Source organism: Ictalurus furcatus, chromosome 12 (assembly GCF_023375685.1).
Source record: "Ictalurus furcatus strain D&B chromosome 12, Billie_1.0, whole genome shotgun sequence".
Lineage (NCBI taxonomy): Eukaryota > Metazoa > Chordata > Actinopteri > Siluriformes > Ictaluridae > Ictalurus > Ictalurus furcatus.
The window spans coordinates 23,457,500-23,579,529 of record NC_071266.1 but is presented as its reverse complement, the minus strand read 5'-3'; the positions used below and the strand labels follow the sequence as shown (position 1 = coordinate 23,579,529).

Below are 122,030 nucleotides of genomic sequence, written 5' to 3'. Positions count from 1 at the left end.
CCTTAAAACATGCCAGAATGTGGATTGGGTAAGCTAAATTGGCCCTAGGTGTGAACGTGTTTGTGAACGGTGCCCTGCCATGGACTGGCATCCCATCCAGGGTGTATTCGCACCTCATACCCAGTGTTCCGGGGACAGGCTACAGATCCACTGAGACCCTGACCGATGTTTCGATTTATTTATGTTCATAATGTTCGTAAAGCCTATTGGATGCTTTAGGTAATGATATACACGGTACATACATTCTGTATTGAAGTCCATACTTACAGGGAAATGAAAGCTGCATGATATGACAAGCGCATTTTAAGAAAATTGTTTGTAAAATTGACCGCCTGGTCGATAGAGTTATTCTACGTTTTGTGTAGTTTATCTCTGGCTTGGTTTGTTCTTAATGCTTTAGCCAAACTTTGAAGAAAAAAAAACAAAACAAAAAAAACAAAACATAATAAGACAAAACTTGTTGAACTTTAAAGTGATGTACTACCAATTGTATGATGTAGTACAAATTGTTTTCCTGGTAGATGACCTCAAGGATTGTGGTGCTGAGGTGACACCAGTATGGGTACCCATATCTGGAGGATGATCTTAGCACATGTGGAAAGATAGCTAAAGGTACCGTACTAAACTTACTAAAGTTTCAATGGTAAATACAGTGTCGTGGTTCGTGTTTTTTTTTCCGTATGACTTCATCCATATCAAATCAAATCAAATCAAATTAGTCTTGTTTGTTAGACTGTTGGGAATTTTGCATGAGATCGAGTTGTAACATGGCCTCATGCCATGTTTTCTCCCAATTTGGTCATTTGCAGTTCCCACCCTCAAGCTAGCTCTCCCTTATCACACAACAGCTATCAACCAGAGAGGGTAAAACCACATCTTTTCAAACTGCTGCTCATGCTGAGCCACCGAGCAGCAAAAAAAGAGGCAAGCACTATCTGCCCTCTTATGCATACATGAGCTCAGAGATACCCACGATTTGCTAGTTTCACTCTGATTGACAGAGAATAGTATTTGCCATAACTAACACCCAGAGAACAAGGACAGTTTTGTTCTCTTGGACGTCTTGCCATGGACAGCTGTGGTTTCAGACTTTCCCGACAACAGGGGAGAAGTATTTGTTTGTGCCACTGAGGAACCCTCATGATTGCAATTTTATATATATATATATATTTCATAAAAACTTCTAAGCAGTTAAGATGAGGTTGAGAGGTCAGGCTATTGCTTGTAGCTTTAAATCCAACTTTATTTTTTTTTTTTTTAGTTTTTGCTATAATTCCTGTGAATTTAGCGTGAGAAATATGAAGGCCAAGTTGGAGAAGCTACTTACTTTGTTTCCCAAACTCTAGTCTTTTACAGAAGAGTTCTTACTAGAATTTACTGTAGCAAGAAACGCTACAGTTACCTAGAAAACATAAAAGATGTTCGATAGGTCTTTAGTGACATGGAATGGCCTGACGTTGATGTATTGTAGACTATTTAGTAGCTACTGTAATTGGTTAATTAGTGGCATGGATGTCATTGTGTACTACGTAAACCCATTCAGTCAGCTAAAACCTGACAAGCTAAAGAAATATGGCCTCTAGGTATATGTTACAGATACGCTGTATTTCATTACACACTGTTGCTTGCAGTGCAGTGTGGGTAATACACATAGTTCCATGACCACCAAGATTAGCGCACTCAAAAGTACCAACAAAAAAAAAAAAACCCAACAAAAAAACAAGTCTTTGTTCTAGCATTTAGGACTATTCTTAAAATACCTGATGTTCTAGTAAGTTCTTGGATCGTGAACTTCTGAGACTCGGTGTGAGGAGTGCGATTGGGATTGGTAGTGATGAAACGCTTTCTGTGTCTTTGTGAGGTTTCCCTCGCTAGCATGTTTTAAACCTGTTACATTTTCACATATTCCAAAATGAACCCTATATGGTGTGTCTTTCTTTTCACTTTATTGACCGTCTGATCGCTGGATCCTGATGATTTATGCAGCTTACAGTAAGTGCTCAGAATTTGGATCAGATGAGAGGTTTACACCAAATGGCAGGCCTTTCTAATTGTTGGTCACTTTAAAAAAAAAAAAAAAAAAAAAAAAACGAACGTGCGTCGAGCTTTCGAGAGATGTTGTTTTATTTTTTTAAACAGAGAGTTTTTTAGAGAGCGTTTCAATGGAGGCTGGGACAATTTCTTGTCGAAATTCTGCCTTTGAAATGTTTCCACGAGGGCTAAGATCGTTTACTTTATTGATGAGGTGTTATTGGTGTGTTGGAATCCTGTTTGATCGGTTTAAAGGCTTGAATATTTTCCTGTGATGTGCGTATGTAAGTCTTATTTGCTTGAAAAAAAGTGTCAGTGCAAGTTTTTTTTGTTGTTGTTGTTTGTTTTTGGGGGTTTTTTTCCAGCTATGTAGATGCTGAGGAACCATTTAATTTTATTTTTGGGCTGTTTTTAAAAACCCTTTTAACCGCAGATCCAAAATGAATCTGTTTCTGTCTGTAATCTATAACTGAGGGTCGAGTAGCACATCTTTGTGCTTTCTGTAGGTAGCAATCGAACATGTCCGTTTCCACTTATGACAGATTATAACATGTCATATTTGTGTACTGAGAGGAAACAACAACAAAATAATATGAACTTTACTATTTTGTAGCATGAGCTTGCCTTTCGTTCAGTTTGCAATAACCACTTCAACCTGGTCAGAAGAAAAAGGCAGGGTTTTACCTCATTCCTTTCAGTTTTGTTTATAAACAGGTTATAAACCCAACTCACAATAATCTTTTGTATTAATTTAATTTGCACTACAACTAGGGTTTTTAATCATTTTAGGTGACAGGCCACAATGTAAGTGCACTCGTATGGTACGAAACGATGGCTTCTACACTTGGTGTAGTGCGCTAATGTCTTACTCCTTATGTAGGCAACCTACATAGGATATAAAATAACGGTTTCTACATCTACAATGTCTGCAGTGGAATGTAGTGCACTACATACAGTGTAGCAAACGTATTATTGTATTATTTGAATTGACTGTTGGTTGAGGTTATTTAACAGCGAAGGTATTTTTTACAGTAGCAACAGTGACAAAGTCTTCGCGTGTGCGTGTCAACACTGTCTTAAGTCTTAATCCATCAGTCATCACTAGACTCCTTCAGTGTTGTTACAAAGAGCACAAGGACATAGAGGTGTTTTTTCACCATGTTTTGCTTGTGGAAGGATTTTAAAAGTACAAATTGTGAGACAGACCATTGTTAGGAATGTAGCTCCCCTTAAACGCAACACCCGATGACGTTCTGTATTAAAGCGTTAACTGATGTACCGAAGGAAGTAAAAGTGATCAGTCTTTAACTGGAGCTCAGACAGGGATGGTGTGTGTAGAAATGAAACACTCGGCGGCGGTTAAAGTGCACACACTCACCAGTAATCTGTCTTTGTGCGTTGTAAATGGAGTGACAGACTGAAATGGGAAATGGTACAGGAAACAGGAGCTGTAATTTTCTACTTGTGCTTTGTAAACGTTTTCTATGTGCAGTATTTGATAATGTAAAACTGGTATTTTTGTGGTTTGTACGCTGAGGAAACAATTATTTAAGGTGCACGTAGTTTTTTAAGAAAATGAGAAAGGATTAAAAAAAAAAGTTTTAAAAATGAAGCCTGTATCTGCATGCCCATTGAGTGCTGGAGGATGGAAGTCAATAAAGTTTTATTGGAATCATTGTTTTGTCTTTGCATTTTTATTTGTATTTTTTTCTGTTTGATAAAAACGTTCATGGATCTTGTCGTTGGGAGTACTGACAGAGCTGCTGCTAGAGAAGCTGAATCAAGACTTTCAGAATTCAGCAGTGAGCAGAATCAGGATTCAGTAGTGCTGTGTTGTAATAAATTTTGTATAGTATAGTAAACAGGGTGTTCCAAAAGTCTCCATACATAGGGGACTATGTTTGCCAGCACCACGTCGGCTATGCCTTCGTCAGTGGATGTTCTGGATGGTCTGCAACCCTTCCAGTCTTTTTGAATTTGTCATTAAGTTTAGCAACAATGTCGTGTGTGATGTGCTTGCCATGTTTCCTGTTAAAGTCCATCGCAACCTTGCGACAGCTATCCAATCCAGCCATGAGAACGATTTCAATACATTCTTCTTTTGACAAAGGTGTTCTTAAAGGCTATCTGAAAAATATATATATATATATATATATATATATATATATATATATATATATATATATATATAATGTAAACTAAGTCTGAAAGACATTAGTTTTGGAAGACATTTTGCTAAAAACAAAAAGTTCATTTCCCTTATGTATGGAGAATTTTGGGACACCATGTAATCTAGTCTAGTATGGTATAGTATAGTATAATGTAGTGTAGTATAATATAATATAGTGTATAGTATTGTATAATATAATGTTATATAGTGTATAGTATAGTATATTATAATATAGTGTATCGTATAGTTAAATATACAGTAATATAATATAGTGTATAGTATAGTGTATCGTATAGTATAGATAGTATAATGTAATATTATATAGTGTAAAGTGTAGCATAGATAGTATAGTGTAATATAATATAGTGTATAGTATAGTAAAATATACAGTAATATAATATAGTGTATAGTATAGTACAGTATAGTGTAATATTATATAGTGTATAGTATAGTATAGATTGTATAGTGTAATATAATATAGTGCATATTATATAATGTAATATTATATAGTGTATAGTACAGTATGGTATAGTGTAATATAATATAGTGTATAGTGTAGTATAGATAGTATAGTGTAATATGATATAGTGTATAGTATAGTATTGATAGTATAGTGTAATATAATATAGTGTATAGTATAGTATAGATAGTATAGTTTAATATTATATAGTGTATAGTATAGTATAGATAGTATAGTTTAATATTATATAGTGTATAATATAGTGTATAGTATAGTACAGTATAGTGTAATATAATATAGTGCATAGTGTAGTATAGATAGTATAGTTTAATATTATATAGTGTATAGTGTACTATAGATAGTATAGTTTAATATTATTTAGTGAATAGTATAGTATAGATAGTATAGTTTAATATTATATAGTGTATAGTAGAGTATAGATAGTTTAGTGTAATATAATGTAGTGTATAGTATAGTACAGTATAGTGTAATATAATATAGTGCATAGTGTAATATAGATAGTATAGTTTAATATTATATAGTGTATAGTGTAGTATAGATAGTATAGTTTAATATTATTTAGTGAATAGTATAGTATAGATAGTATAGTTTAATATTATATAGTGTATAGTAGAGTATAGATAGTATAGTGTAATATAATTTAGTGTATAGTATAGTATAGATAGTATAGTTTAATATTATATAGTGTATAATATAGTGTATAGTATAGTACAGTATAGTGTAATATAATATAGTGCATAGTGTAGTATAGATAGTATAGTGTAATATTATGTAGTGTATAGTATAGTATAGATAGTATAGTGTAATATTATGTAGTGTATAGTATAGTATAGATAGTATAGTTTAATATTATGTAGTGTATAGTATAGTATAGATAGTATAGTGTAATATTATGTAGTGTATAGTATAGTATAGATAGTATAGTTTAATATTATGTAGTGTATAGTATAGTATAGATAGTATAGTGTAATATTATGTAGTGTATAGTATAGTATAGATAGTATAGTTTAATATTATGTAGTGTATAGTATAGTATAGATAGTATAGTGTAATATTATGTAGTGTATAGTATAGTATAGATAGTATAGTTTAATATTATGTAGTGTATAGGATAGTATAGTATCGTGTTGGTGGTGGTAGACCACTAGATGGCTCTATGTACTGGGGGATGTATGCACACACACGCACACACACACACACACACACGCACACACACACACACACACGATGTGTGATAGAGTATAGTTTGCACCAATCCACGCGCTCAGGCGGCGCCGGTGACGCGCTCTCTCTGACGTCACGAGACAACCAGAAGGGTCGTGAGTAAAATGAATGTGTGAGTTATCTCACATGGACGCAGAGAGGTTTCTGCTCGCGGTCTGCACAAAACGACGGAATAACGTGTGTTGGGGGACACCTCCGGGTAAGTGACCTTCATCTAATCCGCGTTTTACTTCCGTTTAAGAACCCGGTGTGTGTTTTGCGCCGTTTTAACGCGGTGTGAGCGGGTTTTTCGGTGGTTGATGTGTGTCCATACCGGCTTTACTCTCCATCCCATACATCACAAAGACTGAGCCCGCCATGTGGAATAACAATCTTCACACCTTATCTAGAGGGAAATAGAATAACAATAATAATAATAAACATTCTTCTTCTTCTTGTTATTATTATTATTATTATTATTATTATTATTATTATTATTTAGATTCCTTCCAAAATCTCAAGGAGCATTACACAACCTGAACTGGCAATAACATTTATTATGAATATATAATAACAGCTCCAGGGTCGCAGGTTCGATCCTGAGCTCGGGTTGTTGTCTGTTTCAGATGTTCTCCCCGTGTCTGCACGGGTTTCCTCCGGGTTCTCCGGTTTCCTCCCCAAAACATGCCAGTAGGTGGATTAGTTACACTAAATTTCCCCTAATAAATATGTGAATGTGTCTTCCATCCAAAGGGGTATTCCCGCCTTGAATTGTGTTCCCGGGAGAGGCTCCGGATCCCACTCGCCTACTGAAGAGGAATAAATTAATTTAGCGTACTTATACAAGTATTTTGTAGCTGAATCCCTGCATGTCCACTCACTGCGCTCAGCTGTGCACTACAACCTTTAAGTGTGCTTTGGTTTGGCCCTTTGATTCGCTGCAAACTCTTCCACAGCGTGTTTAGGTACTTATTAGAGATTGTTCCAAACAGAAGCTCTTCAGGAAGCTAAGAACTTTTCATAGAACCTTTTGAGAAGCCCGTTGTTTACGGTGTAGATATCATTTTAGTCCCTACAAATCTAGTGCACTTATATAGGAAGTGAGCCAGTATTTGGGATTTGGCCAGAGAGGGGGAAAATGAGTTGAGTGGCAACATCTGTCAGTTTTAATTGTCTTTAATCCTTTAGGGCTGAATCATCGACTGGCTACTAATTAGCCACCCTATGTAGTGCACTACATAGAGTGCAGAGTACTCATTTCTTTCATGTAGTGCATGTACCAGTCTGTACAGGATTTCGTTGTGTTTTTTTTGTCATTGTTTGGCTGAATGTGCGTTGTGATGACGTTACATGGCGCGTTGTGGTGATGTCAAATGACGTGCCTTGGCGCAAATCTGCGGTAATTTTGAAAAATTGTAATATTGCGGCGTTTTACTTGCGCTGAGTATAGTGCAAGACATAATGTTATGTTGTATCCTTGATGTTTATTGTGGACAGGGGGTAAATAAGACTGCATCTCTCTTTCATACCCTATCTATCCATCCATCCATTCCAACCATTTTCTGTACCACTTAACCTAGCGCAGTATAGTGCAGCAGTAATTAAACCCATTTCATAACCAGTATAGTGCAAATACAGTGGGGGGAGTAAGTATTGAACGCGCCAACACTTTTCCCAATAAATATATTTCCAATGAGGCTATTCAAATGAAATTTTCACCAGACTTTGGTATTAACTCAAGAAATCCGCAAATATAAAGACGTCACAACATTAAAGTCCATAAATAAAGTTATGGACTTTATACTGTATAAAGGGTTTATGGAGCCATTATGGATTCAGCTACAGCTTGTGCCATTGTGACCAGCGATGCTTCAAGTTTCAAGTTTATTTCTCGTGTGCACAAAATGTCAGGGACAGTTGTACATTGAGATGCTTGTTGTGAGGATCAGGTGCTCTACAGCTGTGTAATAGAAGAAAAAAAAATACACACATAAGAAGATAAGGGGGGAAGGAGAAGAAGAAAGAGGGTGAAAGAGATTTAACATTTACATTTGACATTTTATGTCATTGGGCAGACGCCTTTATCCAGAGCGACTTATAATTATCTCTCTTTGTTATATATACAACTGAGCAGTTGAGGGTTAAATGTTAAGCATTGGCATTGCTGGGATTTGAACTCATGACTTTTCAATGAGAAATCCAATGTCCTAACCGCTGATGTACCACTTCCAGATTAATTGCAATTGCAATATATATATACACACACAATATGCAGAATATATTAGAGGATGGACGGGGGGGGTCTTAGCGTGTCTTAGTGTGTCTTAGTCTTAGTGTGTGTGGTCTTAGCATGTTCTCCCTGTGCTTCGGGGGTTTCCTGCGGGTACTCTGGTTTCCTCCTCCAGTCCAAAGACATGCATTGTAGGCTGATTGGCATGTCCAAAAGTGTCTGTAGTGTATGAATGTGTGTGATTGTGCCCTGCGATAGATTGGCACCCCGTCCATGGTGTCCCCCGCCTTGTGCCCCATGCCCCCTGTGCTAGGCTCCAGGCTCCCCGTGGCCCAGTAAGGATAAGCTGTACAGAAAATGGATGGGATGGATGGATATTAGGGGACTGGTATGTATGTAAAGTGCAGATCCTAACTGTAAACACTGGACGTGTGCAGTCACAGTATGTTCACAAGAGTGCAAAAGGTAGTAAAATAAATAGTAGCTGTGTCCAGTTGTAGTATACTTGGATTAGAAGGCATATTTAAGGTTTGTTTGGTGAAATCTTTCCCTAAATTAAGATGCAGTGATGCAGGGAGGAGTGTATGTTACACCAAGCACAACACTAAAGTGGTATATGTGGACTAAGCATTTGGATCATGACATACTTAGCATCCACATACCAAATGCTTTGGGATGGCAATCATGTGAGTGGTTTTGTTCGGTTTAGCAAAGGATTTGCTCTCACTAAGAGCTCGTGGCCCGGCATCATTTAAAGGTCTCAGTGCAGTGATCCCATGTGTGGTAAGAGAACAGAACAGCAGATTCTCAGGGCTGAGGAATCAGCAGAACTGTCCCCAAGAGGCTCCTGAAGCCTCAAATAAATACTTGCACATGACCCCGTGTCCCCATGCCACAAGGAGCCATTTGTGCTTTCCCAGTGACGTCCAGCAAGTCTTACGATGTCAATCGGCGGTCCTGATTGCGGTCAGCGCTGGGCCATGGGGCTCCCTCCAAAAAAAAAAAAAAAAAAGATTCCTTGGATCCTTCTTGTAATCATGTTGTACCAGGGACAGGGATATGCTCTGCTCTCATTGCATTCTTTGTGATGTATTTAATGAGAACTAAAGGTTTAAAAACTCAAACCTCACAGATTATAGCAGGTCTGCTGCTTAATCCACCAATCCATCCATTTTCCATGCAGGCTTATCCTACACAGGGTCGCGGGGAGCCTGGAGTCTATACCGGGGGATTCTGGGCACAAGGCAGGGGACACCCTGGACGGGGTGCTAACCCATCACAATCACACACACATTCACACACTATGGACAATTTGGAAATGCCAGACAGCCTACAACGATGTCTTTGGACTGGGGGAGGAAACCGGAGTACCCGTAGGAAACCTCCTGAGGACTGGGAGAACATGCAAACTCCATGCACACAGGGCACAGGCAGGATTCGAACCCCCAAGTGGCTTAGTGGGCTTAACCACTAAGCCATGGACCCCCCAAGCAGCTTAATATGATATATATTTACCAGTTTATGCGCAAGGGTGTCATTGATAATAAAAGGTAGAGTAAAAAAAAATTAACCATGTGGTTTGTGCAACTCTACAAAGTAACGGAGCAGAGTTAGTGCAGTGGTTCTATGCTAACGGCAGCAGAAAACAGAAGGGTTTAAAACAAGAATGAATAAGAACCACGTAGCTAGGAACTATAAAACCGTACACAAAGAGATATACTGATGCGCACACAGAGGGTTGCATACATGAGCCACTCATGTAAACAAGTGACAGGTGCACACAATCAGGGAAATGGTTCAATTATGACCCAAAACAGGAAGTGAAACAAAATAAAAAGCATTATGTGACTCTGGGTGGAGGTCGTGACACATATCCAAATATATTTAACAAGGAAGCATCATACCCTGGATGTGTGCAATAATTCTGAAATAAAAGTAATACTAGAAATGGGTAAAAATTGTGAAAAAAAAAAAAAAATTCCCCAAAGCACCACAATTATACCAATCAGGCTCATCTCTCTTGCGTCTTGAGTACTGGGAGGGAGTACTGTCTACTGACCAAGTTTCATGTCTGTAGGTCCTATGGTTTGGTCTGCACGATCAGTTTTACTGAAGAAGAAGAAGAAGTATAAGAAGAGGAAAAATTAAGAAGAAGAAGGAAAAAAAAACAACTACGTGCTTGGCCCCCTGAGGTTCTATAATAATATATCAATCACCTAGGAAAACAATATGTTTAAATATTGTATATATTACAGAGTATAATATAAAGTATATATTACGTAACAATAACATAACATTGCTGTCATGCCCTTTCTAATTAGGTAGAAAATTGGTTTTTACTCTCCTCTCAGGCAAGCAAGAGTTCGCTCTTTTGAGGAGGAAAGTATCCTCGTAACACTTACTCAGCACAGTTCGCTGTCTAGCTTGTTGCTAACAACAAAACGAACATGGAACGATCCGTTTGCTTTGCAGCTGGAATGCACGGAGATCAAAAATGATGGCTTTGTCATTTCTCTGTAGCGCAACAAGCTGCATTTTTCTTTGTCGTATGAACTGTAAGGAGGAGAAAAAGAGATGCTGGTGAGGGAATGACTGTTTAACCTGCTATAACGTAAGTGATAACAGGAGCTAGCTTGTAAGTATAAATGGATAAGAAGCATGACGTCATTATTTGATGATGTAATGAGCTCACATTTGTAAGAATTTGAGTTAGCTCATTGGTATTGTGATTGGTTAGAGAGTATTAGAGTGAGGGGCGGGGTTAGCTCTTGTAGCTTTTTATTTTATTTATACCGGGATCAATCTTTAGCTTTCTTCGTATAAAATCCAGTATTTTCCACTCTCTTTATAGCACTTGCCCGTGAAAAGTTTCATCTTCAGCTGTTTAGTTGTAGCCAGACTGTAATGATGCAAAGCTGCTGTAGCCTGAAGAAAGGATTTGGGCTTTCCATCCTCTTCTCTCGTGCGTGATGCTTATCGTCCTTTGCTAAATGAGTGTAAATAAACAGCGAGTCGTTGGCAGCTTTGAAGCCCGTGCCAAGATCGATGGCCATCACACAGTGCCTGACCCTGAGCAGTCACGAACTCAGCCGCAGATAAACAGCCATTAGCCACACATTTTCTGGAAGGCTGCGGGTTTTGTAGCGGTTTACTGTAGAATATGATTCACTATTCGGGAAAACGTCCCGAGCAGTCGGTTTTATTCAGGCATCAGTCCATAGATGCTCCCATAACTCATAAATATTATCCAACAGTGGATGGATACATACCGTGTATATCAGTAACTACAGTAGTTCATATTCTTGCAATATCTTATGACTCTGTAATATATATAAATATATATATATATATATATATATAAAAAAACCAAATCCATTACTAATTGAGTCTCTTGGATGAGTCATAGCTTTTAAAGATTCAGTCAGGGCTTGAATCTTTAACCATGACATTTAAGTTTAGCCTGCATGGCTTTAACAGGCAGGAAAATACAGTTTTCTTCAAGGACACGTTTCAGCGTGTTCATCCAAAACACGTACTATTACTGTGTGATTTGGTTGGGGGGGAAATGTAACACCTGTGGAGTCGTTTTTTAACACCGAGAAGCCAGTTAAACCACATCACTAAGTAGTTTAATCATCATAGCGATAAAGAAAGACCCACACCTCTGATGTCACATTTAGACTGATGCCAAGTAATGATACCTAACAGCCTTCCAGAAGATCAGGAATCTAAGACAAAAAGTGCACTATAGTTTCCTGAACTATTTATATGAACATATATGTATATTTATTTGCAATTTGGGCAGCGACTGTAGCTTAAGGTTAAAAAAGTTTGTTAGATTTGTCTAACAGTACATTTGGCAGCCCGTGAAAGCTGTGGTGCTTACCGATTAAGCAGAGCTAACGAAGTGTCGCTAACTGCGCGATCTATGCTAACAAAAAATACAATGCCAGTGACTGAGCACACACGTCGACAGTGCTGAGTGAGCAAGCTGAGGTGATGGATCTTATGGCACCGAGCCATGAATCTATGAATTGAGCTATAAATATGATAATATGATGATCTGTATATGAGAACACTGAGGCTATGGCGTTAACTGAGTGAAGGACTTGTTTATGATGCTAATCAAGTAGCTTGAGCTAATGAAGGTTATGCTACTACTGTAACTGTGCGAAACAAAATCAGCGAACGATACAAAATGAAGTTATGCTGTAAAATGACTTTATTTGTGATTTGGTTGTTGGTGTGTTTGTGTTTGTCATGTTAATCGTGTTACATTATTTCCAGAGGTTTGAGGTAAAAACCACTGCGAAAGAAACGCCTGTATATAGCTGCTGTAGTGTAAGTGATAACCGAGACTAACTCGTTTCGCGGACATTTCGCAACAAATGTAATTAAATATGTATAAAAAAGTACATTGTGTTCTTTGACAGATGTAAAATTATAACAGGTGGCAAATTGCTGTGTTATAAGAGGATTAAAATACTTCAGGGCATGCTGTTAGAGGAAAATAATCAACTGCAGGGTGGTTACAGTAACGGTTTCACCCCAGGCCGCATCACACCGCCCTGCCTTTATTCCTTACTGACTGACACAGTAATAACTACGAGTTTAAGCGTCAGGTCTGGAACTGAAGTGAAAGAGAACAGTCTTCGAGACGTCTCATGAAGGAAAGACAATTTATGCGAGGTTCATACTTCAGACAGCTGTCTGACCTTTTCAGGCTTTTTTTGAGGCAAGACCTTTCTGCCCGTTGCCTTAGAGAAGTAGCTGAAGGAGATGGAGGGAGGGGAAAGAAAAGCCTGTCTGTTTGCATTTCCACACTGTGGGAGGTTAAAAGGGAAATCCTGAATCACAGGGGGATTTTCGCATGGTGCATGCAAGCATTTCCCTGCAGTGAGAGTTTTGAGATTTGCGGTGCTCTGGTCAATTAAAAAGGACTCCGTTTGACCTCCATCTGTGGTCCCGAGGAGGCGAACAAGGAATGTTTCCGTCGCATTGTAGATCGCAAATTGATTATGGACTAGGTCGAGAGAGAAAACTGATTGAATGAAGAGACAAGAATTTTCAGGTGAGACCTCATTTTAGGCAGAGCTGTAAAAGGGTAAAATGTGTGTGTGTGTGTGTGTGTGTGTGTGTGTCACAAAACTGTTGTCTTTCCTCTTAGGTTTTTTTTTCACAAGCCCAAAGGTCCAGCTGTGAGTCTCAGACAGGAAACCCTCTGACATCAGAATAACATCAGCTTGTCTTTTGAGAACTTCCAGCTGTAGATTTGGGGAATGTACCACTAGACAAAAAAAAACAGAAAGAAAAAAGAATGCAGTGTGTTTATTGACTCTTAGAAGCAGAACACTTTTAAATTCTTGAACCTGATTGGTCAGATCTCGTGGATTAAGTTTCTATAACACCAGCTCTGACAGTAGTTCCGGCTGTAATTCTAATCATTCAGTGTTTGTTAATGTGCTCGTTTTAGGGCTGGAACTAACGATTATTTTCATAATCAATTATTCCCCCTTTCAGACAGATGGCCTCACATTATCTTCAGAATTCATAGTTGTATCAGTGAATGCAAGCTGTCCAGTTCCTCAGGCAGCGAAGCAACCCCAAACCATAACATTTCCACCGCCGTGCTTCACAGTTGGTATGAGGTGCTTCTCTTGAAAAGCTGTCTTTGGTCAGTGCCAAACATGTCTGCTGTTACTGTTGCCAAACAACTCTATCTTTGATTCGTCTATCCAGAGCATATTATTCCAAAAGGCCTGGTCTTTGCCTATATACTCCTTGGCAAACTCTAGTCTTGCACGAATGTTCATTTTAGACAGCAAAAGGCTTTTTCCTGGTACAGCTCCCATGCAGGTCAAATTTGTGCAATCTCTTTCTGATTGTAGAAGCATGCACTTTGACACCAACAGCTGCAAGACTTACTAGCAGATCCTGTGATGAAATGATGAGGTTCTTGGAGACTTCTTTTTGCATCAGACGGTCTGCTCTTGGGCTGAATTTGCGGGGACGGCCGGTCCTGGACATCACCTTTCACATCAGCTTTATTAATAGGCACTGTTTCAAAGAGGATCAAATGTTTGCATGTCCAAATATGTCAAAAAGTCAACAATTTCCATGGGGTGTACTTATTTTTTGATTAAGCATCAGTCACTCCAAGGTGAAAGTGTGATGTAGCGGAGTTGCATATTCTATCACTGTAAGCCTCCATACATATAAATAGCGTTAATCCTTTGGTCTGATGTATTAATACCGTTTTCTGGAGTTTGGTGAAAGTGTGTGTGTGTGTGTGTGTGTGTGTGTGTGTGTGTGTGTGTGTGTGTGTAAATGCTTGCAAGACAGGATAAAGGATTTCCTGTGTTGTGTTCCCCATCATTGCTCTGCCTGATTTGGACATTCCTGAACTTTCTGAAATCTGCTAGCGTTCTTGCTTGCAGTCTGATTCCACTCTCCAGGTTCATAGAAAGGACAAATTATTCAGCCGTTGTTATTTTTGTTTTTTTTTCATGAGCAGAGTATAATAATATGTTGTGGACGTTCTGATCATCTGTGAGTGTTTGTCAGATAAAGGCACCTGTTCCACTGACATCCGGTGTTGCGTTTTTACAGCTGAGCGATCTTGCAGTGAAAAAAAAAAAAACACAACAGCAACATAAAAACCAGCAAGTCAAGTCAAGCCATCTAACCAGTCTCAGTGCTGCGTCGTGTCCAAAGGCGTCAATCAGGGTAGGAAAGGTAGGCGTCTGGCACTTAATGACAGCTTGTAAATTGTCCATAAAGCTCATAATGACTTGTTTGGGGATTGGTATAATTTTTACTTGGACATCTGTGGTTTTTAAGGAGGCTGTATTCTGCCTGAAGTTTTTTTTTTTTTTTTTTTTGCTTTCTATCTCAAAGCTACTGAATGTTTGTTGGTACCGACATAGTTGTAACGTTTTACGACTTTTGATCCTGTGCTACAGCGATACTACGCTTTTCTGCTGTTTCAGCTAAAGTAGAGGTCAAACCCAATGCAAATCACATTTGCATGATGGAAAAGGCAGTGCACGCCCTCCGTTCCGTGCTATGAAGCATTTCCATTTTGGAATTGCGCAGCACTTTGTTTACATTCGTCTGTACACTGAGACGACAACGTGTCCTTCAGGTATCTCCAACGACGATACAGTACCTACAGTATACTTACAAGGCATTTGTATGAGTCACGTACATATAAGACATTAGAAAATATGTATTTTCTTACTCCGGTACTTAAAATCTTTATTCAGCTTGCTAGAAGGTACTTGGCAAGTATTCTTACAAATCCGGTGAACGTCGTTGGCGTTCACCTTTTGAAGCCCTTGCACATACCGACTTGTGAAAGACCCAGAAAGCAGGAGCAATTCTGTGAAGAATGCAGAAGTGCAATTCACGCAGGATGTAAAAGGCTCGTTTGTATCCGATAGTGGTTATTTTCACATTGGGACAACTTTATGCATTCATGAGCCTGTCTTGTGAACCATTAGAAACCAAGAACGTGTGACTGTGGTCTCATTGGTCGTTAAAAAGGACTTGTTGTTTTCATACTGTTGCTGCATATCTGGGGGAAAATATTAGGCATCTTGTCGACCGACATATACTAGCGATTTTGTAGCAGATTTCCACATTGTTAGCAATGTTGCCACCTCTATATATACACCAGAGACTTAAAATGCCGCTGGTAAAGCCATACTATTTAGTAGAGCTCTACTATGTATGTTTTAGATCACTGTTCATTTCACTTGGAGGACAATTCCGTTCAAATCGATCCATTCGGTAAATATTTTACTCCAAAGCAATTTACAAGTGAAGCAAAAAATCCGAACCAGTCACAGGGCGATGTATTTAAGAGGTTAAGCCCTTTCGCAGCCTTACAGTCGCAAACACACTGCGAGCACCGCTCTACAGAAATATCAGCATACAGTCACCTTGAGTAGAGAATCTGAAAACCTCCCAAAACCAGGACTAGAGCTACAGAGTGTCCCATCCGTAGGTGTGTCGATTTCCCTTACTGTATGTACGGAGACTTTTGGGACACCCTGTACGTTACAGTACCAAATCCCTACCTCAAAAGTACCGTTCATGAAAAAATCTTAAAGGTTATAAAGGTGCCTTTTATAAGGATGTAGTGCAAAGAAATTGTTGAGGGGGAAAAAGCAAACGAAAAATGTAAACATCCCAATTTTGGTTTTAAAATGTCGTTTTGCACTGGAGCTCGCGACGATAACGTAGCTACCAAGTGACGTCCCCGAACCCAGGGGTTTATAAAAATGCGTTCATTCGAATACGTCGTGGTTTATAATATAGAAACGACTTACGCAAGCGCTTGTATGGTGGATTTGCGAAATCTAAGCCTAAAACTGAATCGAATTGTTTAAAAGGTGTTGCTTAAAGGAGATGTATATTCGTTTACAGTTTATAGAGAGGATTATAGAGAGTCCCCAGTGTCAGCACTTTCTAACACTTTGTAACACTTTATAACAGTCTGGGCGTTTTTCTGTCTTCGGGATGGAGGAGTTTACACTTCAGGTTTGTTTTTCGTTTTTTTTTTTTTTGTAACGTCGAATTAACTTGTCTCGTAGATGTTTCACACCATTACATGCAACTGTAAATGGTTAAAAGTACAACACGTCGTATCACGTTTTTAATAAGTGAACAACTAGGACAACACACCCTGAAGTGATTTATTCCTTAAATGTATGGTTGTTAACTTGGAGCTGATTGACTGTATTTAAAGTGAATAAATTATTTGAGTCAGTTAGATTTCCTTTCCCGAGCAATTTCTTTTAAGACCAGTTTCGTCACTAGTGTCTTACCGAAACTGGTTGGTGTTGCACTCTTCTCGGAGATGCGTGTGTGTGTGTGTGTGTGTGTGTGTGTTTCTGACCTCTTCCTGTTTTGCTGATGGAGTTTCTCCTCAGCTGTGAGTCTGTGATACTGACGGCTCGTGATCACTGAGGAATATCTCTGCAGGAACCACGGCCATGTGAGAGATACTTTCACACTTCATGTGGCCTTTTCCTTCAGCTGCTGCCTCGCACTAATGCGTTTTTACACCCCTGTGTGTTATGTTTTTTTTTTTTTTTTTTTTACATCAGCATTTCAGCCTTCTATTAATAAGTTGCGTGTTTACTTTCTCATCCTGATTATTTTTCTTTCTCATTTGGGTCATGAAGGCTTGGATATCTGACAGTGTATGGTTAGTGTTGTAACCATAGGGCAATATATTCTCTTCGTTTCAGTGTAATTTATTTTTATGGATATGTTTTGTATTGTTTCACTTTTTTTTTTTTTAAATTGTTTTTCACAGTATTTCTTTATATACAGTGTTTTACAGGCAGTTTCATTTTAAGTAAAATGATAGACCCCTTTGGTGTGTGTAAACAGAAATACATGAGCTGATGCTAGTTGGTTATAATCTGGCTGAAGAATCTGTCAAGAGATTTATTTAGGAATTGGATGAACATTAAAAGATATGTAGCGCTATTTGGCTAAACGAACACTTTCAGACGGTGTAACTCTGGAAGATCCGAATGGCTTGGCTCAGTTGTTCTTAGCGATGGCTGGACATGTCGATAACAGCATCGATGATGCTGAAAGCATGCCCAAACAAATGCCATAAGCTCATCTTTAAGCCGAACAAAGTTAGCATGCTAAACGTGTCCATTATAATCAACTCCTCAGTAAGTTTCTTCCGATTTTTGGTTTACTTTTGATATTATTATTATTATTATTATTATATATTTTAATAGTATGCCATTAAAAAAAAGCACATAACCTTTTAAGGGCAGTTTTACAATGCTTTTCAAGTGAAATTCTACTTTATTCCCACACATGCACTTTACATTGACTCCCTTGTGACAGACTTTTGTCCCGCCCAGGCTGTTATATTTTATATATTATATATTGTAACACAGATTACAACTTGGTTTGCTTGTATTTTCTCATTTCTAAGTCGCTTCGAATAAAAGCGTCTGCTCAACGAATAAATGTAAATGTCTTGTTGATTTATTGGTATCATGTGTCCGGTTTGAGATGAAAGCTGAAGAATAAAGAAAAGCAGATGGCGCTTCTTCTTTAGAGTTTAGACGTTTAGAGTCGTGTTCAAAAGTTTGTACTCTCACGGTTTCTGGGTTAAAAAGAAACTCGTAACTTCCATTTTACAATTTCTCTTTAAAAAAATTTTTTAAAAAAAGTGAAAATGAAATGCGGATCTTGCAACAATTCGAAAAGTAAAGCAGAACCGGAGAAAAATACATTACTAGGGGTTATTTATGTCACACTCAGAAAGGGAGATGGAAAATTTTGATATGCTTTTTTTTCCACTCTTATCTTACATATACTACGTGGCCATTTTCCGGGCTTGCGCTAATGAGTGAACATTTGCATATCCAAGCAGTCATAAATGTTTTGTTTCTACGGTATCAACTAAAACCTTGCATGTTCTCCCCGTGCTGTGGGGGTTTCCTCCGGGTACTCCGGTTTCCTCCTCCAGTCTAAAGACATGCATGGTAGGCTGATTGGCATGTCCAAAGTGTCCGTAGTGTATGAATGGGTGTGTGAATGTGAGTGTGATTGTGCCCTGCGATGGACTGGCACCCTGTCCAGGATGTACTCCGCATTGTGCCCCACGCTCCCTGGGATAGGCTCCAGGTTCCCCGTGACCCTGAAGGAAGGATAAGCGGTATCGAAGATGGATGGATGGATGGTATCAACTAAATCTCTTGGTCTTGCCCAATTTGGCCTAAGGGTGTGCAAACCTTTTGCACTCAATTGCATTAAAAAAATTTAAATATTATGTATGTATTCGGTTTTTAGGGCCGTTTACACAGCTAAAAACGGAACACTTTTCATGCGGTCTGGGTGTTCGACGACGGCGTTTCGGGGCCTGAAAACGCAAACGTTTGAAAACCGGTTTCAAAGTGCAAGGTTTTGAAAACGATGCCGTTATCGTCTCCGTGTAAACGTACAAAAAAAAACCCCGAGGGTCTGTGAAAACGATGACTTCACACGCACGCGTGTTCCGTGTTCGGTTTATAGACGTGCGCGCGAGTACTTCATAACAACGCGCGAGACATTTAAAACTACAGGACTGTGTTTGTGCTGCTCAGGATTTTGATTAGATTTACTGCATCACTGCTACGACCAGCGGAGACGCATTTGTTAAGTACGCCGAATTATTAACCCACGTCTACGCCGACGAAGGATATTCAGAATCTTATAATTATCTTTGGAATTGTCTGTTTTGGAGAATATCTGTATCCTTTTATTGCTTATAAAATATAGAAAGCAGACGGACTGCCAGCGTCTCACTATTTCATTTGTATTTGCCGATTTTGATCCATTTTGGTACAACGACGGTCAGCTATTAGTACTTAAAGATGCACTATTTAGATTTTGTTCGGTATTTAAAACTGAATTAGCTTTGTTAACAATTCTGAATTCTGATCTGGCGCACAATAAAAGTCTAACTATCGAGATTCTAAGTGTTTTGTACACCTCGTAGATCACAAACCATTGAAATCGCTTCAGAAATGTAAACGTTATCGTGCTTTTTATTCAGAAAAACCGCAGCTCCTCCGTTTACTTGTATTTGTTTACAGGGCGGTCTTGCCCGGATCAATATGGCGGACACGTTGACGTGAATGCTTACGTGTTTCTTTACAAAGTGACATCGCCATCTACTGGCCTGGCATGCGTAATGCGGCGTTTTTAGACGTTTTCGCGGATCCGCGTGAACGTCTTCTGTATGCCAGTCTTTACAAAAACTCAAAGGGAAAACTTTTTCCGTCTTTAGTACATCGTCGTCGTGTAAACTTCCTACTACGGACGTGAAAACTCGCACGTACCCGGACCTCACATGCAGGTCGTTTGTAATTTCATGCCTTTGAAATTCCTGTGAGGCCATCAATTACGTGAGAGTGCAGAAGGGATTATAGGGGGTGCTGCAAAACATATTCACACCCTGAAGGCGGGGGGGGGACAAAGTGTTCAGTGATTCAAGTTGATTATTTTCCTGTAACAACATGCCCCGAAATGATTTATTCCGATTATAGCAGAGTAATTTGATGATTACAGATATAAACAGTCCTTCACCGGCCTCTCTTCTCTCCTCCTCTCTCTTGAAGATAAGACCAAACATGTAATTTGTCACATGACCGAGAAAACATCAAAGCCGCCCGTTCTCAAGACTATCTCGTGTTTCCCAGCTCTGACACTGGAGACTCCTTCCATAAACGTTAAATGTCTCTTCATGGAAAATTGCACCATGTCGACAATTACACGCCTTTTTAAATCTGTTTGCGCGGCGTGTCCGCCGTACAGATCCCGGTCTGATTTGTTACCATGGCAACATTACCATATCAAAATGCCACGTTAACGTAAACCTGTGATTCGTCTTGCAGCCGGAACTACAGCCAAAGCTCCTGTTATAGAAAATCAATCGGAATCAAAAAATTCTACAGAGCTGTGGTATAAAATACAATAGCGTACTTTGGGGTGACTTTTAATACGTGCCTGCGTTTCTCCAAACGAGCTGCTCGGAGGATCGGAGATTTAATTACGGATTTTACATTGCCACAAAATGGCAGTTAGTCTTTTAAACTCCGCAAGACGGGCTTGAAAACAAACTCCATGCCTCGGAAAAGCAGCTGCCTAACCTATTTTTAACGCCCAGGTGGCCTAGACAGAGCATCAAGTCCGCAAAACTCATTATAGAGAAGGTGTGTGTGTGTGTGCATGTGTGTAATCACTGTAATCACTCAGAGCTCACTGGGCTTATTGACAGCCACCGCTGTGGTCATTACAAACTATTGCATTATAGTATGAAAGCAAGCGTGTTATTTATTTATTTATTTTATTTTTGCTGGTGAAATTTTTTCACTGCTAAGGAAAATATTTGTTCAAGATGAAGAAGAACCAGAGTATCAGTGAAAAATGTGAATGTATAAATGAAGAAAGTGGTAGTGCTGTCACTGCCTTAAGTCACTTGAATCTAAGAAATCTTGAATCTACGAAAAAAAAAAACCTACTTATGAAACTGGAACAAATAACGGACTTTGTTTGTTTCTAGTTTTCTAGTTTCAACAAAACACCAGGGGACACTGCATGTTAATTTTTTGGGGGCCTTGTGGGGGGTCTGGCAACCCATCCAGCCCCCCATCAGTTCAAACACTGGTGCAGGGCCTGATGGGTAATGTAATCCTGAAACCATGTCCACGTGTATATGGATATTTCTAAAAGACATGAAAAAATGTTCTTGAAAACTGCGTTTTTGTTCAGAGAAAGTGAAGATTCTCGAAAAATGCCTTTAAAGGTGGCGAAATGTTGGTGAAGTTTTGTGTGGCTGGGAAAAATTTTGTTTTCGAAAACTTTGGCATCAACCTGCGTATGCCAGTTGCAGTTTTGCATGCGATAGGATTCAGTTTGTCTCAGGTGCTGACCAAGTAGTTCCACTGTGGTCTGTAATTTCTTATTAGGGAATGGACCTAATAGTTCCTCTGTGGTCTGTGATTTCTTATTAGGGAATGGACCTAATAGTTCCTCTGTGGTCTGTGATTTCTTATTAGGGAATGGACCTAATAGTTCCTCTGTGGTCTGTGATTTCTTATTAGGGAATGGACCTAATAGTTCCTCTGTGGTCTGTGATTTCTTATTAGGGAATGGACCTAATAGTTCCTCTGTGGTCTGTGATTTCTTATTGGAGAATGGACCAAGTAGTTCCACTGTGGTCTGTAATTTCTTATTAGGGAATGGACCTAATAGTTCCTCTGTGGTCTGTGATTTCTTATTGGAGAATGGACCAAATAGTTCCTCTGTGGTCTGTGATTTCTTATTGGAGAATGGACCTAATAGTTCCTCTGTAGTCTGTGATTTCTTATTGGAGAATGGACCTAATAGTTCCTCTGTAGTCTGCAATTTCCTATTGGAGAATGGACCTAATAGTTCCTCTGTGGTCTGTGATTTCTTATTGGAGAATGGACCAAGTAGTTCCACTGTGGTCTGTAATTTCTTATTAGGGAATGGACCTAATAGTTCCTCTGTGGTCTGTGATTTCTTATTGGAGAATGGACCAAATAGTTCCTCTGTGGTCTGTGATTTCTTATTGGAGAATGGACCTAATAGTTCCTCTGTAGTCTGTGATTTCTTATTGGAGAATGGACCTAATAGTTCCTCTGTAGTCTGCAATTTCCTATTGGAGAATGGACCTAATAGTTCCTCTGTGGTCTGTAATTTCTTATTGGAGAATGGACCAAGTATTTCCTCTGTGGTCTGTGATTTCTTATTGGGGAATGGACCAAATAGTTCCTCGGTGGTCTGTGATTTCTTATTGGAGAATGGACCTAATAGTTCCTCTGTAGTCTGCAATTTCCTATTGGAGAATGGACCTAATAGTTCCTCTGTGGTCTGTGATTTCTTATTGGGGAATGGACCAAGTAGTTCCTCTGTAGTCTGCAATTTCCTGTTGGAGAATGGACCTAATAGTTCCTCTGTGGTCTGTGATTTCTTATTGGGGAATGGACCTAATAGTTCCTCTGTGGTCTGTGATTTCTTATTGGGGAATGGACCTAATAGTTCCTCTGTGGTCTGTGATTTCTTACTGGAGAATGGAACAAATAGTTCCTCTGTGGTCTGTGATTTCTTGTTGGGGAATGGACCAAGTATTCCCTTTGTGGTCTTTGATTTCTTATTGGGGAATGGACCAAGCAGTTCCTCTGTGGTATGTGATTTCTTATTGGAGAATGTGTTTGCAATTTAATTTCATTTTGTTTAATTTATGACACTTTCATGTGGAGCCGCTGTACAGATGTTGAATCCATCACTCCGAGATTCAAGCCGCACAGAGATTTTGGATAAGGCCTGGGTGAAGATGCAGCTGGTAGGATTGATGTGGACAGGAATGGTATTTTAAAATATCTGTGTACGTGTGGACAGGGCATGAGTGTATATCTGGCGTAGCATCTACTGGTAGTAGCTTTCAGGATGAGGGCTTGATGTAAAACTGTGACATGCAGAAGGGGTTGTCTATTTGGCACTGTTTAGGGACTCGGTGAGTGAAAATAGCAACTCGACCTATTGGGAGGCCAGGAATCACATAACATCCCATTACCATGCGCAAAAAGATCACCAGGTTTTGTTTTTGTCAGGCCCTTTAATGTGAAATGGGTGCCACGTGTGAGGAGGTATTTTCTTGTGAGGGAGTCTCTTCTTCCCTTTCTGTGTTTCCTTGAGAAATATTTCCTTTCTTTGCTGTGATTTGAAGTGTATTCTCTCAATCCTGCTCTTTTCTCTTGTGTTCGTGCTCTGGTTTATTTTTATGCTTCAGCCTCTGAGGGTCTCAGAGGCCCACGGCGGCTCTTAAAATCATCAGCGCAAATATTTACTTGTTAGTTTGCTCTTATGGGAAAAGGTTGGGTAATTGTTCTGTAGAAGAGGACATGGAGTGCCCATCACTCAGAAGTTCAGGGAAAAAAAAAAGAAAAGAAAAGAAAAGGAATACACAACATACCCCATGCGATGGACAGGTAGCTTGCTGGATTGTTTTCTTGATCCTTGCAAGTCCTATTTCGCCAGAGACAATACACCCAATTAACCTTGTCCTGATACCTCAGGGTGCTGCAGACGTTCTTTATTGTTTACTGTTTCCCAAGCAACCACAGTGCACGACTGAGATCTTCAATGAAATATTCTCATCTTCGGACATTTCTTGCTCAGTCGAGTAATATCTATAATCCTCACACCCAAAGATACGTTAAAAAGGAGAAAGATTCAGACAGTGTATGTAGATTATTATATGAATAGGTACAAATAGAATACAAATGATTCAGGTAAATGTATACACAAAGACTAGAACCCTATAAAATGTACAGCTATTAAAAAAAAAAAAAAATCAAGGCTTTAAGATTTAAGATCAGCTCTGTCACTTTGTAAAACTTACATCCTTTTAAGACTTTAAACTCCCTTTAAACTTTCCTTTTCTCAGAGGAGCTCATTAAGAGTTTCGCCTACCATCTCATGGTAGAAGGCTGTACTCCCAAAGTGGAGTCACCATTGTTTCACTGATTTAGGACTAAAGCTTTGTTTCCAGCTGCTCTGAGGAACATTAGCCATCTATATTCTTCTCCTTTTATGACAGCATGATGGGTACAAAAACATCGCTATCACACTAATGGGTGAAAAATTTTGTGGCACATATATAACGGAAATATAGAAGAGACGACACGATGTCCTAAAGGAGAGGAAATGAAGCTGATTTTGAATGTTTTGAAAGCAATTAGCAGCTATAATCTGGCAGCTTTCCATCTCAATACCACTTGCTGGCAAAGACAGGATGCAAAAAAAAAAAAAAAGGATTTAAAATGTTTTATTTCTCATAAATATGCAGAAATGACCGTTAAAGAATTTCATTTCCGACTAGAAGGTTTGCAGAGGCTTTTTCATCGACATTTTCGTAAATATAGTAGAGTTTGATGAATTTTGAATTAGAAATGCACTGTATTTCGCAACACGCAACTAACTTCTGCAGTTCTCCAGCTGTGATCCTTGGAGATTTTTTGGCCACTCGAACCATCCTCTTCACACTGCTTTGAGACGATATAGACACACGTCCATTTCCAGGTTGATTCATAACATTTCCAGTTGACTGGAGCATCTTAATTATTGCCCTGATGGTGGAATTGTGCATTTTCAATGCTTGTGCTATTTTCTTATAGCCACTTCCCATTTTGTGAAGCTCAACAACCTTTTGCCGCACATCACAACTATATTCCTCGCTCTTACCCATTGGTATGAATGACTAAGTGAATTTGACCTATGTGTTACCTCATATTTATACCCCTGTGAAACAGGAAGTCATGGTTGAACAATTTCCTGAATAATTCCAAAATATCAATTGGAATCTCCTTCAAATATGAATTCTTATTCTTAAACATATTGATGGAATCGGATACAGACGTGTTTCAAAACTTCTGAATCCTACAGTAAGCACCATTGGGGTCATTATCCACAAGAGGAAGCAACAACACTCTACACACGAGCTCCTCGCAAGATTTCTGACCAGGGAGTCAGAAGAGTAGCCCAAGAGCCAAGGACCACTCAGAAAGAGCTCCAGAAACACGTAGAAGCAGCAGGTGCCATCGTCACAGAGAAAACAGTAGGCAATGCACTCCACTGCTCACGCTCACACCGCAAGACTCCATTACTAAAGAAAAGGCATGTCGAAGCTCGTTTAAAGTTCGCTACAACTCATTTGGACAAGCCTATGAAATACTGGGAGAGTGTAGTCTGGTCAGACGAGAGCAAAATGGAACTTTTTGCCTGTCATACTACATGCCATGTTTGGAGAAGAAATGGCACTGCACATCACCTTTAAATCACTATACCAACAGTGAAGTTTGGAGGTGGAAGCATCATGGTGTGGGGCTGTTTTTCATCACATGGTACTGGCAGACTTCATATAACTGAAGGAACGATGAATGGAGCCCTTTACCGGAAGATTCTTGAGAAGAATCTGCTGGATGATGAAGATGAGACATGGGTGGCCCTTCCAAAATCACACCTGAATACCGCGGCCCATTAATTTCTTCATACAGGAAGTGTCTTAAAGCTGTCACTACAAAACAAAGGCTTCTCCACTAAGTATTAAATACATTTCAGTTAACGTGTTCAATTAATTTTTTTTTCCTGTGTCATTCCGCTTTATTACACATAGCTATGGACTTTAATGTTTGGATTTCTTTATATGTTTGGATTTCTTGATATGTATGGATTTCTTTATATGTATGGATTTCTTGAGTTAATACCAAAGTCTGGTGAGAATTTCATGTGAATAACCTCATTGGAAATATATTTACTGAAAAAAATGTTGACTCGTCCAATACCAATTCCCCCGCCACTGTATATATTCAATTCATTAGGCTATTCATTATACGGTTTTTGTAATGTTTTTGAAATTCTTGTTTGGGCCTTCAAATTGTTTTCTGAATAAGCTTATCTCAATGCCAAGCTCAGCCTTTGAACTATATATATATATTTCTTTTTTTATTATTATTAAATGATGGAAGTATTTCTATAGAAATAAATTGATTGAGTCTTTGGGTAGTGTTTAATTGAATGTGTGATCATTTTATCATGAAATACAACTGAAATAAAAATCCAATAAGTAGCTGAATTAGCCTTGATGTTTCACATTTTGACATTCTCTCTCTCTCTCTCTCTCTCTCTCTCTCTCTCTCTCTCTCTGTCTCTGTCTCTGTCCAGATACTCAAGTTCCCATGGTGCCATGCTTTGATGCTGTTCCTTCAGATGCCCGGCTCTTACTGCTGCTCTCAGCATCGGCACATTCGGCACGCTGAACGATGTTCTCTGCTGAACCTGATGACCTCCACTGATCTCTAAACACGACTCCGTACACACCTATTAGCCGATGGGGTGATTCTACCCTCCTGGCAAAAGGAAGCCGTCTTAAAGGCTTTGTTTTAGGAAAGAACTGGATCCCAGGTGTACTGATTGAGTCGTGTATCATTATCATTGATAATCTATCAAATCCATATTAAAATACAGACAAACACGGAAGCTGGACGGTCCAAATACTCCTTCAGCTTTTGTGTAAAGTTGGTCCTGAAGACGACGCAGCATGGCGCGGATGAACAGACCAGCGCCGGTGGAGGTGTGCTACAAGAACATGAGATTTCTCATCACGCACAATCCCACCAACTCCACGCTCAACAGCTTTAAAGAGGTGACAGATTTTACCCAGCTACGCTCTTGCTCTTGTCTTGTTACCGTCGAAGTATTTTAGGTATGCTCGGTCCCATCATTTCATCCTTCATACACTCTCATTATGCGCTTTTTATTTTCAAATACCAGCAGTATTTTTTATATATACTTTGTCCGTGTGAGCAGAGTTGTATTCTCTGTAATACGCCGGTGTTCACTTTATTCTACGTACTATTTATTCCTTGCGTTAGTAAGCAGTGTAATATACCGAACCTCATATGGTGTAGGGCTGGGCGATATATCGATATAATATATATATATCGTGATAAATGATTATGCAATACACTTTTCTGAGATATCGTCGGTATGTGATGGTTTTTTTTATTAAATTTTTTAAAATAATTACAAATGAAATGGTGCTGAATGGATGCCGTTGATTTGACGTAATTTTTTAAATACTTAATCTTTGTCTTTGTTGGCTTTAAAGGAAAGTATCGTCGAACTCTCTTTAACGTTTTTTTGTTTATCTTACTACTCTTTTGCAGAGGTCGTTAGCTAAATTATACATCGTGATACTCATCTTGTATCGTAGAAATGTCCTCAGTTATCGTGATATGATATTTTAGTCATATCGCCCAGCACTACTCTGGCGAGGCTACAGAGTCACATGACCACTCTGTTAGTCACATTCGAAACACAGTTCCCTCAGACTGGTTCGGGTTTTTGAAGAGTATTTTTACAGTGATGCAAAACGTGTTTAATTGCGAAACGTTGGAAACTGGTCTGTTAGAACAACGTGTACCGATAAGGAGATGAGAGCAGCGCCAGTCAGACTGAACGAATAAAGCGCCGCCGCAGCGCTCTCCTTAGGTAAAGATTAAGTGAGCGTTAAATCCCGCCGCACTTCTGTCAGCAGGTCGTAGAACGGCATTGTGGGTAATGTAGGGTGTGTGTGACCTTCTTCAGCACAGTTTTCTGACTGAAAGCGCTGAGACGGTACGTGTGGGGAAACAGTACACCATCATGAGGGCTCTGGAGTTATGTTTGAAGATTTGGCCTAAATAGTTTGGGTGTCTCTGGTGTACAGGAAATATTCAAGTTGCTGACATGTTGCATGCAACATACTGCACACACACACACACACACACACTGTGCACACACACAAACACACACATACTCACGTACTGCATACACATACACACATACTGTGCACACACACACATACACACACACACACACACATATTTACATACTGCACACACACACACACTGTGCACACACACAAACACACACATACTCACGTACTGCATACACATACTGTGCACACACACATACACATATTTACATACTGCACACACACACACACACACATAAACATTCTGCACACACACACAAACATACTGCACACACACACACACAAACATACTGCACACACACACATGTACACACACAAACAATTTTAATAGTGCATATTGAGTCAGATTATATGCCTTATAAGAAAACCGTGAAACCTCTGTTGCTACGGAGACATGGCCCTTGACTGTGCTCACATGGTGTAAAATGTGATGCAGTGTGTGTATGTGTTCGCTGATGAAGAGCATGTGCTGGGCTAGAAACAGACTACACACACACACACACACGCACACACACACACACACGTACACTTGATGATTTCTATATTTCTCTCTGTCCGTTTCTCTCTCTCTTTCCATCTTTCTCTCTGTCTGTCTCGCTTTCAGTCCATCTGTCTGTCTGCATGTCTGTCTGCATGTCTGTGTATGTCTGTCTATCTGAAACACAACATTGTAGTAAAAAAAAAAGTGTGTATGTGTACTTTTAATTAAAAAAAAGGTGTGTGCACATGGACAGACGGACAGACAGAGAGAGAGAGAGAGCATATGAAAGTGCACTTAGTTTTCATAGAAACAGTTTTCAGTGAAGCAGGACTTGAAGATGTTTCAGAGAAACAGGGTTTATCGTCAGTGCAGGTGTACGCTATACGCACTATACACTATATCCATCTGCTTCATTCAAATGGCTCTATCCTCTTACATTGGTGTGTGTGTGTGTGTACACTTTTATTTGTATGTATGTTTAAATGGTTTGTAAATTTTTATTAATTTTTTTTGCTCTTGCTGTCTCAGGACCTGAAGAAGTATGGTGCTACAACAGTGGTGCGTGTGTGTGAGGTGACCTACGACAAAACGCCCCTGGAGAAGGACGGCATCACCGTGGTGGTGAGTGTGTTTTAGGCTCATGCACACTGTAGTATAGTCAGATATTAAGTCTCCGCGTATCGCTCTAGCTTTTCAAGTAGCCTTAAATAGATGTGGAACTGTTATATGTGATACGCTCTCACACACACCATGAAACACACACACACACACACACACACACACACACACACACGCACGTTGTCTGCGCAGCACTGAGCCGTCCGCCTCGTAGCTTCTACACGTGTTTCTGATTACCGGCGTCAACGTTTTTCCTGTTGCCATGGATATGGCCTCCATTTCAGTGCTCCCTGCCTTTTTTTTTCCTCGTTCTGATTATTTTTATTTTTTTTTTCTCTGACTTTGTGAGAAGAAAGGCGAGCGTGAAAGAGAGCTGTTGTGTAACACTGCTGTTTGGCCCTGACTCAGTCAAAAAGCGCCGAGCTGAAGTGTGTATGTGTACGTGCTCGATATGTGCTTAACTGAGGAAAAGAAGCTTGGGGAAGAACTGGCAACTGAATATTTATGATACAGCTGCAGAGATTTAAATTAGCGTGTAATGAGACTGTAATCATCAGTCCCAGTGAAGGAGGCGTGGTCTCTGTACCTGTCAGTCCCAGTGAAGGAGGCGTGGTCTCTGTTCCTGTCAGTCCCAGTGATGGAGGTGTGGCCTATGTACCTGTCAGTCCCAGTGTAGGAGGTGTGGCCTCTGTACCTGTCAGTCCCAGTGAAGGAGGCGTGGTCTCTGTACCTGTCAGTCCCAGTGAAGGAGGTGTGGTCTCTGTTACTGTCAGTCCCAGTGAAGGAGGCTGGGCCTCTGTATATGTCAATCCCAGTTAAGGAGGTGTGGTCTCTGTTCCTGTCAGTCCCAGTGAAGGAGGTGTGGTCTCTATCTATCAGTCCCAGTGTAGGAGGTGTGGCCTCTGTACCTGTCAGTCCCAGTGTAGGAGGTGTGGCCTCTGTACCTGTCAGTCCCAGTGAAGGAGGCGTGGTCTCTGTACCTGTCAGTCCCAGTGAAGGAGGTGTGGCCTCTGTATCTGTCAGTCCCAGTGAAGGAGGCTGGGCCTCTGTATATGTCAATCCCAGTTAAGGAGGTGTGGTCTCTGTTCCTGTCAGTCCCAGTGAAGGAGGTGTGGTCTCTATCTATCAGTCCCAGTCTAGGAGGTGTGGCCTCTGTACCTGTCAGTCCCAGTGAAGGAGGCGTGGTCTCTGTACCTGTCAGTCCCAGTGAAGGAGGTGTGGCCTCTGTATCTGTCAGTCCCAGTGAAGGAGGCTGGGCCTCTGTATATGTCAATCCCAGTTAAGGAGGTGTGGTCTCTGTTCCTGTCAGTCCCAGTGAAGGAGGTGTGGTCTCTATCTATCAGTCCCAGTCTAGGAGGTGTGGCCTCTGTACCTGTCAGTCCCAGTGTAGGAGGTGTGGCCTCTGTTCCTGTCAGTCCCAGTGTAGGAGGTGTGACCTCTGTACCTGTCAGTCCCAGTGAAGGAGGTGTGGTCTCTGTACCTGTCATTCCCAGTGAAGGAGGTGTGGTCTCTGTACCTGTCAGTCCCTGTGGAGGAGGTGTGTCTTCTGTACCTGTCAGTTCCAGTAAAGGAGGCGTGGCCTCTGTACCTTTAGAGGTTTCACAACAAATGGGGTGAATATTTATGCAATTATAACTTTCCCCCCATGTCAGTATTGTGGGTTGGTTTGTGTAGATTAACGACATATAATCCCAATTAAGACCATTTTATTTCCAGGTTGTAACACTATAAAATATGGAGGGTCGGGGAGTAAATACTTACGCAAGGCACTGTATATTACAGCTACAGTACTACTTGAGTGGAACTGTATCAGACTTTATAAGTGCAGTTGCATGGCTTTATGACTATGTAGAGTGTATTTATTAATGTGTGTGTGTGTGTGCGTGTGTGTGTGTGAGATACAGGATGATTACAGGTTTTTACACAGTTGTTTCACCTGTAGTGTGTATTTATTGCTGTTATACGGTGTGTGTTTATTGCTGTTATTGTGCCGCTGTGAGCTATCACTCAAGAGACCAAACCCTTTTGGTGCTGATGAGCAAAGGCCCTCTTGAGGACAATCAGCAGCGTTCTAGGGGTGTGTGTGTGTGTGTGTGTGTGTGTAAATCCTGAGAGGAGTGTGTCTGTCCTTTGAAGCTGAATACCTGCCTGATTTTAATGAGCTTGATCACACTATTCATTCTTGTGAGCTCTTGAATCCCTGATTATGTGCTCATGTGTACGTGACCTGGTGTGTGTGCGACCAATAATCCGCTTCCTAATTATACACCAAGTAAGACATGATTGTTTACCCAACATAAATGACATCAGTACACCTCCATTTCTCTATCACACACACACATACACACATACACACACAGTATCAAAGTAGCACAAAGGCTGTGTTTCTCTTCTTTCATTCCAGCATTCATTTTAAGAAGGTGCCATGTACCCACTTTCCCAAACCGTTAGATTCGAAAGCCGGGTACTGACCATGTTGTGGTGTGTTTCTGATGCAGGATTGGCCGTTTGATGATGGAGCTCCTCCTCCCTCCAAGGTGGTGGAGGACTGGCTGAGCCTCCTCAGGAGACGCTTCATGGAGGAACCGGGCTGCTGCGTGGCTGTGCACTGTGTCGCGGGCCTCGGCAGGTCAGTCAGCATCCAGCATAGAGTCAGATCCGAAACCGGTACCAAAGGCTCACGCAGTTCGCCACCTGAAAACGTAACCCTCGTTTCTGATTGGTCGAGAGATGAATGAATGAATTTTACATAGCAGCAGTTATATATGACAGTACGTACAGCTGCAAGGCAAATCACAGGGTTATTTTAATGCACTCGTTCTAATATGTTAGCATTTCCATAGTGACAAACTCATTCACAGGGACTTGATACCGTCAGATACTTGTATTTCTCCTACTATATAGTAGGTAAGTACGTGGTTTTGGACGTGCTCTCCTGTTTGCCGTTAAACGCTTGAGCGCTGCCGTGTGTGTACGTGTCCTGTCGCCCAATGCGGTGAAAACTCCCACACGACGTTAACAGTGTGATTAAGGTGTGTACATGTTTATGATGCACGTCGATAACGCGACTAAAACAGGAAATACTCCACACGTCTTAATTCCATTCGTGTTTACTTCATGTATGACTTTAGTCAGATTAAGGTCATCATTAATCTCTGTTTACATGCTAGTTTCTTAATCAGAGTATCATGATCAATATCGGATTACTGTTGTCCGTGTAAACGTACCAAGTATCTCCGTTTCATGTTGGTCTTCATCACACCATCACGTTGCTGATCATTTCCCTATAACAGCACGTCCCCAAGTGTCCTGACTTGCATCTTAACAACCTACACCCGATATCGATTGTAGCCAATCGGATCAGAACGCGCTTTCTCGGACTTTCCAGTACGTTAGTGAAGAACATGGGCCTCTTATTTGAGAAGCAGGATCTGAGAAGGCGAATTGTAATCGCTTCGAAACGTTTCCGATAAATACGGAATTTCTTTAGTGACTGTGGTCAATTCACAGCAAGACTTTAGGACTGGATTATAAACCTCCTACACACTTCTGAAATACACACATGCCAAAAACACACACACACACACACACACACACACACACACACACACACACACAAAAACAACAAAAAAAAACAAATGGCTACTTAAGCTATAATTAAAGAGAGTTTATTCACACTGGGATCCAATTGTTATAAAGTGTGTGCGTATCAAACGTGTAATTTAGAAAGCTTGAGGTTTATACACACATTGTCTGGTGCCCCTTAATCACCAACCTCCTTTTTTCGCTCTGCCTCGACTCTCAATCTGGAAAAGAATGTGAACTGCGTGCACTCCAGAGCATAAACCACTTTTCTCCCATGAGCCTGATTTTCTCCAGCGACCGCAGCCAGGGTTGACAAGCCTCCCTGGCCTCGTCCGGTTTCGCCTGCGTGGGTGACACGATGCCCATTTGAAGCCCTGAGCCTGGACAGAGAGCTCGGCCAAAGTCAACACGACTCGTGGCACGTTTGGTCAGCTGTGACGCTGCTGCAGTATTATTAGAGATAAAGACGGAACAGGAAAAGCGTTTATTTTTAAATTTTATTATTATTATATTTAATGCAGTGTTTACTGTATATCCGCAGAGCGTCCCCTTTTATATGACGTTCAGTGGGAGGTTAAGGTCCTCAGCAGGGGTCTAGGAGGATTTTACCGGATCAGACACACACACACACACACACGCGCGCGCACACACATGTGTGTTTTGCTTAATGCTAAGTTATAAAAAATATAATTAAGTTATAAAAAAGTAGGGACGATAAACCTTGCTGTAATGCATAAGAAAAACAACGTGAATAAATATCAGGTGTTAAAAGATGTGCAAGGATTTATAATACAGCTAAAAAAATAAAAAAAAAACCCCCGTCTTTAAATTAAATACAAAGTATCACTATCAATTCAGCATGTAAGGAATAAAAAGGTTTGGGGACATGCTGTTTGAAGAAAATAATCAATGCCGAGGTGGTGTGATGAATATTTTCCAGTACCAGCACATCCCGAACTGTTTCACTCCTCTTACAACACAGCAGTTTGCCATCACTGTCGACGTTTTATTTATCACCAAACGACACGTCATACTTTTTTGTTCGTTTCTATATCACGTGGAATGTTGTGGAATGTCCACCAAACAATTTACTTCCTGCGTTCTCTCCGAACGTCAAAAAGACAAAAATAAATAAAATAAAAAACGCAGCTTGTCATGTTTACCGAGATAAAACAGTAGGTGAGAAATACCCGGACGACCCTCTGCTTCCTCCAAGATTCTGCGACACGGAAGCGCTGGACACTGCGAATACTGCGCTATCCCATAATGCAACGGGACTGGCGCAGAAGAGCTGTCGGAATCGGTGCCTTGTAGCACGTCCGTATTGTATTCATGCTTACAGCATATACCGAATCGAAGCGCTGATACTGGAGACTCCTTACAAAAATGTTAAATAAACGTCGCGTCACAAAAAAAAAACTTATCAAAGCACATCAAAATGGTACCGCTCGAAGTACCGTGGAAATGGTTTCGGACCTCAATTCCACATGGACGTTCTCGCTGTGGTTGCTGGGACGACGGTTGCTGCGATGATCTTAGGACTGCAATTACCACATGCAGTTCTGCACTCAGGTCTCCTTTAGTGAACAGTGGACTAGTGCAACAAACAGACTTCATATAAAACCATCATGAACTTTTTTACGTTCACACTATGCGTCGTTACCCAGATGAGGACGGGTTCCCTTCTGAGTCTGGTTCCTCTCGAGGTTTCTTCCTCATATCATCTCTTTCCTCACCACCGTCACCACCGTCTCGCTCAATAGGGATAAACTCACACACTTAAAATCCGTATCCTGTGTTTATATGTTTCTGTAAAGCTGCTTTGAGACAACGTCCATCGTTAAAAGCGCTACACGAATAAAATTGAATTGAATCAGCGATCATACACGGTTTTATAACTGTTTTAACGGAGCATCTGCCGTACAAGTCTCTGTTGCTGTTACTGTACTTTAGAAAAGATACGTTGTTACTATAGAAGTTGTTTCTATAAGTCACTAGATACTATGTACTATAACGTTGCTACTATAAGTTGTTGTTACTGTAGAAACAACTTCCAAAAAGTTGTTACTATAGACACGATAACGCATTAGAAGACGCGCATTAATATAAACTCGCGACGTGCATCAGAGCTGCTGTTATAGAAAATGAACCAACACCTTCTGACCAATCAGAATCGAGAAAATTCGATTCTATTAAGTTTGATATATGTATACGTGATGACCTCAAGACCTTTGTGACGAAAAAAAAAGAGAAATGTATGTAACTTCCCAGAGTGCTTTGGAAAAAAAGGAAGTATAAAAAAAAAAAAAAACGTTCTCAGTAGACGAGACATATTTCTGCTTTATAAGAAGACGTCCAAAACAATGCACTAAAAAAAGTGGAGCGATGCGAGGAGGCAGCGGGCCTCTCCATGCTGTTTCACGTCTTCGGAGCGGTAAAACCCCCGCCTCTGACGCACGTCTTTCCCTCTCCACGGGGAATTGACCTCGATTTTTGAAACGGTGCCAGTGTTTTCTTGGCCCGTCTTCGTTTTCATCTAATTCCTACGCCAAACACTCTGTACCGCGCTTGTGCGTTTTTCTCTGAAAGGAAAAAAAAGAAAAGAAACAGGCCGACCACATGTGTATACAAAGTGTATACTTTACACAGTGAGGTTTGACTAATGGGGGGGGGGGAATTACTTATAGCAGATCTTCCCAGAAGCCTTTTTGTTTTTCTTAGAATCTAATTTTGTTCTTAGAAGCGAAGTAGTTCCTAGAAAACGACTCCATGGGAGTGTTTAGGATGAACCGTATAGACTCCGTATTTCGAAGAATATATTTAGTTGAGTGCTTCGGCGCTGTCTGCGTCGCTCACGAGCGTTTAGAAACACGATTCGTGTTGTTATAGATGAAGTGTATATGAGTGTGTGAGTGGGAGGTTCTTTCTCACTTTATTCCTCTCGCACACACACGCACACACACACACACACACACACACACACAGAGCCATCTGTTTGTGCGAGGGCTGTGTGTCCCCATCTTTTACGAGTTTTTTTTACATGTTTTTTTCCGCAGGGCTCCGGTGCTGGTAGCTTTGGCTCTCATTGAGTGTGGGATGAAGTATGAAGATGCGATCCAGTTCATCAGACAGTACGTGCAGCTTTGTTCCAGTGTGTTCCTGCACTGTTTTTTAACACACACTTGTCGACGCCAACCTTGGTTTCACCGCAGCGCCGCGGCATTCTGATTTCTGATTGGTCAGGAGATGTTGATTATTTTGCTCTGACCGTAGTATAAATCACAAATTGATACGAATGCCGTGGTCATGATATAAATACGGAATCGTTTCTATAGCGACGGCTCATCCGCAGGGATTTGCACGCTAGACGCTGCACGTAAACTAATCAGAAACGCGTGTAGTCGTCGATTTATTGAAGGAGTCTCCAGTGTCAGAGCTTTGTAACAGTCTAGCATGGGAAAGTCTTCAGGGCAGAGGAGTTTGCAATTTCTCTGTAATATGACGCGCTGCAATTTCGTCTTACTAAAGCGCACCTATTATGGTTTTTCAAATATTACCTTTCATGTAGTGTATTATATACGTAGCTGTTTGCGAATGCAAGAACGTCTGCGAAGTTTAAAAGATCAAAGCGCACGACAAACGGAGTTATCGACTCCCAAAAGAAGGAACCGATTCTGAACGAGTCGTTAGTGATTCCAGACTTTACTTCCCGTACAAACCTACGTAGGTTTGTAACAAAAAACCCCGCCTCTGGTCTTCATCGGCTGCTCGCTGACAGCGGTAGACCAATCACAACAGACTGGGACGTCTGACCAATCAGAGCAGGGTATGCTCTCTGAAAGGAGGCGTTTAGAACGAATCCTTTAGAACGAATCATTTAAGGAGTCGTTTGTGACACTGGAGGGGGGGGGTAACGCTGCAGTTTAAATTATGAGCACGTTAACGTGTTTTTTAACCTCGTATGCACGTAAATCTATCGTATGAGACCTTTAAAACAAAACTAGGCACGTTTCAAAACCATAACAGGTGCACTTTAACTTCACACGAGAGAAAGGGAGGGAGGGAACGACCGTTTATAGCTGCTGTAACATAAGTGATAACGGGAATTGGCTTGTTTTGTGGACATTCAGCGTATACATATACGTAACTGTAAACGGATAAAAAAAAAACTACAGCATGTCAGTCTTTGAGCAATAAATAAGTAAATGTTTTTTTCTTGGTGTGGTAGAGGAGGAATAAAACATTTCAGAATGTGCAGTTATTAAAAAAAACAAATTCACACCAGGAAATATTTTCCAGCACACCTCCAAGTGTATTCTTCTTTAAATACTGCATGCTTTCGAACCCGACGCTGTCTAGACCGTAAAACTCCTTGTTCTTGTGAAAGAGAAAGAACGAGTAGGAGGAAAAAACGCTTTATCTTGCATACTTAACCCTGTACTTTTGCTTCGCTTGTGCACTTGATGCTACGTGGGAAAGCTAAGCGGTATCCGAGCTTTATTTCGGTTCAAAACATCATAAAATTTCACTTCAGCAGCTGAACATTACACCATTATATATAAATAATTAAGACATGACGAAGCTGCTCACGTGAACGAACTGTATCTGTAACTATTTTTTGCATGTAATTTGCTCGGTGAACCTGTTTCATGTCGTCTAACGTGCTTTACCAATCATGCCTTGACAGGAAGCGGCGTGGCGCGATAAACAGCAAACAGCTGACCTATCTGGAGAAGTACAGACCCAAACAGAGACTGCGCTATAAACACCCACACATCTTCAAGAACAAGTGCTGCCTCATGTGACCTGAACGCTGCGCCCGAACCCGAACCACGCCGGTACCGAACTTCTCAGACCGGGGTGCTCTTCGCCGAACTGCTGCGTAAGCACAGCCCCGTTTCGGTCTGACTCGATCCCTGTCTGTGCCTAAACCCCAAATCGCTCTCACTACAGAGTGAACACTGCCACGACTCTGAGAGGTCAAAGGTCACCGCAGGGTCCGTAAGGCGCACCAAAGAAGGTGACCTTTGACTGATCGACCAGCTGATACGGAGCCAAGGGGAATCATGGGAAACTTTTTTTTTTTTCGCCTGATCACTTTCTTTTATCTGTGAAGTCTCAGGTCGTTTCATTATCAAGTCGTCTCAGATACTGCCGCTTACTCTTTCATTTCCCGGCGATGCTTCGGCATTTCGTGAGTAAGCCCAGCGTGGAAATGGACGGAGAGGATTTATAGTAGGGGCTCCTCTGCGTTTTCATAACTTCTTTGGCCAAAATCTTTGCAGCTTCTGAGAAAGAGGAATACATGAAGGCTTTTGTGAACTCTGCAGCAGAGAGAAGCGTGTGTAAGACTTTTCCTTTTTATTCCACTTCTGCCATCATCATCATCATCATCATCATCATCATCATTATCATCATCATTATTATTTTTTTCTACACGCTTATGATATTTTCTAATGAATTTAGTTGGATGTATCTTCCCCATCCCAACACACACAAAATAAACGAATAAGCCAAACGAATGTAGTAAACACGTCGCGCACCGCCACGCAAGCCGAGTCGGTCGTACTCCTGCGCTAATGAAGACGAAGACCGGACTCGAGAAGTACGTCCTTCCCAACACGAGAACAAATAATGCACTTACCGTATTCGTGTTTGAGATTTGCTGTGTACGGCGCGAACGTTCGTCACGTATTTACAATCACCTGTGTTGTTCAAAAGCGTTTTGGTTTCCCTGGAAAACGTTTATATGTAAATGTAAGATTCCAAGCCACAGTTGCAGATCTGACACCGAGGTGACATTTCAATAAAGACTGGTACAGTCAAAGATAACGGTAGAAAGAAATTCATTCCAATTTAATTGTGGCTAGTACATCTAATGAAATGGAATTTTTTTTTTTTTTTTTTTTTTTTTTTTTTTTAAATATTATGTGTTGTTTGTACCAAGTGAGCAGATTCGACAGCTATATTATTCATTTCTCAACCCTGTACTATACGTTAAAAAAACATCAATTATGTGCGCCATGTGATTAAAATAATTCAGCATAATGCTGTTATACTGAATATCGATATGAGGTAACTGACATTTCAGACACAATATGGACAAACGTTTTGTTTCTTTTTTTTGCCCCGTCGGCAGAAATAGTTCCCGAAGAAGCCGCAGCGGGATGGAGCGTTCCGTGTTGCCATGGTAACGTGTAGTAACTGTTTCGACATGACATAAACTGTTCTTCGGGTCGTAATTTGACGTCGTGAACACAGACAAGCGGCGTGATACACACAGTCATATGTACCGATACCAATGCTGTTCTACTAAACATCAGCACACTTGGAGCGCCGCTTATCCAATCAGATTAGTGCACCAGAACTAACTATTGTATAATTGTACAACTTCAAAAACGTACATGTATGGGTCTGAGGTGAGTGTTACGCTTTAGCGATGATGCCGCAACGAATCATGGGACTTTCAGCTTGTTCTCATGGGCAAGTCACCAATCGGAGTGTCCTCAGTGTTTTTGGAGGAGGATCAAGAGCACTTCCCCGGTTTTTTATTGTTCTTGGTACGTGTGTTCTTGATTATTGGAATGTAACTTGGGCGTTAAAAGATGATCTCAGCTGTGGACAGAAAACAACACGTATTGAGAAATACCAGTGCGCTTTCTTTGTTGTTTGAGTTACTTATCTAACCGATAAGTTCCTCCGACATTGTTGTTGGGGTCATGTCCCGATGCACACCTCAACTCTGCATCACGTCACACACTGTTTATATTGTATATTCTCCTTTCAAGCGCAGAGATGAATCACTTCAGATGTCACTTTAATGTGTTTCTGAAAAGATCTTTCAAAACCTCAGGTCCTCACACGGCCCCGAATGAGAGCTCATGGACGGCTTTAAGACTTTTCTGTCTGCTTTTGAACACATACCTCCTGCTGTACAGAGATGCTTATGATGATGATAATAATAATAATAAAGGCTGGTTATGAATCATTCCGTCGTACTTGGTGTAATATGAGATGGCTGCATCACCACGTGTGAGTAAAGACATGACTCATGCACACTCTGGACTTGCCAGCTCATCACTTCGACCGCTAGAGCGTTGGAGATGCGAGTGTGTGCAAGTGCTGCCATCTGCCGGACAGAGCTCAGAACACACGTGCACACACGGACGTCCAAGCCCACACACCAGAATTATTTGATTAATTAATAATTTGTTAAGATAAGACAAAAACGTTTGCACTCAAGAGAATAAAAATGAGTCTAACAATAAGTAGATTTGTTGAAATATATCCTTCTGTTCTTCCATAAACTGCTCTGACTCCAGTTTTAATTGAATTGATTTAAAAAGATTTTGGTTTACATGACACGATTTCTTAGATCTTTTTCTGAATTTTGCATTCATATTTCCTTTTTAAAAAAAATTCCACCGTCAATTGACCATATTTAAACATAGTAAGAAATCTGTTTTAACAACAACAACAACAACAACATACAGTTATTTTGTTAGCTTTTCATCGTCCTCAATCACCATTTCTAAGAGAGCATGTTCATTATCTTAACTTTCATATTTTTCATAATTCACAGTAATCTGATTACATATTAAATACCGCCAGAGCTTTTACCATGAATAAACTAACACTTTTTATCTAGTTATTGTACATTTTATCACTGAGATGGTTCTAATTTTGGTGTAAATCTAATGAATTGTGGCAGATGTGTAGTGACCCCTGGTGGTGACTCGCTGATAGTTTCAGTGTAATTCAAACACTGCTTCACAGATATACACAAGACATGTTTACAGGCTAAAATGTTATCATTTGATATGTATGTATTTATGATTGGTGTAAATTGTTAGTATTTTGTCTTCTGGGAGACATGTAACTATCTTATTTAACATCTGAAGGGCAGTACTAAATAAAAAAATTTTTAAAAAAGAAGTTCTTTAAACAAAATAATATCAATTTACACCGATTATCCTATTCAAGAGTTTACACCCCCCTGGCTCTTAATGTATCGTGTTGCCTTCTTGAGCATCAGTGAATGTTTGCACCGTTTGTAATCGTCGTGTACGAATCCCTCAGTCGTCCTCAGTGTTAAAAGATGGATCTCAACATCATATAGCCGCTACTGGAAAGGGCTAGAAGATGCTGCAGAAGTAAAGAATGTGCAGGACCTGGAGGATTTTTCTGAAGAACAGTGGGCGGTTTAACTGCTCAGGACAAACAAGGGACTCATGAAGAACTCTCACAAAACATAAACACGGTCGTGGATCATCCAGGTAACGACACACGGGATTAATAATCAAGGGCATGTAAACTTTTGAATGGGGTAATTTTTATAAATTCAGCTAATTTTTTGTCTTGTGGATTATATGTAAACATCTGTTATGTGAAATAGATTATTCAGGACAGGACTAAATAAAAAAAAAATAACATGGGATTTTTATGATCATTCTTATTTTGTTAACAGTATTAAGATTTAGCAGATTCTGCAAGGGGTACGCAAACTTTTGGACACAACTGTATATGTATACATACATACATACATACATACTTACATATGCAAAATGTTTGCAGCCAGAATGGTGTCTCGTCATTTTACTGTGTAAAAACCGAACATGGAAAAGTCACTGGAGATGAAGAGCTTTCTGATGATGCTATGCAGTTTGGCAGTTGATGAAACATTCACTTTGCAGCTGTTTTATTTCACCCATTTATTTTCTTTGGAGATAAGTGAAATCCCTGTGCAGAGGCTTGTGGGAGTGAGAGTGGCACAAACGGCCGATAAGAGCAAGTCAAGGATTTATCAACTTCATACAAATGACGGCTGGAAAAATCGCCAGGTGGCGGCCCATCATAATCGACATAATACAGAATGGAGTCAGAGAGCAGCCTGGTAACAACTTTCCCACGATAACATGTCTACAACATATTAAACTTACACTGTCATTTAAATTTAGCAAATGTAGCAAAACCCTGCGCTTCCGAGAGCGTCATTAGTCTATAGACATAGCAGTTATTTTGGTAGGTAACACAAAGTAGGAAACAGCCTATAAGAGTTAGTAAATAACGTGTGTTATGAAAAAAAAAATGAGGTCTTAGTTATTTTCTGTTATAAATGTAAGCTATAATTAATGTTACCCTTTAGTGTATCCACATGCAAATGGAAATGCGGTGATAAATGTGATCGGCCTACGACCTTAACAATTACAAACAATAAAGTTAAATATATATATATATATCTAATTTTAACTACTGCAACTTTCTAGCTTAAGTTAATGATTACAACATAGAAATTAACTACTAACTCATCCTGTAAATAGCTATAGATATCAGACATATGTGATTAAAATGCTATTTTACACTAATATAAAAGACAAGGTAGTTGCTGTTAGTTAGACACTAAAGTCACTAAACCAGTGGAAAAACATCTGTTTAAACCTGAATAGTCACATAATGTCTGTAATATGGAATATTTATTGAGGTGCATTCCCAAAATATTTTAGACAGTACCTCCTGTAGATATTGTGATTTCTATGTAAATGTTTATCTAAACGAATTGTGTGAACTTTTAGAACTTTGAGATTTTCCACTAAGAGACAGTTGCTGTCATTTTCTTAGCACTTCAGAGTGTCGTTTTAAAAATTAGTTCCCAAAAGCATACTTTAATGAACGTTCCTTGTGAGTTGTCACATAACCATTAGAGAACATTGCATTTTATAGTTCCCGGAACATTTCAGGAGCAGTGCTGGGGTTGTTAACCAAAATGGAACACCGAACGTTACGAAATGGATCCCGAGTTAAATAAATGACCGAAGGGGAACAAACTGCACAAGGTACAAGGAAACGTTTTGCATTTGCTGGGACATGAAATGCGAGTGATCAAATTCTGGTGGTGAGCTGATTCATTCTTGTAATCCTCTGTTTCTATGAGTATTTGCTGACGTCTATGTTCATTCAGATTTATCTCTGCCTCTTTAAGTCTATGTTAAATGTGACTGATGTACTCCACATACCTCCTGTCAGCTCATAGAGAGTACAAGTTGTTCCAGAACACTTGAACTGTAGAACATATTATAATTCATATTGAAATCATGAGAGGTTTATGCCGAGATTATCTCTAAAACTCCCGTATTTCTCATTTCTTATGCTTTGGTCCGGTGGGTCTCTATGACAGAACACACTAAGTTCAGAGGTGATAGCACTCCCAGACTTAAGTCTGAAAACAAATTAAGACACTACATATAAAAACATCACTAATTATACTATGACGAATGAATCAGAAGACAGTTGTATGTAAAATAAGCAAAAAGAGGGAGCATGTTCTGAGATTCACTGTAACAAAATGCACTCTAATACTTTTTAAAATGCATTTTAATGCTGTGTCATATCTTTATTAACCATTTCTGTTTAAAAGTAACAGACTTATTGCTAATCCAGAGATAGTCTGCATGAAATAAGCAGAAAGAGCAATTAGCTATTCTCATATGCCACGTTTAGAGGTGTTAAAATTCAATGCTCATGTAATATAGCAGTCTGTGAAGGTCGTTATTGTAATTTTACTATGAATACATTCACATCATGTTATAAGCATTCATATATGCATTTTCCAAAATAATTACAAAAATTTGTGACACTTTATAGCTACATTTATTCTGCATTATGGATTGTTAACACGTTGCATCTTTACAACATACTATTGAACATTAAATTTACAACAAAACTTTACAGTTTTGCAACATAATGCAAAACTTTACAGCTTTACAACAGAACACAAAACCGTACAGCTTTACAACGTAATATAAAACACTACAGCTTTACAACACAATGCAAAACTTTACAGCTTTACAACATAATACACAGCTTTACAGCTTTACAACATAATACAAAACTTTACAGCTTTACAACATAATGCAAAACTTTGCAGCTTTACAACGTAATACAAAACTTTTCCACATACTGCAAAGCTTTACAACATGCTACAAATCTTTACAACTTTATCACAACTTTAAACTTTACAGCTTTAAAACATAATATAAAACTTTACAGCTTTACAACATAATGCAAAAAAAAAAAAAACCATTGCAGCTTTACAACATAATACAAAACTTTATAGCTCTACAATGTAATACAAAACTTTACCACATACTGCAAAACTTTACAACATACTACAAATCTTTACAAGTTTATCACATACTGAATTACTTTACAACATACTACATATACTTACTTATTATGTATTAGGGATTGCTAACATGTTACATTATAAGTAATATTCATAAAATCAGCAATGTATAACTTTACAACATGCTACAAAACTTTACGACTTAACAACATACTACAACACCCCACTCATACTGCAGTCAACAATGTATAAATGCATTATACGTTCTAAACGGCTATAAACTGTAATGCCAACTGTAATGTCTATGATGCTTCAGGAACACATTATAACATGTGAAGACGTTATGAACGTATTCATAGGTTAGTATACATACGGTCTTCAGATATTATGGCCTTAATATTTTGATACTCTGTTATAGCTGGCATAGGTAGCTAGAGGCATCTTTACAGACATGGCAGTACCCCTGATATCATGCAGTGTATTCATTGCATCATCATCCTGCAACTTTGAAGAATGTTATTGTTTATTCTGTATGTTTCTCAGCAGCTGACCTACCACTGTGCCACTCCCTAACAGCATGTGTGCTGACAAAACAAAAAAATCTGATCAAATATCGCCAAGATTCAAAATTCCAGATTCTTTTATTGCCATACAAATATTGTTGGTGATAATGGGTTATGATACAGCTTAATAATCAATAATAAACAATACACTAAACACTTAGTTTAGATAACACTTACATGAAATGTGCATTAATCCTGAAATTTAGTCGAAGAGTACATTACAGAAGCAGCATGTTTTCACGTGTTTTTATATTTTGCAGGATGTAAGGGGAGGGATCAGGGGACATTTTTACGCCTCTTCTACAGATGGAAGGCTGATCCTCTGCTCCATGGAACAAAAAGTGGTGAAGTAACCATTCACTCCTCTCTCATTTCTCTGACCACGCTGAGATAAAAGTTACACCCAGGTCTTCTAAAAGAGCAATGAAGTACCTAGTGGCTGGTTATTTCTTCGTCCTGCTCGGTGCTTTAACAGCGGTCTGTGTTCTAGGGATTCTGTGTGAGTATTACTCCATCTTCATCATCATCATCATCATCATCTTCAAATTTGCTGTTGCCATTTAACAAGTCTTATTAAACTAGTTTTTACTTAGTTGACTGCAACTTAATTTTTACACTGCTATCATGCTGCAAATAGTTAATTATTTACACTGATCCTAGCCTGTATTTTCGACCTTTAGCTGAAATAAATAAATAAATAAATAAATAAATAAATAAATAAATAAATAAATAAATAAATGAAACTCTCAAATGATATGCTTGGTAAGAAAATGTGCAAAATAGTACTCGATTATTTTGTTAGTATGAATGGTGGACTCCTGTAATCCTTATTTGTGGCCATCATCACGTTTACCCATTTCATACAAATAAAAGGTTTTACAAAACCAAGATGTATGCACCCTCAGATTCAGAAAAACTTGCCATGGAAGGAAGAAAATACAATAAAGTGTCTCACTGTTACATGAAAAACATCTTGTTATTCGTAGGAAACATCTTGTTATGAGATAACTCTTGTAATAAGAACATCATAAGTGATATGGGTAGCAATTGAATGGTTCTGGCAAATGGTGTAATTGACAGAATTTGTAAAATATTACTCCATGTTTATAAGAGTTTCGGTCAGCAGTGTTGACTATTGTCATTAGGACATACACATTACGAAGGATTCTCGAAAAGTTTATTGTAATGTCAAGATTCTATTCTGATAGTAACGAGATGGAAAGCTTATAATAATGAGATGCTGGCGGTGATTCCTTTTCCTTGAGCAATATGTCTATAGTCACCAGAGATGCACCGATGTATCGGTCAATAATCGGTATCGGCCGATAAAGGCGATTTTTCACGCTATGGGCTATCGGCCGATATTTTAAAAACATCCGATGATCAGGGCCGATTATATCCTGTCAATCAAAAGATTGCAGGAAAACACTTCGAATTCGTGCTGTGTGTAAAGATGATGTCTCGTGTGTGGAATGAGGACAAAACTGCAGTTTGTAAGCTCTGTAATCTCTGCACTCATAAACTTGTACACCAGACGCTGCAGCAGAGCGGAAACAGTGCGTATTTTTTTTGGCGTGCATGTTAACGAATGAGCACTTTTACACTGGACGTGAGCAGCAGGGAAGCAGCGTCGAGTCTCAACAATTTTTTTTGCCGCGCTGCTCGCGCTGAATTAAAGCGCCAGTATACCGTTGAAAGATTTAAATGAAGATGACGGAAAAGTATATATTGCACAGAAAAGTATATTTGTAGAGTAGTATATTTCATATCCAGTTAATGTTAATATATAAAAAGTTGATATTATATATATATATGATATATATATCATTATATATCACTCTGATCAATCGTTTTTCGGTATCGATTGAGAAATTTAGTATCGGTGCATATCTAATAGACACCTAATATACTTACAGTATATCATTGTTTAACTCTGGCTATTGTTTTTCAACAGATCACAAGGAACTGTTCTCGAATGCCAAATTAAGTAAGGAGTACGCAAATGTTACAGCCATGTTGAAGGTGCAAGTACACAGTGCCACTGGTAAGAGGCATGCGGAGCTTCCTGAGTGCTTTAGCAGCTTACAGTCAGCCTTATGTGCAGTGTGGGTAGTGACAACTACCTGGTCAGTAAACAGGCAGAGGGTCGGGTGATTGTCAAACAACATAAACTAAAGATAAGGTAAGACAGATAAGAGTCGAGAAACGCGAGGACGAAATAGGATCAAAACCGTGAAACAAGGATCAAAGGAATGGTACGGGTTTGGCAGAAAACACAGAAACGCACAACACTTCGCCCCGAACAAAGACACACAAGGGGTTTAAATAGTAAACGTGATCAAAGGGGATAACACAGAACAGTTGAGACATTAGGAACAAACCAATAACATTACAGAAACCAAAACAAACACACGTGAAACAGTAAACAAAGTCTGAAAACCCGCGAAGTCGTGCTTCGGGCTGCTGAGCGCACTGGAGTGGGTTGTCAGATTTTTTGTTTACTGTTTCATGTGTGTTTGTGAGGGGAAATCTCTGACAGTATAAGCAAGTGCTTATTGTTTTAAATGCTAAACATCACCTGTCCAAAATTTGACCTGGTACTGATCAATATTGTAGTACAAAACTTTGGTTTGTATATTGTATATGATTAGTGATATGCCTCTTTTTCCCCATGTTCAAGAGTTAAAATCACATTTGGATCAAGTTCAAGAGCACTACAAGACCACGTTAAAGCAACTCGACTCACTGAAAGGTAATTTCTTTTCAACCTACTTGTATGTGATCGGTTTAGAACCAGTCTGCGAATCCTCCACCTACACTGACTCTTATGAACCATGTTTTGTCTCATGTAAAATTTGCAAATTGGCTTATCCTATTTCTCTAACAATCCCAATAAATACGTATTAAACAAATTAAGCACGTCTGCCTAGTGTTGGGTCCGAGTCCACCTTTGTCGAGTTTAATTCGAGACCGAGTCCTTAACCAATCCAGGTCTGAGTCCAAAAGGGGCTGAGTCGGACTCAAGTCCGAGTCCTTAATGGCCGAGTCCAAGTCGAGTCCAGAAAATAATTCAATTGAAAAAAGATTTGAAATTGCGATTGTAAACTCAACACTGAGCTGTTAAAGTAATATTTTAACCTTCACAAACCAATGCCAACATAAATGTAAAAAAAAAAGTAACCACTTTTACATCTTGCCATTGCCATTTAATATTTTTATTTCATGTCATCAGCACCTCAACTGGTTTCCTATCATAAAATGGTTTCAAAGAAAAAAAATGGATATAGAGGTATATGTAGAAATTTGATTATATTACAAGTGTATGAAAACACAAATGAAGCTGTTTTGTTATTGTATCACACGATATCGTGTCCTCCAGTTCGAGCTGACATTTCAGTGATTCGATGCGTCTCCCCCACAGTTATATAGACTGAGAGAGAGAGAGAGAGAGAGAGAGAGAGAGAGAGAGAGAGAGAGAGAGAGAGAGAGAGAGAGTACAGAACAGAGTACAGAGTAGAGTTATATTTAGCAGCAGGTCATAACAACAAACTTCATGCTTTATTACTGCTTTTAATCTGCCTATGAATTACAACAAACCGTTTCTGAACACAGCTCAGTTCTTGTAACTTTTTTCATTTTAATTCCTAAAATGATATATATTTACTACAATACATTAAGAAGTAAATTTCACATTTTATGTGAAATTCAAGACTGGAATCATCAAATGCTAATGTTTAGGGGCGGGTGATACGACTACAATCTTATTTCATGATAACGATACATTTTCTCAGGTAGGTCTATCAGTAATATCCAAGTAAGAAATACTATGGAAAATCGAATGAAGCAGTTAATGTAAAATGTACATGCACATTAATGTAAATGTAAAATAAAATAGACTTCACTGTGTGACACATACAGTCACACAGTGATTCTTCTTAAATTTACTGAAGTGATTCAGTCAAATGAGTGCGTGAGTGATTTCTCTGTGTTTTGTTGTTTGATGAACATTAATGACCCAGACAGCAGCAGGTTTATTAGCCTGCTGTCACTTTAAGACCTAATGCAACAGATCCAATAACTGTATTGACAGATTTTTTTCCCACGACTGTTTACATTCACTTAAGACATAACCGACTGTGTTTGCATGAATACTCATCCATACCTGCGTTTTCACATGACGTGTGTGTATTTATTCGACCGTCCAAGCGTAATAAGCCGCTAAAGAGAACTCAAATCGGTACTCGTGTTACAGGCTTCAAGCATGAATAACCTGTGAACAGATATTGTGTCCTGTTTTGTAGAGGAAAATCAGACACAGGAGATGTTACTTGTGATCGCTCAGCAGGCTGTTCTCTGTCTGACAAGCGGAAGCATCACGTAGCCCTACTAGCGCTTACATAAATGAACACTCCCCCTTGTGGCATAATCAAGAAATTGCACCCTCAACAATACTACTCAAATCCATTTCAAAAATACATTCAAATTGTTCCTTTTATACAGGGCAATACACTAAACAACTTAACAATTGTGACAGTACATTTGTAGGCGTCACACTCGCCCGATGAGGTCCGCACAGAAAGCCCCCTGATCACGCAGGGAGACATTCATTAATTACTTGTTATCTTAATTTCTACGTTATTTATTTTTCATCTTTATTTTCATGTTACACATGACGCAGACTCGACTGTACTCCGAGTCCAAAACGTTCGAGTCCCTTTCAAGTTCAAGTAGAAAGTTCGAGTTCGTTCATAATTGGACTCGAGTCCAAGTCCGGGATCGAGTGCCCCGACTCTACATCTGCCGAGATTACAGAAACTGGTAAATCTGTGTGTAGAAACCTTCCTGAATTAAAAACAGCTCCCCGTGTCTAGAACATGGTTTGTCCAAAATACAACAACATGACTGAATTCTCGAATCTGATTGGTCAGAAGGTGTGTTCAAGCATGTTAAATCAACTCGACTCACTGAAAGCTAAATACTGCATGTGCCAGATTTCTATGAATGCAGCTTCGAGAAGACTGAACTATCGAGCTACGTACACTGCTAAAATTAATCCAGAACTGAAAATTAAACTGTCTTTCCTTCCGTTTATTCACCACTTTGATATTTGATCGCAGTTTATTTCCGGTCTACTGGTATGCGATCCTATCAGAACCGCTGAATAACTCGGTAAATGAATAACACGACTATTTTTAAAAAAAAAACTTTCGACTTTTATCTTGCTATTAGTCTTATAAAAGCTATTTTTATGAAATGATGTTAACAGCAACACTATAAAACGCAATGTATGTTCAATGTGTATAATGTGCATGTCTTATGAATTCATTATAAAATGTCATGAACGAGTTCATATATCATTACACTGTATATAAGGCCTCCACTGAAAGTGTTTCTTGATATCAGAGAACGAGGGACTGTGTGGAGCGTTGAAAGGGAAGTATCAGCGAATTCATGAGCACCTCATTGCACACAATGGTAAGTTGCTATACATCCACCATCAGCAGTGTACAATATTTTAACCAGGGTTGCTCACTCTGTGTGTGTGTGTGTGGGGGGGGGGGGGGGGTTGGTCTAATTACTTTTTAGCTCAGAAGTCATTTTTTTAATATTAGACTTCCAAGTGGTCTCAGATTGATGACTAACTGATGGCATTTTTTGTGCATGTCCAAACACAATAAATGGACTCAGACCTGGGGATGGTGTCAGTACGATACATTCGTGGTCTACTTGGTTGCTTGTGAAAATAAATGGATCCCAGACTGCTTCGTGTTTGCTTTTACGGCTGAAGAACTTGACGCCTGCTGCCCGTCCATAAGAGGAGGTGGAGGTGGTCTGCAGCTGGTCTGAGTATGGTTCGCTCGTGGGTCATTTTAGAGGGATCATTTGTTGTGTTCACATGTGCATGGAAAATGCTGAGTCGTCAGTCTAAGACTACTTGGAATATTAAAATGGACAAAGCAGGAAATATATGCAAACACCCTGTGAAGCATCTGGTGAAACAAAACGTCAGTAGACTAAATGTAGTAGTGTTGTGTTTATTTCTTGCTCATCACTTCTTGACCACAGGAAGCGAAGATTGCGGAATTTGTGAGGAAGGATGGAAGGCTCTTGGTTTAAAGTGTTACTACTTTTCCACTGAGAAACTGAACTGGACGCAGAGTCGAGATTACTGTGCGGAGAACGGAAGCCATCTTGTGATTATAACCAGCCAAACTGAACAGGTGAGTGTAGTGGACATACTACGACTGCATTTCTTTTCCAGTTTTCAAAAAATAAATGAATAAATAAACTGTTACGGGAGCAAAATGTATTTTTTTTTCTTGGGCAGGTACATTTATCCAATATTTTTTACTTGTTAGTACTCACATTGCAAAACATGCGTATGATGCTGACGTGAAGTATTAGTTGCATTGGCTACAGGTGTTAAGCTCCTTGTATTATCTGTACTCAGACATTTGCATGTTGTTTTCTACATTAGGATTTTGTATCTTCACAAATTCGTGAAACACACTGGATTGGCTTGAATGACTTGGAGACTGAGGGAGATTGGACATGGGTGAACAACCAGCCCTTAAATGAAACGGGTGTGATGTAAGAGCCGCGTTCACTCACACACCCTATAAGTTTCTTCTGGTGTACAAACTCATTTATTTGTCCTGTAAAATATTAACTGAATCCAGTCTTTGGTATCCATGAAGGTTCTGGTATAGCAAGAGCCCCAAACAGCCTGACAACTGGGAAATGGAGGACCCTTCTGGAGAGAACTGTGCTGCTCTGGGGGACGCGAATGGTAACCTACATACATGGTTTGATGCGTCTTGTAATAAGAAAAAAAGGTGTATCTGTGAGAAGTAAGATCATTCTAAATTTTGTGTCAGCAAATACTTGTGCTTTCAGGAATGTAGGATAATTTTTCGTTGATGAGTCTGAATATTTTATATTGTAAATCAGCTAACATTAAATTTACCTGTTTTTTTTTTTTTTTTAAACATGTACACAAACAGATTTAAATTTAAATGAAAGGTAACCAAGCACTTTTTTTTGATGGAAGTAAATCTTTTTCAGAATGCCTTACATTTCACTTTTCTTCTGCGTTGTAAAACATCATTGTATTTTTTGCTTTGTCTTAACCACTAGATCATTAGAAGATGGTGTGAGATTATGTATTTGGTTTTTTTTAGCTGTATTGTTGAAGTCTCTGAAATTGTGCAGAAGGGATGAACAGTAACTTTCTTTCAAAAGTTATTCTCTCAGTTGGAAACCTCCAGAGCGTAATAACAGAGCAGCAGATGTTTCCTTTAACTTTCCACCCATCTCTACACAGTATACTTATGAATGTTGTGTGTCTATTTTAACTAGATGTAATGTTAAATTGCTTTGAATAGCATTAAGGAAAAATTAATCATTAATAAAAGTGTGTGAAAATGTAATGTGTGTGTATTGTAGATGATTTGCATTAAGTGAGAATTTCAGTTCTAATGCAGCAATATTGGGTTATGAAGGACAGAAAAAGCTCTAAACAGAAGAGAGCTTCTTTAGTTTAGGATTACAGTCACCTGATGGAGGTTCCCACCAGCAAAACACCCTGATCCAGGGTCAGTTTAAAGTTTTCCCCTCTGCCAGGTATCTGACACTACAGCTTGAAATGGATTCTTTGCCTGCTATGCTTGTTCAGTCAGTCGAGGTTGTTGCAGCAGTCATTGCAGTGAGAGATGCACAACAAATGCACAGTGAATTAGCTTTCCCCACACCGTTTCATATTTTCAGTGAAGTTATTAGTAGACTACGACGTACACGGCTTGTCAATTATGTTACTCTTACTTGTTAAGTGTTTTTCTATTTTTTAACGTTTAATACAGAGCTTTACAAAGTTTGTTGTCAATACTTTCAAGTCTTACTGCGTTACTGCACAATAGCTCAAACTAAAACTGACAAACACCACAGCACTAAAGTCTGCAACAGATTCAAACATTTGTTTACTTAAGGCTGAGGGTGCTTCACTCGGAACTCTGAATACATGCATATACTGTATAACAAATTTGTCACTTCTATATACACTGTTATATACACTTCTATATACACTGCTATTGCGCTGCGATTTGTTAGATCAACATCTCACTTCCTTTCTGATTATAAATAGTGCAGTAACGACATTTCCTGATATATACAGTTCAGTTTAAGACTGTACTGTGAGGCACAGGTTAGGACATGGGCAAAAAAGGTAATTATCCAACGGTAGACATCTGAAAATTTTGTAATTGCAAATAAATACTTTTTATCTTTTAAATATGACATGTGATCAGCATCATAAACGACAAGGAACTTTCACTTGTTAGGACCAAGAACAGAGGATGGTGAATATGTGAATACGCAGAACTCGCGTCCAAAGCACAAGACATGTCCAGGTACGTCTTGTTTTGATCATAAAATTTATACTAATTATAACTGTATCCATTTATAGTTACATTTAATTGTTGTGGAGACATCCATGAGAAAAAAATAATTCCTGTTATTACTTACATTATAAGAGCTGTAAATAGTCAGTCCCTCTCAAAAATTCAGGCTTTGTCATGCTCCTGAAGACTTCCCATAACAGTAACCATACTGAACTTTACAGTACTGGCACCTCATTTCATTAATGTTGCATAAATATTTCCTTGCAGAAAACTTCACCACATCAGCAATTCTGGATTTTTCTTTGATAAACAATACAGTTTTTAATCCATTTCATATCAGCCTTAGATTATGTGGAGCGTTTTATTCTATTGGCAGATGTCTTTGCTTCTTTCTGAAAACAAACACATGATATCAGCAACATTATCTACTAAATGAATAAGAAAATTTTATGCTTGAGATTAACTACAAAAAACAACCAGAAATTGGCATAATATTCTTATTGTCACGGGTTCCCCTTTAAGCAGCACGCTGTGGAGCATGTGAGCGCGCGTGCACGAGCAGGTGCGCGAGCACCTGCTTTTCCCTTGTAGACAATCGTGACATTTCGACACGTGCATTTGTTTATGTTTCTGTCATGTCTCCTCCCTGCTCTGTCATTGGTTGTTGTTTCACGTGTGTCTGAATTGCCCTCAGCTGTCAGCCGTTACAACGCTGATTATGTTTGTATATATACCGTGCGCCTCCCGCACACGGCGCGGAATATTATAGAGAAGATAAGATATAGTATAGTAGTTTAGTTTAGTTTAGTTTAGTTTAGTTTAGTTTAGTTTAGTTTAGTTTAGTTTAGTTTAGTTTAGTTTAGTTTAGTTTAGTTTAGTTTAGTTTAGTTTAGTTTAGTTTAGTTTAGTTTAGAGTCGGAGTCGGAGTCCACGCTGGTTTCTCCGCTCCCAGTCCCACGCTATTGTTCATGTTTCTTGTTTTGTTTCTCGACCCTGTATTTCCGTGACCGTGACCTTGATTCCTGCCTCGCCCCTTTATGCCTGTTTGCCGATCGCCTGAACTTTGCATGTTACCGGATTACGTTTGTGGATTACTGTTTGGATTTACCTGCCTGCGTGTCTCTCAATAAAACTGTTCCTACTGCACTTGCATCCTACCTTATCTCCGTTACATCACGAAACATGACACTTATATTTGTTTAAAAACGATCTAATAAAAAGAAATTTTTTTTTTTGAATTTGCCTATATTCCAGATGTTTGTACTTGCTATCATTTTATGTAGTGTAATTAGCTGAATTGGTCAGATTTGTTTAGCAGTTTTGACTAACAGTGTTGATTTATTAATTAAGAAGTGTATATATAGAATGATACTAAGAATAGTTTTTATCAATTACGGATTATTTCTACGCTTAAAAACATTTTTGTCTTTCCAAGATTTGGAGAAGGTTATTCATGCTTTTATCACTTTGCACTTAGATTATTGTAATTCATTGTACTTGGGACTTCCTCAGTCATCTCTTGCTCCAGATGGTTCAGAATGCAGCTGCAAGGCTGCTGACCAAGGCAAAGATATTTGATCACGTTACCCCAATTTTAACATCGTTAAAATTAAGGGGGATAGAGCTTTTTCAGTCACTGTCCCTCGTTTATGGAATCAATTGCCACTGGACATCGGCCTTGCACCTTCTGTTATCATTTTTAAAAAGAGGCTGAGAGCTGATCTCTTCTCCCAGGCGTTTTAATCTCTTTTTTTTTTTTTTTTTACTATTGTCTATTGTCTGTCTTTATTTTGGTTTTATTCTGTTTTCTATTTTGCTTTTCTTTACTCGGTTCAACACTTTGGTCAGCTTTGCTGTTTTAAAAGTGGTTTATAAATAAAAATTTACTTACTTACTTACTTACTAAATATGAACACATGAAGATGGCAGTGAGTTCAGCTAATTTTTAAGCCTCATGTCTTGGGAGAAGGAAAATCCTGAGACTGTACAGGGTAGTGGGTGTTGTGGATAAACATGACATGAAATAAACACGAGGGAGATCTAGTATGAGTAATATGTAATTTTATTGAAAATTCACAGGACTGGTTGGATTCACACTTTAAGATCTTTAAGAGTAACACACTATGGTTTATTAGTCACAGAAAAATATAAGAGCTGAGGAGAGCAGGCTGAGAAACACACACACTCTCGTACAGTCAAGGGCAGGCGTGCAGACATAACACACCCAAAGGCCCCAACGCACACACATAACATTATGAGATAACAACATGAGACTAAAGCCAATCTAAATTGTTTTCTCTCTCTCCCACTTTCAATGCTAATGGTAGTCAGAAAGTCCTCTTTCAAAACATCATGGTACATTTGATAAGCCTCTTTCAAAACATCATGGTAATGTAGATGAGCTCTTTTTTAACCCTATTGGTATTGAAATCATAGTCTTTCTAAAATATATTGGTTATCTACTGTGTAAATACAGTATAAATACCGGAGCTTGAGCTCCAGGTGTCAGATCACTTCTGAGAGTTCTCATTGGTGTGGATCTCGTGAGGTGGAAATAAAATCTGGACCCTTGCTTCTTCTCACTCACGGCTGGTGTCTTTTTTCTATCTCCAACTGGGTTTACAGATGTGAGTATTTGCTTCTATGTTGAATTTTAAGTGTCTTTGGGTAATAGGCTAAATTTGGGCCAGCTTGGGTCTGAAGGACTGGAGTTAGGAATCTCCCAATAGGACAAAGATTTATGGAATATCTAATCCCTCTCTCAGATATCTCCGGCCACGCTGAGTTGAAAACACGAAAGATCTTTATATCTGCTCTTGGTCTCCTCCTAATGCTTGATGCTTTATCAACACTCTGTGCTGTAAAGATTATCATCTTTATCTTTGTTTTACTTATTTAAAAAATCACAATAAAGTACTTCACAGTGAAGTATGCTGCATTCCTGGTCATGCCATACTTATATAGACTTTTCAATGTTTGTTTTATTCCAGCTTATTTAAAACCTGTGATATTTCAGTTGCAAGTTACAGATCCAGTGTTAAATTCCCCCTCAGTGGGTGTTTTTCCATTGTTGAGTAACACCAGGAAATTTAGTTTTCTCCTATCTCGCTTTTTCTCTCTCTTTAAGTAAATGAGAAACTAGAATGCAAAATGTCTTCTATCCTGAACTTTCTTCTAGCACAACACTTACTTGCTGCTACAAAGCACACTGGAGGCTGTTGCTGTCATCCTAGCATGAAAACGTCTGAGTTACGCATGTAACCCTGTTCTCTGAGAACGGAACAAGATGTTCCGTGAGCTCAATGCTGTGGGAAGCGCCCTCGCACATGACCGGCATCTAAAGCTTGTGTAACATCATGCCTATTTAGAGCCTGCTGTGATCAGGTGACGTGGTAATTAAGTGTGTCGCGTGATATATAAACTACACCTGTAATAGTCAGCCTCTATAATCTGAAGTGAAGATGCAATTCATGATGATGATGAGGACGATGGTGATGATGATGATGATGATGATGATGATGGTGGTGGTGATGATGCTGAGGATGATGATGATGATGGTGATGATGATGAGGACGATGGTGATGATGATGATGATGATGATGGTGGTGGTGATGATGCTGAGGATGATGATGAGGATGATGGTGATGATGATGAGGACGATGGTGATGATGGTGATGATGATGATGATGATGGTGGTGATGATGCTGAGGATGATGATGATGATGAGGATGATGGTGATGATGATGATGATGATGATGATGGTGGTGGTGGTGATGCTGAGGATGATGATGAGGATGATGGTGATGATGATGATGATGATGGTGGTAGTGATGATGATGGTGGCGATGATGATGATGATGATGAGGATGGTGATGATGATGATGATGATGGCATTAGACTCACAGAAATAGTTGTGAAATGTTGCTGTGATGTACCTTTAATTAGATTTTAAAGGAAAGCTAAAAAGGCAGATCAGGGGTCCTTAAAGTACTTTAAATGGTTTTAAAGCGGTACCATATTCCCGTTTCCAGGTTAAATATACTAACGCTACTAAAGATGTAGGCAACTCTTATGTGCTTCCACACCAGCAACAAGGAAAATTACAGTTTGGTCTCTTTATTTCGGGTCACAATTTTTTTTAAAAAGAGATTAAAATGAGTATTGTCTAATTGAGATAAATACCTGATGAATGTCTCTAACTGACATACAGAAGATTTTATACTGAGCTGCTGCATGCACACAGCTGATCTCACCATTCTACATCCTTTCAGTTGATTTGAATGTTTTTCTGAAGTTTCTGACGAAATGATAATAAACTTCATCCCTCTCTGAAAACGGAAAAATGAAGTGTAAGTTTTCACTCAACATCGCACTGCAACCATTGTTTATTATTATATTTAGCACTTTCTTATTTGAGTTTTTTTTTATTAAAAGACAGGAAAAAGTTACAGATATTTGAAAAGACAAGAAAAGACATCACAGATGTAACATACAACTGCACACTAGAGGGGTTTAATGTAGATCTACATAAAGATATTGAAAGGTTTACAGATTTGAAAGTTTTAACTGCTTTTTGCTTCATAGAGAATCGTATTGAGTCAATATAATGTTCCGTTTCTTTCCTGAAAGATATAACACAGGGTTTGTTTTTTAACACAGAAACAGAGTTTCAGGGCAACTATCACAAAAAAATCAATATCACCTTTAAATTTTACAAAGTCATGTTACTGTATAAATCCTATGTATCATTGTAAATGATAGCTCTTTGACTTTGTTTGTAATGAAATATTGATTAGATATTATAACCTTTTCCCTGATAATATTACCTGTCAAACGATCCCAATATGAGTAAATGAATATAAGAAAAACACACGGAGTTTCTTTGAAATAACGCTCTTATGGATGGATCGGTTTTGTGAGTTAAGGGGGAAAACAAATATGACCTACATAAGAACTTATTATAGAAGCATTGTTGAATGTTAATTCTTTTCTTATGTCTTTTCTTTTCTAAAACTTTTACATAGTCCCCTGGTGTTACAGGAATCTTATAATGTGCCAAAATCTTATTAGAAGTGAAAAGAAAAGCATTTAGATGAAATAACTGATGCACCAATATGACGTCATTACTATTTTCAGCTCGTAGCTCAGAGCGACAGTCCACGCTGACACCGTGACCACGTGACTCTCCGACAGAACGCCACGCGCAAAGTTCGGGAATGTTTCCACTTGAACGACTTGTTAGTTCACAGTGCATTAACTAATGTTCACAAATACAACTTTTCATTTTAATAATGTATGCGTAACTGTTGAAATTAAGATTAATAAATGCTGCAGAAGTGTTCTTCTTTCGTAACTCATGTTAACTAAAGAAGTTAGCAAATGTTAAGTAATGAAACTTTATTGTAAAGTGATAACCATACTTTTATTAAATTAAGTTGGATGTTTACTTACTTAGCCTACTTAATATTGCAATACTTAATATCGTGTTTGTATTCAACTTAATGTGTTATTTTTTGTGAGATAAAGCATATAAAACTAAAGTTTTATTGGTTTTGTTTTTAAATAAACAATTTGTAAATTGTTGCTAGTTAAATTTTTTCAGGTTTAAATGCATCATTTAAATATGAATGTCAATTTCATTCATTTAAATTTTTCATGTAATAATGTATAAAGGTTGAAAGATTATTCCAAAAAAGATATGTATTTGTACATAAATTCAGGCTGAATGAATGGTCTGCACAGTCTACAGCCAACTGTGACCTTAGGAATAAGTTCATGAAGTGAACCACATCTTTCTACAAACTCAGGAGGCGAATTATTATTGTGATTTGGCCCAAAAGCTACTTGCACTGGTGCACCTGTTGTTTTTATGGTCCGCTTATACAACTTCTTTTCAGTGTGTTTACACAGTATTCAACCCTAGACCATCCATCCATCCATCTTCTACCGCTTACTCCTTTTCAGGGTCGCGGGGAACCTGGAGTCTATCCCAGGGAGCATCGGGCACAAGGCGGGGTACACCCTGGACAGGGTGCCAGTCACATACCATCACATACACACTCACACACCCATTCATACACTACGGACATTTTAGACACACCAATCAGCCTACCGTGCATGTCTTTGGACTGGGGGAGGAAACCGGAGTACCCGGAGGAAACCCCCGCAGCACGGGGAGAACATGCAAACTCCGCACACACATGGGGACTCGAAGCCCGGACCCTGGAGGTGTGAGGCGAACGTGCTAACCATTAACTAATATAAATACTATGTATGGTAACTATAACTTAACCTATAACGAAAACTAAACTAAGTAGCTAACTTATCTAACAATTAACTTCAAAATACACGCAATTTACATGAAAAAGACGAAATCAATAGGAGTTCTTGTCTATTTCCACAACAGTCTTCAACCAACAGACGTTAAGTCGGTTATATCCGTCATTAAATATCACTCTCGAGGCCCATTCCATGCATTCAAATGTATTTTATTCCCGCACTCAGTCAGGACCTGTAATGATAATATAATACACATGATAAGAACGAATACGCTTTCATCTTACCTGTTACAACACAACTTTCTTTCCTTTCTACATATTAGACATGCAGAGTTTGATGATATAGGAACATAACCATGAAATGTCATCATTGAAAGCAGCATATTGCTTGCACTGAGGCCGTAACAGCCTAAATATTTATTCTGGTTTTAGCACGGGCTCTGTCGCGGTCCCTTTTTCACTGCATTCTCTCCGCAGTTCGAGGTTCCTTGGTTTTGACAGCAGCTGATTTCCCAGATGTCACTGATGATTGTGTTTAGAACGATCCTGATTAAAGCAGCCGTCTAAATGACAAGTTTAAATTCTAAGCAACTATTGTAAGGAAAAGCTACAAACACTCCACCATCCTCAGCCCCAACACATGTGATATCATAGCTGGCTCTTCTTCTTTCTGATTACGGACATAATAAAACCACGCAAAGGCGAATGACGTCACGAATGAAGTTTTCAACACTGATTTTTTTATGTACTTGCTCAATAATGGATTTATGTTAATTTTTACCCAAAAAAAGTTCCATACTGCAGCTTTAAACAACATGTTTAATTGTATATGTCATGTTTACCAGACGAATGTGTTTTTATTTATTGATGTCATCGTGCAATACAGGTGTGTTTAATTGCTGTGTGTGTTTTATTGCTTTAGTGTTTTATTCCTCTTCGGATTGCAGTCCTGGTTTGTTATTACTAATGTTATTACTGATGTTATAACATACAATCAAACTGTAATAAACTAATAATAATATTTTGGGTCTTCACATTCACATACAGAGCAACCGTGTGTGTGTGTGTGTGTGTGCGTGCATGCATGCGTGTATGCGTGCATGTGTGCGTGCGTGTGTGTGTGTGTGTGTGTGTGCGTGTGTGGCTGCATTCTGACTGTATACAGTGTGTATGATTTTAAACACAGGCCATAAAATGTTATTGTTTGGCCTGATCACTGAGACTGAATTAGTGAATGTAAATTGTGATTTAAATTCAAGACTGCCCCTCTGTGTGTGTGTGTGTGTGTGTGTCCTGTACAGTATGTGCTTGTGCCATGCAACAGTAGGTACAGTATGTGATTACAACATGTGATCTCTCCAGCTGCATGCAGAAATAAATAAAGTCTCTTTTACAGCAAAGTGAAGCGAGTTCATTCCTTCAGCACTATTTATTCATTCATTTATTTATTTATTTATTTTTCAATTTAAAATTAGTCTATATGATCCAACTCAAAGAGTCGGTTCGCTTTCTGAACGACACATCACTCCTAGTGAATCACTTTAACCGAAAGCAACGACTATATTTGCAGCAATTTTCTGTAAATAGTACCACGCCACGTGCTTTGTTTACTACTTTGACTACATTTACAGTAGCACTTGTTTCTGCGGAGTGATGGAGAGACGGCATTAATCAGTCTTCATGTTCACTTTTGGAGGAAAGGGGGATTTCCCCCTTAACACAGAATACATTTACAGTATGTATGCATTAATAATTTTTTCGTGCTTCTCTGGTTAAAATTACTCACATCCTGATGTTATCTAATGTTCAGACAGTCACTTGGTATGCATGCTTGTGTGAAAATCAATGAATACAAGCAACTGCTCAATTTCACCCACGAAAGAAGTTTGGTCAATAGTGCACAATAAACAAGGCAAACAATGGCATTCAGCAGAACATTTTATTATATAATCTATGCAGGGAGAGAGTAGATAAGGTGAATGGGCGGTCTCCATAGCAACTCATTCGACCTCCTACAGGATGTGGGCTAAAATGCTGACCACTACACAGTTACTATTATAAGTTACTTACAAAATCAAGTATCCTTACAACCAATTGCCTGGGTGCAGAGTACAGTACCACACGGAACAGAGAGTGAGGGAAAGCAAGGTCCAAGTTTTATTGTTCCACCACACGAGATCCCCACAGTTTGAGACATCCCAAAATGCGATCTGACACCCGGAGCTGAAGCTCCCTTATTTATACAGTTTTCTAAACCCAAACATCAATATGTTTAGAAATAGTTTTCCCCGAATACCATTACGTACGCGAATCAACAATTTTGAGAGACATTGTTGTCTCCTTGTTGTAAAGTCTGCTGATCTCATAGACAGTTATCGTGCGGCCTTTGCCGTTCCAGGGACAGTTATCTAGTAGGTGTAGCCCAGCTCCAATACCCATATAATATAATTGGCCCGTCACATTTCATCCTTAAAAAATAACCTGTGTCAGTATCAGTCCTGACTGGTTCATCGTGAGAAGAGGATTCTCCACACCTTCACACACATTATAAGTTACTTTCATATTTTGTTCTACATTTTCTGTTTATAATGCTTGCAAATAGTTTACCCCCTTTACTTTACACTATACCTTATAATATCCTTATAATCCTTATACTCCTTTTATTATCCTTATAATATCCTTAGAATGCTCATAATATTCTGCATTCCTTCTGTGTGTGTGTGTGTGTGTCTGCGCCTGCCTCTGTGTATGTGTGTGTGTGTGTGCGCGCGTGCCTCTGTGTATGTGTTCCCCAGTTCCTAGGTTTCATTGTGAATAAAAAATTAATCTTAACGTTAATCTTAATCTTTAAGTATAAGTCCAACTCATCAATATCACCGCCTAATACATTTCATTCTCTTCTATGTGTCCTAGGTGCCCGTCACTTTCTTATCTCCTTTACTGGAGGAGCTGGATTTGGATCTGAACACTTATCAGCTCGCGCATCTCACAGCTGACTTCACTATGCTACTCGAAGTTCTTCACACCCCCTCTGGAGATGCGGGGTTCTCCCCACCTCTCAGATATAGAATCCAGTGAATTCCCAATAAAGTTACTTACTACTTATCCTTGGTCTCCCTCGTGTTTATTTCTTGTGTTTTTCATATACAACAAGGGAGAGGAAGATGGCAGAAAGCAGGTCACTTCTGTGCGATTCGTGGAAAGTGATTAGGCTGAAATTAATCCGTGAAATTGATCAATAAAATGACAGAGTCTATACAAAAATACTGTACTGTACAGTGTTGTTGTTGTTATTATTATTATTATTATCGAATTCTATGTGAGTGTCGCAACGCTCTTTCTCAGCGGCGCTAAGCCCCGCCCCGTTCTGCAGTTTTGAGCCGGTAGGGGGCGTGGCGACACGTCACACGTAGTGACGTCAGTTTAACCGAAAGTGAAAGAGTTTCTCTCTCAGACTCGACTCCATTTTGTCGCTGTTGGAAAAGCAGAAAAACTTCAACAGCAGGCGGAAACGGTGATATTAATGTTACACAACATGGACTGCTGAATAAAAGTAAGTTATTTCTTTCACGTTGTCATTATGGGGTGTTGTTTATAGAATTTTGAGGACAATAATGAATTTAATCCATTTTGGAACACAATGTGGAAAAAGTGACGCTGTGAACACTTTCCGGATGCACTGTATATTTTATATATAAGTTTCTCTCTTCGATGAACATTCAGTGTTTGGGGGATTTAGATTTATTAGTGTGGAACAAACATCATATGTTTTGAGATCTGTCTTCTACGGAAGTCCAGAAAAGGCCATCATGATGTATAATAATCCCCCGTCGTTGTGTTTGTACAAACAGTACTTCCGGTTTAATTTCTCTCTGCAGCAGGGCCGTGGTTCAGACAGAACACCTTCACAATGGAGCGGTTCAGAGAGGTTTATTTTCAGCTTGTACTCGAGTATAAAGAAATAAAGTCAGTGGTTAGTTGAAGGTTTTCATACTGCGGTAAAGCAGCAGCTCATCCTGAAATCTCGCTTCATCTAGATGCACATAAACAGCAGCAGAAAAAGCTCCTTCACTTTTATACAAAACCATCATTTTAAATAAATAAGGAACACAACAAACACAACAATTGACAGTATTTATGAGTGTACAGGAAAAACGTTTTTATAACCCTTTACATTTAAATAATGGCAAAATCAATCAAGTTTAAAGAGACACTATAAAGTAGTAAGCCAAATAAATATACATTTACTAAAACATCTTTTAAAAAACTATATTATTATTGTTGTTGTTGTTGTTGTTGTTATAAATCTAAGCATAAATATATATTTTTAAACGTGTAGATTCATAACGGTTCATTTCACAGAGGAAGTCTTAATGTTAATATTGTATTTCTTCTTAAGGCTGAAGTAAAAGGGACATTTCAGATTGGTAGGTGATCAAACCCACTCAGATCAGTTCATAGGGACCTACTATAAGCTCACAATAAAGATCAATTCTTTTAACTAAAAAGTTTTGCGAGAGAACACAAAGTTTCTCGGGGGAACGAAAAAGCATAAAAATATGAATTTTCCTCCAGTCTCATATTATTTTTCAGCACCATATCCCCTTAGGAGCTCCGCAGGATAGTGTTCCTGTAGCTCAGTACTATCCTGTAGACGTAACTGTAATAAAATTCTTAATTAGTTAGTTAATATGATCATTTTTTGGCCATATAGTTTTAATGATAATGAAATGTGACACGGTAATACTAACCGGGAATTTTATTGTGGTTTATCATGAAACCGGTAACCGTTTCATCCCTAATAGTGATCCATCCAGCTATCATCATATTGATAATCATTCATGTAGTAAGACTCTTCAGAATTAATTGTGATAATAAATGATAATAAATCACTGGCTTAGTAACAGAGGGTTGTGACGTTACTGTTGTGACTTGAAGCCACTGACTCCAGTGTTACTTCAAGAGGACGAAATACTAATTTTAGCGAAATATTTAGATATAAGTCATATTGCTATCTTGTAAATAAAATTTGTCTATGAACTATCTATGACTGACTTGGTGTGAGAGATGCTTTTCCAAAGCAACAGCACAAACAGAGATCTTTATTGTTATTATAGGATGTGTAAAAATATTAGACACTCTAGGTGATTAATGTGTTATTATTGTCCGTGTGGGTCAGTGAAAACATGAGAACTAGTGAATAAAATCTGCTTCATAAATAAAGATGACACGTCTAAGCATTTTCTACACAACGGACAAAATATATTTAGTATTATGGTACGTGTGATCCCTCTGTAAATACAGATCATGGATTGTTCGCAGTCTAAAACAGTCATATGGAACACCCTTGCTTTAGGCTCACAGAAATCATCTCTGTTTGTACAACTGATTTCAGACTTACTGACTTCTGGCTCAGAATTTAAAGTACATTTATTTATACTAAAACCCCATGTAATGCTGTTAAAGAGAAAGTGGTATTAGACTTAAAGTAGCACTTCTATTAACTACAAATGATTTTAGCTGCCTTCAGGTTCTGCCTTTTTATTTAAAGCATCACAGCTGACCTGCTTACACTTCAAACTGTGTCTCCTCCCTTCCAGCAGTGGTCTCCCTCCCCTCGTTATTGAACTGTTCAACTCACTTACACACACATACACACACACTTTGTTTTATCAAAGGAGCAACATTTTCTTTAGTTGAGAGATGTGAAAGATTTTTTCCCCCAACTTTACCTGTGTGTTTGTTTTGTGTTTTCTAGGAGTGTAAGTAATTCCAGCAGAAGCGATCAGCATCTTCAGGACTCAGCTGTGTGTCCACGAGCTGTCTGTGTATACACTAATATTCAAACATGGAGACCCCTGACCTGGACACAGATAATGTGACCCCACCCTCAAAAAACCAGTAAGCTACCATGTCCTGGTATTTTATTCATTAAATGTTCATTTCTGAAATATGTAGTGAGTTTATATGAAAATAATTGAACAAAACTTTATACTAAGCAGGAAAACTTAGCAGTCATCACTTGAAAAAACTGCTAGATTCTGTTGATTGTAAGTAAAATGATGTCCTTATGAAAATTAAGCATACAGTCGAACAGTAAAGAGGCATGAGACAATACACTAAAGCCACGATACGAGACGTATCCCTATACAGGCTTCAGAAGACGTTACTGACGAGACGGTGTTTACACAAATCAAACCACTGCAATATCAGTACCATAGGGGCGTTAAACTCAAACTCTGCCTGAGCCACTTCAGCATTTTTGTGAGACCCTGAAGGGCCATAATCAAAGTTTATACATTTTTTCTCACATTTATTATATAAGGTGCAATTTGTCCCTTATTAACAAAATCTTGATCTTTTTCAGTGAAGCTGTCATAAAGCTATTTCATGGCACCATTATAAATGTACAAAGATTGTAAATTGAGGTGCAAATTGTTTTCAAGAAAAAAACACAGACAGGGCATCATTTGGGTACTCAGTGTATTTTATCTTGTATATTTCTTGATCCCAGGCTATTAATTTGTGGTTACGTGAGTGAGACTTACATCAAGTGCAGCACACAGGCGTTTATTTAACCCTCATTTCAGACTGTGGTCAAGCCAAACCATGATAGAAACTCCAGTGCACTCAAAGGTTTATGGAAACTACCTACAGATGGCTACACTTTGGATGTCTGCTGTGAATTCTGGACAGTTTGAAAATGTTGAGCAGTAGTGTACTACGAGCCGTTTCAGTGTTATTTTGTCCAAGTTCACGCAGGCCAAATGAATCAAGGCTGTGGACTATTAAGTAAGCATGCTTCGAGGCAGTTAGGTTCCCACTCGCAAACTTCCTGCTCTGTATGCTACAACCTCTGCTGCTGCTGCCTAGTGTGTAAGGAGAGGTAGAGGTCATAACAAATATTAATCAGAAATATCACGATATACGATATGATACAATCGCTTACCTGTATCTTCTATCCTGATTATTGAGACAGTGAAATTCTGTCTCATGCCCACTCTATAATGTTGTACAGTAAACTACAGAGAAAGAGATCAGACTCACCAGATCCCAGCTGTGTCTCCATGAAGAGTGATGGGTCTATGGATTTTCCTCTGAACTTTAGAAATAGAGACTCCTCATCTCTACACAGGTAACATCTCATAGTTCTCATAGTTAAAGTCACAGTTAATAGCTGTGCTACACAATCATTAGCAGCTGTTTTGATTTAAATTTTATGAAGGTCAAAATGTCTTACAGGTAATGTCTTAAATGCTAAAGCAAGAAATGCTAATATAAGCAAAAAAAACTATTGGAAACATTATATAAAGACACTGAAACTACTAATACTACTACAAATAACAATAATAATATAAACATTAAGGAGTTCTAATAGGAAATAAGAATTATGAACGTAATATGATGTACATAAACACCAGGCTTTAACATTTCATGAAACAGATACAAATATTCAACACTGATTCTAAAATTAATAGTAAGTGCAAAGTAACAACGCTGTTGTTAAACAATATTGTTTTGTGCTAAAATCCAGGCACTACTGAGATCACGGTCACTTTACTGTGTCTCCATGAAAAGCAATGTGTCTGAGTGTTCATGCTTTGAGGCAGTTAGGTTCCCACTCGCAAACTTCCTGCTCTGTATGCTACTACCTCTGCTGCTGCTGCCTAGTGTGTAAGGAGAGGTAGAGGTCATAACGAATATTAAACTGAAATATCACAATATACGATCTGATACAAATTCTCTCACTGTATTCTGTATCCTGATTATTGAGACAGTGAAATTCTGTCTCATGCCCACTCTATAATGTTGTACAGTAAACTACAGAGAAAGAGATCGGACTCACCAGATCCCAGCTGTGTCTCCATGAAGAGTGATGGGTCTATGGATTTTCCTCTGAACTTTAGAACTAGAGACTCCTCATCTGCACACAGGTAACATCTCATAGTTCTCATAGTTAAAGTCACAGTTAATAGCTGTGCTACACAATCATTAGCAGCTGTTTTGATTTAAATTTTGGTTTCTTGGTCTTTAGTGATACTACAGAACTTTATGAAGGTCAAAAGGTCTTACTGGTAATGTCTTAAATGCTAAAGCAAGAAATGCTAATATAAGCAAAACAAACTGTAGGAAACAATATGTAATGACACTAAAACTACTACTATTACTAATAATAATATGTGGAGTCACGTGGGCCAGGAATCGAACCGCCAACCCTACAATAAGTGCACAACCCGCTCTACCACCTGATCCACAGCCATTAATAATCATCATCATCATCACCACCACGGTTGCTTGGACGTGTCTCCATGGAGAGTGATGTGTCTGAGTATCTCTGTAAAATATAATAGAAAATGGAGACTCTTTATATGAACACAGGCACTGATTATTTACCATAAATCATATAACTGACATTACAGTATTTATTAATAATAATAATCAAAATCAGCATTTTCCTCAATTTAAACATTTTACCTCCCAAAATCATGTCAGTAGGTCTACTGATAACTAAATTGTCCCTACAGGTGATGGACTGAATCTCATCCACAGTGTAGTATAATTCTGGATAGAGTTACAGATTTTTATACCTGTGGACCTTTCTAGCAGGTTTTTAAAATAATAATTATCTGTATTTGCATTTAGGACACATTATCTGTTCATTCTGAATGATGTCCTCATGTACTGTTAAAACCATAATGACCATATACAGTCCCCTCCACAAGTATTGGAACAGCGAGGCCAATTCTTGCACTTTTGCTATACACTGAAGACATTTGGGTTGGAGATAAAAGATGAATGAGACAATAGACCAGAATTTCAGCTTTCATTTCCTGAATGATAAGGTGCCATGTTCTAAGTTATTTAACACATCTAAATGTAAATAATGTGGAAAAAAATCTAGAAAACCTAAAATTAAAATGGGTACATTTTTTCTCCAGGTCCACTATGTTGGTGATGTTGTATTTAGCACTGTGTTTTCTAAATATTAATGCCCTTACTACAATTATTTTACTAGAATTAGGGCTAAAGTTTAGACTACAGTATTAAAGTGGTGAAAGTTATCGTCTTTAACAGCTACAGTTTCTATTCCCAGTGTTCTACAGAAGTCAGGAGACAGAAGAGAAAAGAACATCACAGCTACAGGGTAAGATCAAACCCAACAACATGACTGTGACACTGACGCGCTGGTATTATAAACATCTCTGCTGTTATTTCCTGCAGAGTGATTAGATTATAGAAAACATAGCGTAGAATACGGCAAATACACAGTGAGAACATCATAAAGAATGGTTATCTGTGGTAACCAGTCAGAAAATATGTGATCTTAAACTCTAATAATTAGACCCCATGTCTCACCATGTCTTTTTACTTCACCCTGTCACAGACACGACCCAGAACCTGCTGCTGTAAATGACTTCCAGAAAAAGTTCAAATTAAATCTGATGAAGAAATTTCAGTGTTTAAATGGAGTGATGATAAACCCGGAAAACCGAACACTCCTGAATGAGATCTACACAGAGCTCTACATCACAGAGGGAAACAGTGGAGACATCAATAAAGGACATGAGGTGAGACAGATCGAGGCAGCATCCAGGAGAACAACAACAGAGGAAACACCAATCAAATGCAATGACATCTTTAAGCCGTTATCTGATCAAGACAAACCCATCAGAACTGTGCTGACAAAGGGAGTCGCTGGCATCGGAAAAACAGTGTCTGTGCAGAAGTTCATTCTGGACTGGGCTGAAGGGAAAGCAAATCAGGATGTCCACCTCATTTTTCCACTTCCTTTCAGAGAGCTGAATTTGATGAAGGACCAGAAACTGAGTCTGATGGATCTCCTTCATGTCTGTTTTAAGGAGACAAAAGAAACAGAAATGTCCAGTTTGGAAAAGGTTCTGTTCATTTTTGATGGATTGGACGAGTATAGTTTTCCTCTGGATTTCCAGAACACAGAGAGAGTGTGTGATGTAACTGAATCAGCATCAGTGCATGTGCTGCTGATAAACCTGATCAAAGGGAATCTGCTTCCCTCTGCTCTCATCTGGATCACCTCCCGACCAGCAGCAGCTGATCAAATCCCCTCTGAGTGTGTCCATCGAGTCACAGAGGTACGAGGGTTCAATGACCCACAAAAGGAGGATTACTTCAGGAAGAGGATCAGTGATCAGAGCCTGGCCAATAACATCATCACACACCTGAAGTCATTAAGAAGCCTCTACATCATGTGCCACATCCCAGTCTTCTGCTGGATTTCAGCCACTGTTCTAGAGAGAATGTTGGATGAAGTAGAGAATGGAGAGATCCCCAAGACTCTGACTCAAATGTACACACATTTCCTCATCATTGAGACAAACATCATAAGAGAAAAGTACTCAAAGAAGCAGGAGAGTGGTGAAGAAATGCTTCTCAAACTGGGACAAATGGCTTTTCAGCAGCTGAAGAAAGGCAACCTGATCTTCTATGAGGAAGACCTGAGAGGGTGTGGCATTGATGTGAGAGAAGCAGCAGTGTACTCAGGTGTGTGTACGCAGATCTTCAGAGAAGAGTTTGGACTTCACCAGAGTAAAGTGTACTGCTTTGTTCATCTGAGCATTCAGGAGCATCTCGCAGCTCTGTATGTGCACCTGACATTCATGATGGAAAAGAGAAATGTTCTTAAACAGAGTGGGTTTTCTGAACCAGAGATTTTATCTGAGGAAGAGGATGGATCTGAGATGTCCTCTGACCAGTTGACTGAAGAAATTACAATCTCAGCTGTCCACAAGAGTGCTGTACATCAGGCCATAAAGAGTCAGACTGGACATCTGGATCTTTTCCTCCGCTTTCTTCTGGGTCTCTCACTGGAGTCCAATCAGAAACTCTTACATACCTTAGTATCACATACAGGAAGTAGCTCCCAGATAGGACAGTGGAGCACAGTACGGTACATTAAGATGAAGATCAATGAAGATCTTCCTACAGAAAAATCCATCAATCTGTTCCACTGTCTGAATGAACTGGGGGACAATTCTCTAGTGGAGGAAATCCAACGCTACCTGAAATCTGGAAAACAAAGTGAACTCTCTTCTTCACAGTGGTCTGCTCTGGTGTTTGTCTTACTGACATCAGCAGAGGAACTGGAGGAATTTGACCTGAGTAAATACATCTCTACAGATAAAATAAGAGATGGGATTCTTGTGAAGGTGATGCCTGTGATTGCAGCATCCAGAAAAGCAATGTAAGTAAATCTGAATAGAACTGTTCTACTGTTACAGTGTTAAGAGAACAAATCAAATGTCTTAGCTGTTCTGATGAATCTAACTCTTCATGACATTTTAGACTTTTTCTTTTCTCCTCGTATGAACATTTAAGATCAGACTCTTGCTTTCCCATTTGGTGTCCCGGATCTTATACTCCATGTTTATACAATGTGTGTGATGATGTACGCAGCTGAAAACTCCCACCAAGCCGAATCTGAACAGCTCTGACTGTGTGGGACTTTTGTCTAACGGATGTTTGTGCTTCTGAAACTGAGAAGTCACAGTGAAAGGTTTGAGGACTTGTTTGATAATTTGCATTACTGTTAGTTCATTATGTATTATTTCCTTCAGCATCAGGTGTGATACAATTCAACAAAGTGGTTGGTCAGCTCTGGCCTCAGTGCTCAGCTCAGAAACCTCCAATCTGAGAGAACTGCATCTGACTGTGGATACACTGGATCTGACTGAAAGTTATCTAGGAGACTCAGGAGTGAAGCGTCTCTCTGCTGTACTGGAGAATCCTCAGTGTAAAGTAAAAAATCTGAAGTAAGATCATCTCTCTGAGAGACACAGTACCTCACTAAAAGCTGCAGTTAATAGTTGTGCAGTTCTGTTTTTTCAGTTAAATCAGTACAACATACAGAACAAATATATTAGTCATTAAACACATCACTTGTGCAATAATAGTAATAATTAAATGCACTTAGATATGTGTATAAAAATACATTTAAACAGAGATTTTAAAAAATCCTGACTCATTACTTTACCCCTAAATATTTTATTGAGTAGAAAAACAAACCAACTGACATACAGCAACAATCATTCATAGTTTTTTTTCTTTTTATCCTAACAGAGGAAAACAAAATTAAAAAGTACAAATACACCGAAAACAACCCCCCCCCCCTCCACTCCCCTACCCCCCAACCCCCACCCCGGCTCATCATGGCTAACCAATAGCTATCGCTGGTTATATAGATATTGTAAAACCCAACAACAGGCACAAAAATTTAAGTGGGAAGTGTCTGTAACTCCATAAAATATGCAATAAAGGGTTGCCATTTATAAAAAAAAAAACAAAAAAACTTGTCAGTACAACCCCTCATCGTATACTTTATTTTCTCGAGTTTTAAAAAAAACATCACGTCCTTTAGACACTGGGAGATAGATGGATATTTCGCAGACTTCCAATGCAACAGTAGGGAACGTCTTGCTATAAGGGATGTGAAAGCGATAACATTCTTTTGTATCGAGCTCAATGGAACTGAGGCATCAGGAATCCCAAATACAGCAATCAATGGGCAAGGTTTTAAATCTACCCTGAGAATAGTGGACATGATGGTAAAGAAACCAGACTAAAAACCATAGAGATCAGGGCAGAAGAAAAACATATGGCCAAGATGACAGGGAGAGCCATGGCATTTATCACACTTGTCCTCTATGTCCGGATATATTACAGAATGTCTCGACTTGGACAGATGGACTTTGTGTAAAACTTTGAGCTGGATAAGTCCAAGACGAGCACAAGAAGTGGTAGACTGTACCCTCCCTATAGCACGTTCCCAACACTCCTCACTTATCTGTACTCCTAACTCTGTTTCCCACGCATTCTTAATTTTGGTGCTCGCCTCACTACCTAGCGCCAGAATAAAATCATAAATCCTAGAAAACATTCTGATGTGGATTGATGAAAACAAGCTTTCCTAAGCCTGTTCAGGAGGCGCAGAGGGGAAATTAGGAAAACATCTAGAAACGAATTCTGAATTTGAAAATAACAAAAGAGATGCGTCACAGGGAGGTCATAAGTAGATGACAGATTGGCAAAGCTATCAAAGACACCATCGGCATACAGATTTTAAACTTGTTTAATGCCCTTGTCATACCACACTGAAAATGTAGAGTGCAAACACGATGGAGGAAATAGGTGGTTGTTGTCTAAAGGACCCAAAGAGGATGCACCTACAAATTTAAAGCGCCGTCTAAATTGATACTCATTACTTTCAGCATAAACCATCAATAGTTTTACACCATAATTGGTCAGTATTAATAATATCTTGTGATTAGACAAAAGAAGGGAGACAGTCCAACATAACAGACACATCATCTTTACAGTACGTTTTAAACCAAAATGAAAATGTGTTGATGAAGAGTGTGTCATTGTGTCTCTGCAGGTTGTGGTGTTGTGGTGTCTCAGGTGAAGGCTGTGCTGCTCTGGCTTCAGCTCTGAGATCAAACCTCTCACACCTGAGAGAACTGGATCTGTCTAGGAATAATCTAGGAAACTCAGGAGTGAAGTGTCTCTCTGCTGTACTGGAGAATCCTCTCTGTAAACTGGAGATACTGAAGTAAGATCATCTCTCTGAGAGTCACATGACCTGCTCCTCAGTAAGACACATTCTCTAATAGTGAGACTGAAGCAGAGGTTTTAGGTTCATCATCAATGTCCTGAGGAGGAAGATTGTTTCTTTTCACTGCACACTGATGATCTGTCACAGAGTCTTTGGGTCAGATGTACGTATGTGAGAAGCTGCAGCACAAAACGTGACTTGATGCGACTGCAATGTGTCTAAAATTACTGTGAAATTTACTACAATTTATTACAGAAGTCTCTGAAAGTCTGATTTTCTTCGTACTCGCTTTAATGATTAGTTTTATTTGTCTTAATTTATGGGTTTGTATTGGCTCACTTTTTTAAAAAAAATATTTTTAAATAAATGTCAATAATATAAAACATCTGATATTCACATATTTTCTCAGTGGTGCTCTTAGTCCCTGATCTAGTGAACTAGCATGAGGATGTGTTTTTGATAGAAACTCCAAAGCACTTCTATAAGTTACTCTGGATAAAGGGGTCTGCTAAACGCTGTAAATGTGTTTAAAATAAGCAATTTAAACTCAACAGAATATTCCAGATATAATATTACAATTATAATAATATAATATTAATATCCATGCAAATTATACGATTTGAAATTTATCAAGTCAACGTTTACATTAGTTAGTCTGAATCAGTGGTGGTTCAATGTTAAGTCTATGGGTTACTGATCAGAAGGTTGGGCCCTTGAGCAAGGCCCTTAACCCTGTCTGCTCCAGGGGAACTGTATCATGGCTGATCCTGCGCTCTGACCCAAACTTCCTAACAAGCTGGGAAATGTGAAGAAAAGAATTTCACTGTGCTGTAATGTATATGTGATAAATAAAGATTTCTTCTTATGTATAAATGTACACACACTCAGGAGCACGAGTAGAATACGAATTAAGAGGATTTTCATGAATACCAAATTTCTTGTGTAAACGCTCGTACAAACGATTTACACACAAACCCGTTCATATCCAGTTTTATAAAGGAGGCACATTGTTAATTAGAATAAACAGATGATATTAAATCCTCATGTCATTCTGAATAATAAAATCCCACACATCATCTTTAATGTAATGAAAATGTGTTGATTAAGAGTGTGTCATTGTGTCTCTGCAGGTTGCAGTGTTGTGATATCTCAGGTGAAGGCTGTGCTGCTCTGGCTTCAGCTCTGAGATCAAACCCCTCACACCTGAGAGAACTGGAGCTGTCTGGGAATAATCTAGGAGACTCAGGAGGGAAGAGTCTCTCTGCTGTACTGGAGAATCCTCTCTGTAAACTGGAGATACTGAAGTAAGATCATCTCTCTGAGCGTCACATGACCTGCTCCTCAGTAAGACACATTCTCTAATAGTGAGACTGAAGCAGAGGTTTTAGGTTCATCATCAATGTCCTGAGGAGGAAGATTGTTTCTTTTCACTGCACACTGATGATCTGTCACAGAGTCTTTGGGTCAGATGTACGTATGTGAGAAGCTGCAGCACAAAACGTGACTTGATGCGACTGCAATGTGTCTAAAATTACTGTGAAATTTCCTACAACACTGTAACTAATCACACAAACTGCAGCTCAGACACAAACTAAATACACTGTGTGTGATGCAGGGTTTAAAAGCAGCAGGGAAATGGTGCAAATGATCTCAAAATAAAGAATTTTTAAGTTAAAATGAGAAGTTACTGTCATAGAACTGAAAATGTAAAAAAATATATATATATATGAAACATTTGATTTTTAAAGAAAAATGTAGTCACTATGAAAAGGGTTGCCAGATCTGCTTTACAGAAGCATCCCAATGGACTTCACTATAAATTTATCAGTCTCACACTTACTTTTTTCCCTCTGGGGAACACAGGCCACTGACGACCTTCCACCATCTTTCACAGTTGTTCACTAACCTCTCCAGTTGTTTTCACTCCTTTAGACCTATCAACGACCAAAGTATTATTTTAATGACTTTGGGGGTCATTTTTCGATCTTTTAGTAAAGTTGTGTGTAAATGTTTGCGTGAGTCAAACCCAACCCGAATTTTCCTCAGGATTTACAAAAGTCTCTGAAAGTTTGATTTTCTTCGTACTCGCTTTAATGATTAGTTTTATTAGTCTTAATTTATGGGTTTGTATTGGCTCACTTTTAAAATATTTTTAAATAAATGTCAATAATATAAAACATCTGTTATTCACAAATTTTCTCAGTGGTGCTCTTAGTCCCTGATCTAGTGAACTAGCATGAGGATGTGTTTTTGATAGAAACTCCAAAGCATTTCTATAAGTCGCTCTGGATAAAGGGGTCTGCTAAACACTGTAAACATGTTTAAAATAAGCAATTTAAACTCAACAGAATATTATATATAAAATTACCATATATACTTTATAAATTTGCAGAAATCAATGCAAATTATATGATTTGAAGTTGATCAAGTCAAGGTTTATATTTGTTAGTCTGGGGCTCAAGCTGGGAAATGTGAAGAAAACAATTTCACTGTGCTGTAATGTATATGTGATAAAGAAAGGTTTCTTCTTATGTATAAATGTACACACACTCAGGAGCACAAGTAGAATACGAATTAAGAGGATTTTCATGAAAATTTCTTGTGTAAACACTCAAGATGTTTGATGGGTTTGTGTGTAAATCAATGGGTTTGATTTACACACAAACCCGTTCATATCCAGTTTTATAAATGAGTCACATTGTTAATTAGAATAAACAGATGATATTAAATCCTCATGTCATTCTGAATAATAAAATCCCACACATCATCTTTAATGTAATGAAAATGTGTTGATGAAGAGTGTCATTGTGTCTCTGCAGGTTGCAGTGTTGTGGTGTCTCAGATGAAGGCTGTGCTGCTCTGGCTTCAGCTCTGAGATCAAACCCCTCACACCTGAGAGAACTAGATCTGTCTGATAATAAACTAGGAGACTCAGGAGTGAAGTGTCTCTCTGCTGGACTGGAGAATCCTCACTGTAAACTGGAGATACTGAAGTAAGATCATCTCTCTGAGAGTCACATGACCTGCTCCTCAGTAAGACACATTCTCTAATAGTGAGACTGAAGCAGAGGTTTTAGGTTCATCATCAATGTCCTGAGGAGGAAGATTGTTTCTTTTCACTGCACACTGATGATCTGTCACAGAGTCTTTGGGTCAGATGTACGTATGTGAGAAGCTGCAGCACAAAACGTGACTTGATGCGACTGCAATGTGTCTAAAATTACTGTGAAATTTACTACAACACTGTAACTAATCACACAAACTGCAGCTCAGACACAAACTAAATACACTGTGTGTGATGCAGGGTTTAAAAGCAGCAGGGAAATGGTGCTAATGATCTCAAAATAAAGAATAATTCAATTAAAAATGAGAAGTTAATGTCATAGAACTGAAAAGGTCAAAATATGATGAAACATTTGATTTTGAATTAAAAATGTAGTCACTATGAAAAGGGTTGCCAGATCTGCTTTACAGAAGCAGCCCAATGGACTTCACTATAAATTTATCAGTCTCACACTTACTTACTTTTTTCCCTCTGGGGAACACAGGCCACTGACGACCTTCCACCATCTTTCACCTTTGTTCACTAACCTCTCCAGTTGTTTTCTCTCCTTTAGACCTATCAACGCCCAAAGTATTATTTTAATGACTTTGGGGGTCATTTATCGATCTTTTAGTAAAGTTGTGTGTAAATGTTTGCGTGAGTCAAACCCAACCCGAATTTTCCATCGGATTTACAAAAGTCTCTGAAAGTCTGATTTTCTTCGTACTCGCTTTAATGATTAGTTTTATTTGTCTTAATTTATGGGTTTGTATTGGCTCACTTTTAAAATATTTTTAAATAAATATCAATAATATAAAACATCTGATATTCACAAATTTTCTCAGTTGTGCTCTTAGTCCCTGATCTAGTGAACTAGCATGAGGATGTGTTTTTGATAGAAACTCCAAAGCATTTCTATAAGTCGCTCTGGATAAAGGGGTCTGCTAAACACTGTAAACATGTTTAAAATAAGCAATTTAAACTCAACAGAATATTCCAGATATACAATTGCAGTAATCCATGCAGTTTATGTTAAGGCAAAATTATAATGGTTAAGTCTATGGGTTACTGATCAGAAGGTTGGGCCCTTGAGCAAGGCCCTTAACCCTATCTGCTCCAGGGGAACTGTATCATGGCTGATCCTGCGCTCTGACCCAAACTTCCTAACAAGCTGGGAAATGTGAAGAAAAGAATTTCACTGTGCTGTAATGTATATGTGACAAATAAAGATTTCTTCTTATGTATAAATGTACACACACTCAGGAGCACGAGTAGAATACGAATTAAGAGGATTTTCATGAATACCAAATTTCTTGTGTAAACGCTCGTACAAACGATTTACACACAAACCCGTTCATATCCAGTTTTATAAATGAGTCACATTGTTAATTAGAATAAACAGATGATATTAAATCCTCATGTCATTCTGAATAATAAAGTCCCACACATCATTTTTAATGTAATGAAAATTTGTTGATGAAGAGTGTGTCATTGTGTCTCTGCAGGATGTCCAATTGTGATATCTCAGGTGAAGGCTGTGCTGCTCTGGCTTCAGCTCTGAGATCAAACCCCTCACACTTGAGAGAACTGGATCTGTCTGATAATAAACTAGGAGATTCAGGAGTGAAGTGTCTCTCTGCTGGACTGGAGAATCCTCACTGTAAACTGGAGATACTGGGGTAAGATCATCTCTCTGAGAGTCACATGACCTGCTCCTCAGTAGGACACATTCTCTAATAGTGAGACTGAAGCAGAGGTTTTAGGTTCATCAGCAATGTCCCGAGGAGGAAGATTGTTTCTTTTCATCATCATGGCTGAGCCTGTGCTCTGACCCCAACTTCTTAACAAGCTGGGAAATGTGAAGAAAAGAATTTCACTGTGCTGTAATGTATATGTCATAAAGAAAGGTTTCTTCTTATGTATAAATGTACACACACTCAGGAGCACGAGTAGAATACGAATTAAGAGGATTTTCATGAATACCAAATTTCTTGTGTAAACGCTCGTACAAACGATTTACACACAAACCCGTTCATATCCAGTTTTATAAAATGAGGCACATTGTTAATTAGAATAAACAGATGATATTAAATCCTCATGTCATTCTGAATAATAAAATCCCACACATCATCTTTAATGTAATGAAAATGTGTTGATGAAGAGTGTGTCATTGTGTCTCTGCAGGTTGTGTGATTGTGATATCTCAGATGAAGGCTGTACTGCTCTGGCTTCAGATCTGAGATCAAACCCCTCACACCTGAGAGAACTGGATCTGTCTTATAATAAACTAGGAGACTCAGGAGTGAAGTGTCTCTCTGCTGTACTGGAGAATCCTCACTGTAAACTGGAGATACTGAAGTAAGATCATCTCTCTGAGAGTCACATGACCTGCTCCTCAGTAAGACACTTTCTCTAATAGTGAGACTGAAGCAGAGGTTTTAGGTTCATCATCAATGTCCTGAGGAGGAAGATTGTTTCTTTTCACTGCACACTGATGATCTGTCACAGTGTCTTTGGGTCAGATGTACGTATGTGCAACTAAATACACTGTGTGTGAGCTGCAGGGTTTAAAAGCTGCAGGGAAATGGTGCAAATGATCTCAAAATGAAGAATTTGCAGGATTTCAGTCCTTCATGGCGTAGTGTGTTACCAATTGTTTTCTTGGTGACTATGGTCCCAGCTGCCTTGAGATCATTGACAAGATCCTCCCGTGTAGTTCTGGGCTGATTCCTCACTGTTCTCATGATCAATGCAACTCCACGAGGTGAGATCTTGCATGGAGCCCCAGGCCGAGGGAGATCGACAGTTCTTTTGTGTTTCTTCCATTTGCGAATAATCGCACCAACTGTTGTCACCTTCTCACCAAGCTGCTTGGCAATGGTCTTTTAGCCCATTCCAGACTTGTGTAGGTCTACAATCTTGTCCCTGACATCCTTGGAGAGCTCTTTGGTCTTGGCCATGGTGAAGAGTTTGGAATCTGATTGATTGACTGCTTCTGTGGACAGGTGTCTTTTATACAGGCAACAAGCTGAGATTAGGAGCACTCCCTTTAAGAGTGTGCTCCTAATCTCAGCTCGTTACCTGTATAAAAGACACCTGGGAGCCAGAAATCTTTCTGATTGAGAGGGGGTCAAATACTTATTTCCCTCATTAAAATGCAAATCAATTTATAACATTTTTGACATGCGTTTTTCTGGATTTTCTTGTTGTTCTGTCTCTCACTGTTCAAATAAATCTACCATTAAAATTATAGAGTGATCATTTCTTTGTCAGTGGGCAAACGTACAAAATCAGCAGGGGATCAAATACTTTTTTCCCTCATTGTAAATGTGCAGAAATCAATGCAAATTATATGATTTGAAGTTGATCAAGTCAAGGTTTACATTCGTTAGTCTGGGGCTCAAGCTGGGAAATGTGAAGAAAAGAATTTCACTGTGCTGTAGTGTATATGTGACAAATGAAGACTTCTTCTTATGTATAAAGGTACACACACTCAGGAGCACAAGTAGAATACGAATTAAGAGGATTTTCATGAAAATTTCTTGTGTAAACACTCGTACAAACGATTTACACACAAACCCGTTCATATCCAGTTTTATAAATGAGGCACATTGTTAATTAGAATAAACAGATGATATTAAATCCTCATGTCATTCTGAATAATAAAATCCCACACATCATCTTTAATGTAATGAAAATGTGTTGATTAAGAGTGTGTCATTGTGTCTCTGCAGGTTGTGTGATTGTGATATCTCAGATGAAGGCTGTACTGCTCTGGCTTCAGCTCTGAGATCAAACCCCTCACACCTGAGAGAACTGGAGCTGTCTGAGAATAATCTAGGAGACTCAGCAGTGAAGTGTCTCTCTGCTGGACTGGAGAATCCTCACTGTAAACTGGAGATACTGAGGTAAGATCATCTCTCTGAGAGTCACATGACCTGCTCCTCAGTAAGACACATTCTCTAATAGTGAGACTGAAGCAGAGGTTTTAGGTTCATCATCAATGTCCTGAGGAGGAAGATTGTTTCTTTTCACTGCACACTGATGATCTGTCACAGAGTCTTTGGGTCAGATGTACGTATGTGAGAAGCTGCAGCACAAAACGTGACTTGATGCGACTGCAATGTGTCTAAAATTACTGTGAAATTTACTACAACACTGTAACTAATCACACAAACTGCAGCTCAGACACAAACTAAATACACTGTGTGTGATGCAGGGTTTAAAAGCAGCAGGGAAATGGTGCAAATGATCTCAAAATAAAGAATTTTTTAATTAAAATAAGAAGTTAGTCATTTAACCATCTAATCCGTTATGAGATTAATTGACAACGATTTTCATCATCAATTATTATCGATATTATCGATTAGGTGTTGCAGCTCTAGTCAAAACATTAAGTGTTTCAGATAAATAATGAGTGATTTTTAAAATGATTTCACTTTGGTGATAATAAAACAGGGTCTAGTGTTCTTCCAGGTCAATGGAATGTGTGTAAAATAACAGACAAACACATTCTGCATAAATAAAACAGTCAGACTTGTTCTTGTCAGTACTGAATAAACCATTTAAACATTCACACTATCTCTCTCTGTCTTTCTCTCTCTCTCTCTCTCTCTCTCTCTCACACACACACACACACACACACACACACACACATCCCACTCATTTCAAGATACACAAAGTATGTCTTGATGTTCATAAACTGAGAGAGTGAAGTGTGTCATTGTGTCTCTGCAGGTTGCAGTATTGTGATATCTCAGATGAAGGCTGTGCTGCTCTGGCTTCAGCTCTGAGATCAAACCCCTCACACCTGAGAGAACTGAATCTGTCTGTGAATGAAATAAGTTCCTCAGGAGTAAAGTGTCTCTCTGCTCTGAAGAATGATGAACATTACAAACTACAGACACTGATGTGAGTAACGATATTTTTAGATAAAAACTGAAACAAAAGAAAAGACTGATTAGCATTATTTTGTACATTAGTATTAGTTTGTACATTTCATTTTAGTTGCAGTAAATATCAGATTATCGGATACTGGGTTAAAATTTCACTATATTCGATTTAATCAGACTTTTTCTAACAATTAGCTTTAATGCTGTTTGGTATTGATTTAAAATTGATGTGAAAGCAGAAGACAGGGACTCAGACAGAGTCTACAAAATGTCAGCACTGAGTGCATGAGAGTGATTGTAAATGAGCACCTCGTCTCCTTGTGACACCCTGCTATCTCTGACTTCATACTGCTGCTTTTGTCTGAATCAGATGATCTCGGCTTCTCCCTGTTTCTGATCAGCAGCAGATTTTCTTCTCCACTCTCATAAAAGCGAATTAAAATCATCATCTTTTATGCCACACTGCTACAAATATTTTATTTAAGGAGTCACTTTACTCTGACACTCCTTCCAGCACTCCACCTCCACACCGTGTCTTCTGTCATTCCTGTAAAGTTCCCCTCCACTTGTTCTTAACGTCTGCACTTAAATACACATGTAGAACAAGAGATAAAACACACAGCAGTGATCACTGTTTTAAAAATAAAGCTCTTCAGCCTGTGATTGTATAAGAGCAGTGATGTGATGGTAAATATCTGCTCATGTTCCTGTTAGATCTTGTGGAAGTTCTCATCTGTTCTAGCTAAACGTTCTAACAAGTGTATTATATAAAAATGAAGGAATGTTGAATGATTATGAAGAGGAGATAATAATGTTTTCCTTGCAGCAGAGATGATTACATGCTGTTGATCATGAAGTACCACAGTCTAGATTTTGGTTATTAATTCAGATATCTGTCTTTTAGATTTTAATAGACTACACACATCTCTGCACTGAGTAGAACGACCTGTGATCCCTGGACAAAATTTCCTCAATCCCAATGAAAACCTGAGGGATTATTTGGATCAATAGGTGAAAAACCACACGGACTCCACCTGGACCCAGTCAGTGGAAGACGGATCTGAAATGGACAGGAACAGTTTCATGGCATTGGTGGGATTCTCACCTGACAGGATTAGCATCTGAGGAGTTTATGTGAAGAAGCCCCTGGGAGACTCACTACAAGTTACATTTATCACTCTGTCCTTTAGTTGGTATTTAATATAGTGTAGATTTTTTGGTTCCAGGATCAGATCTAATCTGTTCTTTATTTTCTCTGATATCTGATCCCCATTTCTGTGCTAGTATCAGCTGATCATACCCGGTATGGGATCAGTGCCTTCTCTATTACTTAAGTATACACTACTTGCAATACTTTGCGTAATTGTGTCAGTCAAATACAGTACATTTTGAAGAAGTGAATATGTTGTATCTTTGTATTAGACTACAACTTGAGAAGAATACAGTAGACACTCAGAGGTAAAGTTAACTCGTGTATTAACCAGAGCAAGAGAGAGAAACATATCAATGCGCATGGCTAATTACCAATCAGAAATCAATGCTAAAGGGAGTGATTCCACTTAAAGAAATAGATCCACTCTAAACACTACAGTCTTTAGTTCTGCTGGAACAACCCCAGATGGTAAATGATGGAAAGTGGGGAACGGACACAGAGTTTATGTTGAACTTCAACTTATAAACCACAATAATGCCTCCACCTCTGCCAGATAACCTCGGGAGAGCTAATACTCCAAATCCCTCTGGAGTGATCTGGTTAAACAGAATCATTTTCTTTATGCCAGGTTTCAGTTACGAACAACAAGTCCAGCTTTTTATCTGTAAGAAAATCCGATAAAAGCAGCGCCTTGTTATTCACGGACTGCGCATTGAATAAAATTTTTACGTAGCCACATACAAAGAAATGCTGTGAAGCAAAGATGCCTTCAAAAATAATAAAATTACATGTTTCTACATTAAAAAAAAAAACTATAAAGAGCAGTAAATAGTAATAAATTAAACAAAGTCAGTATTTGGTGTGACGACCCTTTGCCTTGGGGGAAAAAAAAAGTATTCTCAGGAACACTTGTTTAGTTTTATAATGAAATTTGCTGATAAGTTTTACTGAGCATCTTGGAGAATCCGCTGCAGTTCCTCTGACTGTCGCACTCATGCCTTTTTTTTTTCTTTTTCTCTAATGTAGAATTCATAAAATCTATAACAAAATACAGTTTATACATATATGCATATATACACTGTACAGCGCTGTGCAAAGGTCATCAATAATTATTTAGCGGTGAAAATGATTATAAATGTACAGTACATTAAGTCCATTTTCAGTCAAACAGCCACACATGCAGGTCAATATTAAACATAAAATATTTATGATTTCATACTCTCTTAACTGTTCAGTAGTCTGTGGTTTATAATCAGTAACAATAATGATGGAAAATTATATTCGACAGAAAGTCACACAGGTCTTCAACATTAAGAACAGGATGAATTTATTCCAACAGGAAGATCTTGTTTTAATGCCCCATACTGACACATGATGATGATGATGATGATGAAGAATGATTTGCTGTGATGTAATTAACAGTGTATATAACACCCCCTGTTATAACACTGGTGTTACAAAACTTCTGAACAAGTCTGATTTAATTTTTAAATCAGTCAAAAAGATGTCAACAAGATGTCATGTGTGTGTGTCTGTGTCTTTTAAAAGTTGGGTATTCTGGGTATAAACAGATTCAGAAAACACATGAATACTTAATGTCATATATAATATGCAAATACATATTAAATGTAAATAAAAATAAATATGATAAGAATGCATTTTTTTCTGTCTGGATGATTTGAGTCTTATTCCAGTATTCCAGAAACACGTAGTTGAGTTAACTTTTCTTGTTGCTGGTATGTTTGTTGTATATTTTTTGTTTGTTTGTTTGTTTGTTTTTTTTACTATTATTATTTAAATGATGCTGACTTCCTTTTTTCCTGATCATACTAACACATTTTTATCAGTAGGAAATCAATTTTGGGGAAAGTCAGGTTATTACAGACATGCTAATGCTCTAGATCAGGGGTGTCAGACGTACGGCCCGCGGGCCAAAACCGGCCCGCTAGGGGGTTCAATCCGGCCCGCAGGATGAATTCTGAAAGTGAAAAAATGCATAAAAGACACGAACTAGAATTTTTTAATAAAATGCTATTCTTAAACTATCCGCTAGGGGCGCACTGTTTTAGTCAGAGTAGAAGACGCAGCACAACTCTGGGACTGAACAGCAGATGGCAGCAATGCGCCTGTGTGCTTGGTGTCTATGCAACAAGTTTCGGTGCTCAAGAAATAGAATATTTGGCGCCACTATGAGACTCGTCATGGCGAAAAATACGACAGCTTGTAAGGACGACTGAGAAGAGAGAAGATAAATGAATTGCTGGTGGGTCTGAGGAAACAACAGTCCATTTTGACCCGGAGCCGAGAGGTCAGTGAAGCAGCAGTAAAAGCCAGCCACCTAATTGCTAGTGAAATAGCATTAGCATCAGCATCAAAGCCGTATTCCGAATGTGAGTCCGTTAAAACGTAGATGATGAAGGCTGCAGAACTCGTGTGTCCCGAATGAACATTGGCTGCTACTCAGGACATGACGCTTGATATTGATGCACTTGTGCAGACCAAAAGATGCCAGGGTTCAGGAGCAAAAACAAAGTAGTCTAGACATGATTAACTCCTTTAAAATGCTGCTTCAGACACTGAATGCACTTAAAGAATACAGTTCTGTGGAAATGAATCCTTGCTTTATTAATAGTTTTAAAAATGTGCGATTTAATGTTAGTCTACAGCTTCACTACAAAAGAGTTTGGTTTGGTGGAATCCTATTGTTCATGCGATGCCATAAATTTTTAAAGTGCAATGCTTTATTTTTCAGTTCCAAATACCTGTGACTTAAACTTTTTTGCTTTTTTACAAACACTGTGACCAGTTGTAATGCACACATGTAAATGATAATCAGAAGCAAATTGCACATGTTTGTCTTAAGAAATCTGAGGTTGTTCGTGATATGTTTTGTAAAAGGATATTTCATTAAATATGAAGATTTTCTTAATGTACTTGTACTTCTTTGCACGAGAACAAGGAGAAAAACATGGACTTATTGTTATTTATAGGTAATTACGCTATGATTTTACTGGCCCGGCCCACTTGACATCTAACTAGGCTGTGTGTGACCCCTGAACTAAAATGAGTTTGACATCCCTGCTCTAGATGATGTAAGGTGTTAATTTTCGACGCACTTCCGCCCCCTAGTGGTAAAGAAAACACTTTACATGACGGTTCAGTTATATACTCAGTTTAACGATAATGTAAAGTATTATTTCAATATTTATACACTCATCGTCCTTGAAATGTCCAACAGAACGTGCATAGCTTGTGGAGAACTGTCTTATTCTCAGATGAATCCAAACTGCACTTGCATGGATCTGATAGTCGAGTGTTTGTGTAGAGAAAGCCAGGAGAAGAATCCCAGCCAAACTACACTGAGGGTACGATAAAGCACTGAACTGCCTGGGGTTGTTGTTCTTACAGTGGTGTTGGTGAACTTGTGTTTATTGTTGTTATCATGAACTCAGAAGTGTACAAAGGCATTTTAGATTATTATAACACCACATCCAAATGATCCAAATCATAACAGACACCCTTTTCTAGAATACTCTGCCAAAAGGAAAACTACCCACTGTGTGTCCGTTCCGTGGTTTTCCACGTTCGGGCTGCGGCCTTACACCTTTGTGTCATCCCTCTTTAAATTTATGAAAAGGTTTTCTAGATGTAAAGCGTGAGTATTGATTTTGAATGTATTGATTAACTGAAGCTATATATGTCATTTTACATATACATTTTTGTACTCCACATAGATCATAAACCAATGAAATGTCTTGATGTTACAGGCCTCAAACATGACTAACCTGTGAACAGATATTGTGTCCTGTTTTGTACAGGAAAATCAGACACAGGAGATGTTACTTGTGATTGCTCAGCAAGCTGTTCTCTGTCTTTATTAAACAGAATGCATCTTTTTTTCCTTCTTCATTCAAACCACTTTGACAATAATATTCCTTGTAACAAATTACACATTTGGCATCACATTACAGCATGGAGCTTAATATATCAAACCACTGGAATAACATATTTTACAAATTATATGAATGTACAAATTTGTTGTTAAGTTCAACAGAAATACTTCACCTATCCCAGTCTTAACTGGTACTATGACTCATAGTTACTGCTATCATCAGCTCCAAAATCATACACATCCCGTAGCTTTAATACAGTTAAGCCTACTTGTTTCACACTTTTTCTACATTTTCAAATACAAAATACAAAAACAATACAGAGGCCTACATTATACAAAATACCTCTGTCTCTTTAACCTTTCCAACACATTACAACTATATATACACGACTATTGAAATAACCGTACTTTATAAACTTTAGCTTTAACAAACACAGGGAAAAGGTGCACAAGTCCAGGAGCAATAACCATAAACAAAATAAATGTCAACGTCGGAAGGCCACTACGTCACTTACACTTTTTTATAAGGGAGCTAGCTACACTTCAATTCAAGGTCCCTCAACTGAATAAACCACTGTTTTACACATAAAACGGTGTCAGAACAACATAGTTAAGGGTTTAAAAATCCTTAGAAATGTATTGCAGCAAAATATTACACATAACCAACCTGTTCTGTACAGGAAAATCAGACACAGATGATGATGTGATCGTTCAGCAGGCTGTTCTCTGTCTGAGAAGCGAAAGCATCGCGCAGCCCTACTAGCGCTCACATAAGTGAACACTCCCCCTTGTGGTATAATCAAGCAATTGCACCCTCAACAATACTACTCAAATCCATTGCAAAAATACATTCAAATTGTTTCTTTTATACAGGCCAATACACAAAAGAACTTAACAATTGTGACAGTACATTTATAGGCGTCACACACTCCGCAACAAAAAATAAAATGGCTCCTGACATTTTACCTTTAAACTCTTACTCAACATTACTGAAAACATTCGTAACTCAAAGTGCCTTTCCTTAGCCTCTTAACCTATGTAGATAGGCCTGTTATGAAATACTGGAATGGTGTAAGGGTGTGAAGCATAGGAAGATGGAACATGATATGACACTTGAAAAGGGTTAGGTGTCAGGTGATATGGTTGCAGGTCCAAAGTGCCATGTTTGGTGTTTCATAAACGTCTGCACTATTGACTATTGACCGAACTTACACAGTGGCTCCTGATGTTTCTCAGTCCATTAAACTGGGGGTTTTAGATGGAAACTGTGCACCCTTTCCTCTCTGTCCCCCATGTCTCCCGTGAGGCTGCTTTTCTTCGTTTCTCTTTGGTTGCAGGAGTTCGTAGATGGGTGTTGCCAGTTTGGAGAAATCTTGGACATATGAACAGTAGTAACTCAAAAAGCCCATGACTCTCCGCACATCTCCAGCAGTGGCAGGTGATTCATTCTTCAGAGCGTACACTTCCTCCAGGTCCTTAGGATCAATGCGCACACCCTTGTCTGAAACCAGACGACCAACATATCTCACATCTCATTTAAACAGGTCACATTTTGTTGGCCTGAGTTTGACTCCATGATTCTGTAGGGCTCTCAGGACCTTTCTCAGCCCTTCAACATGGTCCTCAAATGTTCTGGCGTAGCACAGTATATCATCCAAATATGGAATACAACACTCATCTCAAAGGGGAGCAAGCATTTCTTCCATACTGCGTTGAAATGCAGCGGGTGCATTTGTTAGTCCGAAGGGGATTCGTACCCACTCGTAAAGACCCCAGGGGGTGAAGAATGCAGTCAAGTAGTGCGACCCCTCTGCAATGAACCCCTGGTGGTACGCCTTCCCTTGGTCTGGGATGGAGAACCAGCTGTACCCACCCAAAGTATCTGTAAGATCTTGGATTCTCGGCAAAGGGTGTCGGTCTGGAAAAGTGCGTTGATTCAAGAGACGATAATCAATACAGAGTCTGAGCGTCCATCTTTCTTCCGCACACAGACTACTGATGCTGAGTAAGGAGATTTGGACTTCACAATCCACCCTCTAACCCGAAGATCCTCAATGTACTCCTTTACCTCTTTATAAAGGGGTTTTGGGATAGAAGTATATGATTTCTGGATTGGAGTACTGTCCTTGAGGGTAATGGACATCTCCAGGCCAGGTAAACACCCCACATCATTGTCGTCTCGTGCGAATTCCCTGGACTCTTCTCGCAGCATTTTCTTTACAAACTTCTGCTGATCCTCAGTTAAGTGGTTAACATCAACTGGTGGGTCCCAATCCTGTGCCACACTCCCCTGTTTGTCCTGCTGACTTCCAGGGTGTTAGTCCCTGTTGGCCTCCTGAGCAACGCTTGTCTCAGTCTGGTTCAGCTCATCAGTCGGTATAATTCTGGATATCGGCTCAATGATCCCAAGGGCAGTTTTACAGAACAAGGTCACGTCATGTTTGGTGTGGTGGTCTCCACAAGCTATGCACATTCTGTTGGACATTTCAAGGACGATGAGTGTATAAATATTGAAATAACACTTTACATTATCGTTAAACTAAGTATATAACTGAACCGTCATGTAAAGTGTGTTCTTTACCACTAGGGGGCAGAAGTGCATCTATAACACCTTACATCATATAGAGCTTTAGCATGTCTTTAATAACCTGACTTTCCCCAAGATTTATTTCCTACTGATAAAAATGTGTTAGTATGATCAGGAAAAAAGTACTGGATGCTCAACCAAAGAACACCCCTGAACAGTCTGCATTCAAAAAAAAAAAACAGACACAGTGTGTCCACCAGACTTATCGCTTGATTTTTTTTTTTTTTTTTTTAAAGAGTATTTTTATTGAAAGGTTTTGCATATAGAGTAGAACACACATTCATACATTTGTACATACTCACTAAAAATATCAATAGCTAAAAATAAATAAATGAAAAAAATAAAATAAATGAATAAACTAAATAAAATTTTAATAAATAAAACAAAGGGGGGGTCCCCTCAATCAGAAGACAAAGATGGCATAGACTTGAAGGTTAAGAAAGGCTGCCACTTACTGTAAACCCTATCAGACTTGGCACCCAGAGAGTACCTAATCTTTTCCAATTTTAGAAAAGACATTACATCCCTGAGCCACTGAGTGCTGGAGGGAGGCTTTATGGATTTCCAATGGAAAAGGCGGTGCCGTCTTGCTAACAAGGAAGTGAACACCAAGAGATCTAACTGGTTCGAGTTGTACCTGTTATAATCCTCCGGATACCCAAATATGGCAATATGGGGAGAGGGTTTAACGGTAATAGACAGTATTTTTGAGATGCAATCAAAATACTTATCACTTGATTCTGATCGTGACACTAACAAATGTATGACACCTACAACAGAAACAGTCTCCCTTGAAAAGAACCCTCATGTTACTCCATAGATACAGAGGCGCTACCCTGAAAGGAACAGGGCGTCACCTAAAAGACTGGATCTGTAAACAACTGAATTGGTTTTAGAATTAAAACCGTAGTAGTTATAGTTGTAGTCATAGACGGTTTAAAAACATCATCTGCACAGAGCAAATTATAATGTTTTATTTTCTATTCATGTGTTACATACATTTAAAAAGGGGGGGAATGTAGTGTTTAGAGTGGATCTATTTCTTTAAGTGGAATCACTCCCTTTAGCATTGATTTCTGATTGGTAATTAGCCATGCGCATTGATATGTTTCTCTCTCTTGCTCTGGTTAATACACGAGTTAACTTTACCTCCGAGTGTCTACTGTATTCTTCTCAAGTTGTAGTCTAATACAAAGATACAACATATTCACTTCTTCAAAATGTACTGTATATAAGACACAATTATGCAAAATACTGCAAATAGTGTATACTTAAGTAATAGAGATGGCACTGATCCCATACCGGGTATGATCAGCTGATACTAGCAAAGAAAAGGGGGTCAGATATCAGAGAAAATAAAGAACAGATTAGATCTGATCCTGGAACCAAAAAATCTACACTATATTAAATACCAACTAAAGGACAGAGTGATAAATGTGACTTGCAGTGAGTCTCCCAGGGGCTTCTTCACATAAACTCCTCAGATGCTAATCCTGTCAGGTGAGAATCCCACCAATGCCATGAAACTGTTCCTGTCCATTTCAGATCCGTCTTCCACTGACTGGGTCCAGCTGGAGTTCGTGTGGTTTTCACCTGCTGTTCCAAATAATCCCTCAGGTTTTCATTGGGATTGAGGAAATTTTGTCCAGGGATCACAGGTCGTTCTACTCAGTGCAGAGATGTGTGTCGTCTAATATTCAAATCTAAAAGACAGATATCTGAATTAATAACCAAAATCTAGACTGTGGTACTTCATGATCAACAGCATGTAATCATCTCTGCTGCAAGGAAAACATTATTATCTCCTCTTCATAATCATTCAAGATTTCTTCATTCTTATAGAATACACTTGTTAGAACATTTAGCTAGAACAGATGAGAACTTCCACAAGATCTAACAGGAACATGAGCAGATATTTACCATCACATCACTGCTCTTATACAATCACAGGCTGAAGAGCTTTATTTTTAACACAGTGATCACTGCTGTGTGTTTTATCTCTTGTTCTACACGTGTATTTAAGTGCAGACGTTAAGAACAAGCGGAGGGGAACTTTACAGGAATGACAGAAGACACGGTGTGGAGGTGGAGTGCTGGAAGGAGTGTCAGAGTAAAGTGACTCCTTAAATAAAATATTTGTAGCAGTGTGGCATAAAAGATGATGATTTTAATTCGCTTTTATGAGAGTGGAGAAGAAAATCTGCTGCTGATCAGAAACAGGGAGAAGCCGAGATCATCTGATTCAGACAAAAGCAGCAGTATGAAGTCAGAGATAGCAGGGTGTCACAAGGAGACGAGGTGCTCATTTACAATCACTCTCATGCACTCAGTGCTGACATTTTGTAGACTCTGTCTGAGTCCCTGTCTTCTGCTTTCACATCAATTTTAAATCAATACCAAACAGCATTAAAGCTAATTGTCAGAAAAAGTCTGATTAAATCGAATATAGTGAAATTTGAACCCAGTATCCGATAATCTGATATTTACTGCAACTAAAATGAAATGTACAAACTAATACTAATGTACAAAATAATTTAAAAAAAAAAAGACACCACTCACTCCAGTGTCTGTAGTTTGTAATGTTCATCATTCTTCAGAGCAGAGAGACACCTCACTCCTGAGTAACTTATTTCATTCTCAGACAGCTCCAGTTCTCTCAGGTGTGAGGGGTTTGATCTCAGAGCTGAAGCCAGAGCAGCACAGCCTTCATCTGAGATATCACAATCCCACAATCTGCAGAGACACAATGACACTTCACTCTCTCAGTTTATGAACATCAAGACATACTTCGCATATCTTGAAATAAGTGGTGTGTGTGTGTGTGTGTGTGCGCGCGCGTGTGAGAGGGCATTTTATATTAAACACCGCGGAGATCAAACAGTGCTGCACGAGCACGAAGTTATATTCATGTCCAAAATGTTCCACTGTGTGTAAGGGGCAGGGAAACTGGTGCAAGCTGCTTAGAAGGTTTAGTTTAATTTAAGTTTATTGTCATTATATGCTGTATCCGTGCGCTTGCAGTGTAAATTCTGTCGTTTATGATAACGGAAGTGATGTGTTCGTAACGAGGCCACGTTGCTGATCATGCGCAGTGTAGACACGCTGATACACAGTGGGAGCACGAGTAAGATCTGTAATGTCTAATTAAAACACTATGATCAGAAGTAAACACAAGTAAAATAATATGCCTAAAGGCAGTGAGTAACAGAAACCACAACGTGCAGTGAAAGTGAGTTTTTATTATTAATTTAGGACTGAAGTTTAATTCAGTGCTTTTTGTGAATCCATAAAATGTAATGCATAAATATTATAAAATTATAGTGTATATAAAATTTATTTTATAATATTTATGCATTACTTTTTATGGATGCACAAAAAGCACCGAATTAAACTAGAGTCCTAAATGAATATATATTCTGGGGGGGGGGGGGGGGGGGGGGTGTATTGGGTTCTTTTCTGTTTTGGACAAACAGTTGTGTAAAGTTTTTGTGTAAAGTTTATATTTGTAATACTCAGTTTGTGGATTATATTTTAAATAAACCACAAAAAAAGGTACTGAAAGTTTCTCCCTCCCCATCAGATTAATCGGGGGAAAAAAATAAAATAATAATAATAATAATAATAAGTCAACTAATCGATTATGAAAATAATCATTAGTTGAATCCCTAATTTTGACGCATTTTAGTGCATATTGTGTGTTTTCACTACTGAGGAAAACTACATAAGTTTAATGCTGCTCCTGTAACACAGATCTGGCAACCCTGTTCATAGCAGATAGACACAGACTAAAGAAAGAATCCTCACTAACAGTACAAAATTTCTATTTGAAGAATTTCACCCTGCATCACACACAGTGTATTTAGTTTGTGTCTGAGCTGCAGTTTGTGTGATTAGTTACAATGCTGTAGTAAATTTCACAGTAATTTTAGACAAATTTCAGTCGCATCAAGTCACGTTTTGTGCTGCAGCTTCTCACATACGTACATCTGACCCAAAGACTCTGTGACAGATCATCAGTGTGCAGTGAAAAGAAACAATCTTTCTCCTCAGGACATTGATGATGAACCTAAAACCTCTGCTTCAGTCTCACTATTAGAGAATGTGTCTTACTGAGGAGCAGGTCATGTGACTCTCAGAGAGATGATCTTACTTCAGTATCTCCAGTTTACAGTGAGGATTCTCCAGTACAGCAGAGAGACACTTCACTCCTGAGTCTCCGAGTTTATTCATAGACAGCTCCAGTTCTCTCAGGTGTGAGGGGTTTGATCTCAGAGCTGAAGTCAGAGCAGTACAGCCTTCATCTGAGACACCACAACACTCCAACCTGCAGAGACACAATGACACACTCTTCATCAACACATTTTCATTACATTAAAGATGATGTGTGGGATTTTATTATTCAGAATGACATGAGGATTTAATATCATCTGTTTATTCTAATTAACAATGTGACTCATTTATAAAACTGGATATGAACGGGTGTGTGTGTAAAACGTTTGTACGAGCGTTTACACAAGATATTTGGTATTCATGAAAATCCTCTTCATTCGTATTCTACTCGTGCTCCGGAGTGTATGTACATTTATACTTAAGAAGAAACCTTTATTTGTCACATATACATTACAGCACAGTGAAATTCTTTTCTTCACATTTCCCAGCTTGTTAGGAAGTTTGGGTCAGAGCGCAGGATCAGACATGATACAGTTCCCCTGGAGCAGATAGGGTTAAGGGCCTTGCTCAAGGGCCCAACCTTCTGATCAGTAACCCATAGACTTAACCATTATAATTTTGCCTTAACTCATAATTTGCATGGATTACTGCAATTGTATATCTGGAATATTCTGTTGAGTTTAAATTGCTTATTTTAAACATGTTTACAGTGTTTAGCAGACCCCTTTATCCAGAGCGACTTATAGAAATGCTTTGGAGTTTCTATCAAAAACACATCCTCATGCTAGTTCACTAGATCAGGGACTAAGAGCACCACTGAGAAAATTTGTGAATAACAGATGTTTTATATTATTGACATTTATTTAAAAATATTTTAAAAAGTGAGCCAATACAAACCCATAAATTAAGACTAATAAAACTAATCATTAAAGCGAGTACGAAGAAAATCAGACTTTCAGAGACTTTTGTAAATCTGGTGGAAAATTCGAGTTGGGTTTGACTCACATAAACATTTACACACAACTTTACTAAAAGATCGATAAATGACCCCCAAAGTCATTAAAATAATACTTTGGGCGTTGATAGGTCTAAAGGAGTGAAAACAACTGGAGAGGTTAGAGAACAACTGTGAAAGATGGTGGAAGGTCGTCAGTGGCCCGTGTTCCCCAGAGGGAAAAAAAGTAAGTGTGAGACTGAAATTTATAGTGAAGTCCATTGGGCTGCTTCTGTAAAGCAGATCTGGCAACCCTTTTCATAGTGACTCCATTTTTTTTACCTTTTCAGTTCTGACATTAACTTCCAATTTTTATCTTTTTTTAAATTAAAAAATTCTTTATTTTGAGATCATTTGCACCATTTCCCTGCAGCTTTTAAACCCTGCATCACACACAGTGTATTTAGTTTGTGTCAGAGCTGCAGTTTGTGTGATTAGTTACAGTGTTGTAGTAAATTTCACAGTAATTTTAGACACATTGCAGTCGCATAAAGTCACGTTTTGTGCTGCAGCTTCTCACGTACGTACATCTGACCCAAAGACTCTGTGACAGATCATCAGTGTGCAGTGAAAAGAAACAATCTTCCTCCTCAGGACATTGATGATGAACCTAAAACCTCTGCTTCAGTCTCACTATTAGAGAATGTGTCTTACTGAGGAGCAGGTCATGTGACTCTCAGAGAGATGATCTTACCTCAGTATCTCCAGTTTACAGTGAGGATTCTCCAGTCCAGCAGAGAGACACTTCACTCCTGAGTCTCCTAGATTATTCCCAGTCAGATCCAGTTCTCTCAGGTGTGAGGGGTTTGATCTCAGAGCTGAAGCCAGAGCAGTACAGCCTTCATCCGAGATATCATAATTACACAACCTGCAGAGACACAATGACACACTCTTCATCAACACATTTTCATTACCTTAAAGATGATGTGTGGAATTTTATTATTCAGAATGACATGAGGATTTAATATCATCTGTTTATTCTAATTAACAATGTGACTCATTTATAAAACTGGATATGAACGGGTTTGTGTGTAAATCGTTTGTACGAGTGTTTACACAAGAAATTTTCATGAAAATCCTCTTAATTCGTATTCTACTTGTGCTCCTGAGTGTGTGTACCTTTATACATAAGAAGAAGTCTTCATTTGTCACATATACATTACAGCACAGTGAAATTCTTTTCTTCACATTTCCCAGCTTGAGCCCCAGACTAACAAATATAAACCTTGACTTGATCAACTTCAAATCATATAATTTGCATGGATTTCTGCAAATTTATATAGTATATATGGTAATTTTATATATAATATTCTGTTGAGTTTAAATTGCTTATTTTAAACATGTTTACAGCGTTTAGCAGACCCCTTTATCCAGAGCGACTTATAGAAATGCTTTGGAGTTTCTATCAAAAACACATCCTCATGCTAGTTCACTAGATCAGGGACTAAGAGCACCACTGAGAAAATTTGTGAAGATCAGATGTTTTATATTATTGGCATTTATTTTTTAAAATATTTTAAAAGTGAGCCAAAACAAACCCATAAATTAAGACTAATAAAACTAATCATTAAAGCGAGTACGAAGAAAATCAGACTTTCAGAGACTTTTGTAAATCCGGTGGAAAATTCGAGTTGGGTTTGACTCACGCAAACATTTACACACAACTTTACTAAAAGATCGAAAAATGACCCCCAAAGTCATTAAAATAATACTTTGGTCGTTGATAGGTCTAAAGGAGTGAAAACAACTGGAGAGGTTAGTGAACAACGGTGAAAGATGGTGGAAGGTCGTCAGTGGCCCGTGTTCCCCAGAGGGAAAAAAGTAAGTATGAGTCTGATAAATTTATAGTGAAGTCCATTGGGCTGCTTCTGTAAAGCAGATCTTCAGCAGATTTTCATAGTGACTCCATTTTTAATTAAAAATCAAATGTTTCATCATATTTTGACCTTTTCGGTTCTAGGACTTCAACTTCTCATTTTAATTAAAAAATTCTTTATTTTGAGATCATTTGCACCATTTCCCTGCTCCTTTTAAACCCTGCATCACACACAGTGTATTTAGTTTGTGTCTGAGCTGCAGTTTGTGTGATTAGTCACAGTGTTGTAGTAAATTTCACAGTAATTTTAGACACAATGCAGTCGCATCAAGTCACGTTTTGTGCTGCAGCTTCTCACATACGTACATCTGACCCAAAGACTCTGTGACAGACCATCAGTGTGCAGTGAAAAGAAACAATCTTCCTCCTCAGGACATTGATGATGAACCTAAAACCTCTGCTTCAGTCTCACTATTAGAGAATGTGTCTTACTGAGGAGCAGGTCATGTGACTCTCAGAGAGATGATCTTACTTCAGTATCTCCAGTTTACAGTGAGGATTCTCCAGTCCAGCAGAGAGACACTTCACTCCTGAGTCTCCTAGATTATTCGAAGACAGATCCAGTTCTCTCAGGTGTGAGGGGTTTGATCTCAGAATTGAAGCCAGAGCAGCACAGCCTTCATCTGAGACACCACAACACTGCAACCTGCAGAGACACAATGACACACTCTTCATCACATTAAAGATGATGTGTGGGATTTTATTATTCAGAATGACATGAGGATTTAATATCATCTGTTTATTCTAATTAACAATGTGACTCATTTATAAAACTGGATATGAACGGGTGTGTGTGTAAATCGTTTGTATGAGTGTTTACACAAGAAATTTGGTATTCATGAAAATCCTCTTCATTCGTATTCTACTCGTGCTCCTGAGTGTGTGTACATTTATACTTAAGAAGAAACCTTTATTTGTCACATATACATTACAGCACAGTGAAATTCTTTTCTTCACATTTCCCAGCTTGTTAGGAAGTTTGGGTCAGAGCGCAGGATCAGCCATGATGATGAAAAGAAACAATCTTCCTCCTCAGGACATTGATGATGAAACTAAAACCTCTGCTTCAGTCTCACTATTAGAGAATGTGTCTTACTGAGGAGCAGGTCATGTGACTCTCAGAGAGATGATCTTACTTCAGTATCTCCAGTTTACAGTGAGGATTCTCCAGTACAGCAGAGAAACACTTCACTCCTGAGTCTCCGAGTTTATTCAAAGACAGATCCAGTTCTCTCAGGTGTGAGGGGTTTGATCTCAGAGCTGAAGCCAGAGCAGCACAGCCTTCATCTGAGATATCACAATGATACAACCTGCAGAGACACAATGACACACTCTTCATCAACACATTTTCATTTTGGTTTAAAACATACTGTAAAGATGATGTGTCTCTTATGTTGGACTGTCTCCCTTCTTTTGTCTAATCACAAGATATTATTAATACTGACCGATTATGGTGTAAAACTATTGATGGTTTATGCTGAAAGTAATGAGTCAGGTTTTTTTTAAATCTCTGTTTAAATGTATTTTTATACACATATCTAAGTGCATTTAATTATTACTATTATTGCACAAGTGATATGTTTAATGACTAATATATTTGTTCTGTATGTTGTACTGATTTAACTGAAAAAACAGAACTGCACACAACTATTAACTGCAGCTTTTAGTGAGGTACTGTGTCTCTCAGAGAGATGATCTTACTTCAGATTTTTTACTTTACACTGAGGATTCTCCAGTACAGCAGAGAGACGCTTCACTCCTGAGTCTCCTAGATTACTCCAAGTCAGATCCAGTGTATCCACAGTCAGATGCAGTTCTCTCAGATTGGAGGTTTCTGAGCTGAGCACTGAGGCCAGAGCTGAACAACCACTTTGCTGAATTGTATCACACCTGATGCTGAAGGAAATAATACATAATGAACTAACAGTAATGCAAATTATCAAACAAGTCCTCAAACCTTTCACTGCAACTTCTCAGTTTCAAAAGCACAAACATCCGTTAGACAAAAGTCCCACACAGTCAGAGCTGTTCAGATTCGGCTTGGTGGGAGTTTTCAGCTGCGTACATCATCACACACTTTGTATAAACATGGAGTATAACATCCGGGACACCAAATGGGAAAGCAAGAGTCTGATCTTAAATGTTCATACGAGGAGAAAAGAAAAAGTCTAAAATGTCATGAAGAGTTAGATTCATCTGAACAGCTAAGACATTTGATTTGTTCTCTTAACACTGTAACAGTAGAACAGTTCTATTCAGATTTACTTACATTGCTTTTCTGGATGCTGCAATCACAGGCATCACCTTCACAAGAATCCCATCTCTTATGTTATCTGTAGAGCTATATTTACTCAGGTCAAATTCCTCCAGTTCCTCTGCTGATGTCAGTAAGACAAACACCAGAGCAGACCACTGTGAAGAAAAGAGTTCACTTTGTTTTCCAGATGTCAGGTAGCGTTGGATTTCCTCCACTAGAGAATTGTCCCCCAGTTCATTCAGACAGTGGAACAGATTGATGGATTTTTCTGTAGGAAGATCTCTATTGATCTTCATCTTAATGTACTGTACTGTGTTCCTCTGTCCTGTCTGGAAGCTACTTCCTGTATGTGATACTAAGGTATGCAAGAGGTTCTGATTGGACTCCAGTGAGAGACCCAGAAGAAAGCGGAGGAAAAGATCCAGATGTCCAGTCTGACTCTTTAAGGCCTGATTTACAGCACTCTTGTGGACATCTGAGATGGTAATTTCTTCAGTCAACTGGTCAGAGGACTGTTTAAGAACATTTCTCTTTTCCATCATGAATGTCAGGTGCACATACAGAGCTGCGAGATGCTCCTGAATGCTCAGATGAACAAAGCAGTACACTTTACTCTGGTGAAGTCCAAACTCTTCTCTGAAGATCTGCGTACACACACCTGAGTACACTGCTGCTTCTCTCACATCGATGCCACACCCTCTCAGGTCTTCCTCATAGAAGATCAAGTTGCCTTTCTTCAGCTGCTCAAAAGCCAGTCGTCCCAGTTTGAGAAGCATTTCTTCACCACTCTCCTGCTTCTTTGAGTACTTTTCTCTTATGATGTTTGTCTGAATGATGAGGAAATGTGTGTACATTTGAGTCAGAGTCTTGGGGATCTCTCCATTCTCTGCTTCATCCAACATTCTCTCTAGAACAGTGGTTGAAATCCAGCAGAAGACTGGGATGTGGCACATGATGTAGAGGCTTCTTAATGACTTCAGGTGTGTGATGATGTTATTGGCCAGGCTCTGATCACTGATCCTCTTCCTGAAGTAATCCTCCTGTTGTGGGTCACTGAACCCTCGTACCTCTGTGACTCGATGGACACACTCAGAGGGGATTTGATCAGCTGCTGCGGGTCGGGAGGTGATCCAGATGAGAGCAGAGGGAAGCAGATTCCCTTTGATCAGGTTTATCAGCAGCACATGCACTGATGCTGATTCAGTTACATCACACACTCTCTCTGTGTTCTGGAAATCCAGAGGAAAACGATACTCGTCCAATCCATCAAAAATGAACAGAACCTTTTCCAAACTGGACATTTCTGTTTCTTTTGTCTCCTTAAAACAGACATGAAGGAGATCCATCAGACTCAGTTTCTGGTCCTTCATCAAATTCAGCTCTCTGAAAGGAAGTGGAAAAATGAGGTGGACATCCTGATTTGCTTTCCCTTCAGCCCAGTCCAGAATGAACTTCTGCACAGAAACTGTTTTTCCGATGCCAGCGACTCCCTTTGTCAGCACAGTTCTGATGGGTTTGTCTTGATCAGATAACGGCTTAAAGATGTCATTGCATTTGATTGGTGTTTCCTCTGTTGTTGTTCTCCTGGATGCTGCCTCGATCTGTCTCACCTCATGTCCTTTATTGATGTCTCCACTGTTTCCCTCTGTGATGTAGAGCTCTGTGTAGATCTCATTCAGGAGTGTTCGGTTTTCCGGGTTTATCATCACTCCATTTAAACACTGAAATTTCTTCATCAGATTTAATTTGAACGTTTTCTGGAATTCATTTACAGCAGCAGGTTCTGGGTCGTGTCTGTGACAGGGTGAAGTAAAAAGACATGGTGAGACATGGGGTCTAATTATTAGAGTTTAAGATCACATATTTTCTGACTGGTTACCACAGATAACCGTTCTTTATGATGTTCTCACTGTGTATTTGCCGTATTCTACGCTATGTTTTCTATAATCTAATCACTCTGCAGGAAATAACAGCAGAGATGTTTATAATACCAGCGCGTCAGTGTCACAGTCATGTTGTTGGGTTTGATCTTACCCTGTAGCTGTGATGATGTTCTTTTCTCTTCTGTCTCCTGACTTCTGTAGAACACTGGGAATAAAAACTGTAGCTGTTAAAGACAATAACTTTCTTCACTTTAATACTGTAGTCTAAACTTTAGCCCCAATTCTAGTAAAATAATTGTAGTAAGGGCATTAATATTTAGAAAACACAGTGCTAAATACAACATCACCAACATTGTGGACCTGGAGAAAAAATGTACCCATTTTAATTTTAGGTTTTCTAGATTTTTTTCCACATTATTTACATTTAGATGTGTTAAATAACTTAGAACATGGCACTTTATCATGCAGGAAATGAAAGCTGAAATTCTGGTCTATTGTCTCATTCATCTTTTATCTCCAACCCAAATGTCTTCAGTGTATAGCAAAAGTGCAAGAATTGGCCTCGCTGTTCCAATACTTGTGGAGGGGACTGTATATGGTCATTATGGTTTTAACAGTACATGAGGACATCATTCAGAATGAACAGATAATGTGTCCTAAATGCAAATACAGATAATTATTATTTTAAAAACCTGCTAGAAAGGTTCACAGGTATAAAAATCTGTAACTCTATCCAGAATTATACTACACTGTGGATGAGATTCAGTCCATCACCTGTAGGGACAATTTAGTTATCAGTAGACCTACTGACCAACCGTGTTGACGGTTCGATTCCCGGCCCACGTGCCTCCACAGATTATTATTATTAGTAGTAGTAGTAGTAGGAGTAGTAGTAGTTTTAGTGTCATTACATATTGTTTCCTATAGTTTGTTTTGCTTATATTAGCATTTCTTGCTTCTGCATTTAAGGCATTACCTGTAAGACACTTTGACCTTCATAAAGTTCTGTAGTATCACTAAAGACCAAGAAACTAAAATATAAAATCAAAACAGCTGCTAATGATTGTGTAGCACAGCTATTAACTGTGACTTTAACTATGAGAACTATGAGATGTTACCTGTGTGCAGATGAGGAGTCTCTGTTTCTAAAGTTCAGAGGAAAATCCATAGGCGCATCACTCTTCATGGAGACACAGCTGGGTTCCGGTGAGTCTGATCTCTTTCTCTTGAGTTTACTGTACAACATTATAGAGTGGACATGAGACAGAATTTCATTGTCTCAATAATCAGGATACAGAATACAGTGAGAGATTGTACCATATCGTATATCGTGAGATTTCTGTTTAATATTTGTTATGACCTCTACCTCTCCTTACACACTAGGCAGCAGCAGAGGTCGTAGCATACAGAGCAGGAAGTTTGCGAGTGGGAACCTAACTGCCTCGAAGCATGCTTACTTAATAGTCCACAGCCTTGTTTCATTTGGCCTGCGTCTGTGTTTTTTTCTTGAAAACAATATGCGCCTCAATTTACAATCTTTGTACATTAATAATGGTGCCATGAAATAGCTTTATGACAGCTTCACTGAAAAAGATCAAGATGTTAATAATAAGAGACAAATTGCACCTTATATAATAAATGATAAATGTGAGAAAAAATGTATAAACTTTGATTATGGCCCTTCAGGGTCTCACAAAAATGCTGAAGTGGCTCAGGCAGAGTTTGAGTTTAACGCCCCTATGGTACTGATATTGCAGTGGTTTGATTTGTGTAAACACCGTCTCGTCAGTAACGTCTTCTGAAGCCTGTATAGGGATACGTCTCGTATCGTGGCTTTAGTGTATTGTCTCATGCCTCTTTACTGTTCGACTGTATGGTTAATTTTCATAAGGACATCATTTTACTTACAATCAACAGAATCTAGCAGTTTTTTCAAGTGATGACTGCTAAGTTTTCAAGCTTAGTATAAAGTTTTGTTCAATTATTATTTTCATATAAACTCACTACATATTTCAGATATGAACATTTAATGAATAAAATACCGGGACATGGTAGCTTACTGGTTTTTTGAGGGTGGGGTCACATTATCTGTGTCCAGGTCAGGGGTCTCCATGTTTGAATATTAGTGTATACACAGACAGCTCGTGGACACACAGCTGAGTCCTGAAGATGCTGATCGCTTCTGCTGGAATTACTTACACTCCTAGAAAACACAAAACAAACACACAGGTAAAGTTTGGGGAAAAAAATCTTTCACATCTCTCAACTAAAGAAAATGCTGCTCCTAAAATAAAATCTTTGTGTGTATGTGTTTGTGGAGGTATGCATGGTCTGCAGATGGGCCTCAACTGCCTGACAGCACGCATAAACCTTGAAGCTAGATGACGCTGCCACACAGAGGCTACATCAATAGGGGAGTGGCTGGCCAAAACGGTGGCCACGTAGACCCTGATGTAGAAGGAGCCAACCCTGCCACGAAACGTCCTTGTAAGAACTACAGGACTGTAGCTATTGTGTAGTTCAGTGGGTCTAGCTGACGTTCCTCACACCACGAGACAAAAAGTCGCCACTTGGACTCTACATGCTCAGGTGTGAAACCAGAATCTATGAGATGGTGCCCCGCAGGGGCCAGACCCACAGTTTCCATAGTTCCGGCCGAGGGTGATAAATCAGCCCTCTGGCTTGAGACAGTAGATCCCTGCGGATGGGAATCTCCCAAGGAGTGCTGTCCAGCAGGGATGTTATCTCTGAGAACCATATTCGAGCTGGCTAATAAGGTGCTACTAGCAGCCGACATAGACAGTCTTGGCGAACTCTCACTAGAGCTTGAGCAATCACGGGAAAAAATGTACAGATGTGACCTTGGCCATGTGTGCACCATGACCTCCAGCCCCAATGGTGTGGGAGGAGTGAGGGCAAACCACAGAGGGCAATCCGTTGTCCCGTCAGAGGCAAACACATCCACTTCCGCTTGGCCAAACCTCCACCATATGGACTCCGCCATTTGTGGATGGAGCCTCCAATTCCTGAGCCTCAGCCCCTGCCTCAACAGGATGTCTGCCCCAACATTCCAGTTGCCCAGAATATTCATTGCACTCCCTTACAAAAACTTTTCCTCTGCCCAGAGAAGAATTAGTTGGGAGAACATAATGCTCCCCGGTGGTTGATATATGAGACCACCACTGTGTTGTCTGTCACAACTAACACATGATGCTAGAAACACGGGCCGCATTTCTAGGTGATTTATATGCTACTCCAGATGAGGGCCGCTCCAGAGAACATGAGCTGGACTGCCGTATAAGACCGTGCCCCAGCCCGGGAGGGAGGTATCGGTCATTACCGTCTCGCGATAAGGAAACACCTCTAGAGTGTGACCCAAGGTTAGAAACCGGGGACACCTCCAAATTCTCAGAGCACGTAGGCATTACCACGTGACACTGATTACTCACAGAGGTATCGTCCTCAGACGAATCCCCCGAGTTTTCAGCCACCACTGAAGCGGAATCCTGTACAATAGGATCCTGTGCAATAGGCCCAACGGTATGACGTTGTCTGCTGCTGCTATATGCCTTAACAGTCTCTCCTAGAGACTGGAGGGGATGCCAAGATCTAGCTTTATCTTGCTCAGTGTTGATAGGATTGACCCTACACATGTTGGGGATAGAAATGTCCTCAACGTAGTAGAATCCTTGTAACCTCTAAAAAGTTCTCCACTGCACTGGAGAAAGCATACTTTTCTGAGGTTCAACCTGAACCCCAAGCTCTTCATGTGGGCGAGAACAACATCTCGATGGTGAATCGCCAGTTCCCCGGATCATGCCAGAATTAACCAGTCGTCCAAGTAGTTTAGTACACGGATGTCCTGGAGTCGCAAGAGAGCCAGAATGACATCCATGCAATTTGTGAAGGTGCAAGGGGATAAAGCTAGCCTGAAGGGAAGAACCCGATATTGGTACATGCTGCCTCCAAACGCAAACCTCAGGAACTTCCTGCGACAGGGCAATATTTCAATGTGGAAATATAGATCTTTTAGATCTATCGCCACAAACCAGTCCACAAACTGAATCTGTGAAACGATAAGTGTGGGCGTCAGCATCAGTTCAGATGACGCAGATTTAAAATTGGCCGTATACTCCCATCTTTTTTGTGGACCAGAAAATAACGTCTGTAAAAACCTCCCTCCCACAGGGAACGGGGTACATGTTCAATGGCCCCTTTGTCCAAGAGCGATCTTACTTCCTGCGCTAACATTGGGCTCTGCACTGTGTTGACCACTGTGGTACAATAGAACCCTTTTCTACAGTAGAGAGAACCCATGGAGACACATTTGGCAGTAATTTCCATGCTAGAGTACTTGAGTACCTGGTAGGCTGATTTGCATGTCCAAAGTGTCCATAGTGTATGAATGGGTGTGCGATTGTGCCCTGTGATGGATTGGCACCCCGTCCAGGGTGTACCCCGCCTTGCAGTATAGAAGATGGATGGATAATAACGTTTCTTAAATCATGTTTTTAATAAAAATGAATTTTTATTTGGCTTAATGCTTTATAGCATCTCTTTAAACTTGATCGATTTTGCCCATTTTTTAAATGTAAAAGCATAAATATAAAAATGAACCCTCTTGTGTGTTGGTTTTGTTTCTTATTTATTTAAAATGATTGTTGTGTATTTAAAGTGAAGTTGTTTTGGTTGTGTAGGAGCTCGTTTTCCGCTTTCGGTGCTGTTACCGCTAAGTGTCTAAAAGCCGCGCAACTAAAAACTCAGGATGAGCTGCTGCTTAACTGCACCGTGAAAACCTTGAACTAACTGAAAACATTGTGGAACTGAAAAGTAAAAGAAATGTTAAAGAGAACATTTTGTAGGGACATCACAAGAAAACTAAGTTGTGATCTGGAGATAACAGCTTAGAAAAAAAAAATAATAATCGTGGACTTTTCCGTAGAAGCCAGATCTTAAAACACATTGTGTTTGTTCCACACTAATAAATCTAAATTCCCCAAACACTTAATGTTAATCAAAGAGAGAAACTTATATATAAAGTGTGTTAACAAACAAACAAACAAACAAACAGCAGGGCAGTGGTCCTCCTCCCGAAGTCCAGTCCGGGTCTGGTTCTCTTATACCTGTTTTTACACGAGGACAATAAAATATAAAGTCGTTTCTGTTAAAGAAATAACTCACGTTTAGTCAACAGTCCACGTTGTGTGACATTAATGTCACCGTTTCTGCCTGGTGCTGAGTTGTTTTTTTTGTTGTTTGTTTGTTTTTTTTTTTGCTTTTCCAGCAGCGACAAAATGGACACTGATAGACGAAAAATCCTTCTGCTTCTGCTGCTTCTTCTGCTGCTGCTGCTGCTGCCTCTGCTTCTGCTTCTTCTGCTTCTGCTTCTGCTTCTTCTTCTTCTGCTTCTTCTTCTTCTTCTTCTTCTGCTTCTGCTTCTTCTGCTGCTGCTTCTTCTGCTGCTGCTTCTTCTGCTTCTGCTTCTTCTGCTTCTGCTTCTTCTGCTGCTGCTGCTGCTTCTTCTGCTTCTTCTGCTGCTGCTGCTGCTGCTTTTTCTGCTTCTGCGTCTGCTTCTGCTTCTTCTTCTTCTGCTTCTTCTGCTGCTGCTTCTTCTGCTGCTGCTTCTTCTGCTGCTGCTTCTTCTGCTGCTGCTGCTGCTGCTGCTGCTTCTTCTGCTTCTGCTTCTTCTGCTTCTGCTTCTTCTGCTTCTGCTTCTTCTGCTGCTGCTGCTGCTTTTTCTGCTTCTGCTGGTTTTTCTGCTTCTGCGTCTGCGTCTTCTTCTTCTTCTTGTTTCAATGGCTGTTGGCAAACCACTAAAGGTGCATTACCACCACCTACTGGAATGGAGTGTGGGCAGTACATTGGCAGGAAAAGCAAAATAATAATAATAATAATAATAATAATAATAATAATAATACCAAAACAATAATACATAAATAAAAGAAAATAAAGAGATAAATACCTATATACTAGATATTCCTACTAGAGTACTAAAGTCTCACTTATCCCAGTATTTTTAGATAGTTTATTAGGGGGCGGTGCATTTTCCCAGATGTTTTCCCCAGCAAGTTCTCTAGTGTCATGTTTTGTTTTCCAATCTGCATCTCTAGCTCAGTTCTTTCCTCCTCATACCTCATACCAGAGACCACAATCTCTGCTCTCCACATCCGTCCAGACAGGTGTGTGATGTGAAGAGCCCTTACAGGGATTCGGTGCTCCTTACATTGTGCTGTGCAGAAACCACGAACTTTATTTAAAACATGTTCAGTTCAAATGAATTCAATAAATATGCCTATGATCATAAATAATGAAATGAGTAAATGCATCAATAAATATATGTACAAGTTACAAAATGTTAATTCATTTAATTAACAAATAACACAGAATTAATTATTATAAAATATATTTTTATTTCATGATGCCCTTTTTCATGTCATTTTTTTCCTATTTGTCATTAAACAGACCTTGATCATGTGGAATGTCATGAACATACTTTTAAAAGCCTTGAAATAACAGCAGCTACAAAAACAATTAATATCTACTTTTGGGATTTAATTCCATAACAGGTTTATCCATGAAACTAGTCAATTAAGCCCACGTTACATAATCAAATGGATGATGATGATGACGATGATGATGATGATGTTGATGATGACGATGATGACGATGACGGTGATGATGATGAGGGAATTAGACTCACAGAAACAGTTATCAAATGTTGCTGTGATGTACCTTTAATTAGATTTTAAAGGAAAGCTAAAAAGGCAGATCAGCGGTCCTTAAAGTACTTTAAATGGTTTTAAAGCGGTACCATATTCCCGTTTCCAGGTTAAATATACTAACGCTACTAAAGATGTAGGCAACTCTTATGTACTTCCACACCAGCAACAAGGAAAATTACAGTTTGGTCTCTTTATTTCTGATCTCACCATTCTACATCCTTTCAGTTGATTTGAATGTTTTTCTGAAGTCACTGATGAAATGATAATAAACTTCTCCCTCTCTGAAAACGGAAAAATGAAGTGGAAGTTTTCACTTTATTATAAAAAGACAACTTTTTTTTTTTTACAGATATTTGAAAAGACAAGAAAAGACATCACAGATGTAACAAACAATTGCACACTAGAGGGGTTTAATGTAGATCTACATAAAGATATTGAAAAGTTTACAGATTTTAAAGTTTTAACTGCTTTTTGCTTCACAGAGGATCATATTGAGTCAATATAATGTTCCGTTTCTTTCCTGAAAGATATAACACAGGGTTTTTTGGGGTGTTTTTTTTTTTTTACAAGAAAACTTTTTGCCATTTAAAGAATAAAATGTATTATATAAACCTGACTGCGCTTGTCTCTACAGTTCTCCAAAAGACCAAATAATAAATGTTTCCATAACAACATCAATTGGCCATCGATATGCTTTGTAATTAAATCACAAACATTTTTGCCAAAACAGTCTTACAAATGTGAAAAGAAAAGAAAGTAGTTATATCATACACTTTCTGTCAAACTGTCAATCAAAGTGTTGTGTGTGATAATTTATGACCCTCTGTGCTTCCCTGACTGGCAGGTCTGTAGGGGTGGTGAGGGGGGTAACCCTATGGAGTTTATCGGCTGGTCAATCTGGCTCCTTTGTGTCTGGGGGTGTTGTGGAGAGGTGTGTGTTGGGGGGAATAGCCCCCCTCCCAACAAAATGGGTCATTTTGGCACCTGTATGTCTGGGTTGTGTCCTTCCATTCCTGGGGGGGTGTGTTTTGTGTATTGTGGGGGATCGCCCCCAACAAATGTGTTTATGTTAATGACACTGTTGTGAAACGTGTTTCTCCCTGAATTAATCACACACAAATGTATACCTTTTTGTGGTATAAGAGAATGTTTGTTTCTGAACTTACTTTTGTGGTATTGTTTTATTTTGAAGCTTAAGGATGGTTTAGGTGAAATATGTCTGAAAGAGTATCAATGTTTAATATGGGCGTGTGTTTTTGTTACTGTGTGGGTTATTTCGTTTGTGTAAACACATTGTTAGAAAAGCATGATGGTTGAATGTGAATATATATGAGCAGAATGTTTGCTTGTGAAATATATGAAAACAACTGTTGATTACGTGTTTGGGAGAACGGCGTGACTTTGAATAAACATTTACTGAAATAAAAACCCCCGGAACAGATAAACCATCGATGTGGCCAAAGAAATGTAAAAAAATGTTTTTACATATATTCTAAACATAAACCTTTAGGAGGTAAAACGTTTAAAAGTGCTGTTTAAAAGAATCGTGCGTTTTGTATCAACTATAAACAAGATTTTGGAAAATGGTTCGCCAACGAGGATACTTACACAGAACTGCCGTTAAATACATGTGATTTTGTCTATGCTTTGACATCCCATGTCCCCACTGGCTGACAGTCAAGTCGTGTACATTTAGGCCCTCTGTAACACTGTTTGATCTGAATGTGTGATCTTTCCTGGCAGTTGTCTGTCTGTGTGTGAGAGAGACATGTGATTTCTGGGGGTTTTGCTGACCAGAATGCTTACAAATGTGTATTTGTTAACTAATTAAGGAGAGAGTCGTCCGTCTCAGTGCTTAAATAATGGTTAAAAAAAATTGTAGTTAAAACACAGAAGAATCTCTGCAACTTTCTGTTACAGTGTCTGCTCCGAGAAATCCTAATACCCCTAGAGGAATGCTGTGTATTCACCAACAAGAGGATCTGTTGAAATGAGAGAGGACCTGACTTCTGCTCCAAGAAAAAAAAAAACCCAAGATGTTAGTTTGGCAATTTATTCATGAAGATATTGTAAAGACGTTGTTGTTTAACCCTGAGCAGGGCGTCAACAACTCCAAAGATCGTGTCTTAAGGCCGAGGGTTTTTTTAGGAGGTAGAAAGACATTTAAAGATGATGTTTTAAAAGAAATGGGTGTTTCATCCATAATGGTAAAAAAAGAAAAAATGGTTGTACGGCAATGTGAAATAAATCGGTGGAGACATACTGAGTACATTTCTGTTCCACAGTCTATAAGGATCCCCACCATTAATGTAGTGTGAAAAATGTACACACCCCCCGTGACTACACTGGTTAAGGTTTAAACATTTTTATTTTGTGATGGCAGAAAGACAAAACTGTTGTACATTTGGTGTCTGGTGATTTTAGAATTAGACCCCAACTGTCAAATATGTTTTGACATAGAATGTGAATTGCTTTGTCAGGCAAAGAGCACGATGGTATGGAAAGAATATAATGAGGTGATCTAATGCTGAGGAGTTCTACAGTACTTTGACTTGAGAACATTCCAACATGGCCCTCAGAGAGGCATTATCTAAAGTACGTATATATAATATAGATCAGATCACCAGTATGTCTTTACCCACTCCTGATCTGGAGTCAAAATGATTACTGTTTATTTCCTTGCATGGGTTTATGACAGTGAGCAGTCATATACACTATAAGCCAAAGTTATAGAAACAGGAGAGTTATTTGTAAAGGTTCCAAAATATTTTAACAGTTGAGGCATATTTCCAACAGAACAGAATATTAGACATTTAGTGTAAACTAGGGTAAAAAAAATTCTCTGAAATATATCGGTGAAAATATTTTTCCATTTTTAAATGCATCATATTAGAAACGATAGTACAGCCTTTGTTGATAAGTTACCAACTCATACTTTATAACAATTTGTTTAGGAGCATCTGAATCTGGCAAACAACTTTTATTCCATTTAGGCATGCAATAAAAGTTAACAAACAAATTAGGAAGAAATGACTTGTACACTACTGCTGCGGGTATTAAGTCAAACCATTTTGTTCAAACTTCATTGTGATCCATAGAGTAGCAGAAACCTATGGCACCTTATGAATACCATGTGAAGGATTAAGTTGACTAGTCACTTACAGTTACAAAGACATATCCTTGTGCAGGATCACTTTCACACCAGCTTTGCCCAGTGACACGTCTTCTACCATGTCAACATATAAGAAAAGGCAAAAAGTAATATGCGATGTATAAGAATATATTTTATCAAATATAAGACATTATAAGGAAGAAACATAATAATATTATTTAACAAGGTCTTCTAATCAGCCCTCTTAAGTGTAAGAGCATTATCAGTATTGTACGGCAGTTGGGACAGTAGTTAGCTTTCAGATGTCAGATGAAAGACAACTTTTTGAGTCACAGTGCCAAACTACTGGCAGAATATTTTGATCCTTCTTTTTCAGCATAAAGGACTGGCATTTATTTAATAGACTGATGGCACAGCCGTATACTTGGTCAGAGGATTTAGGATTTTTTTTTTAAGAAAGGTTCGTTGTTTTTGTTCTTTTATCATAGCTTCAGTTTGTATACTTACTTTGGTTAGTGTCTTAAACTGTTTTATTAGGTGGTGAAAGATTTGGTTAACAGGGAATGATGATAGGTGAAGATTAAGTTCATATGCATGTACAAAATAAAACTGTCTATATCTATATTTGTCTGCAATGTATCTGTTTAAGCACTACTTTAATAGCGATTAATAGCCCATTAACTAATTCATAGAACCCCTTTCTACCTTTTCAACTTCGTTATACGTGTTTCTTTTCAAGCATTGTGTGCAGAAATTGCAAATCATTAATCTGAAGGTTAAGGGATCCTTAGACTTTTGCTTCTTCAGCATAACTTTTTAACCATTATTTAAGCACTGAGACACACGACTCTCTCCTTAATTAGTTAACAAATACACATTTGTAAGCATTCTGGTCAGCAAAACCCCCAGAAATCACATGTCTCTCTCACACACAGACAGACAACTGCCAGGAAAGATCACACATTCAGATCAAACAGTGTTACAGAGGGCCTAAATGTACACGACTTGACTGTCAGCCAGTGGGGACATGGGATGTCAAAGCATAGACAAAATCATATGTATTTAACGGCAGTTCTGTGTAAGTATGCTCGTTGGCGAACCATTTTCCAAAATCTTGTTTATAGTTGATACAAAACACACGATTCTTTTAAACAGCACTTTTAAACGTTTTACCTCCTAAAGGTTTATGTTTAGAATATATGTAAAAACATTTTTTACATTTCTTTGGCCACATCGATGGTTTATCTGTTCCAGGGGTTTTTATTTCAGTAAATGTTTATTCAAAGTCACGCCGTTCTCCCAAACACGTAATCAACAGTTGTTTTCATTTATTTCACAAGCAAACATTCTGCTCATATATATTCACATTCAACCATCATGCTTTTCTAACAATGTGTTTACACAAACAAAATAACCCACACAGTAACAAAAACACACGCCCATATTAAACATTGATACTCTTTCAGACATATTTCACCTAAACCATCCTTAAGCTTCAAAATAAAACAATACCACAAAAGTAAGTTCAGAAACAAACATTCTCTTATACCACAAAAAGGTATACATTTGTGCGTGATTAATTCAGGGAGAAACACGTTTCACAACAGTGTCATTAACATAAACACATTTGTTGGGGGCGATCCCCCACAGTACACAAAACACACACCCCCAGGAATGGAAGGACACAACCCAGACATACAGGTGCCAAAATGACCCATTTTGTTGGGAGGGGGGCTATTCCCCCCAACACACACCTCTCCACAACACCCCCAGACACAAAGGAGCCAGATTGACCAGCTGATAAACTCCATAGGGTTACCCCCCTCACCACCCCTACAGACCTGCCAGTCAGGGAAGCACAGAGGGTCATAAATTATCACACACAACACTTTGATTCACAGTTTGACAGAAAGTGTATGATATAACTACTAAAGAATTTACATGAAATAACTGATGCACCGATATGATGCCATTACTATTTTCAGCTCGTAGCTCAGAGCGACAGTCCACGCTGACACCGTGACCACGCGACTCTCTGACAGAACGCCGCGCGCAAAGTTCGGGAATGTTTCCACTTGAACGTCGGTTGCCATGGGGATGTGACGTTGTTATATAATACACATTCTAGTTGTACACAGCAAGAGCTTCTTACTGCGAGCTATTTACAGAACTACTGACCAAATCACGATGTCTATGTCCTATCGTTTTCATCATCAGTGCTTCAAAACTTCAAAACTAGTGGATAAAGCCGGACAAAGATGAACAGGAAGAAGCTGCATCAGGAGCAGCAGAGCAGAAAGAAGTGGTGAGAGACTTCCATAAGATCAACTCTGGGAAAATGCAGCAAGTGAAACCCTCCATTTGTAACAACAGAGAAAAATATTTGCAAGGGCAAATCCTTGCCAGGGATCTCTACTACCAAGAGGCGTTCAGATGTCCGGAGATTATGTGGCAGCTGAATGAGGATCTGGATTTAGCCGACGTAACAGTGAACTCGTATGTCAGGCACTTTATGTTTAGATTTATGTCTCTGATCGAGGCTCTCAGATCATTCCTTGGAGTGTTTTGGCCAGAGGATGAACCTGAGATTCAGCATCTACTGATAGCTCACTTCAGTCACTGGTACATTCAGTGTACTGGACAACCGCTCAATTTACAACCTGATTTGTACTACATGAGCTGGGCCATACTCTTACTGAATGCTGATCTTAATGGCGATCACAAAGGGAGGAAAAGGACTTTTCCAGAAAATTCTGCCTGTAACTCATCATTTGGGACTGAAAACGACCCTACCAACACTATCTACAAAAAAGGATATCTCATCTGCAAAAGACTTATGGACGAGAATGGAGGAAACCCCAAAAGAGGCCAGAGGGTATGGAATCCAGTTACTGCAGTTCTAAAAGGCATGGATCTGCATCTACAAAAAGGCAGTGCTAAATTTTGCAAGGCAGACAACAATAATGCCGTTAGACTGCATCATGCCGTGGCATACCCTGTAGATTACAAAAACAGACCGCATGTGCTGTGCGTCAGGACCGCAGACTCCAGACTCTTCTACTTCCAGGCCGAGAGTGAAGTAGAGCAGACATCATGGATTGCGATCATTAACCGCATCGCCACCCGTTACTCTGCTCCTCCATTCACTTCAGCTTCACGTTACATCAAAACATATTGCCCTCAGGTCCTACCTTCATACCCCACCACTCTGACTCTAGAGCAGCAGCTCGAGTCCCACAAGGACCAGTTAAAGATACTTTCAAACCCTACGGATAAATATGCACCATTGTCTATTAGGGAAGATGCTTTAGATGATACAGAGCGCTACACAACTTATGTGAGAGTGTTACAGGAGCTTGCTGCAGAGAAAGATGCTGGAGAAGGCTGCAGAAACTTAAATTTGCATCAGCGCCTACCACAAAGAGGATGACAGCAATGTGCAGAAACCTATAAAATATTATTGTTTACAAAAATAAATAAAGATCATTCAAATGATACAACGATGGCTCTGATACAATTCTATTACGTCTAATACAATATAGTTACTGTAGTAATTATTACAGAGGGACTTAAATGGCGTGTGATCTACATTAATCTAGGGCTAATAATAAACAGATAACCGGGTAAAAATGTGTTATTTAACAAAGGAAAATGTATCATTGTTGACATGGTGAAATTTATGAAAACATTCATGGAAGGAGACTCCAGTGTCAGCACTTTATAACAGTCAGGGAGTTTTAAGCCATGGGAACATCTTCAAGCCGGAGGAGTTTGAGCTCAATAACACCATTTTATTATGCTTTGTTTATCTTGTTGTGTTTCACACACTTTTCACATCTGGACTTTTCATGGTTTTAATACTATTACTATATCATGGGTTTTATCATGGTTTTATAAGATGCTTTTATAATGAAATAAAAATGGTCATTTACAGAATAATAAAAGAGTAAACTGAACTTTTGACAACACATTGAACGAATATTGAACGTATGGTGCAGGATTTAGAGTGTAAATTGTTGTAGGGTGGTATTGTTTCTTACCATATACAGTTTATTACTGTAATGCATTAACGTCAGCATTTCTATATAATTATTAAGACTACGTATGACGGATGTAGTTAGCGTTTGCTTGTTTTTTTTTTTAACAGTCATTACTTGTACGTGTGTGATTGTGTGTGTTTTCAGACGGTTCACGTGTCGGCACCGTCGTCATGTTCACTCCGGCTCTGAACATGTACATCAGCACTCACCAACCACGTTACAAAGCCGTCCTTAAAAGGGGGAAAAAAAGCCAGCGTTCCTTAAACACGCTTCACAATAATGTGTACCAACACAATAACAACTACTTCTTCAATACAAACCCCCCCCCCCCCAAAAAAAAACATATTCACACTATATTACACGTCTTTCTGAACACACATCTCAAAATCTCATGGAAAACCTTCCCAGAAGAATGGAGGTTATTATAACATCAAAGGGGAATAAATCTGGAAGTGGATGTACATACAGGTGTGAAGATCAGGTGTGCACATACTTTTGGCTATATAGTGTATCAAGAGAGTGTTTTTGTTGATCTTTGTACACAGGTGCCAAGCCAAGGTTAGAAACTAGACTAAATAAAAACATTTCCACAACACGTTTTGGTAAAACATATATTTGTGTTTGAAGTTTGAAGATGAGATGTTAAAGTATGCTATGTCAGAAAAAAAATAAAATAAATTTGGTCAAAACCAGATACAGAATTCAGACACAACGACATCCAAAAGGTTTTCCCAGACCATCACACACATGTTTAACACAGCCTGTGCAATGACTGGGACAGTACCGATCTTCTGCGTGACCACAGGACAAAACTTTTTTCACACAGCACACCATCATCAGGTTTATATTTTGCTAAAATATATTCCTATGAAAGTGTAATGACGATGAGCTGCCTGATGAGGGAGTTATACATCATAAAACTACATGAATGTCACAAAACATCAAGAAAAGATGTCACATGTCAGACCAGGCTCAGAAACCACTGCGTGTTTAATCATCATATTCTGCTTCCAGACTAAATCACTGTTATTTTAATTAGTTAAGGCAATTCAATGATTCCATTGTTTCCAGCTGTTTTTAATCATGTCCATAATTGCTTCATTATAACGCAACACCATGGCATCTGCCACTGTGACTGCAAGTGTAGTTTCATTTGATGAAGATTACACTTCTCACTGATAATAAGTCTAAATGTAGATTATATTTGTTGCAATATGTCAATATGCAATATCTTGTTTGCAATGGAAAAAAGCAAGTCTATTAGCTGAGAATAATATATGTCTAACAACAAGCTGTTTTCTATAAACAGACTACAAATTGATAGGCGCACGGTGGCTTAGTGGTTAGCATGTTCGCATCACACCTTCAGGGTCAGGGGGTTGATTCCCACCGTGGCCCTGTGTGTGCGGAGTTTGCATGTTCTCCTCGTGCTGTGGGGGTTTCCTCCCCCAGTCCAAAGACATGCATGGTAGGCTGATTGGCATGTCCAAAGTGTCCGTAGTGTATGAGTGTGAGTGTGTATGTGATTGAGCCCTGTGATGGATTGGCACCCTGTCCAGGGTGTACCCTGCCTTGTGCATGATGCTCCCTGGGATAGGCTCCTGGTTTCCCTGTGACCCTGAAAAGGATAAGTGGTATAGAGGATGGATGGAGACTCCAAATTGTATAGCACTTATTTACTTCTGCCATAATGATTCATAAAGACACCACAAAGGCATACAGTACTGACAAACACTGACAGAATAGATTCGAACAACTTTAAAACCCCAGAAAGCCACACTTACGTTAACCATTTTTGTGGTTTGGCCATAATCATACAGTATGTCTTTCACGATTTCTATCAGATTTCAAGTACAAAATAAAAGTTGAGAGTTACACAGAATGAAAGCTTTAAGACTGGACTGTTTATCATCTAAGGCTGAGCCTAGATATTTCAACATCAAAAACCTCTTAAAAACGTACTTCTAAATGTTTCCATGTTTTATTTGGGGGTTTTTTTGCTTAAAAATGTCGAAATTGGACAAAAAGTTGGATTTGTGATAAAACTTGCCCTCGGTTGTTTGCAGGATTACCAGACCGATAAAATATCAAACTTTTTGGCTATCAAACACAAGACTAGGCTAGTCTGGTGTCACTAACCAAGGGGAGGCACAGCTAAGCTATCATTGTATGGGTTTAGCTGCTACAGTGCCATACAAAGTCTTCTTTTAAGTGACCTTCAGTTCCGTTGTCACAAACCGTTTAAAGTGGAGAATTATTCAGGGCTAAAGAAAAAATCTTCAGTGCTACAGCCCCGAATGCCCAGGCCAGGTTATCCCCCTGACTACCTACCTGTACTTTTGTTTTTATATCTTTCAAAGTTTAATCATGTAATTTCCACTTGAAGAAATTACACACTCCATCCGATGTACAAGACCGTCACCAGATTTGAGCACTGAAATGCTTTAAATCGATAATTTCACCAGAAATGGTTAGAAACTGACTGGCACAAAACCAAGCCAATCACAAGACATCTGGTGGGGGGCGGGGGGCGGGGGCACCTGGGGGCCAGTGCCACCTCTGGCCACCATATAGCACTGCCCCTGCTTGTATGATGAAAGTAAAAGTATTTCGCATGCATACTGGCATAAAATATTACACTTTCAAATGATAAAATCACATTAATTATTCAATCTAAAATTATTTCTACAAATATGTTGTATTCTTTCCATCCAGTATACGACTTTGCAATGATTCTTGTTCATAGAGACAACTGCAATGGAGACAATTTTCATAAAACTAAACTCTCAATGTTTCCAAGTGCTATATAATCAAGACCAGCTTGTTCTGTTATTGAAGTCTGGGCCATTAAAGTCTCATTGAAAGCAGGGTTTTCATCCAAGAGTCCACTTTCTCTTAATAAAAAAGAGAAAAAGCCAACCCAAGGGGACTCGGCATGAGAGGCCGATGAAATGCATCCAATTTGTTGTGTGTTATTTGTCATTCTGAGCCTTCATTAAATTTGGATGGATGGAACCAATTACCACCAATAAGGCATAGGAAAACACATTCTTGTTTTATTATGAAAGGCTCCTCAGACTGGAAAAATAAGAGCAGTGCAGAAGACAACATTGAAAACAGCACCAAAACTTAACGCACCAAAATGCATGCCTTTTATTTAAACACTCTCACTATGGGCCAAATGCACCATGGCAAAAAAAAAAAATGACATGTAAGAGTTATACTGACCAACCTGTCTCAATGTTTATGTGCTCATTTAATTACAGTATGTACCAAATATACGGAATCATACACGACAGGGCATGCTGTTACAGGAAAATAATCAATAATGGGGTGTTATGATGTGGCCCAAAGTTTTTATTTTCCAACTGATGTGTTTATTTTGAGTTTTTTGTGTATACACAAGACGCCGAGGATGGCGTAACACCGAAACAGGTTCGTCTTGTTTATAGTCTATTTCCATTAAAAAGTAATAGAACATACCCTTGAGAGTGAGTTTTTTTTTTAAATTTCTACTGAATTTTATTTGACTCGCACCCAAAGAATTGGTAAATATTGGAGTTGAGCACGTTTGTTCTCTCAATTATTCCTCTTATACCACAGCAATTTACCATTGCTAACTAATTAAATAGCATCACAAGTTGCATTTAATATAGTAGAAGGTTCACGCAACAAATTTTTCATCAAATGTCAGTAGAAAAACTAACTAGACACCTTTCCTGTTAGTTTTAATGGAGTTTTCATTTCTTTAATTAAAACTAATTAAAAAATTAAAAACATTTCCTTTTTTATTTTTAATAAAAGTAGCAAGATTTTTGCACTTTCCTTATGTACAATTTTGGCTGGATACTTCCACTTTTAGTTGAATAAGATTTTACTAATTATCTAGACCTACACTTAAATATTATTTCTCAATACTTTGTTCACCGTTGCATTTAAACACTGTGACTCTTTATATATGGATTTAGGAGGTCATTAGAATAGTTACTGAATAATACAATTTAAGATGAATTACTGAATAATAAGGTAAGAGATTTATGGGTCAGGGTGTTTTGTAAATATTATGTTTGGTACTTAGACTTTTACTGGCACCAAATGAAACATTTGATTGTGATACGTCTTTGAGACACAAATATTATGAGGGTTTTTTTATTGTTGTTTTTGTGTGTGTGTGTGTGTGCCATTAACCCATTTCTATGGTTTATATGTATTAAGAATTATTGCTACGTTTAAAACAGCATCACCAAGTATTTCCATGAAGTATAACGAAGAATGGCAGTTTAGTTCCATGTTTATAAGACGTTCATGAAATAAATGACATCATTTTATTAGACCATATTAGCTTAGCTTTCCAAGCAGCATCATAATGAATAACTAATATAGGCTTTATAGAAGGAGTTACTCAATCTGTGTGCTCATTTTCATGCACTACAGATTTTACAACCCCTGTAATGCCAAATCTGATTACACCGGCCGTGTTGATATGGCCAAGACTGTTGCGCTCATAAAACACATAAAGCCTCAGATTGAATATTAACATGAAGTAGCACAGCTATAAAATAACAGAAGTAAACAGCAGAAAGGGCTTTACAGTTAAAACATCTGTAAGACTTTTGATTTGATTTAGGTCATTTTTAGCTCATCGTTCCCCATGAATTTTAATAGGTTGCGCTTGTAATTTATAAACAACACATTATTTTGGTCCTAAAGTGTAGCTTGGTGTGTATAAGTGTATATGAAATGCCTCGAATCATTCGAAATTTCTTTTATCTACCTAATTATATTTACCTTTTGTATAAACAGTACTATACATTTAGTAACGATACAAAGCTAATGTCCTAGTAGACAAAGATACTGATCACCTAAAAAATACTATATAGTACACTGTTTAAAGTTTATCAGGATATCATGTGACACTACTATAATTGAGGGGAAAAAACTTGTAGGCATGCTGTTATGGGAAAATACTCAACAGCAGCTTAGTGTAAAGTAACTCAATGTGAAGTGCAATTACTGTTAAGTTGATTATTTGCTCACAGATGTTTCATTCCTTTTATACCACAGCAAATTGCCAACAATTACCATTTTTAATTATTGAACGACACTATAGTTACATTTAACATTAAAGTTCGTTCGAATTATCATTCAATTTTATAGCATATATAAACAGTCATAGAAGACTAAAGACTTTCCCATGGCGTAAAACTTACTGGCTGTTAGAAAGTGTTGACACTGGAGACTCCTTACTCCATTCATGTTAACTAAACGTCTCACAGAAAACGTCACCATATCAACAGTTAGATGTTTCCTTTGTTAAATAGCAACACATTATTCTTCATTCTCGTTATTAACCCTATGTATTATAAATGATAATGTATTTGAATGCGCACATTAACTATAAATCTATGATTTGCTTTACACACAGAATTATTATCGGAGCTGCTGCTTTAGAAAATTAATCAGCACCTTCTGACTGATCGACAGTGCTTTGGTAGTTTAAAATTAAGATGTTCATTTTTGTTGCACTTTTCCTATAGAGGATACAATAATATTCCAAAATTTCACCTCAAGAAGTTGTAGCTTGAACTTTTTATTTTTATTTTGCAAACCTGGCACTGAACCACTCTTCCAGAAGTGTGTCTGAATTTGCTTAGTCCATCATATCAGCCTTTGTAATGCTGCGTTGATACTGTGTAAGCGAACACACACCTGCACAGTCCCTGGATTCCTGCATGTGCAGGAAAGTTTTATGCTGAACACATACGTGTACATAAATAGACAAGGAATACAATCACCAACACTGTTTCTTATCTGCTGAAGGAGGATAGTTACAGCAACGGTGCTTTGGTATTATGTTTTTTTTTTTTTATCACAATAGTCTAATCTTTGATCAGAGTTTACAATATTATCACAACGTTGTGTTCAATAAAAAATGGCTACAATTTAACCACGGATGGCCCATATCCATGATTCAGCTTCATGAACTATCATTATACTGAGCAGGCAAACATCCTCCTCCCAGACTGAACCCTGTCATCATTTGAGCATCCATGATAAGAATATTGTTGGAAATATTCAAATGGCATGTTGTATATCTGGTTACTGGCACATGTCTCGATGTCAAAGTACATTGCTTGCACTCAAAGCACAACAAAATTGCTGAGCAAGTTGGCATGCCTCTGCTGGTGTTTACTCTTTCTGTCACTCCCGAATGCTACTAACTCCCAGTGAGGGCACTTAACCAGTGAAGTCCTGCCATGGCCTCACCAATTCATTACCATCACTCATAGGTCTTACCTTTCTTACCTTTCACCTGCCAGTAAAGGATGGAAAGAGCTAAAATAGATCAACAACTGCAACAGCCAGTCAGCAATAATGCACTTTCTAGGCCGTAATATGTAGCATAGACACACAGTGATGATTTGTTCAATTGTGAATACAAAATTGGATCTGAATTTTATAAATAATAAATTGTATATAAAGTATCTGTGTAATTAACTCCATACAAAAATTAAATTAGATATAAAGTATCTGTGTGATTAACTGTATATAAATATGACATTAGATATAAAGTATCTTTGTGATTAACTGTATATAAATATGACATTAGATATAAAGTATCTTTGTGATTAACTGTATATAAATATGAAATTAGATATAAAGTATCTGTGTGATTAACTGTACATAAATATGAAATTAGATATAAAGCATCTGTGTGATTAACTGTATATAAATATGACATTAGATATAAACTATCTGTGTGATTAACTGTATATAAATATGAAATTAGATATAAAGTATTTCACGTGTTCCAGCTCAAGCACACCTGGTGCAACTAAAGAAGCCCTTGATTAGCTGCATCAGATGTGCTTGAGACAACACCTGCTTTGCATATTTGTGCTGTTGTGAGGGATTCTATACAGGGGGTTGAATAATTTTGAAACTGGAGAAGTCATTATAAGTTGTATTTTCAGTTGAATTTTGGGAAACCACTTGAAGCATTTGTCTTGTCGAACTTTTTCAATTGCTTTTGTTTGATTTGTTCATCGCAAACAGTGGAAAGTCTGTACATTTTGACAAGAAACCTGATTTGCAAAGGGGGTTGAATAATTTTGTTTGCAACTGTAAATAAATATCACTATATATAAATATAAATTCATTCAATTGGATACCAAAAAGACTGAAGTAAAGCTTAGACCTCAACACTAAACATCTACAAAGAATGTTGCCTTAGAAATACAGCCTGTGTGTCTGAATGCCAAGGCTGAGTTCTTATGACAAAGCATTATTTAACAGGCCTAAAAATTCTGCTCACGCTCTGCTGAAAGGCTTTGACTAAGCGCATTTGTTACTCTTACATAATCGGCGGAGAGCAGATGTTTTTGTCGTGAGCAGAGTTTTTTTTTTTTATCATCCTGAGATAATCCTGCTTTTGAAATGAACTCCAGTTATGGATAGACATGTCAGAGCTTCAGAAAGGACGCAGGAAACTGTTAGAGTTCTCAGCAGTGTTTATGTTCTCTTGAGATTCAAAATCATTCTCGCTTCAAATTCGCAGGAGATCATTATAACCACTTAAATTTAAAGTGCTTGTAGCGTTTATTATGGCGTTTGCTTAATTTGTATTTTTAAAAAAATGTTTAATCTTTCACTTGCTTTTTAACATGAGATCAGGCTGCAGTAGTATTTGCATTGAAGTGTAGTTAAATACAGTATGCATAACCATAGACTTTTTTGAGCATATTGGATTGTCATAATCTAGACCGAAAATAAATAAATAAATAAATAAATAAATAAAACTAGTGAAGGAAAAACAAGAAATTGTGATATTTACATGAGGAAAGTTATGTGCATACCTGCTCACAATCCACATCCTGTAACTCAAGTGTTTTTTTTTTCCTCGAGTGCTGCAGCTCTGTCTCCCTGGAGGGCACGATCAGTTTAGCTGACTGTGCTGAACATGTCCTGACATGATTGTGTGGAGGATGTGAGCGAATGAAGTGTGTGCATGTGTGTGTGTGTGTGTGTGTGTGTGTGTCTGAGGACAGGTATAAGGAGTTTGAAGGCAAGTGTGAGCAAACAGAGGCAGGTAAGAACAGACTCAATCAGTGATCAGACACGAGCAGACCTGCCCTGATTACCTGAGGGCAAGTAGTGGATCACTAACTAGCAGGTCACAACACCTCCAGGAAAGTCCTGGTCCTCTAACACACACACACACACACACACACACACACACACACACGCGGGTAAAGTCAGCCTCTTAGGGTTCCTAGGGCAAGTTCGGACAAAAATGGTAACACTTCCTACAAATCCTGTATTCATAACACATTATAACTGCAATTATACTGTAGCATGTTATATAGCATCCATGATACCTTATAATGCTTGACACAAAGCGTGTGCAATTCTTCTATTATGGCTACATGCATACCACTTTATAAAGCATGACCACTTTTAATAGCACTGTAATGTCAGCACTATAATATTTGTTCCTAAGAACATCACAGACAGTCATGTTATTCATTAAGCACAGACTATAGGATCTGTGCCACAAGTTATAAGCAGGATCTGTTATTATGCTTTATAACATTCGTGTCTCCAATATTCTTATGAACAGATATTATTTTATTATAACATGTTAAGCAACCTGACCTGCTAACTACATAAGAGTATTTTCATAGACTTATGCCAACCATTATAAGGGGCTGTGTATGCTTTATAACTATTTATAAGCATTTCTGCAGATTATGTCAACGTTTTTAAGGTAATGTGTATATTATACATACCAATGAG

At 38.7% G+C, this 122,030-nt stretch overlaps 4 protein-coding genes across 6 annotated transcripts; 3 read left to right on the top strand and 1 right to left on the bottom strand.

The window, feature by feature from the left end:
* Positions 1–5,985: 5,985 nt before the first annotated feature.
* ptp4a3a (protein tyrosine phosphatase 4A3a) lies at positions 5,986–40,331 on the top strand. Its single transcript, XM_053637970.1, has 6 exons — positions 5,986–6,105; positions 26,389–26,869; positions 28,992–29,084; positions 31,580–31,710; positions 35,723–35,797; positions 37,354–40,331. The coding sequence occupies exons 2-6, from the start codon at positions 26,765–26,767 to the stop codon at positions 37,469–37,471; spliced, it is 522 nt and encodes a 173-aa protein (XP_053493945.1). The 5' UTR covers positions 5,986–6,105; positions 26,389–26,764; the 3' UTR covers positions 37,472–40,331.
* Positions 40,332–44,464: 4,133 nt separating this feature from the next.
* LOC128616229 (C-type lectin domain family 6 member A-like) lies at positions 44,465–52,342 on the top strand. Its single transcript, XM_053638799.1, has 7 exons — positions 44,465–44,850; positions 46,306–46,395; positions 47,032–47,103; positions 49,755–49,826; positions 50,418–50,572; positions 50,830–50,942; positions 51,050–52,342. The coding sequence occupies exons 1-7, from the start codon at positions 44,775–44,777 to the stop codon at positions 51,204–51,206; spliced, it is 735 nt and encodes a 244-aa protein (XP_053494774.1). The 5' UTR covers positions 44,465–44,774; the 3' UTR covers positions 51,207–52,342.
* A 10,060-nt stretch (positions 52,343–62,402) lies between these two features.
* On the top strand, positions 62,403–83,359 carry LOC128615711 (NACHT, LRR and PYD domains-containing protein 12). Of its 3 annotated transcripts, XM_053638006.1 has the most exons (15): positions 62,403–62,578; positions 64,784–64,926; positions 66,044–66,160; positions 66,843–66,959; positions 68,120–68,170; positions 68,411–70,246; positions 70,620–70,814; positions 72,437–72,610; positions 73,744–73,917; positions 75,433–75,606; positions 77,162–77,335; positions 77,841–78,014; positions 79,391–79,564; positions 80,394–80,567; positions 81,453–83,359. In XM_053638006.1, the coding sequence occupies exons 2-15, from the start codon at positions 64,874–64,876 to the stop codon at positions 81,457–81,459; spliced, it is 3,594 nt and encodes a 1,197-aa protein (XP_053493981.1). In that variant the 5' UTR covers positions 62,403–62,578; positions 64,784–64,873; the 3' UTR covers positions 81,460–83,359. The 3 variants fall into 3 exon arrangements, with proteins under 3 accessions (XP_053493981.1, XP_053493982.1, XP_053493983.1); XM_053638007.1 differs by lacking the exon at positions 66,843–66,959 and having other exon boundaries at positions 62,404–62,578; XM_053638008.1 differs by lacking the exon at positions 77,162–77,335 and having other exon boundaries at positions 62,404–62,578.
* Positions 83,360–85,990: 2,631 nt separating this feature from the next.
* On the bottom strand, positions 85,991–104,626 carry LOC128615712 (NACHT, LRR and PYD domains-containing protein 12-like). Its single transcript, XM_053638010.1, has 12 exons — positions 104,542–104,626; positions 101,421–101,563; positions 100,479–100,595; positions 99,512–99,565; positions 97,490–99,271; positions 96,922–97,116; positions 96,357–96,530; positions 95,693–95,866; positions 94,039–94,212; positions 92,331–92,504; positions 90,740–90,913; positions 85,991–89,883 (listed from the first exon to the last, which is right to left on the bottom strand). The coding sequence occupies exons 2-12, from the start codon at positions 101,471–101,473 to the stop codon at positions 89,871–89,873; spliced, it is 3,084 nt and encodes a 1,027-aa protein (XP_053493985.1). The 5' UTR covers positions 101,474–101,563; positions 104,542–104,626; the 3' UTR covers positions 85,991–89,870.
* Between the last annotated feature and the right edge of the window lie 17,404 nt (positions 104,627–122,030).

Excerpts from the sequence above, each read along its gene's own strand:
- LOC128615712 (XM_053638010.1), bottom strand. The coding sequence starts at position 101,473 with ATGGAGACCCCTGACCTGGACACAGATAATGTGACCCCACCCTCAAAA. Across the intron at positions 97,117-97,489 it reads GCAGCATCCAGAAAAGCAAT|CATCAGGTGTGATACAATTC; the intron begins GTAAGTAAATCT and ends TATTTCCTTCAG. Across the intron at positions 92,505-94,038 it reads TGTAAACTGGAGATACTGAG|GTTGGAGTGTTGTGGTGTCT; the intron begins GTAAGATCATCT and ends GTGTCTCTGCAG.
- LOC128615711 (XM_053638006.1), top strand. The coding sequence starts at position 64,874 with ATGGAGACCCCTGACCTGGACACAGATAATGTGACCCCACCCTCAAAA. Across the intron at positions 68,171-68,410 it reads AAGAACATCACAGCTACAGG|ACACGACCCAGAACCTGCTG; the intron begins GTAAGATCAAAC and ends ACCCTGTCACAG. Across the intron at positions 78,015-79,390 it reads TGTAAACTGGAGATACTGAA|GTTGTGTGATTGTGATATCT; the intron begins GTAAGATCATCT and ends GTGTCTCTGCAG.
- ptp4a3a (XM_053637970.1), top strand. The coding sequence starts at position 26,765 with ATGGCGCGGATGAACAGACCAGCGCCGGTGGAGGTGTGCTACAAGAAC. Across the intron at positions 26,870-28,991 it reads CGCTCAACAGCTTTAAAGAG|GACCTGAAGAAGTATGGTGC; the intron begins GTGACAGATTTT and ends TTGCTGTCTCAG. Across the intron at positions 35,798-37,353 it reads GCGATCCAGTTCATCAGACA|GAAGCGGCGTGGCGCGATAA; the intron begins GTACGTGCAGCT and ends ATGCCTTGACAG.
- LOC128616229 (XM_053638799.1), top strand. The coding sequence starts at position 44,775 with ATGAAGTACCTAGTGGCTGGTTATTTCTTCGTCCTGCTCGGTGCTTTA. Across the intron at positions 49,827-50,417 it reads GCACCTCATTGCACACAATG|GAAGCGAAGATTGCGGAATT; the intron begins GTAAGTTGCTAT and ends TCTTGACCACAG. Across the intron at positions 50,573-50,829 it reads TAACCAGCCAAACTGAACAG|GATTTTGTATCTTCACAAAT; the intron begins GTGAGTGTAGTG and ends TTTCTACATTAG.